The sequence below is a fragment of the Elephas maximus genome, chromosome 13 (genome assembly GCF_024166365.1).
Source record: "Elephas maximus indicus isolate mEleMax1 chromosome 13, mEleMax1 primary haplotype, whole genome shotgun sequence".
Lineage (NCBI taxonomy): Eukaryota > Metazoa > Chordata > Mammalia > Proboscidea > Elephantidae > Elephas > Elephas maximus.
The window spans coordinates 82,767,307-82,911,485 of NC_064831.1; the positions used below are offsets into that span (position 1 = coordinate 82,767,307).

At 44.4% G+C, this 144,179-nt stretch overlaps 1 protein-coding gene across 1 annotated transcript; it reads right to left on the bottom strand.

Moving 5' to 3' along the window:
* Positions 1-48,882: 48,882 nt before the first annotated feature.
* FAM174B (family with sequence similarity 174 member B) lies at positions 48,883-88,331 on the bottom strand. Its single transcript, XM_049905932.1, has 3 exons — positions 87,830-88,331; positions 59,161-59,292; positions 48,883-49,204 (listed from the first exon to the last, which is right to left on the bottom strand). The coding sequence occupies exons 1-3, from the start codon at positions 88,168-88,170 to the stop codon at positions 49,201-49,203; spliced, it is 477 nt and encodes a 158-aa protein (XP_049761889.1). The 5' UTR covers positions 88,171-88,331; the 3' UTR covers positions 48,883-49,200.
* Positions 88,332-144,179: the final 55,848 nt, after the last annotated feature.

Sequence of the window (144,179 nt, forward strand, 5' to 3'; positions counted from 1 at the left end):
GAGGTCAGTGGGCTCCATGCTGTCCAAGTGCCCCTCTGTGGTAGGCAGAAAGATGTCCACATCCTACTCCCCAGAACTTTTGGACCATGTCATAATACTTGACTGGCCTTGAAATGGGTGGGCCCAGGGTAATCACCAGGGTTCTTATAAGTGAAAGAGGGAGGCAGGAGCGTAAGCGTCAGAGTCTATGAGAGATTTGAAGATGCTACGCTGCAGGACTGAAAGAGGAGGAAGGGACCATGAACCAAGGAATGTAGGTAGCTTCTAGACGCTGGACCCCTAGAGCTTCAGAAGAAATGCAACCCTGCTGACACCTTGGTTTTAGCCCAGGGAGACCCACTTCAGGCTTCTGACTTCCAGGAACTGTAAGAGAATTATTTTGTGTTGTTTTAAGTCATTGAGGGTGGTAATATACTACAATAGTCATAGGAAACCATTTAACCCCCAACCCCTACCATCCAAATCACAATTTCCCATTGGTTTCCTCCTCCTCACCAGGGTTCAATCTCCCCTGTCTTTAAAGTCACAGAGCCCCAGGTACCAGTTTGGCTGTGGAGTCAGAATCCCAATCCTGGTTCAACCTCATAACAAAGCTATGCTCCAAAGAAAAACAGAAGTATAAGGCCTTTTATTTACAGAGGAACTTGCTGCATTTAAGTCACCATCCATCAATGAAAACATTTATCAGAGTGTGCTGTATGCCAGTTACTGAATTACTCAGTCTTGGCATGCAAAGCCAAATGAAAACAATCCTTTCCCTCAAGGAATTCACTGTCTAGTTGGAAAAAGAAGCACAGGAACAACTACCTAAAATCTTGGTATTTCAAGAATTAGATTGAAGTTCGATTAATCCGGCCTCTCAAATGGCAAGGGGAATGGTATGAATTGCCAACATCAGCCTCCAAACATTGGAGCAATGGTGTCGGACTCGACCATGAAGCCTACCTGGGCATAGGTATTTTAAAAAAAAGAATCATTGCGAGTCACAGCCAGGACACTGGACCGCTGGTAGATCTTTTCATAGTCTACTTTGTGATCAATTTTTTTTTTTTTGTACTTTTGTTAGAGGTGGGTTTTAAATTCTAGTAATGGGGAGTGATAGAGATGATCACCACTGAACAGCAGAACAATGAGCAATGCATTCTTTGCCTCAGGTCTCCTCTCTTCCTGATTCTCAAAACATTTTAAACCAAGGTATATTTTTTATGTAGATGGATAGACCTCAAACTTGAGTTGTTCTAACTTTTTTTTGTGGGGGTAGGGGGTGGGAGAAACTTCAGCAGAATTATCATTAGAACCTATAAATAACTTTTTTGCACAGAAGACTTACTAAAAAAGGAGAGTGGTCTCAATCCCTCCTCTTGTGTTGAATATTGGATGAAATGGCCAAGATGGCAATTTATCAGAGGCAAACTGGCAGACATTTCTTATGGAATGTGTAAGAAACTATAGTTTTTTCATGGGGTTGAGGGTTACTTGTTATTATAATAAGGTAGTTTCTAAATCCAACCAGAAGGGACCATGCAAATAGAGTTATCACTCAGACTGGCAAGGACCAGAGCAGCCATTGCAAGCTGCCCCAGAGCCTGCCAATCTTACCCGGTTGCTTTCTTGAGCCTGAGTTTCCATGCCTATCGCATGAAGGTATATTGCCAAGACCCAGCAAGAAAGGGCCCTGCTGGCTTCAAAGATTTTGACTTTGGAAGCTTGTCCTGGCACCTAAACCTTGGACATGGAATGTCACATGTCATTGGAGTTAGCCCTAATCCCACACCTTGAGCACCTGCCCTGATTCTTTCTCACTCTACTCTTCTTTCTTGGAAGGACCACTTCTTGATCCCAAAGGGCAATGCCTATGGGGCTCTTGATGCAGCTGAGGCACAATCAGAGAGAAAGGGTAGAGGTATATGAGGCAAGAAAGTTTAGAGGAAATTTAATTCCAGGTGAACTAACATCTACATGTGTCCCCTATAGAGAAACAATGCTTTGAAAGGGGGTTTGAAGAGCCAATTGCCAATGGTCAACCACTGCCACTTAGGAGAGGCCAGCACAAATACACTAATAACAATCATTAGAGTAAAACCTTCCTTGATACTTCAAAGAAGGCGCTGAGGAACAAGACTTCAAAGAAAGGGGAACCCCACAAACAACCTTTGAACAAGGCCACCGCTTCTGAGCCTCATACAGCAGTCCCCAACACCACCCTCAAACGGGCTAATGCCTATGCAATACTTGCCCCGGTTCCCCTAGTTCAGACATCCAAACTCAGGACTTGCATGCACAGCACCCAATTGACCCTGCATGTTACGTGCCTCACCACGTGTGCTAGAGTCGTGCTGATTCCTCTGGTCCCCGAAGCAGGTTGTAAGATGTTAGATCAGGAACCAGAGACATTCTAGCACATGGAGGTGATTCGAAGAACAGATCAAACCCTCAAGAATTCACTCGTTGTAAGACAGGAAGCAAGTGCCTGTTTAAGAAATAGCGAAGAGGCTGGTGTGGTTAGAGGAGAAACAAGTAAGAGAGAAATAGACTACACTATTAGGGAAGTAATGGGGGTTGAGTGTGGAACCTAGAGACTTAGTAGGACAAGGAACAGAGGGCCCCCAAACCTGCAAACAAAGTAAGAAATGTGCCAGGGTGCAGAAACAAAGCCGTTCCCCAGAGCAATGGGGCAGGGTATCTAAAAATAGCCTGCAAACTTCTTTAAAGTTGCCTTTCAGAAGCAGCTGGAGAAAATCAGGCACAGGAACATGCACAGAACATCCACTTGTGACCGCTGTGTGACCTTCCATCAGGGGCAGTGAGGGGTTACAGCCCCAGCAGGGGAATCGAACCCAGGGACCAAGAGACTGCGCAGGCACAGCACCCATAATAAGTCCTGCTACAAATCCCAGAGGCCTCCAGGACAGGAGCCATCTTGGAAAGCTGCTGTGCACACCCCTTAGGTAACATATCCTTTCATGTGTCTATGAATAAACATGAATCTTTTCCCGCCCATGAATTTTTAAAAATATTTTAAAAACTCAGGCTTTTGCTCTGTGAGATGAGGGTAAGCATTGCTCTAGGCCCTCCTCATCTCTGCTTGCAAGCCTCTTCAATAAAGCTTTGCTCGTGTGGAAAACTATGTGCCTTACCTGCTCATTCTTGACCAGTGACAGGCAAGAACCTTATTCCAGCAACACCTGGAACTGAGCCTGCATTCTGTTTAACCTCAGGAAGGTTAGCCCGTCATAGAAGAGTCAAAGGCTTAATAAGTGGTGAACTTGTCTCTAGCAGTGATTACTACAAACTGCTTAGAGTAATTAGATTCAAGTATTTCCCATAAATGCTATGACAGGAGCAGCTGCAAAAATAACAGAGGTTGTTTTCAGAATGTGGAAAGTTTCAGTCCAAAGTGAAATGCAACTGACACAGTCTGCCTCAGGGTGCCTTACATGGTCCCTAATTTGATCAGCTTTAGGGTGGGGGGAAGCATTGGTATCCATCCTGTTCATTGCACTATATATACTATACTTTATATTGTCTTTTCCTTCCACTCCATCCATACCCTTTGCCAGCCATGTTGCTCACCAATTGTCCCTTGGGGCGAGGAGGCAGGGGTCCTCCCAGCATACCGTTACAGCTTTGCTCATTAAGCCCAGTGCCCCCCAGCATCCAGCATCAAAGGATGCCCTCTTCCCACAGCCAGTGATATTGCCAAGTCACACTTCCTTTGAAAGGTCATTGTCCTTGTATCTCAAGGCAGCAACATTTCTCTCCTTCCCCCTCATTTCATCTCAGCCCAGGGCTTTTTGTCAGCTTTAGACACCGTGGGGCTGTGGGTATGGACTAATCCAGTCCTACAATCAATTGTGATCACCCTAAGCACTTTAGGTCAAAGTGAAGAACCCCTTAGCATCCTAACGCCAGCAGCTACATCCACAGTCATTTACCACGAAGCCACATGATTCAAAATGCCGTGTTCAAATTCAAGAGTCCAAAGAAATAACACAGGCTCAGCCTTGGGTAAAAACTCAATTCAGTAGAAGACAAGGTCACTCTAGACGGAGGAGTGGTGCAGAGTGTGGGGTAGAGTTGCTCTGTGAGCAAAGGAGAGCCCTTCAAGCCAGGCTACCCGGAAATGCTCTCATGAGAGAGGAAGGATATGATAGGATATGGGTGTTCCAGAAGGAGAGCACCTAGGCAAGGGGCAGAGAATGCAGGAGATGAAAGTGCCTATAACGTGTTCAGGAACAAGTAGGAGACCTTTCAAATGTGATTGGAGGGTGTGTGTAGAAAGTGGAGAAAGAGAATGTAGAAAAGAGCTGTTGGGACCAGACCGTGGTTGAGTCTTCTAAAGCTGAGCTAAAGAGATAGGACTTTATTCTGTTGGCATTGGGAAGTCATTGAAGGGCTTTTGAGCAAGGGCGAGGTGCTCCTGCTAAGCGAGGTTTGAGAAGAATCACTCTGACAAGGTACATGGAATGGATTAGTGGATGGAAGGGTCTGAACGCAGCGACTTCTGTACTGAGTTGAATAGTGTCCCCCAAAATTCATGTTCACCCAGAACCCAGAATGTGACCTTATTTGAAAACTAGTTCTTTACAGATGTAATTAGTTAAGAGGATGCAGGTGGGCCCTAAATCCAATGACTGGCATCCTAATAAGAAGCAAGGACACACAAAGAGAAGAACACCATGTGACAATGAAGTTAGAGGCTGGAGTGATGTGTCTACAAGCCAAGAGAAGCCAAGGACTGCCAGCAACCACATAAAGCTGGAGAAAGATATGCAACAGATTCTCCCTCAGAGCCTCCAGAAGGAACCACCCCTACAGACACCTTGATTTCAGGTTTCTGGCCTCCAGAACTGAGACAATACATTTCTGTTGTTTTAATCCACCCAGTTTGTGGTGATTTGTGACAGCAGCCACAGGATACTCACAGACAACAATAAGAAATCTAGTTGGAGTTCAGGCTTTAGAAATGACTCTCCAGACAAAAGTAAGGTCTTGGAAAAAAACAACATTCCAAAGGAAAATCACTGAGAATTGATAACTGAGAACAGGCAAGGTGTAGCAGCAAGCTGCAACTCCAAGTTCACAGAGAGTGGCAACTCCCGTTTTGCTCTTGGGCCAGTACTGTTAAGGGTATGAATTTCAAGCAAGGTTACACTCCTTGAAGATGCTCAGGTGGCAGGGGTAAAATCTGGCCTCCCAAACTTGGAAACAGACTGGAAGCAATGTAGGGAGACCCCCCTCCACCCTCACCCCGCAATCCTAACCCGAAGACAAGTAACTGCATAGTGTAAACCAAAAGTTTTTTTTGTCCCATATTGGTGAAGGAAAAAATAAAAACCTCTTTACGTAGCCTAGAGACCAGTCCTGCAAAGCAAAAATTTTTGAGAGGTTCCTGGAGGGGTGTGAATGTGGAGGTGGAAATCCTGGCTTCCAGGTCCAGCTGCTTCTCCTAACATCAAGGCTCATCCTTCAGGGCCAACTTCACACAAGCGGAGACTTTTCAGTATGGGAGCAGCAAGTTCCCTCAGCGTCCCCTTGCCTTCCGTCTACACAGAGCGCGTGTCGCCGGAGGCCCTTTGTCTCCCTTCCGCAACCAGGGGTCGTGCAGCCCTGCCTGGGAGCACAAGGACATGGCTCCCACCTCAAAGCCTGGACCTGGGGCAAAGTCTAGGGACAGGGTTGAATTTTGCTCAGCTGAGCACTTTCGTGCCCCTCCCTCTCCTTCCACACTGCTCCTGGGAGTCCTCCCAGAGCATCAAGAAGTTGTCAGAAAAAGAGCCCACAGCATTGTCTCTTAACAGAAGAAAAGCAAACCAACAGAAGTCCAGCCTACAAGCCAATCATCCCTGAACCTGGCCCAACAGTTCCGATTCTTTCTTGACCCTGTGTGCTTCTCATGGCCTGCCCCCTCACCCCATCTGCTCGTGCCTTTCTGAAAATGGGGGAACGTGTTGTGGGGTTTTGTGCTGGCAGACAGAGCAGGGCAAGGCACCTGGGCTTGGCCATCCACTCCACTCTTCAGCCAAACCAACCCTCCCCTGGAGCACAGAGCTGCCCTTCCGAGAGCCAACAACCAGTCTCCTGTTTTCCTCAAGATGCCATTTCCTTCCCCTAAAATGCAGCTCGCAGGAGGGCTAGAGGCACCCTTGAGCCTCTATCACCCTTTAAGTTCAGGAAGCTCTTTTAAATAGCACATGCAGTGCCACAGGCAGGGACAGGGTTGCTGGGATACACGGCTGTGGGCGTGTCAACGGATACATTTTCTCGGAGTTAAAATCAGGTTTGGAAAAAAAAAATTTTTTTTATTTTAAAACTGCTCTACCTTCTGACCCAGAAATTCCCCTTCTGGAAATTTGTTCGGAGAATATAAGGTATGTCTGTGTAAAGATTGAACTAGGAAGATAGCCAGCATAGCAAAATAAAACTAAAGGGCATCAAATATCCAAGATGGGGAGGCGGAGTGTTATTGAAACAAGCCCTGGAGCATTCCCGCTATGGAATTATCCGACCACTAGATTTGATGTTGTCAGGTATTATCAGTTGCCTCCAGGGAGAGGAACTAGGTGGCTCAGAGACAGGAAATAAAAGGGCAACTTTCAGGAATACTCTTTTAAACCTGTTGCATTTTGAACCATGTGAATCTTAGGTATTAGAGAATAATTTAAAGGACATTTTAGAAGGATAGTTAATGACAGAGAAAGGGGTTCAAGAAATAGGACATTGCAAAGTAGTAAGATACCACCTGATACCATTTCTACTAAAAATAACCAAAAAAGCCTTGAAGGAAATTACTTCAAGGTGTTAACAGTATACATTTCTAATTGGTGGAATTACAGGTGATTTTTATTTTCTTCTTACTATATGTATTTTCTAATTTTTCTACTGTAAACATGTAGTGTTTGGTTAAAAAAAAAAAAGGCAATAAAAATTTCTAATTTTTTAAAACATGCTCCAGCTACAAGCCCTGCAATCTTGCCTCCCTGTCGTGATTAAATTTCTAGAAGGGTTAGAGAGTCGCTGTCTTCTACTTCCTCACCCTCACCCTACCCAACTCTTCACCCAAAAAAACTGTCTCTCCCGGGAGATTGGTCTGGCAAATGTCACCCTCCTCCCCCGGCAATTGCCAAATCCATTGATGTTTTCAGTCCTCTCATTACTGGCCTCTGTGCTGTATTTGTGTTAAATGGATTCAACAAACGTTCATCTAGAACCTATTGTGCGTCAGACATGGTGTTAGGCACTGTGGAGAGATACCAACCCTTTAAGGCACTGCCCTCAAGGAACTCACGGGCTGGTGGGAGAGAACAAGAACTGGACCAAGGGCCCAGAGACCCACAGGCCAGGGGCACTGGTGTGTCAGCCCACCTCTCCACCTCAGAGATTCTGAACCCTCCTTTTCTAACCCAGCATCGCTCTCTCTGGATTCTCTTCCAAGCCTCCCTTCCCAGCCTCCTCTGCCTGCCCTTGATACTTCTGTCTTCTGAGGTCTGCCGTCACCCACTGCTCCTCTCATGCTCCTGAACTATAGTTTTGGAGCCTCCAATGAGTGCTGTTGTCCAACACTCTGGGCGTTGCAGCAGATGCCTCCACTTCCACTGCCCCTAAGGCCACAAGAGGCCTCAGTACTATTAGTGTCCCCACCTCCCAACTGGTTCCTTTCTTAGTTGGAGGCACCAGCCTTTACGCGGGGCCCCCCAACACATCCAGTTGCTCATGTCCCCACCCACCTCTGCTCCCCCCTCCTCTTTCACAAGTTCGTCTATTGTCTGTGGCAGCGGGCTCCTCTCCTCTCTTGCCCTGGCTCTTGACCTCACTTAGACCTGCACTCTGCCGACTGCAGCCAGAGAGCTCTATCCAAAATCCCCACTGGGCTCTGTCCCTGCCCTGCCGCTCTGCAGACTCTATGGGATAAAATCCAGGACACTGCCTACCCATCATCCCTGCCCCACCCGCATCCCTTCTCCAAACTCCCTTCCCCTGGGTTCCTCAATACTGAACTCTCCAACTTCCCCACACCTGTTGTGTCCCACCCCTGTGCCTTTGCCAATTCTCTCAGCACCCTCTCCTGGCCTGGCTAAGTCCTTTCTTCATCAGGATTCAGCTCAGGCTCCCCTCTTCCAGAGCCTTCTCGGGAACACTAGCCACCACCCCTCATGGCATGTCCATGAGTCTATCCTGGCCAGAGCATGGTGCTCGCTTCATTATACTGAAGGACAGAGGTACCTCGTGCTTTGCTCTCAAGTCAACCATCAGCCCCTCTAGGGCAGACATTTTGAAAAAAATCAATCAGTCCTCCCTGGAGGGGGCTGAGGAGGGAGGCTTGGAGAGAATCCAGAGAAAGCCATGCTGGATTCAGTTCTGAACAGAGCATCTGGCCAATGTAGGCACTTCATAAAGGGAACCAATGGCCGCTACCATCAAAGAAGGAAGCCAGCAGAAAGTTGACTCAGTTGGTGGGAATGAGCTGTTTCTCAGAGCTAAAACCAGGTAGGCCCTAGTGGAGGCCATTTGGAGAGGTTGTAATCAGGGCCCTGATACCCCAGGGATGGGTCCCAGCAGGGAGGAAGGAGGCACACAGCAGAGGGGAGCCTGGGCCCTAGGTGCTGCCAGGCCTGCTCCCAGGTCTGGGCCTTTGCTGGCTGCTCAGCTGGTGCCAGCAGGAGGCCTCCCCTCTGCAGGCCTGGGGGCTCAGGTTGGCCTAAGGACTCCACTCTCATTCACAGAGGCACCACGCTGCTCCCCAAGGAGAGTGGGACTCTGGCAGGTGACCCCCAAAGTTGCCCGGGCCCAATGTAGGGGGTGAGAGGGAGCAAAGCACCAGGAGGGCCGTGTGTCCTGAACCTCATTCACAAAGGGTCCCCAACATAGGCTTTGAATCTTATCTCCAAACGAGGTTATACCTAGCCATCCTACTGGTGTGTGCTAAAAATCATTCATTTTGCCACTGAATTATACACTTAAAAATAGTTTAAATGGCAAACTTTATACTCTGTGTATGAAAATTTTCTTTTTAAAAAATCATTTTTTAAGCACTTAGAATTAAAAAAAAAAACTTTTTTTTAGTTTTTTCGAATACACCGCATACCATTTTTATAACAATATTTGGCAATTTTCTTCCTGTATGTTGTCGTCTTTAATATTCAAGGTACTCAAAACATGAATCCATAGCCTCTTTCCGCTTCTAAAAGGTCCCTGTCAGTGCCAATACAGGGTGGGTGGCAACTGTGTCTGAGGAGACTGGGGGTGTCAGAGGCAGGGACAGCCGCTTCTCCAGCGCCCCCTCAGGCCCGGACCTGTCCTGCACAACACCAGTCCCACGCCAGCACCTAGCCAGGGAGACAGAGCCAGGGCACCCAGAGATATGGTAGGATCGGGGTGCTCAGCCTTAAAGACCTGTCTCCTCTCCCTGCTATCCTGAGAAGGGAAGAGGTTGATTAATCCAGCACAGAAGTCCCCATGCAGCCTGCCCCATCTTTGTGGGCTGTGTGAACTCAGCCACCTGCCTGGCACACAAGAACCCTGGCAAAGAAGTAGCACAACCCAGGGCAGGAGAAGGGCAGGATGGGGGGGGCTGAAATTCTTCAGCCACAGCGCCCCCTGCTGGGCCTGCCAAGGTTCCCATCTCTAGCTTTTCTTTAAGGCGGGTAGAGCCCCTGGAAAATGAAAAAGCAGGGACTAGAGAGCCTCACATGCTGCCATGACAGCCAAAAAAACCCACTGGGTATTAGGTTATTAAATGGATTCATCCCATGTGTACTGGACATTTCCAGTGTCCAGGCTGCTGAGTCCCCACAGATCTGAGCTCTGTCCTTGGGACAGTGTAGTCCACCTGGCTACAGAACGAGGGCACCAACCCCTGAGAATTTTAATGAGAGAATATTCCAATGGCAGTTGAAGACAACTGTCAAGTGTAGTCCAAGGGCAGCAGAATTCACAGTCCTGGGAGGGGCACCACTGAGGGAGAGGCCTGTAGGGAAACGCTGGCTGGAGAAAAGGAATAGACAGAAATCTGGGCTGGGGGCCTGCAAGGAAGAGGACAAGGTCCTGAAGGAGGAAGCCAGGGCACCTGTCACCTGATGGCCCTGCAAGCGAGCTATGCCATCTGGTGTCTCTGTTTGGGGGCCTGCCCCGAAGGCAAAAACCTGAAGCCTCTGCCACAGCCACTGAATTGACAAGATCTCTCTTAGCCCAAAAGGCAGGAGACCTGGCCACCTCTGTACTTGAACTGGTGCTGTAGCTGAACTGGTGCTGAAACCTAGGTGGATACTGGGAATCAGAATAAAGTCCATACAATTTTTTTACGGAAACCAATCAGCAACAGCAAGTTGGAAGGGTCTGGCCAATAGCAAGACCGAGCAGGGGACATGTAGAAGAGATGTCTGTAAGCAGGCAGCAGATAGTGGACGTACTGACAGGCTGCCAGAAGAGATAGCTGAACACCTTCAGTTCACGGGCCCTGAGTGTCTCAGTAATTCTTCACTGTGGCGCGAGGCTAAGAGAAAGACCTGCCAGTTCCATTAGAAAGTACTAAGGTCTGACAGATGTCACTGTGCTTGCTTTGAAAATTTAAAAATGTTTAATGGCTTTCCTGTGAGTTTGCTACAGTGCCTTGTGGTACCTTGACCCAGAATTTGGGAACCACAGACCCAAGCCACTGATTAGGAATCCTGGTTGAGTCCATCAGGAACTACCACCAGAATGAGAGATGGTTGGTGGGTTTGTGTGAAATTGATAGAAAAGAAAATTTCTTTTTAAAAGAGGCACCATGTTGTCAGTATGGTATAGTATTCTCAGAAATGTTTGTCCCCGCTATGAAAGCTGCATCATCTAGAAGGGCACTTCAAAGGGTCTAGAAGATTTTTTCCTGTTAACAAAGAAGTTTAATCTAGAAACTGCACCCCGATTTTAATCAATGAAAGTAGGCCAATTCTGTTGTGGACGATTGTGTTCTTGAGCTCATCCTAGCTGACAATAGCCTGTTTCATGTGTCTGTGTCCATGCCTTCCCCCACAAGACTAGAGCCTTCTAGAGGACAAAGGTTCTGGTCTGAATCCTTCTTAGATTCCCTGAGCAGTGCTGGCCAACAAAATGTCACAAACAAGCGCTTGTGAAAGTAGTTGTGAGCAATGGCCACTGCTGGGCAGTCACTGCAGCTTAAGAAGTGTCCTCAGAGACAACAAAAATGACAATGTGAGGCAAATACCCTATAGGTGGCCTTAGCTATCTCCTGCCTGAGCTCAGGGGTTCATCTCTGAGCCAGTTAGGATCCTTTCTTGTTCTTTTCAAATGGGTATAAACTGAGGCTGGAATCAGTTGAGACTCCAGAGTTGACACTGGAATCCATACTTTCTCTTTGTCCAGTTAATTTTTCTACCCTCTTCATGGTGTAATGAAAGCCAAAGAAATGGGTAGCCCTATAATTGGGGGAAATATCACGAGGTAGCAAAGGGAGAGGGTGGGAAATAGGTGAAGGTTCTTCATTAGTTGAGAAGAAAGAGAGATTTTGAAAGAAGCAAAGAATAATGAACACTGTAAGCTTCAAAAGCTGGAGTTTTCATTCAACGCTAGAATCCCAATTTCAGCCATGTCTGCTTGCAGTCCACATCACGGGGACAGATGTCTTTAACCTACCCTCTTCCAAAGTGGTTAACAAGCATAACAAATTCTGAACACTTTGATATAATTATCTCTCTAACTAAATTAAGCCTGTAGTAAATCCAAGGCAATGTGCTAGATATAATTTTTTCCTTAGTAAAATGGGCTGTCTGTCTGCGCAGTGTTCCTATGACCCTGATTTCTGGAATGCCCCAGTGTATCTTCCTGGCCAACTGCTGTCACTACTAGAAGCCACGAGGGAGCCCCACGTTCGCACACACACTCATAGTCTCTTTCTCCTCCCTCTCAGCATTCTGGGCCCTATTCTCCAATCCTCGTAATTTGGGAAGCCTTCTGCAGTGAACGATCAAAATCCTGGTCCTTTCTTTTTCTCTAATGCAGCTTGTAGCTACCAGACATAGCTGCTTTGACTGAGAAATCCAGCACAGACTCCCCTGTGCTTCTCGAGTGGTCCCCAGTTAGACACTTCAAGTCTAATCTATCAGCAAGAAGGCCCCCAACCCTGGCACCTCCAACTCTCCCTAGAAATCTTGAATTTCACGCTTTGGCAAACAGAAGCACTTGTCCTGCCCATCCCTGAAGTTCAATATTGGCATGTCCCAGAAGCCTTCTGACATGTCCTGACGAATCCCTCTTTTCCCATTCAGCCTCACCGTTATCCAATCCCTTTAAGTTACATAAAAAAGGGCTCTCTTTTTCTGGTCATCACATCTCAGAAGCTAACATGAAGCCCCAAAGCCGTGAAGCGCTTCCATGAAGCATTAGACAGCTAGCAATAAACTTACGGGCCTCTAAAGGAGGCTTCCGTGTAGCAGCTCTTCCCATCCTGGGCCCCTGGCATGTTCTCCTGCCAAGGAAAGACAGGACTGAGCTAGGTGGCCACCTAATTCCTGAAGGGCCCCAAAGGGGTCTGGCTATCAGGTCCAAGAGGCCAAAATAGGCCTTGCACTGCAGTTCTGACTTTTCTCTCCACAGGATTAGTGCTACTCACTGTGCTACTCCAGGACCAGCTAGCCCTCGCAACAACGTTCTAGTTGAGGCCAACATTCTTCAAACTTTTTTAACCACAAACCACGGAAAGAAAGAAATTCTTCATCACCACCCAGTACAAATATATATAGTATAGGTATGGATAGATATAATTCAATAAAACACTTGACCATTTCTATAAGTGCTTTGTACTGAGAACTTTGATAATCTTTTTTGAAAATCTATTGTTTTAAAATGCTGGCTACAAACCACTAAATTGATTTCACAACCCACTAATGGTTTGCGACCCTCAGTAGGAAAAACACTGCTGTATGAGATGGGTGATGGGTCTTATTCTGCCCTGCACCCTCGTAGCCTTTTATTCTCAAGGAGTGCAGAGAAAAAATTCAGATTTGAATGGATCCCGGCAGCCCCCTTCCACCCACCTTCCTCTCAGGGGAGTTTTGCAGGGGTCTGGCTGTAGTGCTTCACAGAAATCTCTGCTCACAGCAAGGTCTATGGGAGGGCAGGCTGGAGGTGAGCAGGACTCAGCCTGCATCCCTCTCTATGGCTGTCTCCCCTGAACTGCATTTCTGGCCCTCCCTCCTCACCTCTTCTCTTCCCTGTAGCTGACAAGAGGGTGGGTGGACTGTGGCTGGGCCTGGGATGCCTGCGGCAGCTCTGGGTCAGAGAGGCAGTCAAGAAGAAGTGGGCACGTGGTAGAGGAATGGAAGGTCAGGACCTTCTCCTGGGTGGGATGGCTCTGTCCCCTTCCCAGGATGATTGATGGCTGGTGGGCATGGCAACCCACACTGACCTAGGCACCAGCCTTTACACACCCTCCCCCCTGCCCAGGCAGAAGACCATCTTTCAGAGCCCACTCCCCTTTTCTCCACCCAGAAAACACTCCATAGCAGAGGCCATCCCTGACCCTGGGAGCACAGGGGATAGTGGGCTGTCACCATATCCCAAATGGCTCGGGTTTGGCGATGTCTGAGATGGCATTTAATTCCAGCTTGAACAGGGGAAGACCCTGGAAATCACTTGTCAGAGTCTTTCAGTTTTGAGGGAAGAAAACTACAGCCTTTCTGGCCCTTTCCACACTCTCACTACTCCCCAAGCCCCAGCCGCCAGAGCTGGAAAGGGAAAGATGCCTTTGCTGCCTCAGCCCAAGGCCACCCAACAACCATACACGTCCTCACTCACAATCTTTTCTCCATTGCTCTCTAGGTGCAGGCAGGCAGTGAGTGTTGGTTTGTGATGTTCATTCTACCTAAAAGGATGGTATTTGTTGTGTTCATTACTCTACATTCATCCCCACCATCTTCCCCACTAGCCACAGCCAGAGATTTAGTCCCTAGACATGTTACCCATGTGGCCCTGGACAGGACACCCTGGACAGTGGCCCCTGGACAGGACACTCTGGGGCCAGGGTGGCACTGGGATCCCCTATTGATGGGTACAAAGAGTTTCTCTTTCCCTCAGTGGCCAGGAGCCAACTCCCTAACTCTCCCCTCACCTCTCTATTTCTCCCCACTCATTTCATCTCAGCCCAGGTTTCTTCCAGTCCAATGTGTTTAGAAAATGAATCCCTCTGTCCAACTATGTGTTAAAATCCCCCTAAACCTGTTCCTGAGGACCTAGGAAGACCCTAAATCCACAAGCCAACAGCAGTCTTCAAGACCATAGACCACAATCTGTGCTCTCAAGGAATTTACAGTGTCTTTGGAGAGAAAGACATACAAATATAGTTAGCCACACAAGGTAGTAGAAGGAAACAAGTCAGTTTATAATATTCCTAAAAAGGACAGGGTGGAAATTCTCTGTCCCCAGTTGGCAAGAGCTGGCCTTAATCTAGAGGGGGCATTGAGGCTAGCTCTTGAAATCTGGCTCTCTCAATGGGGAGAGCATTGCCCACAGGTAAGAGCGGGTGGGAGCATGCAAGAAGTGTTCAGAAGCAGCTGAGGGCTGGAAGGTATCTGCAGAAGAACAGTGAGACACAAAGCAAGAGAGGGAGGAGAGAGCCGTGGAGGGTCTTGTCTTCCCACACCATGTTAAAGAGTTTGGACTTTAATCTGTGGGCAATGGGAAGTGTTTGAAGATTTTGAGTGCAGGAAAATTATGTGTTCTCAACAGTTTGTGAGGAGAATGACCTGTCAGTGGTGCAGGAAAAGGACTGGAAGATCTGAGCCTGGAGGCTGGGAGATCAGTTAGGAAACTGCAGAAGTTTTGGCTGCCAGCTGGCTGGACTGGGAAGATGGAGACTAACTTGGAAGCTATCTGTGTACATTCATGTTCTGTAGGTTCCCATGAATGTATGACTGTCACTTGGAAGGGTGTGGGGAGGAAAGTTGCATGGTTTGTTGACTGGTTGTGTTGGAGTCAAAGGTAACGCCTTGGTCTCCAGTTTGGGAGAACAGGGTGCCATCACACAATGGAGGATCAGCCATTATTGGAAAGCACAGTTAAAAGGGCTCATTTTCAGGAACACTGGTGGTAGGGCTCTAGAGAAACACTACATTCTTAATGCAAGATCCTAGAAATGTCATCAGAGTCAGTTGTCTATTATTTTCTACCCATCTTGTTTTCCCCCTCTCAACTATCCCTCCTATTCTTTTAGGCATCAGAGAATCTTCTCCTTAGGCCTGGGTGTCCTTCTGCCCTGAGCAATACTAGCGTTTGTCAGTTGACACTTTTCCGACCAATTGCCCCACCTATCATACCTGCCCCATCTACCATCCCAGGCAGAGGCTAGGTCCCATCTTCCATGTAGCGGGCCTGGCAGCTCCAAGAGGGGTGTTACTAGGAGCTCTGCTGGGCCCTCAAACTTCTGGCTTGTCCTTGGGAAACAATAGTGACAGTTCTCTTTCTCTTGGCTCCATGGAGTGGGCCAGAGCCTTACTGATTCTACTTCCTGGTGGTCCAGACCTTCCATCCTGACCAGTAGGCTGCTGGTTCTCTGCAGAAGAACTGGGCTATGCCCAGGGATAAAGCCAGCCCTGTTTCACCATGGTCTGACCATCCATCTACTCTTTTTCCTCATAATGCACAAAGTCAAGTCTAACCCAGAGGTTAAGGCACTGATCTTGGTGCCCATATCTGGCTGTTGACTCCAAGATGTCATTTCTATCCCAAAATTGAACTCATGCTCAATGTGTTAGGAGGTCCTTGCTCTCCTCTCCTCTTTGATATTGCCAGAGCATTCCAAGGCTCTCTGGCTCTGCCTCTGGAATAGACCTATGGTCAGTATTTATGACTCCTACCTGCATTCTGGTCCCTAATACCACCTACATTGGAGGGGAGCAGACTTCAGGGTGGTCATCAGGGGTGGGAGCAGATAGAGGTTGCTCCAGTAGAACGAAGAGCCCTCAGGGAAGATAATCAGAGGGAAGAGGCCCAGGTTTGCCTCTGTGGGCTTTTCCTCCAGTCCAGGGCTTGTTCTTTGGAGAGTAAAGTATTCTGGAGTGAGCCTTCCTGTGTCTTTCCCTCTGTACTTTGGTCCTCATGGTGGTCCTCATGCCATCACAAATGAGCTGTCTGCTGCTGACACAGGGCTCCAGTTCCTTACGTGGGAACCTCACAACTGAAGCCCTCCTTTGCTCCACGCCATGCATGTCCGTTACAGGCAAGCAAGGCAGCAACCCGTCTGTAGAAGCTACTATAGACTGTGGCCAGCAGGCCTAGGATTATTCATGCAGGCTCCACTAGGTGTGGATGCACACTCAATCCAGCCTCTGAAAGCCTGCTGCAAAGAAAACAAAGCTCACACAGCCCTCAGGCCTCAGGTGTAAAACGAGGTCTTTGGACTCGGTAGAGTGTGAGTGATCCTCCAGTACTAGCATGCCGCCATCTTCTGAAATTCTGTTGCCTTTTTCTTCTTCACCCCAACTCAATATTTCCTGCCTCCTAAATGCTGAGGACAGGAATAGGAGTCCACACAGCTAGCTCCATATCCTCCTGATGATTGCAATGTTGTGAATGTATTAGCACCTACCTGGAGAGAAATGAGGTGACAGCGCTTGAAAGACCCCACCATAAACTTTGAGATCCTGAGCATTTGTCAAACACTTCTGGGGTGTCCTCTGCACCAGCCCTGGGGTGCACAGTGAGCAAGCCAAAGTGCCTTCCTCCGGAAGCTCATAGATCAACGGGAGACGCAGGCAAAGAGGCAGCCGTCTAAACTATACAGCCTTTACCAGTGGGTCTAGCCAGACCCATTGCCCTGCCTTTTCCCAAGCTCACTTGAGAGGCTGGATTTTTGAGTCCAGGAGCGGAGAGAGGAAGATATTAACACTCCTACCAGTTCAGCTTGATTAGCACCTGCGTCCTATTTTCTATTTTGCTTTGGTGTTTTCTTTGTTTTTTTGTTTGGAGATGATTGGAATCTTTTAATTTTTTTTTAACTATAATTTTGGCTAATACACGCTTATTCATCCTTCCTGAAATCAAATGCAGAGGGTTGGCAGCCCCAGCCCGTTTCTTGAGGGCCATTGGCACCTGGCAAGAGGGCAGCCTTGTCTGCTGGCACTTCCCTGAGAGCATCAATGATGGGGGGATCTGACCAACAAGGGTGGAAACTGTCCACCCGTCAGTGCTAACCCCCAGGCCGGTGCCTCCCAAGAGTGTGCCAGCTTCTCTGGTTTTCTTTGCTCTCCTCCTCTTCAACCAGCTTCCCACCAAACCAGACACCAAACCCATCTGTTTGGGTGACAGTTTTAAGCCATGACAACTGCACGCCAACTTGTCCTCACTTTCCTGGGGCCAAGGGAGGCCCTACCTTCCTTCTCTCCCAACTGCATGCACCAGTCCCTCAATACACAAAGGCATTTGTGTGCTGGCTGAAAACTTTGAACCTGTTGTGGCACTTAGGCCTTCTCTGAGCAGCCCCATTAACAGGAAACAAAACGGCCTCAGGCAGCTCCCAGCCCCTCCATGTCAACTGCTACCATCAGGGCCCCTATACCACCCTCCCCAGGGGAACCAGACCCTCTCCCTGCCTGGCTCTCTGAACTTTGAAAATACCTCCTTCCCACTTTGCACCTGAAGACAGGTGGCTCTGTCCCCAAAATAGAATGCAGGCTCTTTGGCCTCCTGTGAGTTCATGAGGGTGAAGTGATGAGTGGACACACAGGACTTCTGCCTTCATGAAACTAACAGCTTGGAGAGATGAGACAGACATTAATCAAATAATCACCCAAATTCATACATGCAATTATGACAGCTGCTGTGAAGATAATGCCCAGGGTGGCCCAAGAACAGTGAAGGGGGGGAAATGGGGAGAGGCTTTAGGAGAATCCCAGTCCTCTCTTTTCCCAGGGGAATTTGTCCAGTTGGTTGGTGATGGTTTCTTTCCAGCTTCCTTCCAAAAGGCCCAGTGAAGGGGCTGTCCTGCAGATAACTTTCACATTTACTACCAGCCAGAAGCACCTGGTTACAGTCTGAATGGTTACTGGGGCTTCCAGGGGTCTGAGACCTCCTCAAGGACCTAGCTCTGTGGGCCCCAGGCTGAACAGAAACACAGGAACCACAGGACAAGAACCACCAACAACCTTGCAGGTGCAAGACAGCTGGGTCCCTGGATTTTTATTTTTGGCTCATTTCTGTTCTACATTTTTATCATTTGTTTTTGAAAAGGCCTAGATGACTTTGAGCCTCATTTCAAAAATGGAAACTTAGCTCACGCTTTAGCTGCCCCTGGTGATTTCACCCCTGGGGGAGACCCTGCTGGCTTATGGGGGGTGCGGAGTGGTCTTCCTCCCAGTCCTTCCTCTCCAAGTAGGAGGTGCTCAGAAACCACTCTAGAGTTAAGTTCCATTTTAGCATTCAGCTTATAGCCTATACCTCCTACCTGTGGCTGCACAACTAACTGAATGAGTCCAATCTCTTTGCTTCTGATCGTAGATTAATTTACAGTAGGACCTTTGTTCTCTCTGGGGTCGACCGGCGTGGGCATTTGCTCCCAAATAATCCTCAGCTGAATCTGCCATGCAGCCAGCCTGGGCCCCAATTAGCTGGCTTCTGAGAATGCACAGAGTTAACATGTCTGAAGACTGTCCTCCTGTCTTGCTCAACACCCTTTCTGCCCTGACAGTCCTTGAGAAGCTCTGCATTCGACTGACCAGAAAATTTGATTCCAGGAATTACTTTGACTTCCAGGAATTGAATCAACAAGCCCCACTATGGTTTGCCCTTCTCTGGCTCATTGGGATCGTCCTGTGTGAGGATTGTGTTGGCTCTTTAGAATATCATCGAAAAAGACAACCAGAGTCTTGATAGGTTCTCTCTTGCTACTGGGTCTCACTGCCACATGGTGTCGCTGTTGAACACTCACCCAGCACAGTTTGCCAGACCTCTGCTAGAGCACTGCAGTGATGAGGCCCTTGTGGACCCCTATAGGGTCCTTAAAGGAGAGATGGACCCTCACTTCTTTGGTGTTAAATTCAATCTAGGGTGCTCCACTCTTGAGCACACACATTCAGTTGCTGTTTCCAAAGCACACCCAGTTGTCCTTGCATGGCTGGGTCAGGGTTGCTTCTGTTGTGCTAGAAACTCACCCTTTCCCCCAACTCACACTCTCCTTGATCCTTGCTTATATTGAGCCTGAGTCTCCAGTTTTATCTCAAAGTTATATTTCATACCTCAGTTAGGTCTACCCTTGTCCACCCCAAACGACCTCAGAACTTTGAGTATCAGGAATTAAGGGTTAGAATTTTGCCCAGGAGACACTTAGCTCCTACAGAAACAGACCCACCTCCTTGTGTAACTAGCTTTGCATTCAAGAGTTTCAGGGAAAGCCACAGAATGTTCTGTAACACTCTAAACCCACAAAAATGAGTACCTACTCTTACTGTTTCTGTATAACTAAGAGGGATGCTCAAGTGACTTTTTTAAAAGGGAGAGATCATCTTCTCTCAATTTTAAAAAATCGAAGCCAGCTACATTTACATTTCTTCTGTGTATTTGGTCCATTCTGTCAGTTTGGGTAATAGGGCCACTCTTTTGGGCATCTCTATTTATTCTATATATTCCACTCTAAAGTTAATTATTCAAACCTACTCTAAACCTAAACTCTAAGGCTTTTTAGCATAGACAATGGGCCCTGTCTACTTGGAACTGGAAAGGAGAATAATTTCCCACAGGTTGTTCTCCTAAAACAGATTGTTAATCTAAACAGAATATTCCACAACACAGTTATTTATAAATAGCACCTGATAGTGTTGAACATATCGGTACCAAAGCAAAACCAAACCCCTTGCCGTTTGAGTCAATTCCAACTCATAGCAACCCTATAGGACAGAGTAGAACTGCCCCATAGGGTTTTCAAGGAGCTGGCAGATTCGTACTGTCAATGTTTGGGTTAGCAGCCGAACTCTTAACCACTGCACCACCAGAGCTCTGAGTGTATTGATAAAAATATATATATATATTGATAGTGTTGAATAAATCTGAAAGAAACTAACCACATTTGTAGTCCGGGGCCAACATCACAGATTATCGCATTTGGCCCCACTGATCATTCTTAATCATTTGAGACATTTAGTTGGGATAATTAGAAACTTAAATATCCCAGGCTGTATTGGCTATGTGTTGCTTTGTAGAAGACCCTCAAAAGCTCTCTCCATTAAACACCTACAGAGAGAGATTTCTTCCCTCCCTGTCTCTCAAGTGGTTGCTCCTTCTAACTAAACGTCTTACAACTGGTTTCATAAGAACTATTGAGTACCAACCATCAGCCAGTTCATCCTACTTAGAGACTACATCTATCTCATCATCAAATATTATTATAAATAATATTATATTTAATATTATTATAAGTTTCTCTTTGCCTTAAAAAATCTCTCAGACAAAATAAATGCTTGATAGAAGACTAAGAGTTTGTCCATAAGATCCAGGGAGGGGAGTTGTATTAGGGAGAAGAAAGTACAGAGCAGGTAAATTAGATCTGCCAATTTTTTTTTACAGATACTTTCATCTTATTTGGCATTTTTACTATAAGCATTTCTTTTAATGCTTTACTAATTCTGGTTAAATTTTTCTTAATAAATGCCGGTTCTTTCTTGATTAAATCAAAGTATAGGTGTCTTAGACTAACGTACGTGAGAAAGAGGAATTTCAGTATAGTGGTCTAGAGACAATTGACTTACTGTTTATCACCTTAAGGAGGAACCTTTTAACCATAACATAACGTTGTAGTTTGTATTGAGTTTTGGATCCACTGATAAAAAACTGCTTTTACATACACTAAATAGATCAATTCTGTTTCTTGTATTGATGCATTATGAAGTTTGTACTTTAACATCAAAATGGACACATAGAAACTCTTTTATTAGATAAGAATTTCTAGTGCATGTAAGAAGGAATGTGTTCTGCTATCAATTCATATTTATTAGTAACTTGAGACCATTTTTGGATGAACTAGGTGCAAGTCCTCCGCTCTACTGGGAAGCAAAGTTGTCTTCTATGCAGATAACATGATTTCATTGTCATGAATTAGAAATATACCTTGTTAGACAACTGGCCCTACTTCCAATAAGCTATTACAAACTTACCCCCATAATCTGACTAATAGCCCCATACAACAAATAAATGCTTTCAGTCACTGGGGTGACATTTTGCAAACAGTGTTTATGGGGGATACAGGGAACTACTTTGCTTTCAAAGCTAATGAAGCATGCTATTGTGGTTTTCAGGAATGTGTTTATAGGCCTTAAGAGGGCATCTAGTTTTGCCTGTTTTTAGAATGATTCAGACTAGAATAAAAAGCACCATCATATATGTTTTAAAATTGCATGCTGTGTTTGGCGTGGGAGAACCAAATGGAAACTAAAACATAGATCGAAATGTAACTACTTGTTATAGCCTCAAAAATAGATCAAAGCTGCTTTCACGATGTGATTTTTTTTTTTAATTTCATGAACTTGGGCACTAAAAATCCTGCTTTATTTTCATAATTTTTATGTTTTGCTTCTAAATGATAAGAGAGAAGACTCAATCTGCTATTTTCAAGGACTTCTCCACATACAACACCCTGCAACTAAGGAAAAGTTCTATTCTCACCTCCCTGAAATGCAAAGGCAAATTTCATTTTCCTTTTGAACATTGGTTTTTGAGGTACCAGAGACCTCTTTATGTAAGAGTTCTTCAAAATCCTCTTCAAACTAAGGATCTTGAAGAGATGAATGCAATTTAGAGATCAAGCAAAGGTTATCTTGCAGCAAATCTATATTGTTATTTTCGTGTTTGTGCTCCACATTAACTTACTTGTATTTCAACATCAGGATTCCCTCTGCTTACTGTTTTTAACTAACAAGTCCGTTGTGGGTCTAAGGCAAATAACAGAGGACTAAGGAAAAGATGGCAAAGTGTTTCTTGGTCAAGAAGCATTATGGCAGCTAGTAGTGATGAATTGAAAGCTAAAGCACTGAATGACTTGAGTTCTAAGATGCTTGTATAGTTTCCCTGAGCAACCATACAGGTGCAATCAATATATACGCAGAGCACTCACACTTAGCTTTAAAGAGGAATTGCTTAAAAATACTTACTTATAGCTTTTTTAAATTAGGCATTTACCTCCTTTAGTACCGTCATGTTCCTCTCAGGGTTCATGAACCAACAGTTGGGAGATGTCTTCTAGAACACGTGATTAATGGCAGTATGACTAGGACTTTGAAAAGTTCTGAAAGGGTTTGCTTAGGGTTGCTCGTTTGTTGGTCAGCTTGTTTGAGGGGATATTATGGTCCTACCTGCCTGTGTATGCTTTCTCAACACCACGTTCTTCCAACCCACAGCCTTGCTGGGTTTCTCAACTTTTTGGAGGATCTCAGTCCTACTCCAGTTGTACCGCCTGCTAAAGCACCTAGCCAGCAATCAGGCAATAACCATACTCCTGGGATTTGCTATGGGTCGGAATCAACTTGACGGCACTGGGTGGGATTCTTCAGGTAATATTACTTACCCTGCAGCGTCGCAATGAGTTGGAATCGATTCAACAGCAATGGGCTTGGTTTTGGTTTAAATACTCACTCATTTGAGAAGGGTACGGCAACTGTCCTGAAACAGAGGGAATTCTGTTCAACAAGCAGAAGATATAAAGAGAAACACGTATTCATAACAGCGTTTTAAAAATTTTAGAAATAAGACTAATGTGAAATGTCTGGGATCTATGTGAAAAATACAAGCTTTTTACAGATATTTACAAAGGAGAAAAGTTAGTGGAGAGGCATACCTTGGATTGAAATCCTGGATATATCAACGCTGTTAGTCCTTGCCAAGATAATTTTTAGGTGAAATGCAATCCTAACTAAAATCCCAGTGGTATTTGGGCAGGGCAGGGGAGGGTGGGGCTTGATAAAGTTATTCTGCAGTTCAGCTGGAAGGAAAAAAAAAAAGATAATAGATGGCAGAGTTGTTTAAACAATTTCAAGGAAATACTTTCTTTTTTGAGGTATTTAACTGTTATGATTGTTCGTACAGAATTTAAAATAGTGTGCTCTGGATACACAAGACTCTGCAAGCCTGTCAATGAAGAGAATCAAAAAATCCTGAAATCTATTATATATTTTTGAAAAATTTAAAACCTGAAAAAGAAATCACCAGAAACCAGTGGTTAGTGGTTAAAAACAACAAAAGACCAAGCCTGTTGCCATCAAGTCGATTCCGACTCATAGCGACCCTATAGGACAGAGTAGAACTGCCCCATAGAGTTTCCAAGGAGCACCTGGTGGTTTTGAACTGCTGACCTTTTGGTTAGCAGCTGTAGCACTTATCCACTAGGCCACCAGCGTTTCCAGTTAGTGGTTAGGTTGTTTAAAAGCCAAATTGGAAACTGTGGCTAGTGGGGGTGGGAGGAGGGCTGGGAATCAAATCTGATCCCCTTCTTACACCATACCCCAAATAAAATCTCAGTGTATTAACTGCAAAGAATAAACCCAAAAATACCTAGAAGAAAATATTGGTGTCTATTTAACTGAACTCTGGGCGAGCAAGAGTTTTCTGCACATGAAGTAAAGGAGACGATCATAACAGTGAGTTATTTAAAACACTAACATGTCAAAACCATCCTACATAAAATACAAAGGAAATTGATAAATCAATTAAAAAAAAATTAGCACAGATCTAATAGTCTCAATACGGCACAGCAAGCACTCTTACAGACCAGTAAGGAAAGCAATCGTGGAGAAACAGAGCACCCAGGCATGCAATTCTTAGGAGAAATACAGTAAGTAGCTGAATTAATGAGAAATGCTTGGGTTTAATCTCGAGGTTAAACAAAGAAACGTAAAACAGCAGCGTGAGAGCATTTTTGCAGTTAATAATTATATGTTTTAATTATTGAAACACTGTTGAACAGGTGAAATGGGGCAGCCCTGGGTGTGGGGGCACTGCTTAAGTCTCCTTCAAGACTTAGGGAAGCAGAGTTGACTGACAGCTCCAGCTGCCTGCCCCCTGAATGCTGAGGCCACATTTTCTATGCCGTCCCTAGCTAAGGCCAACCCAATCCTGTCAAACAAGGAGTTCCTCTTCCGAGGGACTTTTACTTTGGTGATAACTCAACCACTGCCCCAAACTTTCTTAGAACGGGCACAGGCATGGTGGCCTGAAACTCCTATTCCCAATCCTTCTTGCCTACACCAGTTGCAGTCTGAAGGTTTGCCCTCCCTACCCTGTTCCCTCTCACTCCCTTCACTGGCATTTCCCCCCCTAAATCCATCATAGTGTCTGCTTCTCAGACACCAAACTGCCACATGGTGTGACATAGACACCATGTACTACACCGCTATTAGAAATGTAAATTAGCCCAACCTTTTAGAAACTACATGATTGAATTGCAATACTCCCCCATTTGATAGAACATATGGGGTCAACACCTACATATCAGGTTTGGGAAGAGCCCTGATTGGGAAGCCCTTGTGTTACCATCTTACGTGAAGAAAGTGAGAGCCAAAACTGTATCAACAGCATATCAATTTTATTTCAACATTTACAATGAAATTTAATTTTATGTGACTCCTAAAATAGACTAAACCATGAAGTATATGGAAAGAAGAAGAACACTACCAAAAAGAGAGAGAGAGATACCCCCTTAGGTGAGAGTCAGAATGGTTCTGGTGCTGAGCTAATGCAGGCTGTTGCTCAGGGTTTGGTGCTGGAGGAGGTCCTGGAGCTGACGGTATGACTGTAGACGTGGCTGTAGATATGAATCCAGCACTGAAGCTGGTTCGAGCTCTGGTGCTGGAGGTAGAGCTGACAGTGGGGCTGGCTCTAGCCCTGGAGCTAGCTTTACGTCTGGTGCTGGTGCTGGCTCTGGTGCTGGAGTTGGTTCTGTCAGCATATCTATTCTATAAATGAAAAAAGGCAGGCAGAAAGTCCATCAAGAGATACCTAACGGCTATCTCTGAGGATGGAATTAGGAGTGGTTTTACTCTTTATCTTTTTATGTGTTTTTCATATTTTATGTGAAATGTACAAATGATTTTATAATCAGTAAATGTGGCTAAAAAAAAAAAAAGGATTAAAACGTAGGCTAGAGCTAGCACTAGCACTGGAGCCCAAAGTGGGCAAAAACAAAAAAAATGCTGCCATGGTCTGGGAGGTACAATAAGGCCCTGGCCTGGGCTGGATGGTAAGGGTGGCATTCAGATGACCAAACAGGCCGTGACCACAGGGAAGAAGTGGACGTGCACAGGGCAGGACTTGAATGATCAGTGGGAAGGCAGCTTGTGAGAAATGTTCAAGGCAGAACAGCAAAGGGTCTTCAGTGCCAAACGAGTCCATGGGAACCACTGAAGGTTTTTTGGCATCACCAGTTGACTGATGTTTTCTTGCTAACTTTCCTCTGAATCCTCAAATTAAAATGTTCACCCAGAAGAAATGTTTACACCCCTAAACAGCCAGAAATAGTTAGGACCTTAATGGTCACACATACTTCCACCAAATCTGATGGTACCAATCTGGGAGAGATCCCAGGCAGCCATGGGCCAAGGGGAAATGGAAATGTGATAGCAGAGGTCTCGTATATTCTGCATCCACGGAGGATGGGCTTCCCTTGAAGAAGCCATTCTCTGGATTAGTTCTCTTCTCTTTTCTTTAACCTGTTTTTCAGTTGAAATAGATGTTTGAGAGGACTCCCATTAGCTTAGATTATGCGGTGGTCGCTCATTCCAAGAATGTGACTCTGAACACTCCACACATCCAGGGATGCGGGTGAGGTGTTCCATTCTGTAGGTGTAGTAGCCCTCAGACGTATTTTGAAGGTGGGAGGTCATGACCACCAGAGCACTGTACAGAGGCATCCCTGAGGTCCTAATCTCTGGGGCAGGTCTATCTGGTACAAGCATATGTCATTCTCTCTCAAATGGGCCAGTGGATCAGGGACCCATCCCTCCCAATCAGTTCTTCTCCCTGTCACCTTGCAGGGAATCCAAGGGCAGCTTGGCTAAGGACATTTTCCCTCTCCCCACCTTTTGGCAAACATTGAGGCCATGTGACCAGACCTCTGGTCTGGGGAACCTCTCCCCCACGCCAGAAACACTGTTCTCCACCTCACCAGGTGTCTGACCTACTAGGAGGAGGGTCCCAGATTCTACAACCTCCTACCACTGCCAAAGGCTGCCTGTTCCAGTACCCCAGTCCTCCTTCCTTCCAGGGCAGCAGGGCCTCTTCTTCCAGTCTGTGCATCTCAGAAACTCACAGGGAGCCTCTAGGGATGAAGAAACCCTGGAAACATCATTTACACTTTTACAGCTAACTGCTGAATCCCTTTTAATTTAATTTCCAGAGGGCAACCCTTCCTACCCAGGTACTCTTGTCAGGGACTTGATCCAAAAACTGACCAGGGTTCAACCAGGCTCATGGTGCTCTCCCAGGCCCAGAAAGACAGGTCGAAGGACCTTAGGCCCTGAAGGGCCCAACCAGGCTATCTATAGCTAGTCCATGAGGCAGATGAAAGGCTCAACCAACTGCTTCTTTGGGACTTTCCTGCTTCCCCACCCCGATTCTGGGTAACAGAATCTTTCAGATATATTTTAAAACCAGATCCACAGTAAGAAATACATCTTACTTAGGTACCCAGTCCACCAAAACAAAACAATACTTTCCCTAGTATGTTCAGTGCTCTCTGATGTTTTCTAGCCTATTATTTTTTTAGTGTGGTTCAAGACCCACTAAATTATTTCACAGCTCACTCTTGGGTGGCAATTGGCAGTTTAAAAAGCACCATCCTAGGAGATAGGTGGTGCACCCCTGGGCTCCCGGGCACCGTGGCAACATCCTCTTAGGTGTTACAGAGAGAGGCACAGAATTAGAACTAACTGGTGATGCCTTCCCCCTTCCCTGTTTCTTTGTTGTGTCATAGTCAACACCTGGGACCCTGGCCGACCTGCCAGGGAAGAGGAGTCTGACACTGAAATATTTGCTCCTGGAACCTGGACTATAGAAAATAGTTTCAGCAGAGAGTCCGTCCTCTGGATGTCTTTCCCGAATCTCACTCATATTTCTGCAGTGCTCACTCCTTCTTACTTCCTGTCACTTTTTAGGTTGGAGAGGCAAAAGCTCATGGCCTTTGGGTAAGGGGCAGGGGCTGGGGCTTCTAGGAAGGACAGTGGGAGAGGAGAGAAGCTTCCAGGGAACCTGCCAGTAGGTATGTGGATAGTTTTCTCATTCCAGACAAAGGCCAGAGGTCGATTTGCCCAGCAGGACCATATGTGAAATCCTTTTCCATTTTCGGATGCCATGCATGTTCCCTCCTCCCTGCTGCAGAAACATTTTCACACCATGGGACAATCCGTTGGGGAATACTGGGCTCCCTGACCCTGAGTTTCAAATAGAGACAAGCGTACTGAATGACTGAAACTTAGGGGCAGCTGGGACTCCTTTGAATTCCAGCTTGAAGAGGGTGAGACTGAACTCGTCTGACATGGAGACTTTTTCATTTCTGACACAAGAAATAGATGATCCTTCCCCTCCCTGCCCACCCTTTATTCTCTCAGGGCAAGACCTGTGGTCTGCAATGTCCTGGGGGACTCAAGGAGAAAGGGAAGCAAAGTGGCCCAAAACTCTATCTGAAAGCCAGTTCTCTTGGCAGTACCCCATTCTCATCTTCCTTGCTTTGCCTTGCTTTCCCCATCTCTTTGGGAAGCTGTTGTCGTACCCATTGAGCTGAATATTTCTACTCACATCATTGTCAGCCTCCAGCAATATCCTTTGAATTGCCAGCATCTTGGCATTTCCCAGGTACTCCAGGATCCCAGGGCACTGCACACTAGCATTGATCTTGCTTGAGCTGGGTTCACTGTTGGTGACTGAAGCTGGGGACTCTTCCCCTTTGCCTTTCCTCTTGCCAGGTCTCCTCTTCTTCTCCTAAGCCACTAGGGGCTGGCTCAGTAGAGAGGTTTTATCAATCCCTGCCATCCAAGGGTTACATTTATCTACATCTCAGGCTCAATTCTCTGCAGAGTCTATCAAGTTCTCACACCATCGCCATCAACCACAAACATTTACAGAATGCTCACTATGCTCACTATACCATGCTCAGGCCCAAGGAATCAACAAAAGACCAAGCAAATTTCAAGGAGCTTACAGTGTCCCTGGGAAGACATGAGTAATATTGAGAAATACAATAATCCAAGCAATGTATAAGTGCACACAAGTTGCTCAGATAGGAGTCTAAGGAGTGGGAGTTGGCTGGGATAACTGGGAGGTGGAATGTGGGCTCAAGGGCAGAAGCAGAAACATGCATATCCAAGAACAATTCAAGATACCACTAGGCCAGGACTAGAGGGTTTGTGTAAGAAAGTTAATAGGAGGTGAGAAAGTTATGTCAACCAAGATAAAGAAAAAGATTACTCATGAGGTTGGCAATTAGAATATAGCAAAACCTTCTAATGTGACCCGTGGGTTGATGTTACCGTTTATCCAGAATCACAAAAAATATAGTTATCCTTCCAGAAACACAATCACAGCCAGCCAGAAGCGGCAGTTAGGATTCGAACAGATACTAGGGTTTCCAGACATCCTGCGACCTCATAGTGATATAGCATTTCCACGGGCCCCAGGAGAACTAAAGCGTGGCCACGACACAATCTTGGCCTCCCAGGGCCACAAAACGTGGTTTCCCCCATGCAGGTAGCTTCTCTGGATTTATTTTCTCCCTCCTCTGTGTTATCTTTTTTGTCACGTGGAAGCAAATATGTTTGAAGAAAGAGACCCTTCCTGTTGTCTTACCATAGACTGGTGTTTAGTATTTCTCCAGGCCATAGAATGGAAGTTGGGCTTAGATATGTACTGGGGACAGGGACCACGTTGAGCAGGAAGATTAGTGCTTGCACTGGGTTGACTGTTGGAAGAAGAAACATCTAAGATCTTTTCCAAATACAAAATCCACACTTCTCTCTACTCCCACTGTGTAGTCCATCCTCTGTTTTTAAGATTGTTAGATGGTTGCCTAGCTACTATTTTGTTTCCCAGTCATGATGTTAGATGTGGCCGTGTGACTGAACTCTTTCCAATGTAAGCACTTGCAGGTGTTTTCCTCCATTTATTTCCCTCTTTCCTTCAGCTGGAAAGATAATGGCAATGAAGATAATAACTTTAGAAGACAATAGTTGAGGGTAGCAGAACTACTATCTGCCTGGGTCCCTGATGGACCATAAAGGGCAAAGCCCTATGCCCCCTCCCTCACTGCCATCAATCTGGAACATCTGTCCTCAACTGTTATGTGAGAAAGAAAAAAACCTCTACTGTGTTTGAGCCATTACCTTTTGGGTCTATTGGTTATACCATTTTGGCCTACCCTAACATAATCTCAAAGATATGAGTTTTCCTTCATCAGTCAATTAAGTGACTATGTACTTGATTGCTTACAATTCTGGGTGTTGACAAAAACCTAGGAAAATTAGGGTTACACATTCATAAACTTCCTCTAAAATCTTTTGAAGATGCTAGCCTTGGCTTTGTGTATCCCCACTTGAACTTGAAGGCAGGTTTGAAAATTCATTCAAAAGAGGTATCTAACAGGAGAGTTGTTTTCAATTCAACAAACATCTCCTGAGAGTCTCCTAGGTAGACTAAGAGGACAAAAAATGGAAGAAGAACCCAGTTCTTGCCCTAATGAATTTGCCATCTTGTAGAGATTTTTTGTTTTAGAGAGAGAGAGATGAGTATCAGCAGTTTATTGTAGGACTCTGCCCTTTCTTCCAGCTTGGCCCCGCCATCTCTTACCTCTGGGTGCCTCTTGTCTGATTCTGACTGAAGCTTTCCACAACAGTGGGCTGGGCCTCGTAGTACCCAGAGGCCCAGTTTCACACCCATTTTGATGTGATGGCTATCAGAGGGCCATATGTACCTTCCAAGTATCTCCTAGAAACAACAGTAGTCTTTATTGGCTCTAAAACATAATCAGATAAAGTCACCAAGCCAGTTCTTTCCTGCCACGCTCCTTCTCCTGGGTGTGGATAATATGGACATGTTGCTAACTTGGTGTATAAAAGGGGAAAACCCCAGTGGTTCTGGAAGGATGCATGGTACTTTTCCTTTACTCTTAGAATTCCCTTTTTACAGGGGAAATGGCGTTTTAGGAAGAAAACTACTGATGTCAGCACAGGACCATCCACAACTGGCAGAAATGCTGGGGGTACCTGGGTTGTAGGGCAGTTGCTGAGATGTCCTTGTGAACCCTCTAGGATATTTCCAGAGCTTGCTTACATTTTAAAACACATGTTAGATATGTGCTGGCATGTTGCACACTGCAGAACCTGATATATACCCTCTCCCCAACTCCTGTTAAAACATCCCTCAATACTCCCATGCTGAGGCAGCCCTCACTAACTGTCATATTGGCATGCCCATCGAGACAGACAAACTGCCCATCCTCTGATCTAGAAGAGGGCCTTTTGCCTCAAGGGAGGCATGAAATTGTTCCTTGCCTCACCTGCCTACCCCTTACTCTGGGACACAGGAGCTCCACCAGACCTGAGTTGGATACTCCCTACTTCTTGGAAACCAATTTCTGAGAGGGTCAGAATCATACCCCAGCCTTGCCCTCACCAGAGCCATCTATCTATGTCAATTCAGAGGGAGTAACTCCTGGTGCGCTCATAGCCTGGTATAGCAGGTAAAGAGGCACAGGCATATTACATCCTGGGGAAAGTATTCCAGGCATGCGGGGGCAGGCGAAAGAACACCCTGGCAGCCTTATCTCCTCGCCACCAAAGTGCTAATAATCATAACCTCCATTACCCTCTCAGGAGGGCAGACTTGGTGAATGAAGAGCCCTTTGCTTTGCTCAGCACCATTGGGGGATTCAGATTTCAAGCTTAGACATGGCAAGTGTGAGAAGCTGTATTTTTCTACCTAACAGAGGGAGAAGTTCTCCTAGTAACAGAAGGGGAGGGATGAGAAGTAGGAATGGTATGAAGGTGGGAGAGGGTGCTAGTTGGTGTTTCTGAAGATTGCAAGCAGCCCAATGTGACCCCCTCTCTGAAGCAGCCAAGTCTACAGTAGAGACCAAAACATGTCTGCAGTGATTGGCTTGTCTGGGGAAAATAATGAAGGGGCTACATTGCATGTTTGTTAACATGGGATAAAACACAGAAGTCCAAGGCCAGGGGCAGTGAAAAACCCCTTTCCAGAAACCCAAAAGAGGGAGTGTTTTGGCCTAGAGCATTGGTAAGGACACAATCTGCTGAGCCTTGGATCAGGCAGCCCCACTCTGTCACAGTCCATCCTGTGGACCATCCTATCCTGTACTACAGCCTTGCCAGAAACGCACACATCTCATCAGAGCTCAGTGACCTGCACAGTTTGAGAAGTGCTAAATTGAAATCCTGCCAACATACACCCCATTTCTTAATCCATGTAATGGAAAGAAGATGCAAACAAATGAATCCAGAAACTGCTGTGGCTGGACCAAGTGTTTTGTCAATCCCTGTACTTTTCTGGTGTTGGACATCTAAACCCCAGCAATATCACTACCTGGTCTGAGGTCCTCAGTATCCCAGCTAAGTGCACTTCTGCTGTAGCTCTCTTAGCTGACATCTGGGCTGCGATCACAGAAATATATCCTGCATCCAACTGTCCAGTTTGCTTGAGGAAAGCCTACAGATGCTCAGGCACTGAGCTGTGGTTTGATGTGCAACATTACAGAGGTGTCTGCCCATCCCCAAAAAGCTAGTGATAGAAGCTGTTGTAGAGGACAAAGCCACTCAGTCCTTGAGAGAAGCTTAGGAGGGCTTAGTCAGGAAAAAAAAATGTACATTGGAATGCAGAAAGGCACCAGTTCCCATAAGTGAGAACTAATGACACCAACAAGAGAGATTCTAACAGGAACAAATATAGTCCAAGGAAAAAAGAAATTATAATACAACCATTTGATTGGGTAGTCTTTAGGTGAGGTCACAAGGAGGATGGTTAGAATGCAGGCATGGGTTTCTATTTGATAATTGGGTACGGAGGCTTATAGTGATAGATTTCAAAGGCTAATTACAGATGTTCTCAATCATAGTTACACACTCTTCAGAAGAGGTCGTAAAAACATCACTTATTGATGTTAAACAGTTCTGACCAGATGTATCAGGGTTTTTGATAACCATTTGTTACCAGGACCTCAATTCTTTTAACTTATCTGGGAAACTTTAGCTAAGGCTGGATCCAGGACCCTTTCAAAACAAATTGGTTTTTTTTTTTTTTTTTTCTTTTTATTACATCCTTGTCATAAAGAATCATTTCTTAGGCCCACTTTAAGCAAAAAGACACCTGTGTCAAGATTCTCTTCCTCAGAGTGTATTTCTTTCACATCGTGGCTTGACCACAGAGAGAAACACTCCCTCAGTCACCATAAAAAAAAAGCTACTAGCAATTAAGGAGCCAAATGACAGCTGCCTGTGGAAAGTCTGTGAAGAGTCACAGACAGGCAAGTAAAAGGATCAGTTTACTTCAGGAAAAACTGAGTTTAATTCAAGAATTTAGTCTTGGTCAAAAAAGGCTTCATGAACTTCTCCTTTACAAAGCTAAAAACACTTCATACACCCTAGCTCTTAGCAAATATGGATCCTGGAGAGAGGACTATCCTTGTTCAAGGACAAATAAATCTAGGGGAGGGAGGGCAGGAGGGGTGAAGGATTCTGTAGCACAAAGAGAGGGAAATCCTACCCTGATTATTTAGGAGAATGAAAGATTACTAAACATATCTTCTGCAGGAAAACATCCCCAAGATTCTGAAATCTCCATAGGCAGGGTTTGTTTGTTTGTTTGTTTCTATTTTGTAGGCTGTTGTATCTTGTATCCCCAGTGCCCAAAATAGGACTTGGCTCAGAGTAGGTGCTCAGTAAATATTTGTGAAATGAATGAATGAATGAATAGATCAAGATGGGTTCCTTATAAGAAAAAAGTAGATCTGTGGAAATTATGAAGTTGAAGAGCACTCATACTGAGTTGCCCAAGGCTGGTTGTCTTCCAAAGGGCATGCTTCTCCCTAGAAGCCAAAGGATGATCAAAGGAGGCACAAGGACCCCCATTCAGGTCTGGCTGCCAATGTTTGCAAGCTCAGAAGCCTGGTTTTCCTTGACATGGAAAATGGATGAAATACAAAGGTCAAGGTAATCATTAGGAAAGAGCAGGGCTTTGGTCCCAGGGACCATCAGCATGGGTTGCCCTATACCTCCCTGAAGGCAAGGCATACCCGGAGTTTACATTAGGATTGGGAAGTGTGGTATCAGGACAAGGCACAATCATGGGGGCATTTGGGTGAGACTCATATAATCATATGTGGCTTCTTGGAGTGCAATCTGGTACAAACTACTTAGTGAAAAAAGAAGCAAAGGTTATGTATCCCAAGAGCCTTTGCCCCAGTAATCTCATTTCCAGAAATCTATCCTTAGGAAGTAACATGAGATGGCAACCAGAGATGCCTCTAAAAGGGTATTTATCAAAACATTCATTGTAACAATGAAAAACTGGAAACCACATAAACTCCCCACAATAGGGCAACACACTCAGAGAGATGAGGATACATCCATTAGGAAATTCATCAATTCCCTCAGCAACATTATAGGACCAAGAGATCACAGGAACCTCAGATTCAGTCAAACCAAACTAACAAGGATTGTGCAAATTTGCAAGAAATCTAGGAGTTTACAGAGATGACTTACATTGCAGAGAACATATAGCATTTTACTGAGAAAAGAAAAATGTCCTGTACTCATGCTTCATCCTGGTGTCCTAGTGTCTGATTGGGCTTGACTCTAGCCTCCTGAGCACCCAGCTGTAGTCTAAATCCTCTGGATTCATTGTCCTTCATTGCCTCTTCCCTCCTTTTTTATTAGATACTTAAAAAAAGAGACATCAAAATAGAATGTGTCCTGTGCCAAATAAAGGGAAATGGCCCAGGGACCTGTGAGACATGATAGAAGCAGACCACACTTCAGATGGTACAAGCTGACAGCTATCAGAGAAATATACATATGTAAATATGTGAAAAAGGAATTGGAGTGAATTAAAAGAATGTCAGTGTAATTTGGTTTTCACTGGAGTCTTTTTTTCTGTAACATTGCCTGATTTCAGAAAATAATAGAACATCTTAAGGAGTTATGTAGGATGCCCCCCCGCCCTGAGAAGTATCTCAGCTGTTTATGTCTGGAGGTCACTTGAACCCTCCTCTCTGATCCTCTGAGGTCTGCAGACCCCTCCAACACTCCTGGCTACTCCTCTCTCCCTCTGGGCTGTTCCGGTACCCAAAGCTCCTCTGAAAAATATGGACATGGCAGCATGCGAGTGAGGGTACCAGCTCTGGAGGCTCTCTTGGGTGGCCCAGGTGCTGGCCGCTCTGAATCTTGGGAGTGGGGGGCCTCTCTAACTTGAGGCTGACCCTGTGAATTCTTCTTCCACCAAAGGTTCAGATGTACCAATCTCCACCTTCACAACAGGGACAAACCAGCCTCCCCTCCACCCCTTTCCCCCAAGCTCTGCTGGACTCCCTCTTTCCTGCCTTCACATCTCATCAGCAGACAGGAAGCCCCGTGGCAAGAAAGGGCCAAAGGAAATCAGGAACACCTGTTTTCAAAAATGGCACACTCAGACATTGAACCCCTTCACTGAGGAGAGTTATAAAAGAAGGGTGGACTCTTAAAAAAAAAAAAATTATTCTTAAAAACATCAAAGAGATAACAAGATAGTAAGGACTTAGTGGGCAAAGTGGCAGAGAACCCAGAACAGTAAACCCAGCTCTCAAAGCTTGATTTTGCCTTAAGGGCACTGGTGGATGGAGATGAATCCACTTAGAAGCTAAGCTGTGCTTCCCACAGCTATGTAGCCAAAAGCTCTACAGTCCAACACCCTCCGAAGCTGGGGACTCTTAATTCATCCTCCACTTCACTTTAAGCTTCCCTCAGGGTAAAAGTGGACCCTAATTAAGCCAGCCTTCTATGGGCGGACTGCTCAGCTTCATGTCATCTGGGTGATCCAGGGAGCCTCACATTGTGAACTTGGACAACAGGGGTCCCGGCCTGGCTCTGCACCAGGCACCCATCAGAACAGAGAGAAACCCTTTCTGGAGGAAAATACCTTCTTCATTCTGGGTCTCAAATGATTCCTGCGAAGAGCCCGCCTGATGATGGAAGTATCACCACGATTAAGGGTAGTGCTGCACAACCAATTATTGTAATTGCTGTCAATAAAATGTACACCTGTAAAAAGTTTTTAAAAAGATTAATAAATGCACGTATATTTATGTTTTGATTCAAGTAAAATGTTTAAGGGGAAAAAAAAAAGAGCCTCGTTGTAAGTCCCTCCCCACCAGGAACACACAGCCAGACCCTCCCTCTAAAAAGCTCCATGGAGGCCGCCCACTCAGGTCTACAGGATGCTGTAGATGCTGTCTGATCCATGGAGCAGGAACAAACCCAGTTGCTCCCCAAGCTGCATTTGGCCCTCACCGTGCCCTTTTCTGGGATGAACCTGGACCTGGCTGCAGGGTCTCTGGAGGCCTCTTCTTGCTATGCAAACTGAACAAAAAATTCAAATTAGAACCATTAAACCCCTCTTCTCCAACATTTTTCTTTGCAAGAGCCATAAAGATCTCTTAAGAATCGATAGACCTACTGAGGGGTGGGTATCTGATGACTGGAAAGTCGGCTCCAGGCTCTGTGTGATTGACTTGGGATACATTCTACCTCTTGGCCATCTCTCCTGAGTCCTGCTCCTGGTCCTCCCTAGTCCTGCCCACCCCCTTCTTGTGCCTTGGAATTAGGCCCAGGGCTGAGCACAGCCTAGGCTTTTGTGGTCTACACTGGGCAGGAAGTAGCCACTCCATCATCCCGCGAAGCTCTCAGCACAATGACAGGATATTTATTTGCTTAGTGTCTGTCTTTTGTTTGGTATAAATTCCATGAAAACAAAACCACGTATGTTTGGTTCACTCCAGTATTCCCAGTTCCTAGAACAGCGCCTGGCACAGAGTAGGGAAGATTCAGTCACTGTTTTTGAGTGAACGAATGGAATCTCAGCATTTCCTATGAAGCCCAGAGACCCGAGACAGCCAGCTCTGGGAATCACCCCTGCTTTTACTGCAGTGCCAGGCTCTTCCCCTCCTTCCGGAATGCTGGAAGTTCCTAGATTTGTATCGCTTCATTTTCCTCTTCTTTTGTCTCTGCGCAAGACTTTGCAGATGCCTGAATCCTTTCCGGGTATTTAGAGTATTCTTAGAAGAAAATGCTGGGTGACTCTAGTTTCCTCAGAGGAAAATGGACAGTTCTATTTTCCTTAGAAAATGCTGGAGGTCTCCATGGCCTACATGGGTGAGGCCATCACCTTGAAAGTGGAACTTGAACTGGATCTTGTCTGGAGAGGTCCCTGCCAGAGCGGAGGAGCATGTGGCATGTTCAGGAGCAATTGAGGAGACTGACTGGACAGAAACAAAAGAGATGTACAGGGAAATCAGCAGAGGGAAAGGCAGGAAAAGCTGGCAGCAGGCTGTGCAGAGCCTTCTAACCTAAGTTAAAGAGTTTGGACTTTTAATCTGTTGGCAATGGGGAGCAATGGAGAAACTGGGTGAAAGAGTGCTTGAGAAAAAGGCCCCTGAGAGTGGTGTGTGAGGGACACTGGGGTGGACAGGTTTGGGGGAGGAGCATAGAGGCTGAGAGACCAGTTAGGAAACTAGGAGTTCAGGCTGCCATGAAGACCTGTATGTGAACCAGGGCTGTGGGCAGAAACAGAGGACTGGGAGGGAGTTGGGATGGTTGGAGAGGGGCTAAGAACGGAGGTACAGCTGGTTGGGGGAAGACAGGCAAGCTGCTAAATCAAAGGTGATGTGGATGTGGCCCGCGCAGGTGCCTGGGAGGATGATGGGGCCACTGTCAGGACTGGGGCACCCTGGAGAGAAGCAGGGAAGCTTGGGTTGTGTCTGTCTGGAATTCAACCAAAGAAGCTCATTTCAGGGGAGAGAGGTGGGAGAATTTCTTGAGCTTCACACTGCTTTTCTCACTCTCTCCCTCTGTCTCCTCAAGTCCACCGAGGTTCCGCTCATCCTGCCTTAAGCTAAGAGAGACCTATGCCCCCATTTGACAAACACTCAGGAGTTCCTCACACACCCTGACTGAGAGCATTTGCTAGCGAACCTAAGCTGGGTGGTGCCCTCCTGCTGTTCCCAGGAGCCAGACCAAGGCCCATCTGCTGTCCTGACTCCTTTCAGAATCCACACAGCCACTGCTGAACCTGTTTACTTTCTCGCTTGCAACACTGTGTAGGACCCCCTCCCTTCCCTCGCCTATAAAAGAAGCCCTTATTTATTTGAAATATTCCATGGGCAAAAGTTTGAAATTCTTTACAGCACTTAAAATATCCCACTCACCACTATGTTTGACCATCTTCTTGGGCTAGTTTCATTATTTTTTACCTCAAACTTTCAAAGTTTTAAACTCATAGCTTTCTACATACTATAATTGAAGGTTTCCAAGTAATTTTCTCTCCTCTTCATCTAATTCTTCCTCGGGCCTATTCGTGTCACTGTTTGGCTAGGTTCCAAATACTTCTCCTTGCTCCTCATCTCCGTGATCATCATTCCCCTGGAATTATAGTGATTATTTTATCTAAATCCCTACAATTATACCATATCCTGTCTTTCTCTAGCCCAAAACTGAACTCTCACACCGTAAATTCTAGAGTTTGCAGCATCTCTTTTAGTTTAACTTTTCCAGCAGCTTCCCCCCTGTTCATGCTGTACTGGGGACCCTAGCCGTGGCCCATCTTCTCTGGGACCTACCTAGTGTTACCCCTAGAGGGGACCAGGAATTGAGATGAACGCCATGGCAAGCTAGCCCCTAAAAACCTGCCCTGCAGTTCCAGGAGGGCACCCCACAGACACTTGCTCTTCCCCAGGCCCTGTCTTCCAGAATTGGAATTTTCTTCTTTTTCACCTGTAGGCTGCTGAGAAGGACAGGAAACTCTGTAGTACTTTCTGAAGTCTTTTCTGCTCACCAGAAAGACCTCGCCAAACATCCACGTGGGTTGCCACTTGCTGTCGCTTGGGACTAGGTGACCCATCCTCAAAAGTCAGGACCATCTTTCCCATACCCTGCCACCCTAGAAATGCTGTTCCTCCCAACAAAGTGGTCCTCCCTCATCCTGGCCTCTGGCCTCTGTCTTTAGACAGAGAAACAGACCACACAGAAATGCCCCGTCTGGGATGCTCTCTGGAGTCAGTGGGCAGGGCCTTCCAGCCAGGGTGGCTGTTTCAGTGATCTTAACCCAGGAGGCAGCACAGCATCTGAGGGCTGCAGCAGGAGAGAGAGGGGGGAGCGGTGGTCCCCGGGCATGGGGTAACCACGGGGCAGTGGCTTAAACTTCCAAGGCTGGAATATAGAAAGCCAAGGAGTAGCGATGAAGCAGGGTGTAGAAAGAAAGCAACCCAAAATCTTGCTCCTCAAAATGTAGTTCATGAACCTGCAGCACGGGCCTCTCCTGGGAGCTTGTTGGAAATGCAGAATCTCGGGCCACAACCCAGGGAAATCTGAAAATCGCTGTGATCTTTCCGGGCTCCTGTGGTGAGTTCACATGCATCCTTATGTTCCATTGCCTTGGCCACAGCAGGCCTTGCCGTGACCCAGACAGGGACCTCTTGTTGGCCCTGCTAGGCTGGCTGTTGGTGTGACTGGGCTCAGTTTCCAGTCACTCCAAGCAGGGCCCCTGGTACTCGGTGCCAGGCACCTAACACCCGGTATCGCCTACCAGAACACCAGGACACCCAACGCCTAAGCCTCCTTCCCTGGGCCACGATGTGCTTCTGCAAGGACTCCAGACTGAAAATATGTGCCTGAAACCTCCATGCAGTGCTTCCCAGTACCCCCTCAGGTTGAAGTTCAAGGTTTTCAGACTCCTGCGTCCCTTGGTCACTGAGCTCAGTGTTTTTAGGAAAATACTCCTGGTGCCTTCCTTCAAAGGCAATCCTTTGTGAATCAGAGGGTGTTTCATGGGTGGTCCAAATCTACTCTCTATGCTCCAGGAATGAGTGGCCGCTCCCTTCACAGTCTGAACATGGGTGAGGTGCACGCCCCTCTGAGGTGAGATAGGAAAGCGATGAGGCGCAGGTATCGAAGGAGGAAAGGAGGAACTGGAGGAAGAATAACCATTGGCCTCAGCTGAGGCTCGCTTACAGCCCTGGGTCTAGGTGGTCCAGGCTCAGAGAAGTGGTCCTGGCCAGGAAGTAGTTGGAATTCACACAAACTCGAGGAGCCCAATTTCCTCAAATGTCGAATGAGGATACTGGGCTCCATGCTGTCCAAGCACCCTTCCAGCCTGAACCTCCAACCCTCAAGTCCCCTCGGCTTCATCGTGTGAAGACCAGGGCTGGTTCAGTCCTCAGGTTGACACCCAGATTGGACCTTTGCAGGCTCTGGGGCCCAGACCAAGAATAATGATTAATACCTTATAGAAGAGATTCCAAAGCTTTAAGGAAAAAATCAGATACAGAGTTTAGTCTTTGATGCAGGGGCTGCCTCACATAAGTGGTATTGGGACAACTGGAGAGACCTCTGGGAACAGATAAACCATACCTCACATGAGGGCTACTGAGAGGACAGGGCCTGAGGAAAACCAGGGTTCTGGACCCTCACTGTTGCACATCAGAATCATGGGGGGCTTTGAAAGCTGTGATGCCTGCAGTTGTTGGGTGAAACCTGGGGGTGTCTTTTTGGGTTGATTGTGGATGAGGAGCTTCAACTCACTGGGCCCACCAAGTCCACAGCTGAAAGGCTCCAGACAGGCAGCTGGTGCCTTCCACGGGTTCCCCTGAAATTACTTGAGGTGGGTCACTGAGCTGCTCGCTGCCGGGAGCTGGGGAACAGAGGGTTGGAGGTGCAGACAGCTGGGCCCTAATTGCTGAGGCGAGCCAGTATGGAGCAGGGGTGATGACGGAATCATGGTAAATTGACCTCAGTGGGAAAGCAGCTCAGATTGAACTCTGTAAAGAGGGGCCCAGGGGAGGACTGAGAAGGAGGAAGGAAAACCAAGCTTACTGAGCTCTTATTTCGAGCCAGTTCTGACCCCAGAGATCTCACTGTTTCCATTTCGCCCTGTGGCCTCTGTCATCCATAGTTTTTGCCAATAAAGGTTAGAGTCCCTCAGTGGTGCAATCCTAGAAAGTACAAGTCTAAGGCTTTTTTTTTTACAAAAACTATATCATGATGGACATGGAAAAATGCTTATAATATTAAGTGGGGGAGAAAGATGATATGACCCAATTTTGCAAAAAACACAGAATGGCATTTATAAGTCCAGAGGTCACTCATCCATACAGAGCTGGTGCCTCCTTGGTCAGGACTTCTGTGGCCTTGCATGGTCCTGTTTCCAAACTTCATTCTGTCTTGTCCCTGGCTGTCACATGTCTGGTCCTCTCCAAGACTCAACTGTGTGAGTTTCCAATTAGCAGAGTGCTTGGCATAAGTGGGCATGCAAAAAATGTTTCCTAATGGAGTGAAGAAATGATAGAAGGAAGGATGAAAGGAAGGAAGGAAGGAAGGAAGGGATGGAGTGAGGGAAGAAGAAGAAAAGAAAGAAATAAAAAAGTTCAGAGGGAAACACCAAAAACCAAACCTGGTGCTGTGGAGTTGAGTCCAACTCATAGTGACCCTGGAGGAAGAGTAGAATTGCCCCCAAACGGTTTCCAAGGCTATAACCTTTATGGAAGTGAATGCCACATTCTTTCTCCTGTGGAGTGGCTGGTGAGTTCAAACCACCTATCTTTTGGTTAGCAGCTAAGGACTTAACCACTACCAGGTCCACCAGGAGAATGTAACTAAGGGTTATTATTATCTGGATAACTTATTTTATCTTCTTTATAATTATCTGTCTTGCTAATTTCCAGCAGTGAAAATATCGTTTTTATAATAAATCCATTCTTTACCAAAATTCTAGTTACTTTAAACGAGCCTGAAATGTTTTCTCGCAGCTTCCATTCCTATTTTTAACTTAATGCATCCAGATGACACCGAAAGTAGTTTGTGTCGAGTACGGCGGTCACATCTTCTAAACTCAGCATTGGCACACACATGAGCTGTCAGATTCCTGAATGCTTATAAAAGAAACGGAATAGAGTATTTGAAATTGGGGTGCCCTGCAAATCTGAGCAAGGCACCCATGTCTAAGGCACACAGCTGCACCCGGTGAAGAAGATAGCAACACTCCGTTCAGACAGTTGACCTGTTTCACCTCCAACAAGGTGGGCTGCCCACATGGAACATGGTCATGATAAGGATGGAAAGGGAGAATGTTACCCAGGTATAATATCCTTCCAGTCCAGTTGGCTTCCCTGAGGCTGAACTCATTCTGCTTTTAAGGAATGGATATTGTCTTCCTGAAGGAGGAGCTGGGTACTCCAGGTAAGCCGAAGGACTTTAGCAGTCTCCTCTTCCCATCCCAGTTCCTTCTCCCCTCTGCCTAGGGCCTAAATCCATGGACTCCACTCTCCCCAGAAGCTCCAATCATCACCCCCTTCCTCTGCCTCACAAAAAGAGAACTGCCCCAGGTGGAATCCCTACTCCTCCACACTCCTTCTACACCTCTAGAATGCCACACAAGCTTGTACCTCTCTGATGGCAGAGGACCTGGGTTGGGATCAGAGCCCCTGATCTTGGATGGGTCCCAGTACTCGGGGGTGACTTAGCACCGTGCCTTTTCCCCAGGCACAGCAGGTGGAGCACAGCTAGCATGGGGGCAGAAGCGGGGCAAGTCAACTTCTAAAGCCCCTCCAAGCCTTGGTTTCCTCACTTATAAAGTAGAAATGATAACAGAAGCTGCTTTACCGTAACGGTGTTCCCATGAACACATTAGTGCTGTGTGCCTGGCGGTATTCCAAGTACTTTAGAGATACTACCGCATCCAAATCACAACACTCCCCAAGAGGTAAGTGCTACTATTACTCCCTTTTTGCAGATGAGGAGAGGGATCACAGAGAGGTTAAGAGTTTTGCCCAAGGTCACACAGGTGGTAGATCTCAGAACCAGGATTCAAGCCCAAGGAGTCAGGCTTCAAAGTCCAAGCTCTTATTACTACACTAAAAAGTCTCTTCACAATTCATGTGAAGCTCTTACCACAGTGCCTGGAACATACTAAAACCTCAATAAATAGTAGCAGGTGCTCTCACTGTTGCTGGGCTGCCCAGGCTGTTGTAAAGCTGGTGACAGCCACCATGGGGCTCTATGTACAAGCCTTAAATCCGTTGCCATCAGCTCTGACTCATGGCAGCCCCACGTGTGTAAGTGTAGAGCTGTCCTCCATAGGGTTTTCAACTGTTAATTTTTTTCAAGCCTTTCTTCCGAGGCACCTCTGGGTGAACTTGAACCTCCAGCCTTCTGGTTAGCAGACGAGCACATTAACCATTTGCAGCACCCAAGGACACCATACAAGCTTTATCTTCCTATTGCAAAAGTTTTTAAAGATGGAAATGGGCCTGTCTGGTACTCATTGATAGCCCAACAGGCCCCAGCATGTACATGCCTCTGGGTTCCCAGAGTACCTGCTGGATATATAATAAAACGACCTGCTGTTTACGGAGCCCCCACTGTGTGAGCCTTATCTCATTCAGTCCACCTTGCGGCAAGCTGAAAATCTGGTCTTGGCCAAAGGGCCACAGCCACGAGGTGCCTGAGCTGGGGTCTCGATGCCAGGCATCTTGAGCTTACCGCCTCTCCACAAGAATGGGGCCAGCGGGGCTACGGGAGAGGGATTCAGAGGCGGTACAATGTGCCCCTGGGGGAGTGTTAAAATGAAAAGGAGATTATTCCATTCCATTAGTTGCTTGATGTGGTGCTTACACAACTCTGTTGTTCTTCACTTTCTATTCCAGAACAATTTCCAGTAATTATTTTCCATGGATAGTGATTCCAACTAAAGTAAAGAGAAAAAAGCACACTGCCGCTTCCCAGAGGGAGCTGGGAAGAAGGGGACTGGGTGGGAGAGAGGGAACATCAAATAATGGGAGTTGATGTCAAGGCCAATTGGATCAACAATGGTCTCAAAACCTTTATAATATGGGAAACAGAATCATTACCAAGGAAAAGCAGTGTGGTCTTGGAACAATGGAAATCTCAAAGTACATTTCCACATCTGTGAGAAGAAAAAGAGGGGACATGGGAAGTCCTCACAGAACCACACTGCAATTCAGAGAATGGCCCGTCATAACATAGCAATGACAGGCACCTGGAGCCGGCCCCTCCGTGTGTTTCTGCTTACTCGCCCATCTTGGTTTTAACGGTGTATTATGATGTTGATGAAATTAGGACGAACACCGTAACCAAACACATTCTTTTCCCCAACGCATGGCCTAAGCCGTATCCCAGGTTCGTTGCCCTGTTCCTGATATCTGCTGGGCCCAGGTCAAGATTTCAATGGGGGGAGAAGCCCTTGGCCTTCAACCCATTCCCCCTTCTCTTCCCATTCCTGTCTGGTCCACATTACAGGGGCCTGACATCTCAGCTCCATCTGCACCTCCGTCCCCATCACACTTGCCCACTCCTTAGCCTAGGTGTAGGCACACAGCAGTCCTTGGGAGGATAGGCCAGCACAGGCCCTGGACACCAGCTCAGGGACATCTTCGTAGGGAATTGCAGGGTCCCAGCCACTGGGCCGTGAGATGTAGAAAGGGAAGGGTATGAGCTGCACGGGGCACACCCCCTTTGCCCTGCAGACACCTTGCCCTGTAGGCAGGGCCACAGCCAGAGTGGGGCCCTCAGAAGCACGGAGCTCAGGACAGGAGTGTAAGCCTGGAGCTTGGACATGTGACCTTACATCTCCTTGACCTAGAGCTCAGGTAAGCTTATGCTATCCCAAGTTGCAGCTTCTACGGTCTCACGAGAGACCCTTCATGGAAAAGTGGTAAAGAGACCAGGAGGTCCAAGACCTGCCCCTTTAGAAACCACGTGCCTTTGTGCAGTTACTGGAATGTCCTAGACCCATTTCTTCATGTACAAAAGGAAGACGATGATGGCTCGCCTTGCTGCATCATAGGATTCAGGTAGGGTTTAGGGTAATGTTAAAGTGCTAGGTAAATAGTAGATTCTCCTATGGGGATGGGATTGGGTTGGGTCCTGGAAAGGAAAAATGTGGTTGAGTGGTGACAGTTCTGGGCCTGAATCTGAATTGAGAATCTACTGTGGAAATGATCACAGAACTCCAAGCCCATTCCAGGAATAAAGACACCTACCTAAAGGACTTAAGGACTAAATAAGGACATGCATGCAAAAGCCCCAGTAAACCAGCTGTCTTCGAGTCAGTTCCAACTCATGGTGACCTCACATGTGTCAGGGTAGAACTGTGCTCCAAAGCTGGGTTTTCAATAGCTGGTTTGTTTTTTTTAGTACTCTGCTGAATTATACCTTTCAATGATCACAATAACCAAAAGAAGTAAACTCACCCCCATGTTACAGATAAGAAAAGTGAGTCTCGGGGAGGCCAAGGAACAGGTCCAAGACCACATAGCTTGTAAGCAGCAAGACCGGGGATCACACACGGATCTGCCTGGATCCCGATTCTTCTTTCTCCCCACTCAGCACTGTCCAGTTTTCTTCTAGACTCCAGTGATAATTCATTCGCACACTTATCTGAGCATGACGCCTCACTCTGGTCAACATGTAAACCCTAGAGAGTACACCACATGCTTTGCCAGCAGACACAGAAGAGCTCGTGGTGTTCCTGGGCGTATCAACTCAGCTCTTCAAAAAACCCATCCCCTTAATGGAAACCTTGGTGGTGTAGTGGTTAAGAGTTATGGCTGCCAACCAAAGGGTCAGCAGTTCAAATCCACCAGGCAGTCCTTGGAAACTCTGTGGGGCAGTTCTACTCCGACCTATAGGGTTGCTATGAGTTGGAATCAACTCAACGGCAATGGCTTTTTTTCTTTAAAACAGAAGCTCAGCGAGGACGATAGAAAATAGAAAAACTGGGAAAGAGATAGTGGCGAAGGCTGCACAACACAATGGACGTAATGTCACTGAATTGTACATATATAAAATGTTGAAATGGCGAAAATTTTTATACCAAACCCATGGCTGTCAAGTCGATTCTGACTCTCATATTTACCACCAAAAAAAAAAAATTTTAATGGTTCAAATTGTTTGTTTCTTTTTTTTTTCTATTTTACCACAATAGACAAAAGAACACAACAAAAAATCCCCGAAGGAAAATGGAGCTTGCAATTAAGCCAGCAAAACCCCAAGAAGCCCTAACACAAAATAACAGCAAATGTTGAAGCACCTTTACAAGTAGCCACACCCAGGTACTATGGGGACCAAAAACTCAGAATGCCAGGGGTGGATCATGACAACCACCTGGACCGCTGATGTTGATCTGGTTCCCAAGAACGTGCAAAACCCTGTTTTCACAAGCTGTGTGCTACGTAGAATCCACATTAAGTGCTCTTAAAATCTCTGATAAAAACCACAGGAAGGTTTCGAAATTCCAGCACCACAGGGCTGGAGGTAAGCGCTGGCTTCCACCTGTCTGGGTGAGAGCATCCTAGAGGCCTTACTGGGACAGACCTTTTCTGCACTGGACGTGCTAAAGTAAAGGCCTCCAGGCCCTCAAAGCTTCCAAAGCCCTCGCCTTCAAGGGATAAAAAAAAAACAGTAATTTGCATAAGAAAAGTCTGCAACCAGGTATCCCACAGTAGCCCCAGGAAGCTGTCAGTAGTAGAAAGTAAGAGGTATCCTACTTGCAAAGTTGTGATGCTGCTCCAGGAAGGGTTGTGCAGGGAATGAGGGGGGCTGAGGAAGTCTCAGCTGGGACTTGCAGGTGCGGGTTAGCCAATAAGCAAGGTAAGCACGGGCTTACTTGTGCTTACTAATCTGTAGTGAACAATTTCACATGGGTTTCACTTTGATGTGGTGTGGTCACAGGACCCTTTTCTATCAGTCTCTTCTTTGCAGAGTCAAGATCCCCTTTACTGTTGCAGGTAATATAACCCAGGAAGTGGCCACCCAGGTGTGCCCATCTCTTGCAATGGCTTCAGTTGCTAAGTCTCAAGTCTCACCAGCCAGTTTAGGGCACTGGTGCACTAGTGTTTCCTCTGAGCAGAAGGGGGCAGGATGGGTGGGGCTTGATCCCCAACTGAATCCTCCAAAATAAAAAAGCAAGTTGCACAATCATCCAACGCTCTGCCTTGAGGTGGGGCAGCTTGGGGAAGCAGCCACCCTGGAGGACTTTGCCTACTGATACACGGGAGAGAAGCTTAAGAGCAGGGGAAGCTGCTCATGGAAGAACACAGTAGACCAGCTTCTTGATAACCATCAAGAACACCATGCTATAATGGGAGCAAACAAGCTCTGTCTTCTGGCTCTTACATAGGTGTGTATACACACACACACACACACACACACACGGGCCTTCACGTTTAGAAAGCACTTCTGGACTTATCCTGCTCTCACTCCCAGAAAGCTAAAGCCAAGCCAGGTATGAGCCATTAGCTAGCCAGCAGTTTTTGACTCAATTGGTTCTATATTCTTCGGAGATACCCCCAAGATTCTTTGAAGATACCCCCAAGATTCTCCATAAGCAATTAGGGCTCAGTATTTTCCAACTGAGGAGCCCCTGGGTGGTGCAAACAGTTAACATGCTCGGCTGCTAAATGAATGGTACGAGTTCACCCAGAGGCACCCCAAAAGAAAGGCCTGGTGATCTACTTCTGAAAAACCAACCACTGAAAACCCTGCGGAGCACGGTTCTACTCTGACACACATGAGGTCACCATGAGTCAGAACCAATTCGATGGCAACTGGAAAAAAAAAATTTATTTTTCTCATTGAAACAGCAGCTTCCAGAAAATGATCAGATGAGCCTACAAAAGTATATGGAAAAGTGTTATGCCCTCCCCCCCCCACCCCTCCAACTCTGCACCATTTCCTCTAAACCACCAGGACCCAGGCACTTCCCAGAGAGCCCCCACCCCTGTCCAGCCCTTCCCTAAAGCCTTGGGCCTCCCTTGCTCATCCCTTCAGGGGCACCTCGTCGGCCCTCAACTCAGAAAATACCAAGCCAAATGCATACGTCATTCAGGTCTAAAGCGTTTTTATTTAGTAACCTCCTGTGCTGAAGTTCCACCGAGAAGGTCACTCTTAGGGGCCACTTCTGACAGGACAGCGGCCAGCACCTGGCAGATGGGGCCTTATAACAGAAGGCAGAAGAATCCAGCTTGTCCACGGGTGCTTCCGCTGCAGTTGTCAAAAACACTCCTGCGAGCCAGCGTTCCAGTTGGAAGGTTCAGAAGGTGAAGACTGAGTGGCCCGGGCTCCTCTCGGCCACCACATGGGCCAGTGAGTACACTGTGGAGGGGGCAGAGAAAGCAGCCACAGCCATTGCTTCCAGCCCCACCCCTCTGGCAAACGGGGAGAAAGAAGAAAAGTCAACAAAAGAAGTGAAATCAAAATAGCAGCGGAGCAGCAGGTGCCAGGTGTCCACCCCCTGCAGCAGGAAGAGCTATTCACAGAAGGGCTCTTGCCGAGGGTTCTCCCCTTTTCTGCAGAGGCCAGTGTGCCTTCTGAAGAGGCTAGGGCCACAGAGTGCCCCGATGGGCCTCGGGAAGCGGGGGACCCCACAACACTGACAGCCCCTGCCACGTACTCCCACCACCACAGCCCTTCTCCGGAAACTGAAGAAGCTGAAAATAGGAGCTATCGGAAAAGGCTGGAGTTTTCACCCAAAGCCAAGGGGTAAGACAATAAAGAGGGGAACATACAAACCCTGGAGCAGCTCCAGAGAAGAAAAGAGGGACCAAATAAAAGCAGAACACCTTTCCAGAGAGAACAGAAGTCCAGCGCCTGAAAGGAGTTGCTAATAGACTTTAAACAGAAGCGCAAATAACTTCAACCCTGGGAAGACAGCTAAAAGCCTTTATCCACCTGAGAAGCCAGCCTAGGGCCCCCTGCTTCCAGAAGCCAACAGATCTCAGGGAATTGTCACAGTCAAGCCCTCACTTCCCTAGCTCCTCAATAAGCCACCCACCAGAACCTCGGCCCACACCTGCCAAGGGGTCTTCCCACAGTGACAAGCAGTCTCCAGGGTCAGAAGGTCTCTGGTCTAGCCTGGCCTAGATCAAATTTAACTCGAGTCCTTAACAACATGCTTGCTTCTTCCAGCCAACCAAATCCCCATCCATTTAAATTATTACCCTGATTTTTTTAAAGTTATATCTCTAAGAATTGGGTCAGGGCAGAAAAATACAAAAGAGCACAAAGGATGACACCAATGAAAAGTCACCTAGCACTTTCCTTTCCCTTCAAAGAAAGAGAAATTACTGTATCTCTCTGTGTGTGTGTGTGTATATACACATATATATACACACACATGCAAACATACACATATATCCATACACACACATACCCACAAACACGCGTATGCACATACATAGACAAACACACACATGCATATACACATAAAAACACACATGCACACACAAACCACACATACACACACACACACATACATACTTTTTTCCCTGATACTCAAAATTCTTTGTGAACTAGTCATGCCTAAGTCTGCTAAACCCTTTAAAAAAAAAGAAAGAAAAGGAGCCACAAACATGGGTACACTTCCGGTAGGGACTGACCAGCTCTGACCACTCTCACTCTGACATTTCACACAGCCGTCATGAAAATAAGGCCAGAACTTGACCAAGCCAACAGACCACTACTGGCCACACGTCCATAACCTGGACCCAGGAGAGCAGAGTACCAAAACCCTAATTGTACAGCTGAATATCCCACAGGTTTTTTTTTAGGTTCTTGATCCTCCTGTTCTGTTTTACTTTCGTCAATACTTGCTTATTTAAAAAAAAAAAAAAACGTTTCTACCCTTCACCCCTTAGCAAGGCAAAAGCCTCTTCAAAGAGGGAGAAGGAGGAGTGGCATTTGGAAGAGACGTCCCAAGGGTGGCTGAGGTGCCTCTGGTGTGGTGATTTGGAAACAAGAAGCCCCACGGTGGCATTCTGAGCAGAAGGTCGTGCACGCTATGGTGCCAGAGTTCTATAAATAGTTTGTTTTGGTCTCAACACCTCGGATGGACGAGACAGCTTCCAGGTCCTTCACACCCCAGGCTGCGGCTGGCCAGCTTTCCACAGCATGCCAACAGGTTGGGAATAAGGTTTTACCTAAAAGAAAAGGAAGAACAAGAGTCAGTGCCTTCTGGCAAAGCCCCTCCCCCATTTGGGCCCCTCTCTAACAGTCTCCATTCTGCAGCCACACTGTGAGAACATACACATACACACATGCGCTGCTGTCCCTTCACCAGCCGCTCTCTTCTCCCCTCCTCTTGTGTTCCTGCCACGAAAGCCATCTTCTCAGCCTTTGAAAATCCCACACCCCCTGACTGAGACTGGAGGGACCCCAGAGGACATGGCCCCTGGACTCTCTGTTAGCCCCAAACTAAAACCATTCCCAAAGCCAACTGTTCAGACAAAGATTAGACTGGACTATAAGATATAAAATGATACTCGTGAGTCGTCAGCTTCTTAGCTCAAGTAGACATGTAAGACTACGTGGGCAGCTTCTGTCTGGAGGTGAAAAGAGAAGGCGGGGGGACAGGAGCTGGTTGAATGGACACAGGTATCATAGGGTGGAGAGAAGCAGTGTGCTGTCATATTGTAGAGAAAGCGACTAGGGTCACATAACAATGTGTGCGTAAGTTTTTGTATGAGAAACTCTTGAATTGTAAACTTGCACTTACAGCACAATAAAAAAAAAATTTTTTTTAAGAAAATTCCACACTCCCTCCCTCCATCACTTCCCCAGAGAGCTCCTTCCCTTCCTTCAGTACCTGACTCCCCCCACAAACTCCCTAGGACACAGCCTCTTTTCCCTTTGTCTCTCTCCTTCCTAGCCCTTCTACAGGTGTTTATGCCTGGGGTCGGCAAACACTGTAAACGGCCAGTCCCGTTGCCATCCAGTCAATTCCAATTCATGGTGATCCCATGTGTTACAAAATAAAACTGCTCCATAGGGTTTTCTCAGCTATAATCTTTACAGAAAGAGCCCTGGTGGTTCAACAGTTTAGTGCTCGGCTGCTAACCGAAAGGTTGGCCGTTCGAACCCACCCAGTAGCTCTGCAGGAGAAAGACCTGGCAATCTGCTTCCATAAGGATTACAATCAAGAAAACTCTATGGGGCAGGTATACTTTGTCACATTGGGTCCCTCAATGAGTCAAAATCGACTTGACAGCACCCAGAAACAACAATCTTTATAGAAGCAGATTGCCAGCCCTTTCCTCCCCGGTGCCACTGGGTGGGTTCAAACCACCAACCTTTAAGTTAGTAGGTGAGCTCAAACCATTTGCACCACCCAGGGACCTCTTGTAAAGGGCCAGAGAGTGAGTATTTTATGCTCCGTGGGCCACACAGTCTCCATGGCAACTACTCAATCCCACCACTACGGAGTGAAAGTAGCCACAGGCAATACATTCATGATTGGGCATGGCTGTGTGCCAATAAAACTTTATTTGTGGACACTGAAACTTGAATCATGTATCATGAAATATTTGTATCATGAAATATTTATGTATCATGAAATATTTTTTCTTCTTTTGGTTCTTTTTTAACCATTAAAGAAATGTAAGAATCATTCTTGGCTCGCAGGTCTTACAGAACAGGCAGTGGACAGACTTGATCTGTGGGCTGTAGTTTCCCAACCCCTGGTCTTTCTCACTAGCTGATTCGCGTCTGTCTCTTGCTTAGACTGGGAGCTCTTTTTGAGCAAGGCCCTTGTCTGAGCTTGCTCACCTTTACAAGCCCAGAAATGAGCAGTGTCAGACAACGTAGAGGGTGCAAGAAACATGTTTTCACTGAATCCATTTGAGACATCATCTATAGGAACTTAGAGGGCAAAATCCAAGAAGAGAGAGCTGCCACCATCATTTACAGGTGCTTGGTCATGGGCATCATATAATCACACATAAAAATGAGGATTTAATAGAATTTATAAAATAATACTATAATAACACAATATAAATATCATACAACAGAATTATTTATTTAAAAACATGGATATTCTGTTCTTAGGAAATACACTAAGGCATTTACAATATATGTAACTTACCCTCAAATGGTTCAGAAAAAATTGTGCACACACACAACACACGCAGAGTCGTCATAAAACATGGGATAAAATGTAACAATAGGAAAATCTGGGTAAAGGGCATAAGGGCATTTCCTGTACTGTATTAATGTTTGCAATGTTTTCCAAGTTTGAAGCTATTTCCAAATAAAAACTTTTAAAAAGAAGCAGATGATATGCATTCTCACGTTGACCACAAAGGTATCCTACTCAACGTACTAGAGGAAGAAAAACGTAAATCCACAGCAGCCAGGTGAAAGCTTTCTCTTTTAAAGGATCCAACTGCCACCTTCTCTGGGTCGGGGGATGGGTGGCTACCTCCAGTGACTGACACGCATGGAACCCAAACACCCACATTACACAGAGAAAGAGACTAAGGGCCTCAAATGTTAAGACCAGGTCTGATTTCACAATCAGGCCTTCCGCTGAACAGGCTGCCAGCTCAATACTGAGGTTGGGGAGGCAGGGTTGGGAGATGGACAAAGAGTGGCGTAGCTTTCAAAAACCAAACCAAGAATGGGGTCAGAATGACAAGATCTGACTCCCAGGCACTACACCAGAAGAGACGCACCTATGAACCAGGGCTTTTCAAACCTGTTCTAAATGGTTCAGTCACGGCCAAAGAAAACAAGGGCAGTGAACTGACTGCACAGCAACCAAATCTCTTGCCCATATCCGGCGAAGTGGTTAAAGTGCTCAGCTGTTAACCAAAAGGTCAGTGGTTAGAACCCACCAGCCGCTCCACAGAAGAAAGATGGAGCAGCCTGCTTCTGTAAATATAGCCTTGGAAATCCTGTAGGACAGTTCGACTCTGTCTTATAGGGTCGTTATGAGTTGGAATCGACTCAACAGCAGTGGAGAAAAATGGGAAGGAAACAGGCAGCAGTGCCCTGCTCAAAGATGGCAGCCAACCGCGCAATTTTGAATGTATGTCACTCTCCACAGTTCTGCCAATAATCCAGTCTCCCACACCAGGAAACTTTCAGGAACCTAATGCAGGAAATTGGACTACTAGCAGGATTATGGAGAATGGGCACACATTCAAAGCTGCCTGTTTCCTACTCAGGTCAAAAGCCGATGTGTAAGGGATTTGGTTGCTATGCAACACATACGCTGCCCTTGTTTCCAGAGGCCATAGGTGAACCGACTGGAACCAACTCAAAGCCCCGATATGAACCAAAGCAGACTACAGCAGGCCTGCCAAATCTGAAAAGCAACTTGCTTTTGCAAAAGCATTGCTAGTTAGGATTATCTCTGCTGTTTTTAATTATTTGTTGATTACTATGCAGCCCTAAAGAAGCAAGAAACTAAATAAATCAGATTAAATTAGCAGTAAGTTTTTCTGGCCACACAAATTCCTGTTCACATATGCTCTATCTTCATAGACATAAAAGTTTCAAGGTGCCCTAGCTTAGAACAAAGGAGTCCTGGTGGCACAACAGTTAAGCGCTTGGCTGCCAACCAAAAGTTGGCAGTTTGAATCTGCTCAGCCGCTCCACAGGAGAAAAGACCTGGCAACCTGCTCCCATAAAGATTATAGCCTAGAAAACCCTACAGGACAGTTCTACTGTCATTTGGGGTCACTAAGAGTCAAAAATCGACTTGATGGCACCCAACAACAACAACTTAGAACATGATACTTTAACTGAGAACTGTCCAATATTGCCAATAGTGCTTTTCAAAGAACCCATCATGTGACATGAGATGCCCCTGTTAGCACAGATGTTATGCATCTTACAAGGAAAAGGGCTGGTGGATCTTTGTTCACACTAGCAGAGGAAGACTTCCGATGCTGCCCCACGTGCAGATAGCATGTCCCAGCATCCATGGCGTGCCTGCTGGTCACCAGCTCCTCTCTGATTCCTTCCAGCCCTCAGAAGCGCATGACACCCAACGTCCGCACATCCACTGCTCATGGAGCAGTCCACACGCCGATGCTCCTAACAAGTCAACCACTCAGAACCCGTGTGAAGCACGGGGTGGGCAGAAGGGCCCTCCTAGCCCAACCATTCATAGGTCCTTAGTAAAAAGAAGCAGCCTCAAGAAGTCACTGCCTTGTGTTTGTTGCTGTTATCATTAGCTGCCTTCAAGGTGGCCCCAACTCCTGGTGACCCCACGCACAATGGAACAAAATCCTGCGCCATCCCCATGATTGGCTGTGACTGGGTCATTATGATCCATAGGGTTTCATTGGCTGATTTTCAGAAGTAGATCGCCAGGCCTTTCTTCCTAGTCCATCTTAGTCTGGAAGCTCTGCTGAAACCTGTTCAGCATCACAGCAACACACAAGATTCCACCGACAGAAGGGTGGCGGTTGTGCATGAGGTGCACTCACTGGCTGGAAATGGAACCTGGGTCAAGAATTCTACCACTGAACCATCAACGTCCCCAATGCCCTGTGTTTAGCAGCTGCCACAGGGTTCAAATGGGTGACTCTGACCTGTGCCTGAGTTTAGGATAAGCAAGCGAGGTCTGTTTTCTCCTACTCCCAGCCTACCCTTCAGGGGCCTCTTGTTGTAAACAGCCTTGGAATGCCCCTTGTTCCAGACACAAGACACCAGGCATAGTCCCCAGCGTTGCAGCAGAAATCTCATGGGTTTCTAATTATATTCCCGCAGGAAGCTCTATCCACAACAGGATGGGAGGCAGGCATTTCTAAACTGCATGTCCACAACCCCACAGGGCCACATCTTTTCCAAAGGTAAGAAACCCAGAACACAGCCGTCCCTCCCAGTGCAGGAGGCAGGGCTGGCAGGAGTGGCTCTATTTCCAGCAGCGTCCCTTTGGGCTGCACTTGTCACAGCTGCCAGTGCTGCCTGCCAGATAAACGGAAGTGCTGGCATCTGCCTCGCCTTGGGAAACGCCTAGAGGGTATAACAAAAGTCTCCCATAATAAACCAAGGATACGCTGAGGCCCAAAACATCAGCCACAAACTGCACGCTAGGCCAACCAAGCTCAGAACAAATAGAACAAAAATTCAAACGCCTTTTGAAACATGGAATCATTTCAAAACCCCAGGGTTCTCTGCACTCCATTTAGCCATCATTTCTCCCTTCTAATTAGCCTTTTTAAGTACAGAGTTGGAAACTCATTTCTACAGACTTCTTTTCTTCTTTTCTTTTAATTCACATCTGGCCCTAAATACTGGAGGGCTTGTCTCACAGATATTAAAACATCCCTGTTGGATAGGATCATAAAAAGAAGGCTGTCAACAAAAGCCTAGCCCTTCCCATCTTCTCCTTTCTCTAAATTTCCTCCCTGGCTGGAAAAATAGCCTGACTGATAGGTACAGCCTCTAAGTCACGAGACATTATCAGAGAAGCACAGGCGTGATAACAAGAGGCAGGTTACAGCCCTGGTGCCCAAAACACGATTTTCCTCTTTCCACTCAAACACGAAATAACCCTAGGTCACAGTCCAGCCACATCCGATTCAAATCTAGTCTATTTCCCAGAGGAAACAAAAATGTAGATGAGCTGTATCTAAATAGGAAAAAACAGCATCTGTGTTGTCACTGTTATCACTGTACAGAGCGGGAAGTTCTCAAAAACACTAATCTGAACATAAAATTGTCCTTAACGTTCTTGTTCCTCCTTACTTATGGACCTGAAAAGTTATTTGAATATGCTGTTCAAATGGAGAAAAGAGCTACAGGACAGCATGTATAACAAGGACCCTTATTAAAAAAAAAAAAAAAATTCCACAGATAAGTACTCGTGCAGACTCTAGTGGCTACTGCTAAGTAGTGAGATGATACGTAATTTTGATTTCCCTCTTCCTTATCTGTAGTTTCTAGGGCATACCTTACAGCTGTAACAAGAAAAGCTATTTCTAAATGTTCAGGTTTTCTGTGCCTAAGAATCAGGGTGTTCCTGTACGGAATGCCTCACCTCCAGATTTATATACGTCCTGACTTTATCTCAACCACTAACAGCACCAACTTCCACTATGAAAAAACCCATGGCCATCAAGTCAAATCGACTCATAGCAATACTTACATATGCCCCATAAGGTTTTCTAGCCTGTAAATCTTTACAGAAGCAGACTGCCACATCTGTCTCCTGCAGAGCAGCTCGTGAGTTCAGACCACAGTCAAGTGCTTAAACACCGTGCCACTGGGGCTCCTAATTGCTACTGGAAATTCAGTTCTTCAAAACAAACACAGAGTACCTGACAATCATAATGAAAGTTGGTAGGAGACAGTAAAAGTAGATGAAGTTAGAGAATAAACACTTATACCAGAAGAGAAGGTTGGAAATGAATGAGCTAAAAGCGTGAATATACGATGTTAGAAAAACAAAAGATTAAGGAAAGAACACAGAAATCTGTAAAATTGAAAATAATAATGGAGAGAATTAAACAAGCCAAAGTCTGGTTCTTTGTGTAGACTAATAAAATTAACAAGCTTCTGGCAAGATTTACTAAGGGGAAAAAAGGCAAAAATAAGCAATATTAAAAATGATGAAGGGCCCGTGACTGCACATGTTGCCAGGATTAAAAGATAATAAGAGAAATGTTATGAACAACTTTAGGCCAATACATTTGAAAACTTGGATAAGATGAACAAAATCCTAGGAAGATATAACCCATCAAAACTGACCCAAGAAGAAATAGAGAAAGCCTAAAAAGTCACATAATTATTTAAAAAAAAAAAGTGAACATCAATAGTTTTAAAAGATTTTTCACATAAGGAAAGCATCAGGCCCAGTCTGTTTTAGCAAGTTCTACCAAACATTTAAAGGACAAATAATTCCAATCTAATGCAAACTATTCCAGAGAAAAGGAAAATAAAGAATATGCCCCAATTCATTTTATGAGGCTGATAAAACTGTTACCAAAGGCTGACAAGGATATTACAAAATAGAAAAATGATAGGCCAATTTTAGTCATTACTGGAGACAGGGAAGTCCTAAAGAAAATATTAGCAAACTGAATATAACAATGGGTATAAAAAGATAAGGTGACCACACTGGTTCTATTCCAGGCATGCAAAGTTGGTCTAACATTAGAAAATCAATAAATACAAATGTATCGCGTTATAGGTTAAAGGGAAAAATATGATCTTCTGAACAGAGCTAGAAAAGCACTTAATAAAATCTGACATTATTCATGAATATACCATGGACTGCCAAAAGAACGAACAAATCAACCTTAGAAGGAATACAACCATGACCCTCCTTAGAAACAAGAATGGCGAGACTTCAACTTGCTCACCCTGAACACATCACCAGTTAAGACCAGTAGCTAGAAAAGGACATCATGTTTGGTAAAGTTGAGGGTCAGCAAAAACAAGGGAAACCTTCAGTGAAACAGGCTGACATAAAACCACAACAATGGACTCAAACATACCAATGATCACGAGGATGGCATAGAACCAGGCTACACTGCGCTCTGTTATACCTAAGGTCTCCACGAGTCCATGACAACTAACTATATGATTTAAAAAAAAACAAAACGAAACTCTTAGCACACCATGAATAGAAGGAAACTTCCTGGAAAAAAAAAAAAATCTAACAAAACCCTACAGCAAACCCAACTCTTGGCTGTCAAATGCTGAAAGTACACCTTTAAAATCAAGAACAAGACAGAGTGCCTATTATCACTACTTCTATTTAACAGTGGCTTAGAGGCCAAGAGTACAAAAAGACTAAAATAAAGTGTTAAAGGACTGAGGGGAATAAAAGCTCTTTTTAGTCTCAGATTACATATATACATTAAAAAAAAAAAAACCAAACCCGTTGCCGTCGAGTCGACTCTGACTCATAGCGACCCTATAGGACAGCGTAGAACTGCCCCATACAGTTTCCAAGGAGCGCCTGGTAGATTTGAACCGCCGACCTTTTGGTTAGCAGCTGTAGCTCTTAACCACTATGCTACCAGGGTTTCCTATATATACATAGAAATCCCAAAAGAACCAGCATTTACATTACTAGAATTTAGCAAAGGTGCTGGATACAAAACCAGTACTTTAAACAGTCAACTGCATTTCTAGATGCCATAAACAAAGTTAGAAAATGATATTTTGAAAAAGATATCAAAATATAAAACACCTGGAATATATCTTTAAAAAATTTACAAAACATTTATGGAGAAATGATTAAAGATACTGAAAGACATTTTAAAAATACTAAATAAATGTAAAGTCATTCCAAGTTCATGGACTGGAAGATCCCACATCATGTTGTTGTCATTCCAAGTTCATGGACTGGAAGATCCCACATCATGTTGTTGTCATTAGGGGCTGTTAAGTCAATTCTGACTCATAGCAACCCCGTATGACAGAGTAGAACTGCCCCATGGAGTTTTCTTGCCTGTAATCTGTATGGACCCACATCACCAGGTCTTTCCTGCAGAGCCTCTGGGTGGGTTCACACCACCAACCTTTCAGTTAGTTGCCAAGCACTTAACCACTGTGCCATCAGAGATCTTTTTCCAACATCATAATTGTGTTAAGAAAAAAAAACAAAACAAAACATCACAATCAAGTTGATTCCAACTCAGAGTAGATCGGAGCTCCACAGGGTTTTCAGTGGTATAACCTTTCAGAGATAGATCACCAGGCCTTTCTTCCAAGGCACTGCTGTGTGAACTTGAACCACCAATCTTTTCATTAGTGGCCAAATGCAAACTGACAGCACAGCCCAGTGTTGACTCTCCCTAAACTGATCTACACAGTCACAGCGGTTCCAATCAGAATCGCAAAAGTTGTTTTGTTGCATCTGACAAGTTGATTTATCTAGAAGAGCAAACGGCCAAGAATAGAGTCAAGGCAGTGCTGAGGAGGAACAAGTCAGGGAGGTACAGAAAAGAGGGCTTGCCTTACCAGGTGTGGAGAGGCAGCAGAAAAGTAGGAAAAGCTCAGGATTGGAAACAGCCTGGATTTCTGTCCCACCCTTGATACTAACTAAGGTCCCTGGGTGGCATAAATAGTTTGCTCTCAACTACTAACCTAAAAGTTGGCAGTTTGAACCCACCCAGCGGTGCCACACGGTGATCTGCTTCTATAAAGACTAACCAAAACCAAACCCAGGGCCACTGAGTCGATTCCAACTCATAGCAACCCCAGGGGACACACTAGAACTGCCCCACAGAGTTTCCAAGGGGCGTCTGGCGGATTCAAGTTGCCGACCCCTTGGTTAGCACTTAACCACTATGCCACCAGGGCTTCCAAACCTGTGGCCCTTGAGTCAATTCCGACTCACAGCAACCCTATACAACAGTGTAGAACTGCCCCATAGGGTTGCCAAGGAGCAGCTGGTAGACTTGAACCGCTCCTGTGGAGCAGTTCCACTCTGTAACACAAGGGGCACATGAATCAGAATCAACTCAAAGGCAATGGGCTTGGGTGGGTTGCTGCTAACCAATTGGGACCTTAGACAAGCAATGTCCCCACTCTCTGGGTCTTCAAGCCCTGATCTCTACATTACACTCACCCCAGTTCTTACACTGTAGAATCCACATATTCAAAGTACATCCCAAAAGGATCCGAAAACCCACACCACAATCCTGAAGCCACAAAGTCATTCTGACTCTGCTACAGACTATTTTTAGGAAACACACCTGTCTTTGGAGCCCATCAGTGATTTTCACTCCAAGCAGAAGTCCCCCATAAGCCCTCAGCTGTCGACTTCTGCAAGGCTCCAAGTTCCGTTTCTGTGCGCGTTATGTGACAGGCATGCGGCCACTTGGCTGGGATTCCCCCAGAGCCGGTGCGTGACAGCCTCATTATCTGAACTTCAGTCCCACTTTTCCTCCTGTAAATCTGACTTCTAAGTGCTGTCAGGTTGGGGAAAGTTGGGAATAAGCGCCTCTCTGCTGGCTTCTGGCTGCAGTGCATTTCTAGGAAGGGGTCAGAGCAGATCCCTTCCATCCGCGGAACCCCCCAAGGCTGAGCACTTAACCAAAGAACCAGAACACAAGGACAACACACCTGGCCTGGTGGTGTCTGCAAAGGTGAGCCATCCCATCAGCCCCCCGCCCAGAAGCCTACCCCATACCTGTATTTGATATCAAATACTGTGGAGTCTTCATCTTCATCGTCCTCTTCATTCAGCGGGGCCATTTCCACCCGCTCAGCTGGAGTGGTGATAATGTCATATTTCCGGGTCTTCTTTAACCTCTTTCCCGACCTGGAAGAGGAGAAGCCCAGTCATGAGAATACAGCTTGGAGAGAAGGGGCCAGCCCCAGCCCTCGCCAGGGAGGACCTGGCACAGGCGGCCAGTGCTGAGTTAGGGTCCCTTCCTCCCATCTGAGTTTGAGGACCCCACTGAAGGTAAGCCACGCGGCTACCTTTGCTCAGCAACCGAGGCTTCTCACAGGAGACCGACCTGGTTAATACCAGCCATGGGACCACAGGCAAGGTGCTGACTACACTAAGCCTTTGTGATCTTCACGCACGCAACAGACATGATTACACCTTCCCTGGGGCAAAGATACTCAGTAATCAAGACAAGTAATATCTCAATGCAATATTTTTGGAGCCCTGGTGGGGCAGTGGTTAAGCACTCGGCTGCTAACTGAAAGGTTCACAGTTCAAGCCCACCAGCTGCTCTGTGGGAGAAAGATGTGACAGTCTGCTTCTGTAAAGATTTACAGCCTTGGAAACCCTACAGGGCAATTCTGCCCTGTCCTATAGGGTCACTATGAGTCAGAATTAGGCTCAACCGCAATGGGTTTGGCAATATTTTTAAAAGTCAAAATTAATGGAAATAAAAAAATCTATGACGAACGGAACATCAAAACGCTAAATGAGGGTAGTATCGAGGTCTGCACTTGCACGGCTCACCTTGTCCCCCCACCCCTGCCCTGGCCGTGTCGTGTTGTGGGGGTCACTGCCCCCCAGCACAGCCAGCACAACCTGGTGTTGAGACTGCTGCTCTGTGTGCCAGCCTGGTTGGCTCTGAGTCAGAGCCTGGTTCACTCTACCTGTGGGATCATGGATGAGCTCATTAATCTCCCAATGTCTCAGCTTCCTCATCAATAAAATGGAATAAACAACAAAATAAGTAAAATTTAGAAAGAAAAAAATAACGAAGCATTGATGGTTCAGTGGTAGAACTCTGACCTTCCACGAAGGAGACCTGGATTTAATTCTGGCCAATGCACCTCACGCGTAGCCACCACCCATCTGTTGGTGGAGACTTGGCTACCGCTACGATGCTGAACAGGTTTCAGCGGAGCTTCCAGGCTAAGATGGACTAGCAAGAAAGGCCCGGTGATCTACTTTCAAAAATCAAATGAAAACCCTATGGATCACAATGGTCCAATTTACAACCGATTGTGGCAGTGGTGCAGGACGGCATCGTTCGGTTCTGTTGTACATTGGGTCACCGTGTGTCAGGGATCAACACGAAGGCAGCTAACAATAACAATATAAAATTAAAATCCGATGCTAAGCAATAAAGAAAATGTGACGATAACGTTCAGGGGAGTAAATGAAATTTAATATAGTCTCTAAGGCACTCATTTACAGAGAAACTTTGAAACCTTAAATAGCATTAAGTCGTTTCAAATTGGGCAATCTTTTCCTCTGATTTACTTAAAGGATCTCTATTTTATACACTTTGAATACTGTTATAGAGAAAAATCCTAGTGGGTGGCACTGCCCTTGAGATCTTAAATGAAAACCAAATAGAATGGCTAGTGTGAAAGTTGAACTGAAAATCCTGGCATTTTTAATAATGGCATGCTATAGTCACGGTCCTGGTTTCAAACAGATGACTTCATTAAGCAGCTCTCACATTTATGAATGGAAGAAGGAGACACCTCATTCATTTAGCCCATCGCCCGCCCCATTTTGCATGCGACGTAGCCTACAAATTTTTATGTGTTATTTTCCTCTCGCCCCATGTTGCAAGCAACTGCAGGAAACAAGCTGGTGGGAATCATCAAGCAATCAGTATTTTGTACATTCAAATCTCGCCATCTCTCTGTGCCGCCACTGAACATTCATCAGTGTCACCAGCCCTGTGTAATTCTGGGGTGTACGGGGTACTCCTCAATAAGTATTTCATGTTTCTCTTTAAAATAATAAATAAATAAGATGGGATGATAATAGGACTGTCCCTCACAGGCAAGGGGAATCTGAGATGATGCACTTAACAAGCCTGTACACAACAGGCGCTCAGCACAAGTTAGGTTTCACTCTTAGTAATAACAAGAAACCAGAAAAAACCCCAAACCTGTTGCCATCGAGTCAATTCTGACTCATGGCAGCCCCACATGTTACAGAGCAGAACTGCTCCATAGAGTTTTCTTGGCTGTAATCGTTATGGAAGCAGATCATCTGGACTTTCCTCCACGGTGCCATGAGGTGGGTTTGAAACACCAACCTTCAGGTTAGTAGGATAGCACAAATCGCTGGTGCCACTCAAATAGAAGTTAAATGTGTGTGTTCTCTTTTGTATGGCAAAGACTTGTAAAAATGAGTCAATATTTTCATCACGAGGATTTCTGAGGATAGGGAGTTATGACAATCAACTTTTACCTTCGGGATAGCAGAGGGTCACTATGGGTCACAGGGGAGGTGCTGAGGTAGGCTGCCTTAGTCATGGGCGTACATAGCTCTGCACTAAGAATGCAATATTTATCAGAGCAAGGCTGAAAGTTTATGATACCACCCGGGAGTGCTGCTCACATTACAACTACTGTTGCTTTTATTTCTCCACTACCTTGAACTTCTTCCCAAATGCTTTGTATTCTCTGGTATCCCTCTTTTTTTTTAATATGCTTATATTTTTATAAAACAAACAAAAACCCAAACCAAAACGAGACGGATTAACACTATGGCTACAACAATGGGCTCAAGCATAACAACAACTGTGAGGATGACGCAGGACTGGGCAGTGATTCGTTCGTTGTACACGGGGTCCCTGTAAGTTGGAACCGACTCGATGGCACCCAACAACAACTTTTTATAAATATAAATTTAAATATATAAATTTATATGAGAAACTAGTCACCCCCCAAAAATCATAAATGGGAACACGGAAGGATCATATTCTCTAAACATTCTTCCCGCAGACTGTAAGCTGTTCCCGGGTACAGACCACATCAAGGACACACTCGAGATTCCCTTGTCCCCAGCACAGAGAAACTCTTCAATAAATTTGCAAAATGAGTGAAAACAGAAGTCCCCCCTTCAGACTTCCTAAAAATGTCTTAGCAATAGCAACTTGCTTTGCCCCATGTAGTGTGACTTACCAAAAATCTGATGTACCAAAGTGTCATTTAAAAAAAAAAAACCTCAGTGGCTGTCTGACATGTAGCAAACTATACTGCCTATATGGCCTGTACTGCATGCTCTTCGGGGTTCTTTTTGGGTAGAGAAAATGGGTAAGACTTTGAGGGACAGGTAGAGGCAAGATTGAGGGTTCGATGATCCCCAACCCTCCTCAAAAAGTACTTTTTCCTCCCCACTTTCATCACAGGTACACACACACACATACACGCACACATTAGTACAGGTATGAGTCTGCTTGGGTCCTGAGCATAGGATGAAGCACAGTGACAAAGCCAAGCCTAGTGGTAAGAGGCTAAACCAAGAGGGTATGGCCAGTGTCACCTAGCCAATGGCCCTAAGACAGCATTGTTTTGGAAACAAGCTTTAAATGGGTACTTAAATGTTAACCTTATAAACACCATTGGGCCCACATTCGCTTAACAGATTCTTCTCTCTACCTCCCACCAAAGGAGTAAAATAAATCTTTGCCTTCTGCCCTGTTGTCATCGAGTTGATTCCAACTCGTGGAGGCCCCGTGGGTGCACAGTAGAACTGTTCCATAGGGTTTTCAAGGCTGTGACCTTTCAGAAGTACATCACCAGGCCTGTCTTCCGAGGCGCCTCTGGGTGGGTTCGAACCACCAACCTTCTGGCTAGTAATCGAGTGCTTAACCATTTGCGCTACCCAAGGACTCCACCTACAATCCCTGACCAATGCCATCTTCAGTACTGCATGGGGGGAATTTCAGTCCAGAAATGGCTCTAAATGCCATAAGCAATCCAAGACAAAGCCACAAATCACACCCATTCTCAAGCCATGGTGACTAGGGTCAAACCCCTGATGTGCCCCACAGCTTTCGCAGGAAAACAGCCCCACGTCCCGCTCAGATAATACACTGCCATTTGGAGAGGGCGCTTGGCTTTGAAAAGGAGCAGGGCTTGCCCCTCTGATTACCATGCCCTGTGTCTGGGATGCCCACTACCAGGACACACCTGAACAAGCACAAAGGGCGTTAGAAAAGGCGATGTCCCATGAGCCTGAGGGCCTTAGGAACCTCCTATGGACATGTCAACAGTCCGATGTCCAGATGGTTTCAGGTCAAGGAGTTGGACGTGTTTGTAACTCTTTTTTGTACATCATTGCTGTTGTCGTTAGGTGCCACTGAGTTGGTTCCGATCCACAGCGACCCTATGTATGATACAAAAAAACACTGCCCAGTCCTACGTCACCCTCACAATCTTTGTTACGCTTGAGCCCGTTGTTGCAGCCAATGTGTCAATCCATCTCATTGAGGGTCTTCCTCACTTTCGATGACCCTCTAATTTACCAAGCATGATGTCCTTCTCCAGGGACTGGTCCCTCCTGATAGCATGTCCAAAGTAAGTGAGACAAAGTATCGCCATTATCGCTTCTAAGGAGCATTCTGGCTGAACTTCTTCCGAGACAGATTTGTTCGTTCTTTTGGCAGTCCATAGCGTAGTCAATATTCTCCACCAACTGCAGAATTCAAAGGCGTCAATTCTTCTTTGGTCTTCCTGACTCATTGCCTAGCTTTCGCATGTGTATGAGACGACTGAAAATACCATGGCTTGGGTCAGGTGCACCTTAGTCCTCAAAGCGACATCTTTGCTTTTTAAGGATTGAAAGAGCTCTTTTGCAGCAGATTTGCCCAATGCAATATGTCATTTGATGTCTTGGCTAGTGCTTTCATAGGCATTGATCCTAGTAAAACGAAACCCTTGACAACTTCAATCTTATCTCCTTTTATCATGATGTTGCTTACTGGTCCAGTTGTGAGGAGTTTCGTTTTCAGGTATCATGAAGCCTGGAAAACGCAAAATCTGATTGGTCAACCTCCTTGTACACTTTTAGCATGAAGTTTCAGTCAGTCATTGGCCCTGAGGCAGGAACTGACTGCTGACTCTGGGGGAAGGTTCCAGAGGCTCCGACTTCAGCTCAGCCTCATGGGAGTAAATCTCCATCACACCTAGGAAATCATCTTCCTTCTTCCTGATTGTTTATAGAATCTTATGATCTTATCACTAACCGATTGGGCTAAAGTCATTGACATTGTGAATTGCTCGGGAGTCAGCTCTGACTCGTGGTGACCTTACGTCTAACAACAAAACATGGCCCACTCCTGTGCCATCTTCATGATCATTGGAATGCTCGAGTCCATTGTTGCGGCTATCGTGTAGTGCTTTCGGCCTACAGGCTCATCTTCCAGAACTATATCAGACAATGTTCTGTTGTTATCCGTAAGGTTTTCATTGGCTGATTCTCACAGTAGATCGCCAGGCCCTTCTTCCCAGCCTATTTTAGTCTGGAAGCTTCTAGCATCTAGTCTGGCATAGTTTCTAGCATCATAGCAACACACAAGCCACCACAGTAGGACAAACTGACAGATAAGCACTTAAAAACACTTACCCAGGGAAGAAGCTGGAAATAAACACTAACTTCTACACTGCTGGGGCCTACAATGCTTCAATGCCTATCAAGGCTGGCCAGCCTTTCCAAACACATGACTCCAGAAAATAATTTGAAACCCTGCAATCATGGTAAAGGCCATTAGCCAGGGCCCTCATGCATGCTTCCAATGGCAGGTTTGACGTTATGAGCTGAAGAAATTACACCTCAAACAATCAACTCTCTGAGACACAACACCCTTCACAAAAGAAAAGCAATTTATGCTGTTTCGCCGCTGGGCATGTGAACAAGAGAAAACTGAGATGTTTGAGAAGTTCAAAGACACTCAGGAACGTTCTAAGCAGAGTTACCCTGGAGAAGACGCCTAGCAAGGGATGGAAAAATCCAGCTGCACTAACGAGAGCCCTGTACAAAGGAGTCAGGTGGAGCGGGGTGAGGGGATCTTTGCACATTTTTCTCAAATGAATAGGCCTGCCCTTCCTGCACTCGCTGTGTGCCACTCAGAAGCAGGGAACAGATGAGCAGAGTCAGTCAGCGCTTCCAGCAGACCGTCGGATCCTGGAGCCTGAGTCTACTGGGATCAGAGAGAAATGCCTCCCTGCCTCAGGGAGAGCATGAGATAAAGGGAAAACAGAGGGCGCTCCAAGCCTAAAGATCCTCCCTGAGTCCACACTCTCTCTTCTCTGAATGGGGATGCTATAACGTGCCTTTTTATATGAATAATGCCCCATAGTAGTTGAGTGCTTCCTAGGGGCCGACTAAGCAATCTGCATGCATGATCTCACATGAAGCTTACAAACCAAAAACGCACTGTCCTCGAGTCGATTCTGACTCACAGCGATCCTCTAGCACAGAGCAGAGCTGTCCCATAGGGTTTCCAAGGCTGTAATCCTTACGGAAGCAGACTGTCACATATTTCTCCCTTTCGGTTATCAGCCAAGCACTTAACCACTGTACTACCAGGCCTCCTGTTAACTTACAGATAACCCTAAAAGGTACATGGAGTGCCTGGGTGGTGCAAACAGTTAATGTGCTCAGCTGCTCATCAAAAGGTTGGTGGTTCAAGTCCACCCAGAGGCACCTCGGAAGAAAGGCCAGGCAATCTGCTTCTGCAAAGTCAACTGCTGAGAGGCCCATGGAACACAGTTCTACTCTGACACACATGGGTCACCGTGAGATGAGGTCAGCTCAATAGTGACTGGTTTTTTGTTTTTTAAGGCACATGCTGTTATCCTTCTCTTATGACTGAGGAAGCTGAGGATCAGAGAGGTTAACTTGCCACGGCCATATAGCTAAGAAGTGGCAGAGCTGGAGTTTGACCTAAGGCAACCTGGAGACTAGCAGGCTTGCACTCTACACCCCGTGGTCTGCTGCCACGCCTCCGTGGTCGGCAACAGTGGCAGTGTTACAGCCACTCGTTGCTTTAAATGTGACATGAAGGCAGGAGGGCATGACGCTTAAGAGCATAGACTCTGGAGTTCATTTAGAAACCCCAAATCAAAGGGCATCGTAAGTGCATATCCTCCCTGTTTTGCTCAAGAGGGCCAAGGGCTGCCCCAGCACTGACCTCCCTGGCAGGTCACCTTGAACTCTATCATGCTTGCCAAGAGGCAAGACCTGGAGGCCTTCCTTGCTATTCCTTGCTATTCTCTACTCACTCCTAACTGCAAGCCCACTCCGTACCCCCACTCCGCACCACCAAGGTAAAGGGAGTTTCCCTGGGGTGTGGCCTGTACTACCTTTTATCTCTAAAGAGATAAAAGTAAAGGGAAGCAAGCAGAGAGTTGGGGACCTCATACCACCAAAAAAGCAGTACCAGGAACAGAGCGCGTCCTTTGGACCCGGGGTCCCTGCACCTGAAAAGCTCCTTACCAGGGGAAAATTGAGGACAAGGACCTTCCTCCAGAGCCGACAGAAAAAGAAAGCCTTCCACTGGAGCTGACACCCTGAATTTGGACTTTTAGCCACTTTACTGTGAAGAAGTAAATTTCTCTTTGTTAAAGCCATCCACTTGTATTTCTGTTATAGCAGCGCTAGATGACTAAGACAAGGGGTCAGCCTGTGGACCGAGGCCCCATCTCACCCAGAGACGCACACAGCTTGAGGACACAGCACCTAGAAAAAGCCCAGGTTTAAGGTCAGAGTTGGGTTCATGACCCAGTGTTTCTGCTTACGGAGCTTGTTTTCTCAGCTGTCTATACAGGTGATGCAACAGTTAAGCACTTGGCGGATAACTGAAGGGTTGGCAGTTCAAACCGACCCAGCAGCTCCACAGCATAAAGACCTGGTGACCTGCTGGCACAAAGATTACAGCCTAGGAATCGTACTGGGCAGTTCTACTCTGTCACACGGGGTGGCTATGAGTCAAAAATCGACTCGATGGCACACAACAACAACAACACAGAGGGACGTGGGGATGGGGGCGGGTAGGACAAAAACACGTGAGAACGTCCAATCTCAGCGCTTCTCCCTGAAGAAGAAGATTCAGGACACAGAGAAGGGGAAGGTATTGCCATCCCAGTCTCAACAGCACAGCCCCCTTGCTACACTTGTTTCTTTTCTGGTGCAGGATCCCATTAACCCAGGTGGCCCTAAGGAAAATATGGTCTGGTGGGTTGAATTGTGTCCTCCAAAAAGATATGGTGGAGACTTAACTCCTGGTACCTGTGAATGTGACCTTATTTGGGAATAGGGTCTTTGCAACTGTAATCAAATCAAGATGAGGTCATATTGGAATAGGATGGGCTCTAATTCAATGATTGGTGTCCTCAAAAGAAGCAAAAAGACAGAGATACACAGAAGGAAGACAACCATGCGAAGGGGAAGGCAGAAATCGGAGTGAGGGAGCTACAACCCAAAGAATACCAAGGACCGCTGGCACCCACCAGCAGCTGGAGTGAGGCTTGGAACCAGTTCTTCCCTAGAGCCTTCAGAGGGAGCACGGCCCTGCCAATACCTGGATTTTAGAGTTTCGGCCTCCAGAACTGGGAGAGAATAAACTTCTGTTGTTCAAAGTTACCCTTTGGCAGCCCAGCCCTAGGAACTACTAATACAGACGGCAAATGATAATCTTTCAGTAAATTTCCCTGTCACGCTCCACAGGAATAGGCAAGGTCGGAGAAGTTTGCGGGGGGCAGAAGGAAGTCACTGCTTAGGGAGCACCGAGTTTCTGTTACGGGTGATAGAAAAAATTTGGAAACTGATGGTGGTGATGGGTGATCAATGTAATTAATGTCACTGGATTGTACATGTAAAAAATGCTGAAATGGAAAATGTTTTGTGATATATATATATACTTGCCACAATAAAAATAAAAATTTTTTTTTTTTTTTTGAAGAGACAAAGCACCTTTTGTTTTTAACCAAAACACATGTTTTTAACAAAACAGAGAAGTTCAAAATGCTTTTACTCTGAAATGTGATCCTGGAGCCAGAGGGTTTGTTTACTCAAAGGACCTTTCAGCAGATGGTCAGAAACAGGTTTCCCAGTCAGTACTCAAGGCACGGCCTTTACAAACAAGGAGGCGGGGCAAGCAGAGAAACATGGCTCCACCAACCAACTTGGAAAGAGTCCTTCCTTTCTTGGCCTGTTTCCAAAAGCAAACAAAAAAAAAACACTTAAGGGTTAGTTTATTATTAGAAGTTCAGTTTTAAGGTGTGGCAGGCAGAACCATAAATGGGGAGTCCAGACATTGAGGTTCAAGTCTCATTTTTGCAGTTCCCTGGTCTATATGCCTTTGGGTAAGTCACTCCCACTAAGCCTAACTTCATCATCTGTTGCTTCTCCTTGCCTGTGTAGTTGGGGTGCTGGTGAGGGCCCTCAAGGAGCCTTCCCCCCTTACTTATTCTGTAGAACCATAAGCTTCCCTGTTTCCCCCAACAAGGCCTTCCTCAGACACCTTTACCAGGCCAGGTTGTCCCCTTTGTACTAGTTACCAAAGGCTGCCATAACAAAGCACCACGAAGAGGGTGGCTTTAAACAACAGAAATTTATTGTCTCAGTCCTGGAGACTGGGAATCTGAGTTATGCAGTCAGCCCTGTCAATTCATTCTGAGGCTTTGAGGGAGAACCTGTTGCATGCCTGTCTCCCAGATTCTGGTAGCTCCAGGTATTCCTTGGATTGTAGCTACAGGATCACAAGGTATCCTTCCTCTGTCTCTGGGTCTCTTCCCTTTTATAAGGGCACCAATCATATAGGATTAAGACCCACCCTATTCCAGTATGACCCCATGTTAATCTAACTTCATCGCAAAGACCTTATTTCCAAATAAGGTCCCATTCAGGGGTACAGGGATTAGAACTTCAACATATCTTCTTTGGGAGATAATAATTTAATCCACAACACCCTTCTTCGGACTCCTAAAGCCCCATCATCTCCATCCACGGGCACCATCATTGCTGCTGGGCAGGTCTTCATGTGACCCTGGTAGCATGTGTGGCCTTCCTGTATCATCTGCTCCACTGGGCATGACAGTAACAGCAGCCACCACGATGGGCAACCATTTAGTACCAGGTATTTCACTCATTATCTCATTGCAGCCTCCAACCTGTCACAAAGGGATTATACCCATTATTGAGTTAAAGAAACCAAGGCCAGCAGGCACAGTGTGACCTGCCCCAGCGAGTGGTACTCAAACCCAGGTCTATCAAAATGAGGGCAGAAAACTCAGCTCAGACATCTGGATGTTCCCACACACTAAGGAGACTCTCAACAGATACTGCTCAGGTACCTAGACAGGCAACTGCAAGTTCCTTTGGTTGCCAGCCACTGACGGCCATGACAAAAAGCAACCAACAAGAAGGTTGTGTCAACAAAAGAAAATCACGCCATGCTTTTGACTAGAAAGTTTCAACTTTGTGAAGCTGTCAGGCCTCCTAAATTAATCTATAAGCTTAATGAAATTCAGTAAAATACTGATAGATTTTTGTTGGTGATCTAGACAAGCTGATTCCAAAGTTCATAGAAGAAAAAGAAGAAGAAAAAAAAGCATAGAGAATAACCAGAAAAATTCTGAAAAAGAGGAGTAAAGAAGGGAAAGTGGCCTTACCAAATAGTAAAATATGCTTAAAACCACAGTAACTGAACACAGCGGCGCTGCCATATCAACAGATATTGTAGCAAAATAGAAAGGTCCGAAGTAAACCCAAGTACGACTAGAATCTGGTATAGAATAAAGACGGCACTTCAAACGAGTAAAGAAAAAGGTAACCCATTCAATATGCTGTGTTGGTAGCCATTCATATCTCATACTTTATGCCAGAATAAATTAGATGAATCAATGATTTAAATGTAGAAAATAACACCATAAAAGTACTAGAAGAAAACACAGGCAAAGTCCAAAAAACCATAAAAAGGATACTGAATTGAAACACATAAAAAAAAAATTTTTAAGTGAAAACACAAACGATAAACTCGGGAAAATGCTTCTAACTCACATTACAGATGAAGAACTAGCCTCTTTTACCATGTTAAAGAATTCCTACTAATCAGTAAAAAAGAAAAAAAAAAAAGACCAACAGTCTATCATCAAAAAATAAATAAAATTAATTATTTTTAGAAAGACCAACGATCTAATTGAAAAATGGGCAAAGGACATAAAATAGGCAGTTCACACACACACACATAGGAGCTACAAATGGCTTTTAACCATTAAAAAATGCCCAGTCTCAAACACGGTAAGAGAAATGCAAATTTAATCTTCACAGAGATCCTCTTTTTCACCTATAAATTTACTGAAAATCAAAATATCTGAAAACATCCTGTTGCCAAGGATGTGGGGGAAAAGACTCTCTCATTAATTGCTTACGGAAGCACAAATTTATGATCTGTAGTGTCGCTATGAGTTGGAATCAACTCGACAGCATAGGTTTTTTGGGATTTATAAAGGGAGTTGTTGTTGTTGTTGTTGTTGTTGTTGTTAGGGTGCCGTCGAGTCGGTTCCAACTGACAGCGACCCGATGCACAACAGAATGAAACACTGCCCGGTCCTGCATCATCCTTACAATCATTGTTATGCTTCAGCTCATTGTTGCTGCCACTGTGTCAATCCACCTCGTTGAGGGTCTTCCTCTTTTCCCCTGACCCTGTACTCTGCCAAGCATGATGTCCTTCTCCAGGGACTGATCCCTCCTGACAACATGTCCAAAGTATGTAAGGCGCAGTCCCACCATCCTTGCCTCTAAGAAGCATTCTGGCCGCCCTTCTTCCAAGACAGATTTGTTCGTTCTTTTGGCAGTCCATGGTATATGCAATATTCTTCGCCAACGCCACAATTCAAAGGCATCAATTCTTCTCTGGTTTTCCTTATTCATTGTCCAGCTTTCACATGCATATGAGGCAATTGAAAATACAACGGCTTGGATCAGGTGCACCTTAATCTTCAGGGTGACATCTTTGCTCTTTAACACTTTGAAGAGGTCCTTTGCAGCAGATTTGCCCAATGCAAGGTGTCTTTTGATTTCTTGACTGCTGCTTCCATGGCTGTTGATTGTGGATCCAAGTAAAATGATATCCTTGACAACTTCAATCTTTTCTCCATTTATCATAATGTTGCTCATTGGTCCAGTTGTGAGGATTTTTGTTTTCTTTATGTTGAGGTGTAATCCATACTGAAGGCTGTGGTCTTTGATCTTCATTAGTAAGTGCTTCAAGTCCTTTTCACTTTCAGCAAGCAAGGCTGTGTCATCTGCATAATGCAGGTTGTTAATGAGTCTTCCTCCAATCCTGATGCCCTGTTCTTCTTCATATAGTCCACTTCTTGTATTATTTGTTCAGCATACAGATTGAATATGTATGGTGAAAGAATACAACCCTGACACACACCTTTCCTGACTTTAAACCAATCAGTATCCCCTTGTTCTGTCTGAACAACTACCTCTTGATCTTTGTAAAGGTTCCTCATGAGCACAATTAAGTGTTCTGGAATTCCCATTCTTTGCAATGTTATCCATAGTTTGTTATGATCCACACAGTCGAATGCCTTTGCATAGTCAATAAAACACAGGTAAACATCCTTCTGGTATTCTCTGCTTTCAGCCACGATCCACCTGACATCAGCAATGATATCCCTGGTTCCACATCCTCTTCTGAAACGGGCCTGAATTTCTAGCAGTTCCCTGTCGATATACTGCTGCAGCCGTTTCTGACTGATCTTCAGCAAAATTTTGCTTGTGTGTGATATTAATGATATTGTTCTATAATTTCCACATTCGGTTAGATCACCTTTCTTGGGATCACCTTTCTTGGCATAAACATGGATCCCTTCCAGTCAGCTGGCCAGGAAGCTGTCTTCCATATTACTTGGCACAGACGAGTGAGCACCTCCAGTGCTGCCTCCGTTTGTTGAAACATCTCAGTTGACATTCCATCAATTCCCGGAGCCTTGTTTTTCGCCAATGCCTTCAGAGCAGCTTGGACTTCTTCCTTCAGTACCATCGGTTCCTGATCATATGCTACCTCTTGAAATGGCTGAACATCGACCAATTCTTTTTGGTATAATGGCTTTGTGTATTCCTTCCATCTTCTTTTGATGCTTCCCACATTGTTTAATATTTTCCCCCATGGAATCCTTCACTATTGCAACTTGAGGCTTGAATTTTTTCTTCAGTTCTTTCAGCTTGAGAAACACCGAGCGTGTTCTTCCCTTTTGGTTTTCCATCTTCAGCTCTTTGCACGTGTCATTACAATACTTTACTTTGTCTTCTCGAGACGCCCTTTGAAATCTTCTGTTCCGTTCTTTTACTTCATCAGTTTTTCCTTTTGCTTTAGCTGTTCAATGCTCAAGAGCAAGTTTCAGGGTCTCTTCTGACAACCATCTTGGTCTTTTCTTTCTTTCCTGTCTTTTCAATGACTTCTTGCTTTCTTCATGGATGACGTCCTTGATGTCATTCCACAACTCATCTGGCCTTCAGTCACTAGTGTTCAATGAGTCAAATCTCTTCTTCAGATGGTCTCTAAATTCAGGTGGGATATACTCAAGGTCATATTTTGGCTCTCATGGACTTGCTCTTATTTTGTTCAGTTTCAGCTTGAACTTGCATATGAGCAATTGATGGTCTGTTCCACAGTCGGCCCTTGGCCTTGTTCTGACTGATATTGAGCTTTTCCATCATCTCTTTCCACAAATGTAGTCAATTTGATTTCTGTGTGTCCCATCTGGTGAGTTCCATGAGTATAGTCGCCGTTTATGTTGGTGAAAGAAGGTATGTGCAATGAAGAAGTCGTTGGTCTTGCAAAACTCTATCATTTGATCTCCAGCATTGTTTCTATCACCAAGGCCATATTTTCCAACTACTGATCCTTCTTCTTTGTTTCCAACTTTCACATTCCAATCGCCAGTAATTATCAATGCATCTTGATTGCATGTTCGATCAATTTCAGACTGCAGCAGCTGATAAAATTCTTCTATTTCTTCATCTTTGGCCCTAGTGGTCGGTGCGTAAATTTGAATAATAGTCGTCTTAACTGGTCTTCCTTGTAAGCATATGGATATATATCCTATCACTGACAGTGTTGTACTTCAGGATAGATCTTGAAATGTTCTTTTTGACAATGAATGCAACACCATTCCTCTTCAAGTTGTCATTCTTCCCACATAGTAGACTATATGATTGTCCGATTCAAAATGGCCAATACCAGTCCATTTCAGCTCACTAATGCCTAGGATATTGATATTTATGCATTCCATTTCATTTTTGATGGTTTCCAATTTTCCTAGATTTATTCTTCATACATTCCAGGTTCCGATTATTTATGGATGTTTGCAGCTCTTTCTTCTCATTTTGAGTCATGCCACATCAGCAGATGAAGGTCCCGAAAGCTTTACTCCATCCACGTCATTAAGGTCAACTTTACTTCGAGGAGGCAGCTCCTCCCCAGTCATCTTTTGAGTGCCTTCCAACCTGGGGGGCTCATCTTCCAGCACTATATCAGAGAAGGTTTTCACTGGCTAATGCTTTTCAGAAGTAGGCTGCCGGGTCCTTCGTCTTAGTCTGTCTTAGTCTGGAAGCTCAGCTGAAACCTGTCCTCCACGGATGACCCCCACATGTCTCTCCGTTTGTCGTACTGTGGGAGCTTGCGTGTTGCTGTGATGCCGGAAGCTATGCCACCAGTATTCAGATACCAGCAGGGTCACCCATGGAGGAAGAAATATTACATTTAAGCAATTCACAACTATATCACATATTAGTCTATGATTAAAATTGATAATAAACTTACATGTGTAACAATATTGATTATAAAACCCTTTGCTAACTATAGAAACTGACAGTCTAAAACATGAAGTAGAGGAAATGCTTTGTTTCTTGACATATGTTTAGAAATATAACTTAAATCTTAAATTCAGTTTTTTTTAATTTTAGTCTTTTTAATTATCTTTAGAAACATCACTGTCTTGCAAATGCATATCTGACTTTAATGGACCTTTCAGGGTTTAAGTTTGAATTATGGTTTCAAAAAATAGTGACATATTAAAAAGTGAGTTATCAAAAGGCATTGATTTTCGTGAAGTCATTCACAAGTTCGTAGCTTTGAAGGCCATGAAAGGGAAGTTCTGATTTAGTCGAGATGTTCACTAGGAGCTGCAACGCTTATGTTATATTTGTTCCTGTTTACATTTATGGTGTTATTTCATTTATGAATATATTTCCACATGGATTTGTCTACAACTTTTCCATTATTTGGGCTGCTATTGATTACGCAAATCTAATCCATTAATGTATTTCATGCAATGGTAAAGTTAAATGTTAAACATAATTTTGATGTAGTTCTTAAAGATTTTTACTTCAAATTCTAATGTTTTCTTACTAAATTTCCACTTTAACCAAATGAAACTATGTAAATGTAAACACATTTAGGCTGTGCATATACTGTAATTTAGAGGTGTGATTTTAGTTTTACTGGTTGTTTATATAGCTACTACTGTCATTACATTCAATGATGCACGAGGATTACAATTTATGAGTAACTTTAGTACAAAAAACATTACTAAGAATTCTGCACAATCTGGTATGGGAGGAGGTCCATGATGGGCGGGTGGCACCATAAGCTACCACACTGGGTGACACCAACCCTAGGGTACGACTGGGCCCGTCCAAATTGGAATAAGCTGAGATTCCTATGGCACTGGCGTTTGCCTCTCTATTACTTGTTGAAACCATTTTAAGAGACAGATGCTGGGTTGAGGTAAGTGGGGGGGGGGGGCAGGCGATGGGCAACTATGCCCCTGGCAGTCTGGCCCAAGGCCCAGGCTACTCTTGAGGGCATCAATGACTCCTCAGGGGACCCAGCATTTTTGTCACTGCCCACAGCACCTACTTCCCTGCACAGTGGGGCAGAGGCCAGGCTGGAAAGTGGGTTCTGGAATCGTGTTCTACCTTTCTTGGTTTACTTGGCTTTCTAGGAAACCAAAACCAAACCCATTGCTGTCAAGTTGATTCCAACTCATAGTGACCCTATACAACAGAGTAGAACTGCCCCACCAGGAGCAGCTGGTGGATGCAAACCGCCGATCTTTTCGTTAGCAGCCTGAGTTCTTAACCACTGCACCACCAAGGCTCCAGTTTTCTACAGGAGGCTTAATTACTTCTTACGTTCTGATGAAAACAGTGCACAGTGAAGCCCAGAGGTTAAAAACGGGAGGGCCCGCCACTTGGTAAATCCCTGACTTAGTGGAATGCCTACACTGTTGCCAGTGCCATCTATATTTTATCTCACTGAATCGTCTCGTAAGTCTCTAAGGAAGGTCCTGCCACTCTCACTATTTTACAGATGAAGCAAGTGAGGTCCGGATGTTACACCTGCAGCCACACAGCTGCAGAGTGGCAAAGGATAGGTTCTCCTCACCACTGTGTACCCCACCCTCTGCCAATGCCTGCATCCTGCATCCAACACGCATGTAGTTTGGTTGCTCTGAGGGCTTACGCTTCACGTAGAATTACGCAACATGGGCCAAAAAAACCCAAAGAACTCAATTTCAAGTCTTACGGTTCTTCTTCACCTCCATCTGCTCCCTACCCTTGTTTCTCTTTCCCTCTCTCACTTCCTGAGGGATAGAGCCAACTCTCATTCTTCCGAGACAAAATAAGCAAACCCCAGCTTTACCCTGTTTGAGGAGCCATAAGAAATAGCAACAGCGAATGCCCCAGGACCTGTTCCTCCAGCTCTCAAGTGTGTTTGCAAAGGGCTGGGTCCGCTGCATTTGAAATGAGGTGCCAGGTGAGGGAAGGGAGATGGAAAGCAAGGAAGGCAGGCAGCCTGTAGGGGCAGTTCTGTTGGCTCAGGGGCAGCAGCAAACACCCACGGGGGACTCTTTGGTGGACCCAGGGGACCTGAACACAGCCTGAAAACTCTGAGGTCATCCTGTGCTGTGCTTGGGACACATGTCACAAATGGCCCCACGACAGGGGAAACATGGAAATGTCAGTCCTCATCACCTCCCACCAACGCTTTATGTTAGCCCCGTCACTGCTCAGCAAATACCCCCGACCCCCTCCACCTCAAGCCTGATATCCAGTTTGTGGCTGGTATTTCCACACGCTATCTCCCTGCCTGACCATTCCCCTCATGGTACCCCTTCTCCAGGCCCTTCAGGTCATCCTGACTCTTTGTTCTTCCTCCTCCTCTACATCCCCTTGGGCCTCCAGTCCTCCTGACTGGTTCTTCTAGTACCTTCTACAGGTCTCCCCAGTCATCCCATGCCTCCACCACAGCCATGTGGCTATTCACCCATTCATTCAGCAAACACTTATTAAGCACCAGCAATTCTAAAGCAACCCTCGGACGATTTCACTCCTGGCATCAAATTCTCCATTCGCCCCTCTGAACCACTACAAATTCCAAACTCCTCCATCTGGGATCTGTGCCTTCCAAAATCCAGCCACAACAGGGCTAGGGAAAAGAAAGCAGACTGGGAGTCAGACTCCTCCCCTTCACCAGATGTGCAGCCTTGAGCAAGATACTTCAGCACTCTGCGCCTTGGTTTCCTCATCTGCAAAATAGGGACCACAAGAGTGCACCCCTCACAGGCACAAGGAAACACATATAAAATGCTTAGCACTAGTACGCAGTAAGGGTTTCAATTGCGACTCATAGCAACCCTATAGGACAGAGTAGAACTGCTCCATAGGGTTTCCAAGGAGCAGCTGGTGGATCTGGACTGCCAACCTTTTTGGTTCACAGCCATATCACACCATGGGTCTTAACCACTGTGCCACCAGAGCCCCTTCATAAATATTAGTGCTATCATTATTACCATCATTATGATTTACAAAAGGTCATTTTCACAAAGCCCACATGCAGCAACACCTGCTTTGCCCATCTGACCCTAGAAAAACCTGTTCTTCCCGCCCCTCTTCCAAGTCCTAACCTTTCTACTCCTCATGCAGCCTTCAGAGGCCACTCTGTCCCTGGGGCAAACCCACTGTGGCCATTCTTCACAGTTCATCACATGTTGCTTTTGGAACATGGCTTCCCCATTGAACTGAATTGCTTTTTGTCTGCCAACTAGAATTATCCAAGGGCATTATCCTTCCTATGCCTAGGCTGAACCAGGAGCTCCTTGGCCTCTGATGTATTCCCATGGCACCTAGCATGTAAGGCTCCATGTTCACAGTAGGTGCTCTTTAGACACACTGGACAGAATGCTCTGTCCACTCAACTGTGCTGTCTGCAGGGTCTTTGGCTCACTGTTGGAGAGACCCATCTGAAAAAGGCCAAAGCCCAGCCCCCAATTTTTGGAAGCCCAGAAAAGGCCAAGCTGAGCATCAGAAAACACCTAGGCTTAAGTCCTACTTTTCCTACAAATTCACCAGGTGATCTTAGCAAAGCCCTCAGTTTCCTGATCTGTACAATGGGGACAGGGTAGATCAGAGGAGCTCTGAATGTGAAGAAATTCTACACCCAGGCAATGTGTGCTGCATCTCCACAGTCCTGCCTGCCTCCCACCCATGCCCTTTGCCACAGCCCTTCCTCTGCTCCACATCTGCCAATGGGTGTGGATTTCCTCCTCCTTGCACCCTCTGAAAGATGAAGCTCCAGGCTCCATTCCTGGAGGACTGCCCTCAGATTAAATATATATTTTTGAAGTGAAACCATAATACGATTCTCTCTTCATGGTTTCAGGACTTTCCTTTGCCAGCGGTTAAACCCAAAACATCAGCCATGAAACTCAAGTACCTGACACAATCCATCGAGCCTTCTCATATGGATTAAATTGTATCCCCTCCCCAGACCCCCCATAAAACATGTTGAAGCCCTAACCATTATACCTGTAGATGCGATCCTGTTTGGAATAGGGTTTTCTTTGTTATGTTAATTAGATCATACCTAAGTGGGGAAGGTTCAGATCTAATCATTTCTGAGTTATAAAAAGAGCAGATTAGACAGAGATATTCACATGTGGAGGAAGACAGAAGCCATGCGAGGGCTGTCTTCAAGCCAAGGAACACCAAGGAACCAAGAAACGCCCACGGCTGCCGACAAGGAAGGAATCGACACGGCCAAGATCCTAATTTGGACATTCAGCCTTCAGAACTGAGAGAAAATAAATCTCTGCTCTTTAAGCCACTGGCACGTGGTATCTCTGCTAAGGCAGCATTCAGAGACTAAGACACCTTCTCTGTTGAAAGTCTCCCTCAGGATGCTGTCCCCTACCGCTGTACCCCAGATGTGCCTCGCAGCTCAAGAAGGACCTGTATATGCAAAGACCCCCAAACACAAAGGGTCCATAGGCAGGAGAGTATACAGGTAAAGCCACATAAGCCAGAGGCTCAGGGCTAAATTAAAGAGGGCTTTTCCTCCCTTTCCAATCTGACAGGACTCAGAGGCAGGTACCGGGTCGTCACAGGGCTGTTAATAAGGGCAGTCGTGAGGCATCACCTTCACTGGGGGAATTTAGTAGTCAGTGGAGGAGTCCTGGGGGTGAAGAGAGGCTCACTTGGCTTAAAGAGCCAACAATTTCATTTTAAAGAGGCTCATAGACAGACACACCTGCCTGCTTATTTTTGCCATATGCTGTAATCTCGTTTATGGGTAGAAGCAAGACCAGAAGGTTAGGTGTAAACTGCTGTATTCAGAATCATGTTTTTGAATGCAACAGGACCTTTGGCTGCTGAAAGAGGAGTCAGGGGCAGGGTTGGCACAATCTCATGCTAAACATCCCAATAGAAGCCTGTGCTCTAATTAACGATGGGAAACGGAAGTTCGGGAAAGTTCTGCAGGCTGCCAACAATCAGACACCGAGCAGGGCCCCCGGCCGAGAGTCTCAGGGTTTCTCAGCCTCAGCACCTTTGACATTCTGGGCTAGATAATTCTCTGCTATGGGGGCTGTTCTGAGTGTTGTGGGATGTCCAGCAGCATCTTTGGCCAGTAGCACACACACCCCAACTCCTGACAATCAAAACTGTCTCCAGATATTGCCAAATGATCCCTGGGGGGAAGAATCCTTCCCAGGTGAGGGCTACTCCAGGGACTTTATTCTTCCCATGTGCCGTGATTTTTTTCACTTGGTGGAGAATGGAATCAAGGGCCTACCCTTTCTTTAAAAAGTGTGGATTTCTGTTACATTAAATTTATTTAACATTCTTTCTTCACTGCGGCATATAAAATGAAATGTGAAAGGTGGTGAATGTGTTTTCTTCTATAGCTGTTTTCTCCAAATCAAACCTTAGTCAAATAGTCATGAGCTAAACAAGTTCTGCATTCCCTCTCCGTATCACAACAAAGGGCTAGACCTTCTAAAGGAGCCCTGGTGGTGGTGCAATGGTTAAGCACTTAGCTGCTAGTCGAAAGGTTGACAGTTCAAACCCACCAGCAGCTCTGCCAGAGAAAAGACCTGGCGATCTGCTCCCATTAAAATTACAGCCTAGGAAACAGTATAGGGCACTTCTACTCTGTCCTATATGGTCGCTGTGAGCGGTAATCAACTTGACAGCTTACAACAACAGACCTTCTAACCATGGCTCCACCTAAAGCTCCAGTTTTTTTTATTAAAATAATATTGATATACTAACAAGTAATGGGAGTCTCTGGGTGAAGCAAACTGGTAAGGGTTAGCTACTAATCAAAAGGTTGACAGTTCGAATCCACCCAGAGACTCCTTGAAGGAAAGGCCTGATGATTTACTTCCAAAAAATCAGCCCTGAAAACCCTATGGAGCACAGTTCCACTCTGACACACATGGGGTCACCATGAGTCAGAATCAACTTGATAGCAACTGTTTTGGTTTTGGTTAATGAGCAAGTTAAAAAAAAACAAAATTTTAGAATGGTAACTATCTCTAAATCCCAAAAGTCTTTTAAATAGTTTTTATTACAAATGTAAATATACACACAAGATGAAAAATCCAGGAGAAGCAGGAAATCTTGAGTTCCTTTTCAAAGACGTGGCTTAATAAACTGAGTCACCTTGGGTGGTTCCAGTGTCTTCAGGACAGAACCCAGGTCCACGGTATCATGGATTTGGCCATGGATCCCAGTGGGGAAGTTGGGCAACGTCAGTTCATCTGGACTCTGTCTTCCTCCCCAACTCCCCAGGAAGCACAAGAAGAACCCTCATTTCCGATAAGAGGATTTCCAGAGATTTTTAAATAAGAAGTGGTTGGCATGCACCCAAACAAGATCTGGGAGAAACATGGCATGGATGGGAGAGCTGGGAGTCACGCCAAAGCTGGGGCAGGATCCCCAGAGGCGGGGAAGTCAGGGTTTCAAGGTGGTGGTTTCCTTAACTCGCCGCTGCCCAGTGCTTAAGATGCCAATCAGTAATGTCAGATTCCTCCCAGATCTCAAAGAAAACACTGCTGGGCAAAAGGTACTGATAACAAGAGAACATGCAGGACAAAAGGTACTGATAACAGTGGCCACTGGCTTCTGTGTGTTACTGTGAAACACAACCGCACCAGACATTTCCTGATATCAAACAGTCACAGTTTTCTACTTCCTAGACAGCCTCTTTGCTGAGTCCCTTCCAGCTCTCACAAGCCCTACACAAGCAGGTCAACTAGCCGACCCATGGGGGACCGCTCCATTTGATGCCTGGCAGGACTGCTCACACACCCCACCCTCACCAGAGGGCTTTCTGTCTCCAACAGGCTTTCCTTCCATTCAATTTTGTCTTCCGTTTAAAAATAACCAAACAACCAACAGTTGCCAAAGAGTTCACTCCAACTCATGGCGACCCCATGTGTGTCAGAGTAGAACTGTGCTCCATAGGATTCTCAGTGGCTGATTTTTCAGAAGTAGATCGCCAGGCCTTTCTTCCAAGGCACCTCTGGGTGGACTCAAGCCTCCGACCTTTTGGTTAGCAGCCAAGTGTATTAACTGTTTGCACCACCCAAGGACTCCACTCTTAAAAAATAGTTTCTCTTAATTACAAAATATATGATAAATGCAAAAATGATTTCAGAAAAAGGAGAACTCTGATTGACTAATAGGTATAGAACGAGACAGCTGTCCATCCTCAGTAGGAAATTAAGAAATGCAAAACAAAGCAATGGGATACCAAATTATACCCGTTTGACTGGCAAAAATTAGAAAGTCGGATAATACCAAGTGTGGGCTATGATGCCGGGATATGAGAACCGTCAGGCACCATGGACAGAGTGTAAGCTGGTGCATACTCAAGGAAATTAGGTATGAATGCCCCTGTGACTCAGAAATTTCACTCCTTGGTGCATACACCCAGACACTCTTGTACAGGTCCTCAGAAAGACATGCAGGATGCAGCAAGGAGCTGGGTATACATACAGAGAAAAAGTAATGAATACATGTTCATTGTAAACAAATTCAGACAACCTAGAGCTAAATAATGAATAACGCAACGGGAAAAGAATCACCCACATTAACACACGTACACATATCTTTGCACATTCATATATATATAATTTATTTATTCAATTGAACTCATACTACATATGCTGCTTTGTAACCTGTTTCATTCAACAATATATTGTTGTCGTTAGATGCCCTTGAGTCAGTTCCAACTCAGAGTGACAGAATGAAGCTCTGAATCAAACGCTGCCCAGTCCTGTGCCATCTTCACAACTGCCGCTACGTCTGAGCCCATTGTTGCAGTCACTGTCAATCCATCTTGTTGAGGGTCTTCCTCACTTTTGCTGGCCCTCTGCTTTACCAAGCATGATGTCCTGCTCCAAAGACTGGTGTCTCCTGATAACATGTCCAAAGTACATAAGACGAAGTCTCACCATCCTCGCTTCTAAGAAGCATTCTGGCTGTACTTCTTCCAAGACAGATTTGTTCGTTCTTCGGGCAGTCCATGGTATATTCAATATTCTTCACCAACACCATAATTCAAAGGTGTCAATTCTTCTCTGTCTTCCTTATTCTTTCGCATGCATATCAGACAACTGAAAATACCATGGCTTGAGTCATGCACACCTTAGTCCTCAAAGTGACATCTTTGTTTTTTAATACTTTAAAGATGTCCTTTGCAGCAGATTTGCCAATACATTATTTGATTTCTTGACTGCTGCTTCCATGAGTGTCGATTACAGATCCAAGTAAAATGAAATTCCTGACAACTTCAATATCTTCTCCATTTACTTACCTACTTCTCCATGTTACTTACTGGTCCAGTTGTGAGGATTTTGATTTTGATTATGTTGAGGCGTAATCCATACTGAGGGCTGTAGTCTTTGATCTTCATCAGTAAGCGCTTCAAGTTCTCTTTCAGCAAGGTTGTGTCATCTGCATATCGTAGGTCTTCCTCCAATCTTGATGCCACATTCTTCTTCATATAGTCCAGCTCCTTGGGCTATTTGCTCAGCCTACAGACTGAATGAGCATGGTGAAAGGATACAACCCTGATGCACACCCTTCCCAATTTTAAACCAATCAGTATCCCCTTGTTCTATTTGAACGACTGCCTCTTGGTCTATGTACAGGCTCCTCGTGAACACAATTAAGTGTTCTGGGATTACTATTCTTCGAGATGTTACCCATATTGGTTATGATCCACACAATCGAATGTCTTTGCATAGTCAATAAAACACAGGTAAACATCTTTCTGGTAGTCTCTGCCTTCAGCCAAGATCCATCTGTCAACAGCAATGATATCCTTCATTCCACATCCTCTTCTGAACCCAGCTTTTTACTTGTGTGTGATATTAATGATATTGTTCAACAATTTCCACATTCTGTTGGATCACCATTCTTCGGAATGTGTGCAAACATGAATATCTTCCAGTCGGCTGGCCACGTAGCTGTCTTCCAAATTTCTTGGCATAAACGAGTGAGTGCTTCTAGCGTTGCATCCATATGTTGAAACATTTCAGTTGGTATCCTGTCAATTCCTAGAACCTTGTTTTTCACGAATGCCTTCAGTGCACCTTGGACTTCTTCGTTCAGAACCATTAGTTCTTGATCATATGCTACCTCCTGAAATGGCTGAACATCGACCAGTTCTTTTTGATACAGTGACTCCGTGTATTCCTTCCATCTTCTTTTGATGCTTCCGGTGTCATTCAATATTTTGCCCACAGAGTCCTTCAATAATGTGACTCAAGACTTGAATTTTTTTTTCTTCAGTTCTTTCACCTTGAGAAATACTGAGCATGCTTTTTTTTTTTTGGTTTTCTAACTCCAGGTCTTTGCACATGTCTTTACAATGCGTTACTTTCTTCTCCTCCTGCCCTTTGAAATCTTCTGTTTAGCTCTTTCACTGACAGGCCAGTGGTGGCAACAATACATAGTATTTTATCAATGTCATCATTTTTAACAAATGCAGAGTATTTCACTACAAGGATTACCATAATTTATTTAACCAACGCCCAATTGTTGGATACTTAGGTTACTTAAACCTTTTCAGTATGAAACAGAACTGCTATGAATATCAGTGCATACACATCTTTGCTTCCCCTTCTAATTACTAAAATTAGAAGCAAAGAATAGGTATGGCCGTGAAAAATGTGTACACCTTAGGAATGGAATTGCTTGGTTAAAGGTATAGATATCTTTCACTGTGAGGCTTATTCTTTTCTTCTAATTTTGACAATTTTCTTGAATCATATTTATTCTGTTGTCTGGCAGTGTGGCTCCATCAGAGAAAACAGACAAATAGACTAAGACTGCCATTTTATAAGCAAAAATACTACACTCTTCCCGCTTTATCAACATTGTTCCAAAAATAAAGGGCCACCACTGAAAAATATTCCTACATCATGAGTTCCCAGCACCAGCTATTCATCTAGTCACAGAGGGCATTCTGAGAGGCGTCAGCAATGTACAGTACTTCTGAGTTCCACATTCACCTGCTAAAATTACCTTAATTAAATGTCAGAGTGTGCCTGGCACCACAATAGGTAATAGACACAGAAGATGAAGGCCCAGGCCTGCTCTCAGGCGCTCTCCCTACAGAAGGCCGAAGGACAGCTCAGCCACGCACTTGACTCCAAATACAAAGATCCAAGCTTGCTTTGGAGCACAGAGGAGCCCTGGAAGGGGAGAGCAAGTGGCAATTTGCTGGCTCTATAGTCTTGGTAGGAGCCCTGGTGGCACAGTGGTTAAGAGCCTGGCTGTTAACCAAAAAGTCTGCAGTTCGAATCCACCAGTCGCTTCTTGGAAACCCTATGGGGCAGTTCTACTCTGTCCTATAACGTCACTATGAGTCAGAATCAACTGGATGGCAACGAGATTGGCTTTTGTTTTTGGTAGCCTTGGGAAAAGGTCCCTGGTGGCACAAATGGTTTGCACTCGACTACTAACCTAAAGGTTGGTGGTCAAACCCATCCGGCAGTGCCATGGAAGAAAAGCTTGGAGATCTGCTTTTGTAAAGATTACAGCCAAGAAACGTAGGGACGGAGCAGTTCTGCACTGTAACATGGGATCGCAAAGAGGTGGAGCTGACTCGATGGAACAGGTTTTTGTTTTTGTTTTTTTTCTGGTAGTCTCTTGGTGGCAGAGGGGACTCCACACAGAGGATCAGAGAGGGGCAAGACACTCAGACCTGAGGCCATATGGTACCTCTGCCGAACAACTCATGTTCAGCAAGGCTGGCACAGCAGGCGAAGGAGTACTGGAGAGAGCCCAGAACGGGGGACTGAGAGGGAGGCAGGGCCTGGCCATGAAGAGCCAGCCTGGCTGGCACACTAAGGAGTGTGTACTTGGGGGTGTGCTTGTAGGAGATAAGATGATACCAGGGAGGGTGGAGTGGAGCCATGACAAGGATGGAGACAGGAAACCAGCCTAAAGGATCTCACTGACTCAGGAAAGACAAGGTGTGGAGGCAGCCCAGGGAGAAAGAAGTGGCAGAGGGAGGGAATTTCTGTTGGGGGACATTGGCATGGACAGAGGTGATGGAGTCTCTGTGAGACTTGGGTGGTAGAATGCCCAGGACTTGGTGACTGCATGCTGAGGGAGAGGGAAGAAGCAGCAGATAAGGAGGGTGCCAGCCAGCCTGGCAAGCATTCATAAACCTGATGCACTGAGCCCACAAAGGAGCATGGCAAGTAAAGTGGTCACGGTCAAGACCACTGAATAGCAGAGGTAGACGCTGGCCCTGCCTTGGCCACAGACTACTGGAATGTTCTCAGATCTAGTGGAATGGCTTATTCCACTCTGTGCAAAGGTTCTTGTGAGGACTGTGGATCATCAAGGCCCCTCCCGGCTATAAAATTCTAAGGGTTCCTGTCAACAGAGAACCCAGGGTGACAGCTGCGCACCTAGAGGCTCACCCTAGCAAGAATGCCTTCCCTGAAAGAGGAGGCTGAGCGTTTCCATATCCACCCTCTCCTATGAAGCCTTAATCTTCTTTCAACACTCCACACCCAAGCAAATGAGGACCCCTCCCTCCCAGGCCCGAGTGCAGACTCTCCAACTCAAACATGCAGCTCGGTCCCCTCACATCTGGCTCCATGCTGCTTTCTTTTCTCCCCCACTCCTGGGTAATAAAGAGCAGACTGGCAAAATAGTTCAAATACCTTCTTAAAAAGTGCACGTCCTTGTGGGCTTGGTGGTCTATTTTGAGCTAAATGTTCCTAACCTCCAGGCTCAGAGTTGCTCTAGGCATTAACGTCTACTCCAGTTGAACACTCAGGAACTCAGTAATGTGAGGTGCGCCTGCTGACTGCCAGGCCCGTGCTGGACACTGGAGAAAGGAGGATGCACTAACTGGACATTCCCACCCTCAAAGGTGCTCTCTGCTTTGGATGGCAGCTGGGCATTGAGCACAGCAGCACAGCATGATACGGATTATATTAAAGGGTGCATAAAGATGGAAACCCTGGTGGCATAGTGGTTAAGTGCTACAGCTGTTAACCAAAGGGTCAGCAGTTCGAATCTGCCAGGCGCTCCTTGGAAACTCTATGGGGCAGCTCTACTCTGATCTATAGGGTCGCTATGAGTCGGAATCGACTCAGTGGCACTGGGTTTGGTTTTTTTTTTTTTTTTTTTTGGTTAAAGATAGGGATGGGAGAGGCCAGAGAAGGAAGCAATGGCCGCACTCGAATGTCTGGGAAGACACACAGAGGAAGGAGCATGAGAGCTGGGGTCTTGGTGGCTGAAGGCAGTCTCGGCTCCAGGAACTAAGAGCAGGAAAGCCAAGCCGAACCAGAAAACACAGGGAAGGAGCAATTAAGTGGTGAGAGGGGAGTCTCAGAAGGGCTGGTTGATGGCTCCAAGGACTGCAACTACAGTATGGCCTTGAATGTCAAGCCAACGAGTTTGGACTGGCTACGGAAAGCCACTGAAACTTGTAAGCAGAGGAGGGATGTGGGTAATGCGAAGAGTGGGGTGAGGAGCGGACCAATTCAAAGCCCAGAGAACATCAAGGCAACAAAGGCAGGGGATGGTGGGGTGAATGTGGGATCACAGTTCCCCCCATCTGTGTTCTCAGGAACAATGACATTTGATCCTGTGGACCCACAAGGAGACACTCTCACTCAAAGTCACACCAGCCAACCTCACAACCTTCTTTCCCAGGACTGGTTTCTGCTCCCCCAGGAGAGCAAGCCTCTGGCCCCAAATCTTCAACAACTGATCAAACATAGTGTGTACAATCGGAAGGGGAGGGAATGCTCTGAAAATAATTGGCACACACACCCAGATTTCAACACAACTGGCCGGGCTGAGTAACAGGACACGTTCGGTTCATTTCCTGCTCTAACAGGATTTCTCAGGAATTAGGGAGTAATGTTGTCCTTACATCCCCGGTGGCCCCCTTGGTCTGACTATTCCAGGGACCTTGGTCATCTTTTCTAATTTCCCACTGTCCCCACAGGGACCCCATGTCCTCTCTGAACTTGGGCAACCTTCAAAGGCCTCTCAGAGAACTGACCAGCTTTTGCCCAAGATACCTCAGGCTCCTGTGACCATATGTGGAGGAAGCTCAGCCAGATGCCGGCTCAGGAGAGTCATCTGCATCTTCCACTAAAAGAAAGTCAGAGAGGCCACCAAGGGTCGCCAAGCTTTCTGAAGTCCAGTTCCAATTCCCCAATGCTAGGAACTGCTTCTTTTGGTAGCAGAACAAAGGAAAATGGAAAAAGGACAGCGGGGGTGAAAGGAAGCCACTGAAGGGAAGGGGGTGGAAGAGCGGCAAGGTAAGATTAAAGTTAGACGGACCTGGGTTCAAATCCGAGCTCCACTCTCTGAGTTTACCTGAATAAGCCACCTGACCTCTCTGGAAACAGTTTTCACAACTGTGAAAAGGGTATAAAAATCAATTCCTTGCAAGGTTGTCAGAATTGGGAGAGCTATAGTTAATGTCAAGCATTAACAGAGAATTATTTAAATGGTATGCAACATTTATGAGACAGACTATTAAAGAATGGGGAGAAAATTCCTAAACTGAGTACTAAAGGACAACCAAAGGCGCCCACCCCGCGCCCCCACCCTCCCAGGCAAGACAGGGAGACACACGCCTGGCTGGAGCGCACCAAGGCGCTGAAGGCCCGAGCGAAGCTGCACACCCAGGGCGCTCGTGCGCGCCAGCGGAGCGGGAGCGCGGTGACAGCAGGTTGGCGATGCCGCCGGCTCTGCCCTCGAGGAAAACAGAGGGCGGCGGACCCACCTGAAGACGCGCAGCAGCAGGCAGGCGATGAGCATAGCGCTGAAGGCGCAAGCCACGATTACGGCCGCCTTTAGGGTGGGCAGATCGCGGAGCAGGCTGGAGATACGGGTCACCAGGGCGTCGCCGCTGCTGTTGGAGCTGCCGCCGCCGCCCGCCGCCGCCCCGGTACCCGGCCGGGTAGCGTTCCCGGAGCTGGGGCCGGGCTGCGGGCGCGTCTGGGGCTCAGGGTCGGGCCGCGGCGCTGGAGCGGACTCGGCTCTGCTGGCGCGGGGGCCCGGCGCGGCCAGGAGCGCGAGCAGCAGCAGCAGCAGGAGCCGCGCGGATGGCGGCGCGGCGCGCATGGTGCCGTCTGTCCGCGCCGGCCCGGGCGGAACGCGCGGCGGAACCCAGGTCCCGCACCAGCGCCGAGGCCTGCACCCGGGGCTCCCGCGCGTCGGCGGCTGCGCGGTGCTTGGCAGGAAGCTGTGGCGCCCGGAAGAACCCGCGCCGCCGCCGCCACCAACACGTTGCACAGAGTCATTCGACGGGCTGCAGCCCCACGTGGGCGGGGCGGGCGACCAGGCTCAGGTCCGGGCTGCGCCCCGCCCGCCGGCGGCCCGGATCCCCCCCGCCCCGGGGCCTAGGACCCCCTGGAGGAGTAGTGACCGTCAGGCTCACTTTTGTGCAGGCGCCTTGCTGAACAATTTACGTGTTTTATTATCACATTTAATCCTACAACCCCTTTGTTGTTCTGAGGTGCTGTCCAGTCGGTTCTGGCTCAGCGTGTACAGCAGAAGGAAACATTGCACGGTCCTGCGCCATCCTCACAATTGTTGTTATGCTTGGGCCCATTCTGGCAGCCACCATCGTGGAACCCTCCCTGTCAATCCATCTCAATGAGGGTCTTGCTCTCTTCTCCAGGGACTGGTCCCTACCGATAACACGTCCAAAGTATGTGAGAGCAGCCTGGCCATCTTCGCTTCTAAAAGCATTCTGGCTGTACTTCTTCCAAGACAGATTTGTTCATTCTTCTGGAAGCCCATTGTGTATTCAATATACTTCACCAACACCATAATTCAAGGGCGTCAATTCTTCAGCCTTCCCTATTCACTGTCCAGCTTTCCAATGCACATGAGGAGATTGAAAATACAAAGACCCGGGTTAGGCACACCTTAGTCTTCAAAATGACATCTCTGCTTTTTAATACCTTTGCAGCAGACTTGGCCAATGCAATACAGCATTTGATTTCTTGACTGCTGCCTCCTTTGACAACTTCGATCTTTTCTCGGTTTATCATGATGTTGCCTGTTGGTCCAGTTGCGAGGATTTTTGTTTTCTTTGTATTGAGGTGTATCCATACTGAAGGCTATTAGTCTTTCATCTTCATCAGTAAGTGCTTCAAGTCTTCTTCGCTTTCAGCAAGCAGGGTTGTGTTGTCTGCATATCAAAGCTTAAGGAGCCTTTCTCCAATCCTGATGCTGCGTTCTCCTTCATATACTCCAGCTTCTCCTATTGTTTGCTCAGCATACAGATTGAACAAGTATGGTGAAAAGATACAACCCTGACTTGCACTTTCCTGATTTTAAACCACGTGGTATCCACTTGTGCTGTTCAAACTTCTGCCTCTTGCTGTATGTACAGGCTCCTCATGAGCACAATTATTGGTGTTCTGGAAATCTCATTCTTCGCAATGTTACCCATAATTTGTTATGATCCACACAGTCGGATGCCATTGCATAGTCAATAAAACATAGGTAAACATCCTTCTGGTATTTTCTGGTTTCAGCCAGGATCCATCTGACATCAGCAGTGATATCCCTTGTTCCATGTCCTCTTCTGAATTCGACTTGAATTTCTGGCAGTTAGTTGTCAATGTACTGCTGCTGCCATTTTTGAATTATCTTCAACATAATGTTAGTTGTATACAATACTAATGGTATTGTTCAATAATTTCCACATTCAATTGGATCACCTTTCTTTGGAATAGGTACAAATATGAATCTCTTCCAGTCAGTTGGCCAGGTAGCTGTCTTCCAAATTTCCTGGCATAGATGAGTGAGCACTTCTAGGGCTGCATCTGTTTGTTGAAATATCTCAGTTGGTATTCCATCAGTTCCTGGAGCCTTGTTTTTCTCAATGACTTCAGTGCAGCTTCGTCCTTCAATACCATTGATACTTGATCATATGCTCCCTCTTGAAATGGTTGAACGTCGGTCAATTCTTTCTGGTACAGTGACCCTGTGCATTCCTTCCGTCTTCTTTTGATGCTTCCTGCATTGTTCAGTATTTTGCCCATAGAATCGTTCAATATTGCAACTCGAATCTTCAATTTTTTCTTCACTTCTCTCCCCTTGAGAAATGCTGAGCATGTTCTTCCCTTTTGGTTTTCTAACTCCAGGTCTCTGCACATGTCATTACAATATTTTGTCATCCCGAGCTGCCCTTTGAATTCTTCTGTTCAGCTCTTTTACTTCATCATTTCTTCCTTTCAGTATCATCTGTCAGAATAAGACCAGTGGCCAACTTTGGAGCAGGCTATTAATTGCTCATATGCAAGTTCAAATGGAGGTTGAAGAAATTAAAACAGGACCATGAGAGCCAAAATACGATCTTGAACACATCACACCTGAACTTAGAGACCATTCCAGGGCTGGAGTCTCATCTGAAGGCTTAACTGGGGAAGGAGCCTCTTCTAAGCTCATTCACATGGTTGTTGGCAGGATTCCATTCATCATAGGCTGCTGGATGGAAGGCTTCCATTCCACGCTGGCTGTTGGCTGGAGGCTGCCTGTGTTCCTTGCCTTCCCACCTCACCAGCATGGTATGTTTCATCAAAGCATGCAAGCCAAGGAAGCAATAGAGAGAGTTTGCTAGCCAGACAGAACTGTCTTATGGAACTTCATCCCTGAAATGATATCCGAATGCCTTTGCAATTTCCTATTTGTTAGGAGGCACAGGTCCCATCTACACTCAAGAGGAGGAGATTACACAGGAGCATACATACCGGGAAGCAGGGATCATTGGGGACCATCGTAGAAGCTGCCTGCCACAGACAGTTAGATACATTTTTATTTGGGGAAGACATCACCCAGGAGGGTGATGATATTCAAGTCCTTGCAGTGCTGAGAGATTTGAACAGATCACAGAATTTAGATCTCTTCCAACTCTAAAATACCACTTTGTGGTATGTCAAAAATATTACATTAAAGGACCTCTCGTGGTGCAATGGTTAAGCACTTGGCTGCTAATTGATAGATCAGCAATTTTCAAACCTACTCAGCAGCTCTGCAGAAGAAAAGCCCTGGCAATCTGCTCCCATAAAGATTATAGTCTAGGAAACCCTATGGGGCAGTTCTGCTCTGTCGTATAGGGTCACTATGGGTTGAAATCGACTCAACAGCACACAACAACAACAAGTCTCCTAAACTGTGAGAAATAAATTTCTGTTTGTTAAAGCCACCCACTTGTGGTATTTCTGTTATAGCAACACTAAGAATCTGAGACAGTGTACTTTTCCTTCTTTTGCCACAATTCATGGGCTGAAGTAGACTTGTTTGATAGTTTAACATTGACTTAACTCTAAGAATAGAAAGCATAAATGTCTGCTGTTTTAGTAAAGTGAAACTTCAGAGGCTTTTACTCTTCCTGGTTATTTGCTGTGCATGTCATCACGACAAAGGACTCACTTATAAATTGCCCTAGATTAGAGTTCCTTCCAGTTGCTAGAAAAGGACATCATTGTTTGACAACATAAACGGTCAACAAAAATGAGGAAAACCCTCATGGTTTGACACAATCACCACGACAATGGACTCAGACATACCAACGATCATGAAGATGCCACAGGACCTGGCATTGCTTTTGTTCTGTTGTACATAATGTCATCATGAGTCAGAAATGACTCGACATCAACTAACAACAACAGATTTCCTTAAACACTTCATTCAACCAGCCAGTAATTCAACCAATATTTTTCTCACACGAAACACAGGTCACAGGCAACAGAAACCCAACTCCAGCTACTCCAAGAAAAAAAGGAGTTTATTATAAGCATGTGAGTTACTCCCAAAACTGAGTATAAAGTAGAGCAGTGGTTCTAAAAGTAAGATCTATGGACTCCTAGGTCCCTGAGATCCTTTCAGTGAAACTGTGAGGACAAAACTCCTGTCATAATGTTGTTGTTAGTTGCCATCGAGTCAGATCATGGCGACCTTATGTACAACAGAATGAAACATTGCCGGTCCTGCCCCATCTTCATAATCATCGCTATGCCTGAGTTGATTCTTGCGGGTATTGTGTTAATCCTTCTCACTGCAGATTTCCCTCATTTGCATTTGCTCTCTACTTTACCAAACTTTGTGTCCTTTCCCGATGATGTGTCCAAAGTAAGCAGGTGGAAATCTCACCCTTCTCACTTCTAAGAAACATTCTGGCTGTATTTCTTCTAGGACTGATTTGTTCTTTTGGCAGTCCACGGAATACTCAATATTCTTTGCCAACACCACCACCCATCTGTCAGTTTGTCTATGGTGACTTGCGCATTGCTGTGATGTTGGAAGCTATGCTACCAGTATTTCAAACACTAGCACAGTCACCCACGGTGGACAGGTTTCAGTAGAGCTTCCTGACTAAGATAGACTATGAAGAAAGGCCTGGCAATCTACTTCCAAAAAACTAGCCAATGAAAACCTTACTAAAACGTTATTTGCCTTTTTCACTGTATTGACATTTGCATCGATAGTGCCTTAGTACAAATCAAGGCAGGGTCACCAAATTGTACTAGTGGTAACAGCATTCTTCCAGACCATGCATTCACAGCTAAAAAAAAAAAATAAAGCCAGCTTTACTTTAGAATGTCCTTGATGGAGCCATGAAATCATTAAATTTTCACCCTTGAGTACATGACACATTCATATTATGTGTGATAAAATGAGAAGCCCTGGTGGTATAGTGGTTAAGTGCTACAGCTGCTAACCAAAGGGTCAGCAGTTCAAATCCACAAGGCACTCCTTGGAAACTCTATGGTGCAGTTCTACTCTGTCCTATAGGGTCGCTATGAGTCAGAATCGACTCGACGGCACTGGGTTTGGTTTTGGTTTGTTGCACATCAAAGCATGACAATTGTCTTAAGAAAAAGTATGTGTGCAATTCTTAGAGTTGCAAGCTGAACCAGCCACTTTTTTCACGGAACACCATTTTTACTCAAAGGAGTGACTGGCAAACTTCAGACCTGGTCGTTGGCATGAATTTTCTCAAAAATGAATGAAATGGGACCGTCACTTCAAGGATAACAACTGACAGTATTGTAGCCAGTGATAAAATTCAAATCTTCAAGTAAAAATTAGAATTTTCATAAAAATTGTTAATTAAGGTGCTTTCTACCATGAGCTTAACAGCTTCCCAGTACTTAAAGGCTTTTCTGATGATGTTGCTGGTGATATTTAAAAATGTAGGTTTTTTGATGTTATATAATGAAATATGTCAAAATTTGGAAGATCTGCATAAACGAGCAAACCAATGTTTCCAATTGGCCAATGCATGATGTTACTAAACTATGCCTAGATAAAAGAGCCCCTCTAAGTGCAAGACACACCAATGGATTTTGATGTAACAGAGTACAAACAGTCCACTGATACGGTTTCAAATTCCGCGTTACAACTAGCCCTTAGGAAACTACCACTTTCAAGTGTTGGCATAGTATCAAGGAATAATATCCACAGTTATCTGAAAATGCAATTAAAATTCTCCTTCATTTTCTGGTTACATATCTGGATGAGGCTCAGTTTTCCTCATACACTTAAACCAAACCAACAAATCACAAATGTAAAAGCAGATATGAGAATGCAGCTCTTTCCTATTAAGACAGACAGGAAAGAGATTTTGCAAAAATGTTAAACAAGGCTACTCTTCTAATTTTTCTGTTTTGGAAAATATAGTTTTTTTTCATCCCCACCCCTCCCCTCCCTCGTAACCATAAAAATTGCTTCTTTTTGTGTGTAAACATTTTCATGAGTTTTTACACTAGTGGTCTCATACAATATTTTTCCTTTTGTGATTGACTTATTTCACTCCACATAATGCCCTCCAGATTCACCGATGTTATGAGATGCTTCACAGATTCATCATTGTTCTTTATCATTTCATAATACTCCGCTGTGTGCGTGTACCATGATTTGTTTATCCATTCATCTGTTGATGGGTATCTAGGTTGTTTTCATCTTTTTGCTATTGTGAACAATGCTGCAAAGAACATGAGTGTGCATACGTCTATTCATGTGATGACTGCTACTTCTCTAGGGTATTTTCCTAGGAGTGGGACAGCTGGATCGTATGGTTTTTCTATTTCTAGTTTTCTAAGGGAGTGCCATATCGTTTTCCAAAATGATTGTATCATTTTGCATTCCCACCAGCAGAACATAAGAGTTCTGATCTGCCAAAGCCTCTCTGACATTTGTTATTTCCTGTTTTTTTTTGATTCCTGCCAGTAACGCCAAGATGAGATGGTATCTCATTATGGTTTTGATTTGCATTTCTCTAGTGGCTAGTGATCCTGAGCATTTCCTCATGTGTCTGTTGGCCACTGCAATGTCTTCCTTGGTGAAGTATTCATTTCCTCTGCCCATTTTTTAATTGGATTATTTGTCTTTTGCTGTACAGGTGTTGGATTTTTCTGTAGATTTTCGAGATTAGACCTTTGATTTGTAATAGCCAAAATTTTTTTCCCAGTCTGTAGGTTCTCTTTTTACTCTTTTGGCGAATTCTTTTGATGAGCATACGTGTTTAATTTTTAGAAGATCCCAGTTATCTAGCTTATCTTCTGGTGCTTGTATGTTGTTGGTTATGATTTGTATCCTGTTATCACTGTGTATTAGGGCCTCTAGCATTGATCCTATCTTTTCTTCTATGAGCTTTATAGGTTTTGGCTTTATATTTAGGTCTTTGATCCATTTTGAATTAGTTTTTGTGTATGGCATGAGGTATGGGTCCTGTTTCATTTTTTGCAGTCAGACGTCCAGTTTTGCTGGCGCTATTTGTTAAAAAGACTGTCTTCCCCATTTGTTGGACTTTGGGCCCTTGTCGAAGATCAGGTGACCATAGGAGGATGAATTTACATCTGTGTTCTCAAAATTCTGTTCCATTGGTCAATGTATCTGTCATTGTACCAGTACCAGGCTGTTTTGACTACTGTAGCTGTATGATACCTTCTGAGGTGAGGTAGTGCAAGTCCTCCTACTTTATTCTCCTTCTGCAATAGTGCTTTACTTATCTGGGGCTTCTTTCCTTTCCATACAAAGTCAGTGATTAGGTTTTCCATTTCTTTAAAGAATTTGTTCATATTTGGATCAGGATTGAATTGTATTTGTAAATTGCTTTGGGTAGAATTGTTATTTTCACGATGTTGAGTCTGCCTATACAGAGCATGGTATGTTTTTGTAGATCTCTCTTGGTTTCTTGCTGTAGAGTTTTGTAGTTTTCTTTGTATAGGTCTTTTACATCACTGATTAGATTTATCCCTAAGTTGTTTTTTTTTTTTTTTTTATGGGCTATTATAAATGGTATTTGTTTTCTTGATTTCCTTTTCTCTGTTCTCTTTGTTCGTGTATAGGAAGCCAACTAATTTTTGTAAATTTATCTTGTATCCTGCCACTCTGCTGAACCTTTCTATTAGTTCCAGTAGTTTTCTCATGGAGTCTTGTGGGTTTTCTATATACAGTATCATATCATCCACAAATAGGGAGAGTTTAACCTCTTCATTACCAATTTGGATGCCCTTTATTTCCTTTTCTTGCCTTATTGCTCTAGCTAGAACTTCCAGCACAAAGTTAAATAGGAGTGCTCATAAAGGGCACCCTTGTCTTATTCTTGTTCTCAAAGGGAGTGTTTTCAGCCTTTTTCCAGTAAGAATGATGTTGGCTGTTGGTTTGTGTAGATGCCCTTTATTATGTTGAGAAATTTTCCTTCTGTACCTATTTTATTGAGAGTTTTTACCAGGAATGGGTGTTGGACTTTGTCAAATGCCTTTTCTGTGTCGATTGAGATGATCATGTGATTATTTTCTTTCTTTTTATTTATGTGGTGGGTTACGTTGACTGCTTTTCTAATGTTGAATCATCCTTGCATACTTGGTATGAATCCTACTTGGTCATGATGTTTTATTTATTTATTTATTTTTTGATATGATGCTGAATTCTATTGGCTAGAATTTTGTTGAGAATTTTTGCATCTATATTCATGAGAGATATTGGTCTATAATTTTCTTTTTTTTGTGGTGCCTTTGCCTGGTTTTGGTATCAGGTTTATGCCGGCTTCATAGAATGAATTCGGAAGTATCGCTTCCTTTTCTCTGTTCTGAAATAGTTTGAGTAGTAGTGGTGTAAGTTCTTCTCTGAATGTTTGGTAGAATTCTCCAGTGATGCCATCTGGGCCAGGGCTTTTTTTTTGTTGGGCGTTTTTTTTATTACCTTTTCAATCTCTTCTCTTGTTATGGATCTGCTTAAACTTTCAACATCATTTTGTGTTCTTTGGGGTAGGGAGTGTCTTTCTAGAAATTTGTCCATTTCCTCTAGATTTTCAAGTTTGTTGGAGTATAGTTTTTTCTTAACACTGTTATGATCCTTTTTATTTCATTTGGGTCTCTTGTAACGTCCCCCATTTCATTTCTTACTTGAGTTATTTGTGTCCTCTCCTGTTTTTCTTTTGTCATTTTGGCCAGTGGCTTGTCGATTTTGTTGATCCTTTCAAAGAACCAACTTTTGGTTTTGTTGATTCTTTCTATTGTTTTTCTATTCCATTTATTTCTGCTCTGATTTTATTATTTCCTTTCTTCTGGTGGCTCTGGGCTTTTTTTTTTTTTTTTTTTTTTTTTTTTGGCTGTTCTCTTTCTATTTGTTCAAGTTGTATAGCTAATGCTTTGATTTTGTCCCTTTCTTCTTTTTTGATGTGTGCATCTAGTCCTATAAATTGACCTCTGAGGACTGCCTTTGCTGCGTCCCAAAGGTTTTGGTATGATGTGTTGCCATTCTCGTTTGATGCTAGGAATTTTTTTACTCCATCTCTGATTTCTTCTATTACCCAGTGATTTTTAAAACAAAAAAAAATCCAAACCCATTGCCCTCGAGTCAATTCTGACTCATAGTGACCCTATAGAACAGAGAATGTTCTATATAGGTCTGTGAGATCAAGTTGGCTGATTGTGCCCTTTAGCTCTCTGTATCTTTGTTGAGTTTCTTTCTAGATTTTCTGTCCTTTACCGAGAGTTGTGTCTTGAAGTCTCCTACTAGTATCATGGAACCGTCCGTTTCTCTTTTCAGTGCCGTTAGAGTTTATTTTACGTATTTTGGAGCCCTGTCATTTGGTGCATGGATGATGATTATGGTTATGTCTTCATGATGGATCATCCCTTTAATCATTATATAGTGCCCTTCTTTGTCCTTTATGGTGGATTTTGTTTCAAAGTTTATTTTATCTGAGATTAGTATTGCCACTCCTGCTCTTTTTTGGTAGCTGTTTGCTTGATACATTTTTTTCCATCCTTTGATTGTTAATAAATTTATGTCTTTGTTTCTAAGGTGTGTCTCTGGTAGACAGCATATTGATGGATCCTGTTTTTTAATCCATTCTGTCACTTTCTGTCTCTTTATGAGTGCATTTATGCAATTTAAATTCAGTGTAATTATTGATAGGTGTGGGTTTATTGCTGTCATTTTGTACTGCTTTTCTTTTTCTTTTTTTTTTTTTTAATGGTGCTGATGTTTTCTTTGTTCCTCTTACTCTCCTGTGCTGAATTCCTTTTGTTTGTGGGGTTTTTTTTTTTTCATTTCTTTTGTTTTTGTAGGTTTTGTTTTTACTGAGACTTTATCTTTTTCTTTTTTATTTTCATGAGTAGGTTTGTTAACTTTCTTTGTGGTTCCCTTGAAATTTACCCTTATCTTCCTAGGTTTGAACCAGTCTATTATTACTTGGTATCACCTTGCCTTCCTCTCCCTAACAGAATTCTATACCTACACTGTTTATTCCCTCTTTTATTGTTCTGATGTTGTTGTCATTCATAGATAACCTCTCCAGTTCCCTGTTGTAATTCTTTTGCTTTTGGATAGCCCTTGAGAGTTCATTTCCTAGGCTGATATCTGGTTAGTACAACCTTGCATCCTAGATTCAGGCTGTGGTCTGACGTTGCTTATTCTCAGACCAAAGGACTCCCTATAATAATTCCTGTAAGTTTGATTTGGTTTTTACGTATTCTCTTAATTTCTCTTTATCTGGAATTGTCCTAATTTCACCATCATATTTGAATGACAGTTTTGCAGGATGTATTACTCTTGGTTGGCAACTTTTTTCTTTCAAGGCTTTTTATATGTCATCCCACTGCCTTCTTGCCTACAGTGTTTCTGCCGAATAATCAGAGCTTAGTGTTATTGTTCACCCTCTGTATGTGAATTTTTGTTTTTCTAGAGCTGCTTTCAGGATTCTTTCATTGTCTTTGGTTTTAGCAAGTGTGATTATGGAGATATGCCTTGGTGATTCTCTTTTGGGGTCTATCCTATGTGGGGTTCATTGAACTTTTTGGGTGGTCAGCTTTCCATCTTTCATGATTTTAGGGAAGTTTTCTGTCAGCAATTCTTTAATTATCCTCCTTGTGTTTGCTGTCCCCCACCCTCACCCTGTTCTGGAACTCTGATCACTCTCCAGTTTTTGCTTTTGATTGTATCCCACATAATTCTTAGGGTTCCTTCATTTTTCTTTGTTCTTTTTTCTGATTTTTCCTCAGAGTCGTATCCAAGTGTTTGTCTTCAATTTCACTGATCCTGTCTGCCATCATTTCAAATCTGCTCCTTAGACCTTCTGTGACACTGTTCATTTCTGAAATCTTGCTGTTTATCTTTTGGATTTCTAGTTGTTGTTTTTGTATGACTTCTAGTTGTGAATTATTTTGGCATTTTGTTCCTGTATTATTTTCCTGAATTATTCCATTTTTTGTCTATATTTCCCATGAATTTGTCTGCCTTTTCCCTGAAATTTTTTTATTTTTCCCTCTCTTTTGTCTGCTTTTTGCTTCAACTCTTGAATGCCTCTGAATATTTGAGATTTCAGTTCTTTATCAGGTAGTTCTAGTGCCTTTTCTTCTACTCTAAAGTCACCTGGTGTTTTATTTTGGACACCTACTGGTACCATCCTGTCCTGTTTTTTAATATGTTTAATATTGTCTGCTGTCTTCAGGACATTCAGTATTTTCTTCATTTACTGATTGTAGATTTGTTTGTTTTGTCCTGCTTTTTTGTTTTATTTGGTTATGTCTGAGCAGGCAGGCTGTGCATTCTTTGTTGTTTGCTCATCAGTGGTCATGATAGTTTTCACCTCCTTGTCCAATGGTCAGCGCCAGTCACTCAGCTATGGTGCAGCAGAGCAGGTCCAGCTGAAGGTGAGGGCTGGGGTGGGTTGTTTGTGGCACGTAGTAGGGCCAATAGGTGGAGCCAGATATCAGTGCAGGGTAGGTTCCAGTAGTCCAAGCCTGTGTTGCTCAGGGGTGTGATGTTCAGCGCATGGTGCAGGTAGGCAGGAAGGAGGGGGGAGGTTGTGATGTGTAGAGTTAAGATGGGTATGGGAAAGAAGAGAGAGAGGAGTGAGAAACAGGAGCCAAAAACAAACAAAAAAAGAGTACTAAGGGAGCTTGCCATTGGAGTGAAGAGATGAGAAACCACAAAATGGAGAAAAACAAAAAGGAAAAAGAGAAAAAAAAATAATAAATAAAAACTAGAGGGAAAAAAAAGCGTCTCTAGGGATCCCACTGGTGTGGCCACGAGACCAGGGTAGTGGCTCCCAGGCCCATAGTACAGCCTGGTTAGAAGGGGCTTCCAAGCCATGAAATGAAAAACAAAACAAATAAAAAGGAAATGCCCCCAGGGATCCCAGTGATGCAACTGGACAGACCAGGGAAGTGGCTTCCAAGCTGGGCAGTACAGCTCAGCTAGAAGGCACTCCCAAGCCTCAAAAAGAAAAGAAACAAACAAAACAAAAAAGGCCCCAGGGATCCCACCAGTGTGGTGGCATGGTCCAGGGAAGCAGTTCTCCAGCTGAGCGGCACTTCACAGCCTTTCAAGAAGAAGCAAAGCTGGGACACAGAGCCAGGTGTTCAAGAGAAAGGAGGGGGAGGTGGTGAGAGGCAGGGAGGAAATAAAAAGAAGCCGAAAAAAGCAATATAAGCAGCAAACAAATGGCACTGACGTTTGTCTCTGTTTTACTTAGTTTTTCGGGTTTTTGCTGCAGAGGAATGGGGTGGTGCTTCTGTCTATAGGGCCATGTTGGCTTTATAGGTATTTTTTATAACAGTATGTTAATTATGTTAATATGGTCATTTGTTGTTAAATCAATTAATACATATTTTAAAGATTTCTCCATTTTTCTTTCTAATGCAGTAAATATCAATAGCTATAACCAACATAGCCAAAGCTCTTTGGGTTCTCAAAAGAAAATGTGAAAGGCAGACTGGGCACTTTAAGCTTACACTTTCACTTCCTGCTCTACCTCATAACCCTGTAAACCCATTGCCATTGAGTCGATTCTAACTCGTAGCCACCCAATAGGAGAGAGTAGAACTACCCCATAGGGTTTGCAAGACTGTAAATCTTTATGGAAGCAGACTGCCACATCTTTCTCCCTTGAAGTGGCTGGTGGGTTAAAACCGCTGACCTTTTGGTCAGCTGAGCGTTTGACCACTGTGCCACCAAGGCTCCCCTCTCACACTTCGACACTTTTTTGTTGTTGTTGCTGCTGTTGTTGAGAATATACACAACAGGAAATTCACCAATTCAACAATTTCTACATGTGCAATTTAGTGCCATTGATTACATTCCTCAAGTTGTGCAACCATCTTCACCCTCCTTTTCCAAATTGTTCTTCCTCCATTAAAATAAACTCACTGCCCCCTAAAGTTCCTATCTAATCCTTTGAGTTACTGTTGTCAATCTGATCCCACAGAGACAGTTCTTAAAGGATAGAATTAAAGAAAACAAAGAAGTTCCAGATAAAATCTGTCACTATTTATTGAGCTTTACATACACAACCACACTTAAACTTCCAACCTTTGGAAAATCAGCACTAGTATCCCTATTTTACAGACGAGGAAACTGAGGCTCATCAATTTAGGAACTTGAGAGGACACATGGGTTTGGAAGTGGAAAAAGAATCTGTAGCAGGATATCGACAGGGAACTGCCAGAAATTCAAGCTGGATTCAGAAGAGGACATGGAACCAGGGATATCACTGCTGATGTTAGATGGATCCTGGCTGAAAGTAGTGAATACCAGAAGGATGTTTACCTATGTTTTATTGACTATGCAAAGGCATTTGACTGTATGGATCATAACAACTCATGGATAATGTTGTGAAGAGTGAGAATTCCAGAACACTTAATCGTGCTCATGAGGAACCTGTACATAGACCAAAAGGCAGTTGTTCAAAAAGAACAAAGGGATACTGCCTGGTTTAAAGTCAGGAAGGGGGTGTGTCAGGGTCGTATCCTTTCACCATACTTATTCAATCTGAATGCTGAGCGAATACTCCAAGAAGTTGAACTATATGAAAACGAATGCAGGACCAGGTTTGGAGGAAGATTCATTAACAACCTGTGATATGCAGATGACACAACCTTGCTTGCTGAAAGTGAAAAGGACTTGAAACACTTACTGATGTAGCCTTCTGTATGGATTACACCACAACGTAAAGAAAACAGAAATCCTCACAACTAGACCAATAAGCAACATCATGGTAAATGGAGAAAAGATTGAAGTTGTCAAAGATTTCGTTTTACTTGGATCTACAATCAACGCCCATGGAAACAGCAGTCAAGAAATTAAATGCCATATTGCATTGGGCAAATCTGCTGCAAAAGATCTCTTTAAAGATGTCTGCGTAGGGACTAAGGTGCACCTGACCCAAACCATTATATTTTCGATCATCTTATATGCAGGTAAAAGCTGGATAATGAATAAGGAAGACCAAAGAAGAATTGATGCCTTTGAATTATGGTGTTGGCAAAGAATATTGAATATACTGAGGACGGCCAGAAGAACAAACAAATCTACCTTGGAAGAAATACAGCCAGAATACTCCTTAGAAGTGAGGATGGCAAGACTTTGTCTCATGTGTTTTGAACATGTTATTGGGAAGGACCAGTCCCTTGGAGAAGGATATCATGCTTAATAAGGTAGAGGGTCATTGAAAAAGAAGAAGATCCTTAACAAAATGGATTGACACAGTGGCTTCAACAGTGGCTTCAAGCATAACAACGATCGTGAGGATGGCACAGGACTGGGCAGTGTTTTGTTCTGTTGTACATAGGGTTGCTATGAACTGAAATTGACTCAAACAGCACCTAACAACAATACACATTTTTTTTTAATCACCCATATAATAAAGGAATTGCATTTCTCTCATTTTTGTTAAGTCCTTATGCAACTTCCTCCCACTTCTACTGGGTTGGAGGGGAGGCTCAGAGTAATCCCACTGGGGTGATGGCAGCAGAGTAGGGGAAGTTCTACAGGTATTCTGCCGCAACACTCTGTCAGGAAATCACCAGGTGGGCAAAGAGAGCCACACTGGGTCTCAGTTTCTTAGGGATGCCATAACAAAATACCACAAGGTAAGTGGCTTTAAAGAACAGAAATTTATTGTCTGACAGTTCTGGAAGCTAGCAGTCCAAATTCAGAGTGTCAGCCATATCAATTCCTTCTGAGGGCTTTGAGAGAGGAATTGTTCCATGCCTCTCTCTGCCAGCAATCCTTGGCGTTTCTTTGCTGCTTGTAGATGTATCTTCCCATAGTGTCTTCCCCCGTGTGACTCTGTCTCTGTGTCTGTTCTCCTCATTTATAAGATACCACTCAGAATGGATTAGGACTAGGACCCACCCTAGTCTGGTATGACCTCATTAACTTAACTGACAATACCTGCAAAGAAAAACCCTATTTCCCCTGATAAGGTCACGTTCACTGGTACAGGGGTTAAAACTTGAACGTATCTTTTTGGGGCTCACAATTCAATCCATAATACCCAGAACTGGTTCAAGGATATTTAGGGTGACTTCTGCCTTCCCTTTCTGGGAGTGCCAGGTAAATTGGAAAGGCAGGACATGAGCAGAGGGGAGACAAAGAACTGCGTGTATGTGGAAACGCTCACCCTACAAACAGCATTCAGATGAGAAGACGAGAAAAAGAGGGCAAATTCTACCTGGCATTAGGGTGACCAACCCTTCCAGTTTGCCTGAGACTGAAAGATTTCCTAGGATACGGGGTAGTCCCCAACAAACCAAAATGAGGTATTCACTCTCCCTAACCTCTCCACCCTAGGGTAACAAGTGGCCTTTATAATCTTTTGTCCTTTCTCAGCCACATGCACACCTGCTACAGTGCTCTGGCCCCACCCCACCCCTCTGTGTTCTGAGTAGGTGGGCTTTAGTGACAGCTAATATTCATTGGGGACAACGTGGTGCAGTGGTAGAATTCTCCCCTTCCATGAAGGAAACCTGGGATCGATTCCCAGCCAGTGGGCCTCATCTGTCAGTGGAGACCTGTGTGTTGCTATGATGATGAACAAGCTTCAGCAAAGCTTGCAGACTAAGACTAGGAAGACAGGCCTGGTGATCTACTTCCAAAAATCGGCCAATGAAAACCCTATGGATCAACAATGCTCCGATGCCATTGTGTTTGGGTAGCCATGAGTAGGGGGCTGACTCAGTGGTAGCTAACAACTGTATTTATTGAGTATTTACTCAGTGTCAAGGAGTACCTGGGTGGCAACTGGTTAAGCACTGGGCTGCTAACCAAAAATGTTGAAAGCTTAGTGGTTTGAACTCACCCAGAGGCACCTCAGAAGAAAGGCCTGATGGTCTGCTTTCGAACAGTTGCAGCCATGAAAACTCTATGTAGCACAGTTCTACTCTGCAACACATGGTGTCGCCATGAACCAGAATCAAGTTGATGGCAACTGGTTTGCTTTGGGGTTTTTCACTCGGTGGCAGGCAGTTTGCATGTGTGTCTCATTTAATCCTCAACACAGGCCTGGGATGAAAATATGATCATTGCCCTCCCGTTACAGATAAAGAAATTGAGGCTTAAAGACGTTATGTAACTTGCACACAAAACTTCCATAAAACCAAGTTCTGCCCAGACTTGAGTTTATAAAGGGCCTCCATACTCTGCTTTCTAAAGTTTGTCCAGAGAGAGAGAGAAATAGAGAGATGGGAACAGTATGAGAGCAAGAGAGCATGAGAGGGGAGAGGTAAACTTTCTCCCGCTGGTGCATCTCAGATTCCAGCCCCTTCCGAAGGACCCAGCCCCACCCTCTCTGGCTCCCCAGTCGGCTCACCTGTGGAGCTGACATAGCACCAAAAACCAAACCAAACCCATCGCCGTCAAAAACCAAACCAAACCCATCGCCGTCAAGTCGATTCCCTCTCGGAGCGACCCTGCACGTAGCGCCAGCTGCAGCTCATTTTACTCTCTGCTCTGCTAGAAATGAGGATATTATCATATGATATTCATGCCCATTTTCATAAATAATTCATCCTCTTTTGCACGAAAGTAAAATAGCCTGCAGAGAGAACATTTAAAAGGAACGTTGGTGCCTTATTCATAAAATAATAATGTGCTACTTTGCCAAACAGCTTGTGAAAGTCCTGGAGCTAAAATACACTGCGTTCTCGAACTATTTTTAGCCTGGAAAAGGCCACCCGGACTCTTTCTCAGTTCACACTTGATAAGGGCAATGTTATGCTTTCTCTGAAACTGGGCTTTCCCAAATCAGTTAGAGCCACGTAGGGAAGCCTAAAAGACAACTTGCAAAATACTTATATTTATGAAATTCGAAGCCCAAATACACAATTTTTTTTTTTTTTTTTTTTGCTCCACAAAAATGAATTATAAACAAAGGGTAATGAAGTCTATGGTTATCCGTGGCCATGGGAAACAGGCCCACGATTGTCAACATTTACGTAAGCCTTTTTCCCAAGTCTGACGGGGAGTTTCTTTTGCACAGGAATAAGCAGTTCCAGAGCTAGATGGAAATGCTCTAAAACCTTGATGATAGATGGTAAGATTTTGGCCTCTGTGTTATTATGGTCCCCCGTAACCCTGTCTCCCCAGATATCAGGCACTGGTGTTTTACAATAGTTTAGTGAAGTTATTTCGTCCCCTGAGATGATTTTAAAAATACTAGTTGGTTTTTGCTGGGATTGTCAAAATACCTCCAGAAGGACATAAAACAAATTCATAATAGTGGTTGCCTATAGGGTCGCTATGAATTGGAATCAACTTGACGGCAACAGAGTCGGTTATAGCATAGGGAAGAGCCCTGGTGGTGCAGTGGTTAAGTGTCTGGCTGCTAACCAAAAGGTCAGTGGTTCAAACCCACTAGCTACTCCAAGGGAGAATGATGTGGCAGTCTACTTCCGTAAAGATTACAACATATCGGAAACCCTATGGAGCTGTTCCACTCTATCCTGTGTGGTTGCTAGGAGTCAGAATGGCCATTAAGAAACCTCTAAGAGCTTGGTTGCTAACCAAAAGGTCAGCAGTTAGAATCCACCAGCCGCTCCTTGGAAACCCTGTGGGGCAGTTCTCTTCTGTCCTATAGGGTCGCTATGAGTCAGCATTGACTCTATGGCAATGGGTTTGGTTATGGGGTAGTAAGAAACCTAGGAGCCCTGGTGACGCAGTGGTTAAGTACTTGGCTGCTAACCCAAAGGTCAGTGGTTCAAATCCACCAGCCACTCTGAGGGAGAAAGATGTGGCACTCTGCTTCAGTAAACATTACAGCATTGGAAATCCCATGGGGCAGTTCTACTCTGTCCTGTAGGGTCGCTATGACTCAGAATCACCTCGACAGCCACCGGTTTCCAGGTTTCGGGTTTGCTATGGCAGAGGGGAACCAACCATCCCTGTTCGCTAGAACTGAGGGATATCCTAGGATGCAGAACCTTTAGTGTTAAACCAGGAAGTCCCAGGCAAACCAGGGCATGTAGGTCACCCCACCTACAGGGAGGGAATCTGGATCGTTAAGGCAGGGGCAGGGGCAGGAGAGAGAATAGTAATTCTACCCTTTCACGACTTTAGATATTAAATCACGTGAGCTTATTAGCTATTTTTAAAATTAGGTTAAAAATGTGCTGTGAGAGGACTATTTACTTTTAATAAATTTCTAAAAAAAAGGTAACCAAAAAAAATCCTAACCCATTGCCGTCAAGCCTGTAAACTTAACAGAAGTAAATCACCCGGCCTTTCTCCTGCAGCACCGCCAGGTGGGTTTGAACTGTCATGTCAGCCTTTAAGTTAGAGTCCAAATCATTTATGCCCCCTTAGAGGGATTGTTATTATTGTGTGCCGTCAAGTCAATTCCGACTCAGAGCAACCCTACAGAACAGGGTTTCCAAGGCTGTAATCTTTACAGGAGCAGATGGCCAGGCCTTTCTCCCGTGGAGACGCTGGGTGGGTTTGAATCACTGACCTCTTGGCTAGCAGCCAAGCACTTAACCACTGGGCCACTAGAGCTCCTTACCCAGGGATTAGACCTACGCAAAATTAATATCACCACATTTAAGTTCTGCTTTATTATTACATTCTTTTCTAAAATACTCTTTATGTATCTGTGTCCTCCAAAGGACTTTACAACTATTTGTGAAAAGAACTCAAGATCCTAGAAGGTTTCTTAACACTCATGCTCAGAATACCCAAAGGTAATTGGGGCCATATTGTCATTCCCCGTTGAAGACTGGGAAGTGGAGGCCTACCTAGGTTATCTGGCTTACTCAGGGTTAGACCCAAGGATGTGGTGGGGCCTCCTCTCCCTAGGGCAGGCCGCTCCTTTAGTGGCCTACTTTACAGCTGGCTAGTATTGTCCGACAGTGGAAACAGCAGGCTGTTGCCAAAGAGAAATATTTCTATCAAAGTTTCTCAAGTGTCCCCTAGGAGAGCCCGCCAAGAGCCAGTGATGACACAATGTTGGCTCACGGAGCCCTCACAGCCAATCATGCTGCAGCAAAAAGTGCCACCCACAGAGAAGCTTGTTATGGGATTTCCATAGGACACAAAGTCCTGAGGTGCATAACGTGGGGAGGGGCTGCCACCTCGGAGCTAAGGCGGACCATCTGTCCACAGCTCCTCCTGCAGTTCAGTATTTTTCTCATGTACATCAAAGTCGCTGCATTCTGAGTGGCAAACACCAGCTGGGCAGAACTAAACACTGTTACAGATTGCTCTCCCCAGAAAAGCTGACGGTGGGGAAACGGGACATTTCACCCTCCGATGGTTGTTTGTAAAACAAACACTGATTGCAAGGCGGCCCCCAGCATGCTTGATGAAAATGCACCAGCTGTTGGCTCCACGTGTTTCGGGGTCTGTGTTTCCAACTGGGAGCCACCCCATGTCCAGAAATATCCCCCGCCCCTGCCTGTCCCTGCTGTGATTACCATGGCTGGCATCGTCACGCTCACAGGGAAGGCCTGAAAAATATTTCACATTGGTTTGAATTCATTTTTTTAATCCCCAGGCAGAGTACAGGACTTGGAGGGTTTGGGACACAGAAAAGGTAAGTTTTGAGATGGCCCCAGGTGGAACCTTCTCCCATTCACCACAATGTGAGTGCCAGTCTTTACTACTTTGTTGATGTCTCCTATACGCCACTCCTAGAAGTCCCTGAGTGGTGGAGTTAACAAAACACCCTCGGCTGTTAGCGAAAAGGTTGAGAGTTCGAGTCCACACAGAGGCACAGATTTCTTAGTGGAGCCTCAACTTCCCCATCTCCAGCTTCATCTACCTTTACCCCTCCAGGCACCCCAAACTCTAACCTTCCTGCACTACTCGCTATCTCTCTCCTCCAAGCCTTTGCCTAAGTCCTTCCCTGTTTCTTCTCCAAGAATGCTCTTTCCTGCCCATCCCCCTCCATTTTCTGCCTGATGTTCTCCAAATAAGACACAAGCTCCTTCGTGAAGCTTTTCTACACACCTGTACCCTTGCCCCATGCAAGCCTGCCCCAGCCACATGCAGGCCTTTATTACAGCTGGGGTGACCAACCCACTGTCCTGGCCTGCCCAGGAAGCAGAGTCACCTGGGATGCAGGACTCACGGTGCATGAACAGAAATTGCTCTGGGCGAAACAGGAAGTTGGTCACCCTGATAGCACTTATCACATTGTTTTGGAATCACCTGTCTTTCTGATTAGATTAGAGAGCCAAACATGTACCTTTGTTGGGTTGGTCTTTACAGCCCCAGACACCTAGTAGGACGTCAGGCACATATATGGGCCCAGGCCGAATAATCCCTTGCCGAACGCATGAGCTGGGATGAGGCAGTGGAAGACCTAAAGCTTTGGTTCCTTTACTTCGGTGCCCCTTACTGTATGACCTTGGGCAAGATCCTACATTGATTTATATACTTATTTGTTTGCCCTTAAGTGATTTAAAGGGGCCCTGGTGGCGCAACGATTAAGTGGTTGGCTGCTCACCGAAAGGTTGGTGGCTCAAACCCACTCTGTGGCACTGCAAGAGAAAGACCTGGCAATCTGCTCTCATAAAGATTACAGACTAGAACGCCCCAGCGAGCAGTTCTACTCTGTCACGTGGGGTCGCTATGAGTTGGCACCCAACCACAACAAATGGATTAAGGCAAATTTCTTGATCTCACTGAGCCTCTGTTTCCTCAACTGCACAGTGGAGATAATAATACCCACTTCATAAGGATGTTGTGAGGACCAAATCACATAAAATGGTTAACAGAACACCTGGCATTTAACAAGCTTTCAGTAAATGTCAGCTGCTATGACTATGTTATATCATTATTATTATTCAGAGAATTGTTACCGTGTGTTCACTGTGAGTTGGTTCCCTTGCCTCCAATAGATAAACGAATACAGGTGGTCTTAGACGGAATTTTACCATAGCAAAGGCATCCCTCAGAACAGTGGGCCACAACCTTGGCTGCACATTAGAATCCCCTGGGGAACTTTTGCAAACACTGATGCTCAACCCCAGGCCAATTAAATCAAACCTCTGGTGAAGGGCCCATGCATCAGCAGTTTAAAGAGCTCCCCTGGCAATTCTAATAGGCAACCGGGGTTGGAAACCTCTGCCTTGGGGCACTGGGTTAGCTGCTCTTTAATTCTTAATTGCTGCACTGAGTTTATCTCAATAGTTATCTCTAATCTAGCTGTTACCTACACAAGTGCTTAACTCCCTCTACCCTGCTAAAGTGCCTTCAGGGCTAGAACTGGAGGATTCTAGACTGACCTTAGGAGAGCTAGGGCTCATCTCTCCTCTTAACCCTTCCTGGCTGCCACCCAAGTTCCTAACAGCCCTTACACTGGCCCAAGCTCCTCTTTTCCATTCAGAGTCTCGATAGTCTCAGAGGAATTTGGCAGAATGAAAAAGACATCGTGTGTTCATCTGTGTCTTCCGTAAGGGGACCAAAACCAAACTGAGCCTGTTGCCTTTGAGCTGATTCTGACTCATGGAGACCCCATATGTTAAAGAGTAGAACTGAGCTCCATAAGATTTTCTTGGCTGTAATCTTTATGGAAGCAGGTCACCGGGCCTTTCTTCCATGGTGCCACTGGGTGGGTTCTAACTTTGGGCTAGCAGCCGAGAGCAAGCTGTTTGTGCCACTCAAGGACTTTCCCTAAGGGGCCAAATGGTTTCATTTTCTAACCAGTGTTTCTCATACTGGGGCCACAGGCATGTTCTCAAAGAATTCTTTTGTTTGCATTTTCAATTTGCTGATAATTTCTAAATATGACTGTTCTACATTATCTGGTTGCCCCTTTGTGAGGTCTGAGTGGCCGTGTAAAGCAGCGACAGTGCTCGTAGATAGCTGAAGTAGTTTAAATAAAAGGAACAAGGAGGAAACTAAGTCCTCTCGTGGCGAAGGGTACTAGATGCAAAACTGATGCAAAACGACCAGCAAGTAGCCCTTAGTGTCAAATTAGCTGCACAATCAAATGAGGTTTATAAACCTTGTCTTTGTACGTATCCGTTTGCAGCAGCTCGTTAGCAGCAAGGAGTAAATATACATTTAAGACTTTTCCTTTTCCCATTCCAAAAACAATTGGAAGAGAAATGCCACTTAAAGCAGATTTTAATGAGGCTGTAATGCAAACTTCATCTTCAAGAGAACATGAGCGATCTATAGATTTACCAAGTGACACTTCATTGAAGTCAGCAACTGGAATTGTTCACTGGCCGCCCTAATAACATTTTGATCATGTGTAGTGTCTGATTGTCCAGCATTAGCAAATACAGCCTTGACGTGGTTAATATCATCTGGGCCTCAGTCTGAAGAGGACAGTTTCTGCATTGGCATTATTAAAGTCAAAATGCGGAAACAGACGATAGAACTAGACCCGAGGCTACATCTTACCATTATGAAACCAGCAATGGTCATTTAGTCTTAGTAGTGCCCCATCATAAGTCCCATCAAAATAACATTGTTTATTTAGATCTTGTGCTCATAGACTTTCTTTTGCTTGAATTTGTAAATTTAGGGTGTGCGTGTGTGTGTATGTGTGTGTTTTCATAGGTGCACAAGAGCTATAAGTATAAAGGATTGATGCCTCGTCTTATCTTTTTCCATAATTAAGAGAGAATAAAAATAATTTAAATTGTTGTTGTCAGTCCTCCATTATCTTTTCCCTTAAAAATGGATCCAAAAACACTTGTTCTGGCTGTAGGTCAGAATCAGTGGGTTGCTGTCAGAAATGCAGGTTCCCAGGTGCTGGCCCTGGTCAACCACAGATGAGAAACACGGGTTTAGGGTAGAGTACACTTCCCTGTGTCTACTTTGTCAGTGGAGATGGGTGACTCTGCCCCTGATGGCAGTGAACCCAGGGCCAAGTCATTTCACCACCGTCTCCCCTCCCCCCTGCGCCCCCCACTGGTCCTCAGTTTCCCAGTCTCAACCGTTCTGTGATTCTCTCAGCTTCTGTGATAGTAACTCGAGGGAGAGTAAAGCACAGGCCAGGCTTTGAGGTCAGACCTTGGTGCGAACTCTGATCAGTAATTAGCCTCTCTGAGCCTTGTATTCCTTAACTGCACAATTAAAATGAAGGAAATAATGCTGTTCTCATCCTGTGCTTATGTGAATTAGATGAGAGAGGAAATGCCTGGGAGTGAGTTTTCAGTGAATGGTCCGTGCTGCCTCTGTGAGAGCTCCTACCAGTCACCCGGAGGGGTCCTTGTGCCCGTCTGGAAGGAGACCAGCTTTTTGTATCTGTTTTTTGTTGGTTTGTTTTTTAACCTCAGTCCATAACCTCCTTTCACCCAAATGAGGTCTTCCCAAAACTTCCCTTGATTTCTAACATTCAGGCATAGGAGGTGGTGCCTCTCCCCTGTGAATAAAGGGAGATAGGGGAGACCCCCATGGCGGCTTAGGCTGAATCTGGGGCGATGGGGAGGGCAGCTGCTACTCCTCTTGGTCCACAGAGGACAGACTCGGAAGAAGGTTTGTACTTGACCCATCCCAGGCCCATCTGAAATGAGGTGCCTGTTTCCTGTGCAATTTTCAGCTAGGTGTGATTAACCCATTGCCCTTGCCCTCCAGTCGATTCCAACTCACAGTGACCCTGTAAGACAGCAGAACAGCCCCATAGGGTTCCCGAGGCTGTATGTAGTCTTTACGGAAGCAAACTGCCACATTTTTCTCCCATGGAGTGAATGGTAGGTTCCAACTACTGACCTTTCGGTTAGCAGCCGAGCACTTAACCACTGAGCCACCAGGGATCCCTAAGCAAACTTTTTGTTTTGTTTTAATCTTAGTAAAGTATGAGTGACTGAGAGTTTCAAACACACATCTGTAATGCTTGCTTACCAATTTGAAACTAATTATGATTTTTTTTATGGGACTTCAGGTCTGATGTAGGAAAAACGTGGGCAGGGAGGGCAGTATTTACTTTATCCTTCATCCAGGGAAGTTCAGCCTTGCAATAGGAAAGCAGCGCCTTGCTCCAACATTCTCAATGAAGAGAGACATGTCCCACATCAGAGAGAAGTACACTGCCCCAGCCCTAAGCCCACGGGCTCCAGAGTTCTCTGAGCCCTGGTTCCTAACACCTGAGGAGTGCGGAAGAGAGGGCTTCTTGGACAGCCAGGGTTCACAGACTCCCCAGGCTATAACCCTCCTCCATGCCAATGAGAGAGTTCTTGATACCTGAACCCCCAGTACTGAGCCAAGAGATCCAGGAGTCTGGGATACTGGGTCCCATTTTATTTCCTTTTCATCTCCTCCCAGCTACTCTCAGAAATGCCACATAAAAGTCAAGTCAGTTCTACCCATTTGTGTGTAAGATATTTACTTCCAGTTCTTCTGGGTATTGCAATAACTATCATTAAGTTAGTGTGGGGTCAATTTTGATGTAAGTTTTCTTTTACAAAAACATCAAGTCCTGTTCTTACAGTCTTGGTCTTCACCCTTGATACTCACTTAGAGCAGTGGTAGGAGTGCTTGTCCAGTAGCAGGTGGCAGATGTTCACCTCAAGGAGGTTTGAGCACAAAGGGATTTCATTGACTCAAACAACTGGGAACTCCAGAAGAAAATATGACTGGACATATCTGGATCCAGGAGGCCAAACAATGTCACCATTGCAGTCTTGCTCTGTCTCCTAGCTCTGCTTTTCTCCCCACTGGACTCACTCTGGCAGGTTCCCCCTGCCATCATGGTAGCAAGATGGTGGGCAGAGCCCCAGCCCCAGGCTGGGAGATCCTACCCTTTCACCAACCCTAGTAGAAATAGTGATTCTCTCTCCCAACAGCTCCAATAAGGTCCTCATTTGGAGGTCAGCACAACAGGACTAAACCAAAAGCAAAGAAGTTTCCTGAATAAACTAAATGCTTCAAAGGCCAGCGTAGCAGGGGCAGGGGGTTGGGGGCCATGGTTTCAGGGGACATCTAGGTCAATTGGCATAGTAAGATCTATTAAGAAAACATTCTGCTTCCCACTTTGGAGACTGGCGTCTGGGGTCTTAAACGCTACCAAGCAGCCATCCAAGATGCATCAATTGGTCTCAACCCACCTGGAACAAAGGAGAATGAAGAACACGAAAGACACAAGATAATTATTATGAGCCCAAGGGACAGAAAGGGCCACATAAACCAGAGACTACATCAGCCTGAGACCAGACGAACTAGATGGTGCCCGGTTACAACCAATGACTGCCCTGACAGGGAACACAACAGAGAACCCCTGAGGGAGCAGAAGAGCAGTGGGACGCAGACCTCAAATTCTCATAAAAAGACCAGACCTGATGGTCTGACTGAGACTGGAAGGACCCTGGAGGTCATAGTCCCCAGATCTTCTGTTAGCCCAAGACAGGAACCATTCCCAAAGCCAACTCCTCAGGCAGGGATTGGACTGGACTATGGGCTAGAAAAGGATACTGGTGAGGAGTGGGCTTCTTGGATTAAGTAGACACATAAGACTATGTGGGCAGCTCCTGTCTGGAGGGGAGATGAGAGGGCAGAGGGGGTCAGAAGCTGGCCAAATAGACACAAAAATAGAGTGGAGGGAAGGAGTGTGCTGTCTCATTAGGGGGAGAGCAACTAGGAGTATATAGCAAGGTGTATCTAAATTTCTGTATGAGAGGCTGACTTGATTTGTAAACTTTCACTTAAAGCACAATTTAAAAAAAAAAACTTTTTTTTAAAGTCCTCATTTGGATCCATTAGATAAACTTAGGTCACATGCCATTCCTGAACCAATCATAGCAAATGTTCTCCTTTGCCAATAAGTGGTTTACAATTGGCCATGCGGCTTAGTTCTGGCCAATGAGACATAGGAAAGAGCTGCTGAGGATTTTTAGGAATGATTGTTTCCCCTCCAGAATGAGATAGGGACTTGTGAGAAAAAAAGTTCTTTGACCTCTTCTTTCCCTCCCTGCTCTGGAGGCTACCAGGTGAGGATGGGATATCTAGAAGCTACAACAGGAGACCAGCCGGAGGACAAAAGCCCACATGCTGAGGATAAGAGTGAAGGATAGAAATAGCCTTGGTCCTTAATGATGTTGTTGAACTGCTAAACAATCTGCAGATCGCCTACTTCTGGACTTCTTGTTAATTAAATTAGAAATGTCCTTATGTGTTCAAACCACTGATGCATGCAGCCAAAAGCATTCCTAATGAATAAAGACATTCCAAAGCTAAATTTCTTTATTTATAAAATAGGGATAATAATGTGCACCTTACACATCCAAACACTTTGAGGGACCAAGCTGCTGGCACTGAGCCAGGGGCCATAGTCTTGGAGGACATTTGGGTCAACTGGCATAACACAGTTCATAAAGAAAATGTTCTACATCCTACTTTAGTGAGTAGTGTCTGGAGCCTTAAAAGCTTGTGAGCGGCCACCTAAGACACATCTATTGGTCCCATCCCATCCAAAGCAAAGGAGAATGAAGAAAACCAAAGACACAAGGAAAATATTAGTCCAAAGGACTAAAGAACCACATGAACAACAGCCTCCACCAGCCTGAGCCCAGAAGAACTAGATAGTGAGCGGCTACCACCACTGATGGCTCTGATAGGGATTACAATAGAAGGTCCTAGACAGAGCGGGAGAAAAATAAGAAAACTCAAATTCACAAGAGAGACCAGACTTACTGGTCTGACAGAGACTGGAGGAACCCCCGAGACTATGGCCCCCAGACACTGCAACTCAGAACTGAAACCACTCCCAAAGCCCACTTTTCAGACAAAGATTAAACAGGCCTATGAAACAAACCATAACACACATGAGGAATGTGCTTCTTAGTTCTAATCAAATATACAAGACCAATCGGGCAACTTCTGCCCTAAAGCAAGATGAGAAGGCAGGAAGGGACAGGAAACTTGGACAAATGGACCCAGGAACCCAGGGTGGAAAGGGGCAGCATGCTGTCACATTGTGGGGATTGCAATCAGTATCACAAAATACTATGTGTATAAATTTTTGAATGAGAAACTAGCTGAGCTGTAAACTTTCAACTCAAGCACAATAAAGTTTTTTAAAAATGTGCACCTTGTGCCGTTGGTGTTAGGAGTAAATGAAATAATGTCTGGCACTTAGTAGACAATCGAGAAACTTCAGTTTTACTCCCTTCCTCTCATTTCCCATGCCCAATTCCTCTGGCTCTTTCAAATTTTACACTCTGTTCAATTGACTGATGGACTAATTGTTTTTGTAGGAACTTCTTGGCTCACAAATTAAATTGATGAGCTTCTCCTTTCCAGAGCAGTTGGTTCCCTACTCATCTGACTCAGAGTGCTTCTCCTTCCATCTGGCCTCAAAGACATAAGCTGGTAACTAGAAAAATAGCTGCCAGTTTCTTGGGCTACTCTCTTAAAAGTTGGACCTCAGGTATAGGGGGTTGAATTCATCACACTCCTCAATTATGGTGACTGATAAGGAGCCCCGCTGACACAGTGCTAAGCACTCAGCTGCTAACCGAAAGGTTGGCTATTTAAACCTACCAGCAGCTCTGGAGGAGAAAAGATCTGGCAATCTGCTCTCGTTAAGATTTCAGCCTAATGTGGGGATCATGGTCTCGGGGAACATCTAGCTCAATTGGCATAACATAGTTTATAAAGAAAATGTTCTACATTCTACTTTGGTGAGTAGCGTCTGGGGTCTTAAAAGCCTGTGAGTGACCATGTAAGATACTCTACTGGTCTCACCCCTTTGGGAGCAAAGGAGAATGAAGAAAACTAAAGATACAAGGGAAAGATTAGTTCAAAAGACTAATGGACAACAACTACCATCAGACTTCACCAAACTGAGTCTAGCACAACTAGATGGTGCCCAGCTACCACCCACTGACTCCTGTGACAGTGATCACAATAGAAAGTCCCAGACAGAGCTGGTGAAAGATGTAGAACAAAGTTCTAACTCACACACACACAAAAAAAGCAGACTTACTGGCCTGACAAAGATTGGAGAAATTCCGTGAGTATGGCCCCCCAGACTCCCTTTTAGCTCAGTAACGAAGTCACTCCTGAGGTTCACCCTTCAGCCAAAGGTTGGACAAGCCCATAAATCAAAACAAGACTAAAGGGGCACACCAGCCCAGGGGCAAGGGCTAGAAGGCAGGAGGGGGTAGAAAAACTGGTAATAGGGAAACCAAGGTCAAGTCAGGAGGGGGTTGACATGTTGTGGGCATGTTAACCAATGTCATAAAACAGTACATGTGCTGTTTAATGAGAAGCTAGTTTGTACTGTAGACCTTTATCTAAAGTACAATTTTAAAAAAAAGATTTTAGCCTAGGAAACTTTATGGGGCAGTTCTACTCTGTCCTATAGGGCTGTTATGAGTCAGAATAGACTCGACAGCACACGACAACAACAACATTGATAGGTCCCTGGGTGGTGCAAATGGTTAATTAAGCACTTGGCTACTAGGCACCGAGGAAGAAAGCCCTGGTGATCTACTTCTGAAAAGTCACAGCCATGAAAGCCTTGTGAAGCACAGTTCTACTGTGCAACACATAGGGGTGCCATGAGTCAGAACTGATAATCAACTGGTAATCATCACTGATTAGTGCAAGACGTTGCCTTGTTTTATTTTTCCCCGTTTATTCCTTTCCCTACTTACATTCTCCTCTTGCCCACACATACCCGCCACTCTTGACAACCATACTAATAGCTTTTATGTGACTTATTTTATACGTTTTTCTAAATTTAGGTTGCCAGATAAAATAAAAAATACAGAATAGCTAGCTAAATTTGGATTTCAGGTAAACAATGAATAGCCTTTAGTATAAGTAATAATTTTTAACATAATTATTCATTGTTTATGTGAAAATCTCTTTTCACATGAGCCAGTAGCTCTAGTCTGTGATAAACAGTAGCAGTAATAAAAGTATCACAAAGTAATGTCTCTAAAGATGTCCTCATAATGTATTTTTGTTGTTGTTTTTTGGCATATAATCTTTGTTAAGGAAGTTTCCATCCATTCCTGGTGTACTGAGAGTTTTTAGGTACCAAATTACATCAGCTGCTTTTGCTGTATCTATTAAGTTAAGCCATCGACTCAAGGACACTGGGTTATTAAGTTAAGCACATGATAGATTTTCTGATGTTAAACCATCCTTGCATTCCTAAATATTATTGCATTATATTACCACTATGGCCTTGTGAGATAGATTTTTTTCCCCAATTTTAAAGTTATTGAAAATAAGGCTCAGAAAAATCAATTAACTTCCTCAAGGTCAAGGTAACCCTGCTAGAAAGTGGCAGGATAAAGAATCAGACTAAGTCTGATTCCAAAGTTCACTAAACCGTCTCCTGCTTACCTTGTCTAAGCCTCAGTTTTGTTGACTATAAATGGAGCCTACCTCCCAGATTTATTGTGTAGATCAAAGGTAGCAATATATTTCATATAAACTCTAATAGTGCGTTTCTAATAGAGAGACTTGCCTTCAAGTTCTGGCTCTGCTACTTACTGGCTGTGTGACTTAGGGCAAGTGAGTTCACCAGTCTGGGCCTCAGTTTCTCTCACATTAAAAAAAAAAAAAAAGACACCTCCTACTTCCTGGGATAATTGTGAGAATAAAAGGAGATGAAAGTACTTTGAAAACCAAAAACTATTAATATTAAATTAGAGATACATGTAGTCCCCAACTTCTGACATGTTTGAGTTACAATAAGCCAGACTCATAACTATCGATTTTTTGTTTGTTTGTTTGTTCATTTGTTTGTTTGTTTTGTTTTGGTACATCTTATCCTAGTAACACGTACTACATGCAATGTTGTAGCACATAATTTGCTGATATTATCATTCTCGTGCCAACCCCCAAAGACAAATAAAGATCAAATTGATAGAGATACTGATGATAAAAGGCAATAATAAAGAAAACTAAAAAAAAAAAAAAGAGGTATTAGACTTACATCAGAACTGACTTACAAAGGAGTTATTGGAACAAAACCCCATTGTAAGTTAGGAAGTACCCGTATATATTAATGGTGTGTGCCCTGGTGGCACAGTGGTTAGGAGCTTAGCTGCTAACCAAAAGGTTGGCAGTTCAAATCCATCAGTTGCTCCTTGGAAACCCTGTGGGGCAGCTCTACTCTGTCCTATAGGGTTGCTATGAGTTGGAATCAACTCAACAAGTTTCATTTTTTATTTTTACAGATACTAGACAAGAAACTGTAGCATGAAACTATTGCGTCAAATAGTTAGAAATCATACTTGAGAATGTTAAAACACGACGCTTTTGCTTCCATTTTCTTCAAACTAAGAAAAATAGTACCTACCCAGAAGCAGAGCTTCCTCCCAAGTCTGAAATTTTGAAGCAGAGGTTAAAGAATATGTAACATTATTTTGAGACCCTGGATGGTGCAAACGGTTAAGCACTCAGTATTAACCAAAAGGTAGGTAGTTTGAATCCACCCAGAGGCATGTCAGAAGAAAGACCTGGCAATTCACTTCAGAAAGGTCACAACCATCAAAAACCCTATGAAGTGAAGTTTTACTCTGAAACACAAGGCGTTACCGTGAGTCAGTACCAACTTGATGACAATTGGCTTGGTTTGACTTGACATGATTTTAAGCTGAGCTTGAGACTCTATCAACTTTGGGCAGTTGGTGGCAAGGGAAGTTCAGCCAGTCCTTGGCTTCCAGATGGGCAGCATGTCTCTGTGTCCCTTGTAAACCCATGATTTGGGGATCAGCCAGCCTTCTCCTGGGCAGCATATGGTTGGTTTCCTAGGAGATACTGCAAATGTCAATTTACTCCTCCAACCGATATCAATATCTACACCTCAGCCCTCTCGAGCTGTCCTGAATCTGAGCAGCTTCAGGGTCAAAGTCCAGAGGAGAAGAAGAGATGGTAAGAAGTCTACTGCAGAAAGGTGGTTCACAGGTAGCACTGAGGGGCTTTGGTAGGACAAGGGGCCCCGGCCCCATCAGTTCTAGCTCTGGCAGTGAGTGGGATACAAGCAACAGAAAGCTACAAAGGTGGCAAGAACAGGATGGGCACCCTCTTGTTAGAAGGCAATTGCCCTTGTAGTTCATGGCTGGCAGCATAGTCAGAGAACAAGGACTTATGGCAGCATGGGCCCTGTCTTAGACTGGATTCTCTAGAGAAGCAAAATCAGTGAAGCATGTATATATATATATATACACACACACACAAACAGAGACAGATTTATATCAAGGAAATGGCTCACGCGGTTGTAAAGGCTGTAAAGTCCCAAGTCTCTTGGTCAGGCTGGAGCCTTCTCCTGACTCGTGTAGCTAGAAGGGCTGGTGAACCCAAGATTGGCAGATCAGACAGCAGGCCTCTGGCTCACAGGCTGTGGAGGCCGATGAATCTCAAGATCACCATGCAAGTTGCTAGCTCAAGTCCCAAGAACTGGAGGTCAAGTGAGGAGCCAGCTGCAGGATCTAGAGCAAACAAAAGCCAGCAAGTTTTGCCAGAAAGCCCACATATATTGAATGCAGCCCACACCCCCAAGGAAACTCCTTTTCAACTGATCAGCAACTCATGGCAGATCTTATCATAGAGGTGAGTACATCACATCAGATCTCATTATGGAGGTGATTACATCCTTACATACTTTGGACATGTTATCAGGAGAGACCAGACTCTGGAGAAGGACACCATGCTTGGTAAAGGGGTCAGCGAAAAAGAGGAAGACCCTCAATGAGATGGGTTGACACAATGGCTGCAACAAGGGGCTCAAGCATAGCAACGATTATGAGGATGGCACAGGACCAGGCAGTGTTTCGTTCTGTTGTACGTAGGGTCACTATGAGTCTGAGCCAACTCAACAGCACCTAACAACAACACATCATTATATAGCTGCCAAACTACATCATAACAGCCAAAGCACTGAGAATCATGGCCCATCCAAGTTAACACACAACCTTAATCATCACAGGTCATCATGTACACAAAGTACAGAGTCAGGATACCACCAGGGACTTTCATAAAACTGCTTCAGCATGGCTTGAGAAGGTGAAGTGTATCCTCACTTGGTCCCAATGCTGACCTGTGAGTGAGCCTCCTTAAAAATCAGGGCAGCATGCATTTGGACGTGTTCCTTCTGGCAGGGAAGAATTGTTAATGGTGAGAGGTGGATGGAATGGTCACTGGAATTAGCAGAGGCCTTAAAGGAGACGGCCTGAGTTCAAATCTCAGCATTATCACTGGCCAGCTGGGTGGCCTTGAACAAGACCATAAACTCTGTGAACCACATTTTGAAATTGGGGATAATAACCACACATCACTCATAGTGCAGGAGTTGTGAAAAGTAAATGCGGAAATGCATACGATGTGCCTAGCACATAGCAGGCTCTCAATAAATGATCCAAAAAAAAAAAAAAACCCAGTGCCGTTGAGTCGATTCTGACTCATAGTGACCCTGTAGGACAGAGTTAGAACTGCCCCATAGAGTTTCCAAGGAGCGCCTGGCGGATTCGAACTGCCGACCCTTTGGTTAGCAGCCATAGCACTAAACCATTATGCCACCAGGGTTTCCCAATAAATGATAGCTGATATTATTTTTTAAATTGCAGAGTTGATTTGAATTAGCTTAAGGAAATCAACAATTTTGGTATGAACATCACCATGACTACCATTAATAAATATCGCTGAATGCCTGTCATGCTATGATTCCTATTTATAGGGAATTTTTTTTTTAAGAATTTTATGGTGATAATAGTTAATATTTATTAAATTATCTTTTAATAATTTAATGTTTAATAATTTATGTATAATTTTACATTTAATAGTTAATCATTAAAAGCCTATTCTGGGGCAGCTAAAGAGCTATTCTAAGCTCTTTACTTTTATCTCATTTAATTCTGACAGCAGCCCCAGGAAGTGGGTACTGTTATTATCATCCCTGACTTACAGAAGAGGAAACCGAGGTAGGGAAAAGTTAAACAATTTGCTCAAGCTCACGTAGCTGGGACATGGTGAAGCCAGGGTACAAATCAACACACTCTGACTCTGAAGCCTATAGAATGGCCTTGTTCTTTTTTATTTCAGTGCCTGCTACAAGTTTTGGCACTATACTGTTGTTATTGTTATTGTTTCCTGCTGTCTAGTAGGCCCCCAAATCATGGCGACCCCATGCACAATGGAACAAAACACTGCCTGGTCCTGCACCATTCCCACAGTCAGTTGCAAATAGGACCATTATGATCCACGGGGTTTTTCGTCAGCAGATATTCAGAAGTGGATTACCAGGCCTTTTGTCCTAGGCTGTGTTAGTCTGTGTCTTAGGCTGGGTGCTCTAGAGAAGCAAAATCAGTGAAGCATATACATATAGAGAGAGAAAGATTTATCTCAAGGAAATGGCTCACATGGTTGTAAAAGCTGGCAAATACCAAGTCCCTGGGTCAGGTGCCAGGCTGGAGGCTTCTCCTGACTTACATAGCTGCAGGGGCTGACGAACCCAAGATCAGCAGGTAAGATGGCAGGCTGCTGGCTTACAGACTGCAGAGGCTGATAAATACCAAGATTGGCAGGCAATATGGCAGGCAACTGATTCAAGTCCCAAGAACCAGAGATCAGATGACGACAAGCCAGATGCAGGATCCAGAGCAAGAGCAAGCTTTGCCCAAGCATCCACAAATACATTGGATGCAGGCCACACCCCCAAGGAAACTCCCTTTACAACTGACTGGCTGATAATATCAGATCACATCAGGGAGGTGATTACATTATATTGCTTAACTGCCAAACTACATCATAGCTGCCAAACAGTTGAGAATCGTGGCCTAAGCCAAACTGACACACAACCTTAACCATCACAGTCTGGAAGCTCTGCCGAAACCTCTTCAGCAACATGCAAGCTTCCACTGACAGATGGGTGGTAGCTACACCTGAGATACATTGGCAGGAATGTAACCTGGATCTCTCTCATGGAAGATGAGGATTCTACCACTGTACCACCAATGTTTATGGCACTATACTAGGTTCTTTTAATCACTTCTTGTTTAACTCATATAATTCTTACAAAAACCCTACAAGAAAGATTTAGATTAAAAATAATAATAATAATAATTTTACTTAGAGATACAGTAATGCTTTGCACTGTTTTGAAAGGCAGTATGGAGCAAGTCTGATCTTTGGAGAAAGGTTGACCCCAGTTCAAATCCGGACCCTGGCACTTCTTAACTGTGAAACCTTGAGCACATTTCTTCGCCACCCTGAGTCTTAGTTTCCCTGACGGATATACATTTCTCATAGGGTTGTTTTGATGATTGTGATAATAATCCCAAAGTTCTGGTATGCTGTGGGTGCTCATATCATAGAATGTGGTTGTGCTAATTCTCCTAGTAAAGAAACTTGCAACGCATTTCCTTGGTACACCATTCCCACTGTTATGAGGAGCTGTACTATATAAAATATGTAGGATATCTAAAGTGGAGGGATGAATACCTAGGGATAAATCTAACCAGGGATGTGAAGGACTTATGCAATAAGTGTTATATAACACTTCTGGAAAAGATAAAAGAAGGTTTCAACAAATAGAAAGATGTTCCATGTTCATGGATTGGAAGACTTAATATTGTTAAGGTGTCAACACTACCCAAAGTGAGCTATAGATTCAACACAATCAAAATTCCAACAGCCTTCTTTACAGAAATAGAAAAACTAATCCTCAACTTTATTTGGAACGACAAGAGGTCTCAGACAGCTAAAGCACTATTGAAAGACAAGAACAAAGTAGAACTCACACTTTCTGATTTTAAAACATACTATACAGCTACAATAATCGAAACAACCTGGTACTGGTGTAACAAGAGACACATGGACCAATGGAATAGAATTGAGATCCCAGAAATGAACCCACACATCTATGGTCAACTGATTTTTGACAAGGCTGCTAAAACCATTTAATGGGGAAAGAAGAGTCTCTTCAATTTACAATGTTGGGAAAATTGGATTTCCATGTGCAGAAAAATGAAATAGGATCTATGCCTTAGACCATACGAAAAAACAAATTCAAAATTGATTAACGACCTAGGTTTGAAAACTCAAATCATAAAATTCTTAGAAGAACAAGCAAGGGCAACGTTATCAGGCCTAGCTTTCAACAATGGATTATCTAATATAATAACAAAAGCACAAACAGCAAAAGACAAAATAAATAAATAAAAACCCACTGCTATCTAGTCAATTCCAACTCATAGCAACTGTATAGGACAGAGTAGAACTGCCCAATAGGGTTTCCAAGGAGCAGCTGGTGGATTTGAACTGCCAGCCTTTCATTAGCAGCCAAGCTCTTAACCACTGCACCACCAAGGCTTCAATAAATAAACAAGACCTCATAAAAATTAAAAACTTTTGTTCATCAAAAGATTTTTATCAAAAAAGTGAAAAGATAAGCTACTGACTGGGAGAATATCTTTGGAAACCATATATGTGACAAGAATTTAACAACCAAAATATTTATAAAAGTTCAACAATTTAACAACAAAAAGACAACTCAATCATAAAAAGGGCAATGGACTTGAATAGATATTTCACCGAAGAGGACATTCAAATGACCACCAAACACATGAAAAGATGCTCAGCATCATTCGTCATCAGAGAAATGCAAACCAAAACCACAATGAGATTCCGTTTCACTTCCACTAGGATGGCTAATATAAAAAAATAACAATAACAAATGTTGATGAGGATGTGGGGAAATCGAAACTCTTATCTATTGCTGGTGGCAACGCAAAATGGTACAGCCATTGTGGAAAACAGTGTGGCAGTTCCTCAAAAAAATAAAAATAGAACTACCATATGACCCATCAATTTCACTCCTAGGTATATACCCAAAAGACCTGAAAGCAGAGACTCAGAGACTTGTACACCAATGTTCATTGCAGCACTATTCACAATAGCCAAAAGGTAGTAACAACCTAAACACCCATCAACAAATGAATGGATAATCGAAAGGTGGTACATGCATACAATGGAATACTACTCAGCCAGTAGGAGAAATTAAGTCATGACACATGCTCCAGCATGGATGGAGCTTGAAGGCATTATGCTGAGTGAAATAAGCCAATCTCAAAAAGACAAATATTGTATGACCCTGCTTATATGAAAAGACAAGAAAAGGCAAATGCATGGAGAACCAAGTTTATCTGTGGTTGCCAGGGGCAGAAAGGAGGGAGAAAAGGGGAATTAAAGGTGATGAGAAAATCACGTTAAGGTAATGGTGCACAGCCAATTATTGTAATTGCTGTCAATAAGTTGTACACCTGTAAAAAGTTTAATTGGCAAAAGTTGTGTGTGATAGATACATTTACAACAATGACAAAAAAAAAAAAGACTAGCTGCTGAGGCTCATTATGTACAAGCAAACACCAAATGGGATTTGGTTCCTTGGTTGGGAGGTTTAGGGTCATGGTTTCACGGGACACCCCAGTTGATTGGCCTGATAATGTATTTAGTGCTTCTCTTCTAATTCCTCCTAATTCGTTGGGTAGTGCCTGGAGTCTTAAAAGTTTGCAGGTGGCCATCCAAGGCACAATTGGTCTCTATTCTCTTGGAGCAACAGAGGAAGGAGAGTCAGGAATAGGAGGAGGATATGGAATGCGTGGCTAATTGCCTCCAGGAACAACTATCGCCTTTGCCATGAGGCCAGTAGAACTGGATTGTGCCTGGCTACCATTACTGAACATATTGATCAAAGATTCGATAGAAGAATCCTGATCAAAGTGGGGGAAATGCAGTTCCGAATTACACATTCTCCTGGACTCAAGACTTTCTGGAGCCATGGAGGGTGGATGAACCCCTGAAACTATTGCCCTGAGATAATATTTAAATCCTAAACCAAAAATATCTCCTGAAGTCTTCTTAAAACTGAACAATCCAAAAAAAAAACCAAACCCAGTGCCATCAAGTCAATTCCGACTCATAGTGACCCTACAGGACAGAGTAGAACTGCCACATAGAGTTTCTAAGGAGCACCTAGAGGATTCGAACTGCCAACCCTTTGGTTAGCAGCCACAGCGCTTAACCACTACACCATCAGGGTTAACTAGTAAAAAAGGTCTACCTTGAGTATCACGCTCTTTTTACAACTATCTATGTGGGATCAAATTGGTAACAGCAACTCAAAAGATTAAAGTGGAGGGATGGTAACTATTAGTTTAATCCCCAGTGGGTAATTTATAAGACTAGTGGAAAGGATTTCAGACCTTGCTAACTCTAAATCATTGCTCATCAAAAGGATTGGCAAAGGATGTTGTTGTGTGCTGTCGAGTTGATTCCGACTCATAGCAACCCTGTATGACAGTAAAACTGCCATATAGAATTTCCTAGGCTGTAATCTTAATCGGGGCAGATCGCCAGGTCTTTTCTTTGGCAAAGCCACTGGTGGAGCAGCTGATGGATTGGAACTGCCGACCTTTCCGTTACCAACCGAGCACTTAACCATTGTACCACCAAGTCTCCTTTAGCCAAGGATCAAACGAAAAGTAAAAACCAAACTCGTCACCATCGAGTCAATTCCGACGTATAGCAACTCTGTAGGACAGAGTAGAACTGCCCTATAGGGTTTCGAAGGAGCAGCTGGTGGATTCCAACTTTTGGTTAGCAGCCATAGCTCTTAACCCCTGCGCCACCAGGGCTCCTCAGCTAAGGATAAACACGGTAAATTAGCAATAGCAGCAGATGCATAGCTCACCCCAGCGCTTGATAATAATTTCATAATTTATGTGTCTGCAAACATGTTATCAATACATTTTTAAATAAGCTCGCATGATCAAGATGGTTCTGGTAGACTACCAGACTGAGTTCAGTACGGCTGTGTGGTGCCCAGCTGCCACGGCCAACTGTTCTGGTGGGGGTCACAGTGGACGATCCCCAACAGAGCTGGAGAAAAGTGTAGAACAAAACTCTCACAAAAAAAGACCAGATTTACTGGTCTGGCAGAGACTGGAGAAACCCCAAGAGTATGGCCCCCGGACATCCTTTTGACTCAGTAATGAAGTCGCTCCTGGGGTTCACCCTTCAGCCAAAGACTGGACAGGCCCATAAAGCCAAATGATACTAAAGGGCCACACCAGCCCAGGGGCAAGGACTAGAAGGCAGGAGGGGACAGGAAAGCTGGTAATAAGGAACTCAAGGTGAGAAGGAAGAGTGTTGACATGTTGTGGGGTTGGTAACCAATGTCACAAAACAATGCGTGTACTAATTGCTTAACGAGCAGCTAGTTTGTTCTGTAAACCTTCACCTAAGGTACAATAATAAAAAAAAAAATTTTAATCTACATGATACTGCAAAAACTCAACTACAAAAACACAAACAACCCAATTAAAAAATGGGCAAAAGATATGAAGACACTTCACTAAAGAAGACATTCAGGTAGCTAACAAAAACATGAGGAAATGTGCACGATCATTAGCCATTAGAGAAATGCAAATAGACACTACAATGAGCTTTCATCTCACTCCAACAAGGCTGGCATTAATCCAAAAAACACAAAATAATAAATGTTGGAGAGGCTGTGGAGAAATTAGAACACTTATACATTGCTGATGGGAGTGTAAAATGGTACAATCACTTTGGAAATCGATTTGGCACTTTCTTAAAAAGCTAGAAATAGAACTACCATACAACCCAGCAATCCCACTCCTTGGAATATATCCTAGAGAAATAAGAGCTTTACACGAACAGATATATTCACACCCATGTTTATTGCAGCACTGTTTACAATAGCAAAAAGATGGAAGCAACCAAGGTGCCCATCAACGGATGAATGGATAAATAAATCATGGTATGTTCACACAACAGAATACTACGCATCGATAAAGGACAGTGAGGAATCTGTGAAACATTTCATAACATAGTGGAACCTGGAAGGCAGTATGCTGAGTGGAATAAGTTGCAAAATGACAAATATTGTATAAGACCACTATTATAAGAACTTGAGAAATAGTTTAAATTGAGAAGAAAACATTCTTTTGCGGTTACGAGAGGTGGGGAGGAAGGGAGGGTGGGAGAGGGATTTGTGCAACACTTAGAAAAAGCAGCCTATGTGTACACATAGCAACATGGGTGAAATATAAAAGCATAGTGCTCCTAGCCCCCAAGCTGTGGCCTCTAAGTACATGTCCCACTAATCCAAACTAGAGCTCTTTAAAGAAATGGCTGGCTTCAGGTCTTGGGCAAGAAATGCACAAGATGAACCAGGAATATTTTATGATATCAGGCAGCAAGAAGACTATCAAAGACTACTGGGGTGATGTCAAAAGGGCTAAAAAAACAACTTGTAGACGCTCCCACCAGCCAAAGATAGGTCTATTTGAGCATCAATATGGGTAATAATTAAAATAGATTGAAATATATCAAATATATTCATGAGATTACGGTTTTATTTTTAAAATCTTACTGATTATCTTTGGAGGATGCTAAGGAATCAACTCATTATTTTGAAAATTGATAAAAGGAATCAGACACTTATCTTGCCTTTTTTATACAAGTTATCCCTCAAGGTAACCAAAGAGTTTATAGAAGTATTCCAGCTAATAAATAAAGGAGGAATGACAGAATTATTTCATCACAACTGTGTACCCCTAATGAATTAATGGATCAAGGCATTGATCATCAATGGCTACTAAGATCACAAAATGAGACAACCAGAAATTAGGTGTCTCTTGATGGAAATCAAGGCACTACCTATTAAGTATTTCTTGCAAAAAAAAATTTGACCTGAATGTGATCAAGCCTCTAGGCCAAACTATCAAATAACAGGAAATATAGAGGCCAGAGGAACATGTTAAACAACACCACAGGGATGTCATCAGCAAAACCCACATAATGGAAAACCCCATGAAGAAAAATGACCTGGTCCTCAATAAATAAATTGCAAGATAAAAAGAAATGGAGAGCAAACCCATAGGTTAAAAGAGACTTCAGAGATATATCAGCTAATCACAATGTATAAATCTTACTTGAATTTTTATTGAAACAACTGCCAAAAAAATTTTTTTGAGAAAATTGGGAAATGCTGAATACTTGGTGATATTAGGGGATTATTGTTGCTAATAATTCAACCCTCTTCCTTTGAGGTCAAAATTCTTTCACAGAATTGTAAAGATTAAATGAGATATGTAGATACATTCCCTGACACAGTACCTGGCACATCATCAACCAAAAAAAAAAAAAACCATGCCATCGAGTTGATTCCAACTCATAATGACCCTATAGGACAGAGTGGACCTGCCTTATAGGGTTTCCAAGGCTGTAAATCTTTATGGAAGCAAACTGCCACATCTTTCTCCTGCAGAGTGGTTGGTGGGTTCAAACCACTGACCTTTCTGTTAGCAGCTGAGTGCTTTAACCACTGCTCCACCAGGGCTCATTTCACATCAGACGCCCTCAATAAATGTTAATTCCCTCCACTTTTCACTGTCTTTCAGCCTTATTAAGGAATAAAAGTGATCTGATAACTTAATTCACTTTAAGGTATTAAGCACTGATAACTTTACCCTCCCGTCTCCTCAGCAGAGAATTACCAGAGAATTTAAGCTGTACTTAAACCAAAGAAATGAATTTCTAATACATGAAATTCCGGCACTCCAGTTGAAATTTCCACCTCCTTAGTAAAAAGCCACAAAAACTCAACTACAAAAAGACAAATAACCCAATTAAAAAATGGGCAAAGGATATGAACAGGCGCATCACTAAAGAAGACATTCAGGTAGCTAACAGATACAAGAGGCAATGCTCACGATCATTAGCCATTAGAGAAATGCAAATCAGAACTACAGTGAGATTCCATCGCACTCCAACAAGGCTGGCATTAACCCAAAAAACACAAAATAATAAATGTTGAAGAGATTGTGGAGAGACTGGAACACTTACACACTGCTGGTGGGAATGTAAAATGGTACAACCACTTTGGAAATCGATTTGGTGCTTCCTTTAAAAACTAGAAATAGAACTACCATACAATCCAGCAATCCCACTTCTTGGAATATATCCTAGAGAAATAAGAGCCTTTACATGAACAGATATGTTAACACCCATGTTCATTGCAGCACTGTTTATGATAGCAAAAAGATGGAAGCAACCAAGGTGCCCATCAGTGGATGAATGGATAAATAAATTATGGTATATTCACACAATGGAATACTACGCATCAATAAAGGACAATGATGAATTCCTGAAACATTTCATAACATGGAGGAATCTGGAAGGCATTATGCTGAGTGAAATTAGACAGTTGCAAAAGGACAAATATTGTATGAGACCACTTTTATAAGAAGTTGATGGTTACGAGAGTGGGAGGGAGGGAGAGGAGTTTTCACTAATTAGATAGTAGATAAGAACTACTTTAGGTGAAGAGAAAGACAACACACAATACAGGAGAGGTCAGCATAACTGGACTAAACCAAAAGCAAAGAAGTTTCCTGAATAAACTGAATGCTTCGAAGGCCAGCGTAACAGGGGCAGGGGGTTGGGGGCCATGGTTTCAGGGGACATCTAAGTCAATTGGCAAAATAAAATCTATTAAGAAAACATTCTGCATCCCACTTTGAAGAGTGGCATCTGGGGTCTTAAACGGTAGCAAGCAGCCATCTAAGATGCATCAATTGGTCTCAACCCACCTGGATCAAAGGAAAATGAAGAACAACAAGGACACAAGGCGATTACGAGCCCAAGAGACAGAAAGGGCAACATGAACCGGAGACTACATCATCCTGAGACCAGAAGAACTAGATGGTGCCTGGCTACAACAGATGACTGCCCTGACAGGGAGCAGGAAATCAGTGGGATGCAGACCTCAAATTCTGGTAAAAACAACAGACTTAATGGTCTGACTGAGACTAGAAGGACCCTTAGGGTCATGGTCCCCAGACCTTCTGTTAGCCCAAGACAGGAACCATTCCCAAAGCCAACTCTTCAGACAGGGATTGGACCGCACTATGAAAAAAAAATTTTTTTTTATGGGATAGAAAATGATACTTGTGAGGAGTGAGCTTCTTGGATCAAGTAGACATATGAGACTATGTGGGCAGCTCCTGTCTGGAGGGGAGATGAGAGGGCAGAGAAGTTCAAAAGCTGGCCAAATGGACATGAAAACAGAGAGTGGAGGGAAGGTGTGTGCTGTCTCTTTATGTGGAGAGCAACTAGGAGTATATAGCAAGATGTGTAAAAGTTTTTATATGAGAGACTGACTTGATTTGTAAAGTTTCACTTAAAGGAAAGTAAAAATTAAAAACCAAACCAGTTGCCATTGAGTCAATCCCAGCTCGTGGTGATCCCATGTGATGCAGAGTAGAATTGTACTCCATGGGGTTTTCAAGGCTGTGTGTGACCTTTTGGAACCAGGTGGCCAGGCCATTCTTCCAAGGTCCCTGTGGGTGTGTTCAAACCGCCAACCTTCCTGTTAGTAGTCGAGCACTAACAGGGCCAATAGTGTCCACTGCAAGAGTGATTTTAGGAGGGTTCAGGCCTGCCTGCCAGCCCACAACTCTTCAGCGTAGCAGTTTGGGGTTGTTTCCATCTCTCTTCTTCTAAACCAAATATATCAGCACTAAAAAGCATACCACCTGCTAGCTTATCTCCAGAATCAGAGAACTCTGGGTTGCAACTTAATCTTAGAAGAACATCAAAGTGAAATATTTATGTCCTGAGCTTTGCTCTTCCACCTAGCTGGGAAGATTTCCATTTCATGTCTACCCCACACAGCAACCTCTACTATTTCCTCCTCTCTTCCTCTTTAGCCATGACTGCCATGTTCTTTCCAAGAAATATATGAACTTTTAATTTAAAATTGCATTCCAGGTTCTAGGATCCCTGGAAATTGTTCACTTTGCCAATGACTCACCTGATAAATTTGAGGCCCAGCAACTGACTGGAGTCTGTGGTGCCTGACGGCTGCTCAGAGGCTGAAGAGGAAAAGGAGCAGGATTCTACCTTGATTTGTAATAAATGGTCCCGATCCATCTCACAGGAGCTATTGGAGTGAAAAGCAATCAGTCAGAGTGTTCCTGGCAACAGCTTGGCCCCAGCGAGTCAGAGTTAAGGTCAACTGTAAGCAGAAAGACATTTCATCATTTGAATAAAACCCAGAGAATCAATATACGAGTCTTTACCTAGCATATCGCATCTGTCCATCACGGTGCTAGAAGACACTGTGAAAGAGTCACTCAGAGACTCCTGCTTTCATATTTTTAATAATCTTGTGAGGGATAAGAGAAGCTCTACAATCCCCTAAAGGCTTCTTAAAACCAAACAATAGTTTAGCTGAGCTCATGAAGAATGTCTGCCTTGAGCATTGTGCTTTTTTAAGATCTATCTATATGGGATCAAATTGACAACCGCGACTCAAAAGATGAGGTAGGAACCTCAGAGGGCAGTGAGGTTATGTTAATGAGGGAGGAACAACTCAGAAAAGGAGGGCGAGAATGGCTACGCAACCCCAAGGCTGCGATCAGTGTCACTGAATTATACATGTAGAAACTGTTGAATTGGTGTGTGTTTTGGCTGTGTGTATTCTCAACAACAAAGATCAACCATTAAAATATTTTAAATTAAAAAAAAATTCTATAGGACAATGTATGACAGTACATCTAAGTAACGATACAACCGCCTGGCAACCACCTCTGTCTGGAATAACTTTTCCCACCTTTATCACAGGTCTGAATTCTGTCTGTCATTCAGGCCCAGCCCGAGTGCCACTGCCTTCACAGAATCCTTCTCCAGCAGCAAATCTTGGTGCTCTCTTTTCCGTCTGATCCCTCCAAGGTAGGAACTTGTTGTTCTTGTTATAAGCTGCCATGGAGTCAGCTCCAACTCTTAGCGACCTCATGCGTAACAAAATATTGCTGACAATCACTGGTATGTTTCAGCCCATCGTTGTAGCAATCTGGGACCCCCACAACTCACCTCCCCTCTGGCTCAGCCCACCACCACTCAGGGACAGGAGCCAGCTGTCTACCCTCGGCAGATCCCTCACGTGTTAGAAAGCTGAGCGAGGAGTCGAGGTGGCGTGTGGGAGTCTCTACATTGCGGGTGGGAAGCTAGGTGAAGTTCCCGCCCCACCTCCTTGTTTCTTTAGCCCAGTATTCTTTTGAGTAGGCGCCCCTCTGCCCATTATCAAAACAACTTCAGGAGCACTGACAGGAGCAAGTAATTGACAAAGTCATCCAGGAAGACAGGCTAGAAGCTTTTCCTTATACCAGCCAAACCGTGACTACATTCAGAGTCATTAATCCTCCCTCCGGTGGTTTCAGATCAGATTCTGCTGCGTCTGGAGCACTCTGCCACGTTTGTGTTGCTGGGAACGATGTCAGAATCAGCAGCACAAAGGTCTAATATCTGTCACAACCTGTTCCTGCACTCATCCTTCTCTGTCCTCATGCCAAGCCTTCTGAGCAAGTAAATGAAGGCTTTCAGCCCTAAGTGATTGAGTTGCCTAACCAAACTGACCAGAAAAGGTTAGAAGCAAACAAAATAAAAGCTGAAATTTGAATTTAAAAGCAAAAGGAGCTGGACTCAATCTGAGAAAGCGGAGGGCAGATGCTAAGAATGTTAATTTAAGTATTTTTCATGTGTCAAGGGCTCTGCGTAAGCTAAAAGAGGCTTAGACTCCTGGGTGGAGCAGTCTCTGGAGAAGGTGAATGCTGACGGGATTTAGGTTAAGAGCTATGGCTGCTAACCATAAGGTCGGCTGTTCAAATCTACCAGGTGCTCCTTGGAAACCCTACAGGGCAGTTCTACTCTGTCCTCTGGGGTCACTATGAGTCAGAATTAACTCAACGGCAACAAGTTTGGTTTTGGTTTTGGTAGCATGTGTGTATGACACAGACCACAAACCTTTCTATCACCTGCTCTCGGCCATCTTGCCCTTGAACGCCATGATGAAGCATAACCCAGGGAAAACTATTGCTTTAAAAGTCCTTTACTAACAATAACCACCGCACCAGTTAAGGTATTTGGTTGCAAGCAAACAAAATTGCCTCTCTTAAGCAAAATGGGAATCTGTTGAAAAGATATGGGATGGCTCATAAGATAGAAGTTGTTGTTGTTATTAGTTGGTGTCATATTGCCTCTGACTCATGGTGACCCCACGTGTACAGAGTAGAACTGTGCTCTATGGAGTTTTCCAGACTGAACTTTCAGAAACAGATGGCCAGTCCTTTCTTCCAAGGCATCTCTGGTTGGATTTGAACAGGCAACCTTCCAGCTAGTAGTCAAGTGCTTAACCGTTTGCACCATCCAGGGACTCCTGGGTACAAAGTAGAGCTGAAAAATAAATCTCAGAAAGGTCGGGACCAGAGCCTCTTTAGGGATCTGAGGAGCTGGGGCTAAGAGCCTCATCAGGGTCCCACCTCTGCAGTGCCCCCAACCATTTCCCTATCATGTGTCCCTGCCACTAAAATTCAAGGTTCCCAGAGAGAGTATTTGATTGCCCAACCTGCGGCACGTGCCCACCTACCCCTTGTCCAGGATTGGGTGGGGCATTTTGACTGACAGCCCCAAGAATCCAGCACTCACTGGGGAAAAAGGAAGTCCCCCCAAAGGCAATCTGGGCACCATTAACAAAAGAAGGGGGAAGGAAGCTGGGTGGGCAAACAGACACCCAGTTTACCACCTCAGCAAATTCCACGCAATGGAGAATAATGAGGCCCCAGAGTACATTCCCATGACCTGTGGGGTTAATATAAACGGATGTCCTCCCTAAATGACTGCTTCAGAGAGAAAGTCACTTCACCCACCTGAGAATCAGCTTCCTCACTTACAATGAGAAAGTCGAACTTGATGAGAATTTGCCAACTGTAAGTGTCTCCGGCAAGAACAAATGCTATTCGTGTAAGTATTGATTATAAACCTGTTAAGGATTGAATTGTGTCTCCCAGAACGTTGTGTTGAAGTACTAACCCCCAGTACTTGTGAATATGAACTTGTTTGGAAATAGAGTCTTTAAAGATGTTAAGAGTTAAGTTAACAGGAGATCATACTAGAGTAGGGTGGGTCCTAATCTAACATTACTCGTGTCCTTATAAAAGAGAAGAGACACAGAAAGAGACAGAGGGAAAACGGCCATGTGAAGACACTGGCAGAGATTGGATCTGCAACCAAGGATCATCAAACATTGCCAGCTGTCACCAGAAGCTAGGAGAGAGGCATAGAAAAATTATCCTTCAAAGCCTCAGAAGGAACCATGACAGCCCTAGGAAACTAATATAAAACTCAATGTAATTGGTCAGAGGGCTTAATTACAAAGGATGCTGAGGGTCAGGGTGAGTGCCCGCACAGTGGCTGAAGACACAAGGATAGTGACAAAAGTTGGCTGAAGACCATGCTCAGTCATCAGTATTGTTCTTGTGTGAAGAGAATTAGAAAAATACCATTGGCCAGATTATAGTAAAAATCTGGGAGAACGGACAACCCTAATCATACAAGGGCACACCTCCCAGAGAATGTAGTGCTAAAGAAGAGAGCAAACAGAGAAAACTTTGAGGCAGAACTCTTTTTAATATGAGGCAGCACACTGGCCATAATCCTCCCTCAGGTAATCAGGAGTTTTTCCCATCCCTATGTCCAGCTTCACTGGAAACAAAGAGGAAGGATCAGTAATTGGAAAATACAGCCTTGGTGGTAGAAGCGATGTCGGAAATTGCATGACAGAATTTCGCAAGACCAACAACTTATTCGTTGCAAATACCTTTTTTCAACAACATAAACGTGGACCTCGCCAGATGGACTGCAAAGGAATCAAATAGACTACATCTGTGGAAAGAGACGACGGAGAAGCTCAATATCATCAGTCAGAACAAGTCCAGGGGCCAACTGCCGAACAGACCATCAATTGTTCCTATGCAAGTTCAAGTTGAAGCTGAAGAAAATTAGAGCAAGTCCACGAGAGCCAAAATACATCCTTAAGTATATCCCACCTGAATTTAGAGACCGCCTCAAGAACAGATTTGAGGCATTGAACATTAATAACCAAAGACCAAGAGAGTTGTGGAAGGCATCAAAGGCATTATACCTGAAGAAAGTAAAAGGTCATTAAAAAGACAGGAAGGAAAGAAAAAGACAAAATGAATGTTAGAAGAGACTCTGAAACTTGCTCTTGAACTGCTAACCAAAAAGTGGGCGGTTCAAATTCACCAGCCACTCAGCGGGAGAAAGATGTGGCAGTCTGCTTCAGTAAAGATTTACAGTCTAGGAAATACCATGGGGTCAGTTCTACCCTGTCCTATTGGGTCGCTTTGAGCTCGGAATCTACTTGACAGCAATGGGTAAGGGGTTTACATCTGAACGTAAATTTTCTGGGCAGCACAAATAGTTTGCACTCAACTACTAACCGAAAGGTTGGCAGTTTGAGCCCACCCAGTGATAACATGGAAGAAAACACTTGGCAATCCGCTTCCATAAAGATTATAGCCAAGAAGACCCTATGGGACAATTCTACTCTGTAACGCACGAGGTCGCTATGAGCCTGAATCAACTCCACGGCAATGGTTTGTTATTTGTTTGCTTGTTTCATCTAGGTATTGGGGCTCTCCCCAGGGTGACTACTGGGAAAAGCAAAGTGTGTCTGGGAAGTGGAAGTGCCTTAGTCAAAAACACCTCTATTCTCCCTCAACCCACTACTACCACTTTGACATGGGAAACTGAGGTTTTCCCAGTCTGTAAGACCTACAAAATACAGCTTCAAAACAAAACCCTTCCAATCTGATTGTCTCCAATACAGAAATTTCGAAGCCACCACTGGATAGCCCTCTAAGAAGCTCTGAGAAATTTGCACACTCTTGACAGCACTACTATACAATTTACAACTCAGAGGCCAATCGAGCTGAAGTCCTGACATACACCATTGAAATCTCTCTGCTGTTTATTGCAAAGTTTTGTTAATCAGATGTGCAATTTAGTTACCATGTGTCCCACCGGCCACTAGCCCCAGAAGGCCACTGGTCCGTAGCCAAGACCAGCTGGGGTTGGCTCCTTAGGACTTCTGGTTTTGTAGCATTGGGGTAATGCCCATGTAAAGCTCTGTCTCTTAACACATGCACCTTCCTTTGCAGAATGTTTGACTCAAATGCTGTAATAATGGTTACCTTTTATCTCATTTTCCTGTAGCTTATTAATAAAGGCATGTTGCAACTTTGTGGCTAGTGGGACAAGGGGAGACAGAGAGGCAGGCACATCTCTGTGGAGATATTTCTGTCCTTAGCACATCCCCTAAGAGGCAAACACCAGCTGTCTACTGGAACATCTTCAAGGGGCTCCCACTCCTCAAAGCCCATCAATGGTAACTCCAAAAACTAAGAAAGAGCGAGAGGGTGTGGATATGGGTGCTAATGGCTAGTGCATTTTGTAACCAGTCAGCATGTGGGCTGGTATTTCTCCCAGGAGCTTCCCATTACATAACAGTCCTTGCTTTTTGTTTGTCATTGCTTTTGACTTGACAGTTCCCTGCCCACCATCCCTCCACCTCCCACTGGAGAGACCAGTCCAACTATGACCACGGCCTTCTCCTGGTTCAGCTCCACCATCATCATCTCAAGAGCTCAGTGTAGTAACAGGAAGGGAAGGCAGCCAGAGGGTCAACACAGGGAGGAGAAACATTTTGGAGGAGAAAATGTTGATATCATGGGTCATGTGCGCAAATGTGGCCAGCAACACCACTATCCTTTCAGTAAGAGCTCTGAGCAGGTTTGACATCTAAAGAGTAAAAATAATATACATGAAATCAGTTAATGCACTCAGCTGCTCACATAAAGATTGGAGGCTCAAGTCCACCCAGAGGCACTGTAGAAGAAAGATCTGACAATCTACTTCTGAAAAACCAGTCATTGAAAACCCTGTGGAGCACAGTTCTACTCAGACACACATGGGGGTCACCAGGACTCAGAGTTGACTTGAGAGAAACTGGAAAAAACGGAAATATTTAGTGATATTTATTTAAACAAATAAACACAGTCGTCTCCCAGTACCTGCAGGGGATTGGTTCCAGGATGCCCTTGGGTACCAAAGTCTGTAGATGCTCAAGTCCCTTATATAAAATGGCATAGTATTTGCATATAACCTATGCACTTCTTCCCGCACACTTTAAATCATCTCTAGGTTACTTACTTATCATACCTAATTCAACATAAATGCTATGTAAATAGTTGTTTCAGCAAGATTGAAGACTTGCTCTGGAAGGTAGCCTTTCTCTTCTATGAGTTTCTTGAGCTCTTCTGGGAGCGCTGATGCTGCCTGGGCATCACCAATGCCGATTCACCTGTGACCTTGAAGTTCTTGAGGCTGTAGCACTTTCCAGAACTAGCCAGCCAGCCATCCCTTAGTAGGCTGAAACTCCTTCCTCTCGCTCTCCTCACCCCCTCACACGTAGCCTTGGCTGAATTGCTTTGACCACTTCACTGCTTTTTAGGAGACATTTTTTCACAGAAACAAAGGGTGTACACAGCACAAGTAGCGAAGGAACGAGACACGAGGCAAACAATGCTCAAACAAGGAGTGCTGGAGAGAGACTGAAGATTTTGTGAAATGGGGAGTCTACAGCAGGGGATGCCTACACACCCCTTCATTTACATGTATTTAGCGTAGTGGTTGGTGTTTGGCAAATTCAAGTTTTGCTTTTCGGAACTTTGTTTTTTTTTCCCCGAATATTTTCAGTCTTCAGCTGGCTGAATCCATGGGTGCAGAATTCATGAATACAGAGGGCTGACTGTAGTGTTATTCATTTAATAAGTCTGGATTACTGTCTATATCTCTCACTTCTCTGCTCTATTCTCTCCATCACAAGGCCCTACTTCTTGATAGGTCCCATGTCATGTTATGTCTTGTTCTGTGCTGGCACTTTTCTTTATAAAGACAAACAATGTATCATCATTTCAGCTTTGTTTTTGACTTCATTGTCACTGGGGTTTTTTAGATTATCCGTTGAAATTTTTTGTAAAACAAATGTTTATAAACCATAACATTTTCTCACTGACTTCCATTGCCATTTCAGAGATGTGGTCCAACAGGGGAAATTTTTTATGTAATAAAAATCACTGGGGGAACCTACCACAAAATATTCTCATTTGACTGAGTATGATTTACGAGTATGTGATTTTTCCACTGGACATCTGTAAGAAAAAATAGTCAAACAGGCTATCAGTGAGAAAGAGCAGTACATATTAAACATATATTAGTTATTTATTAACAACCTTCTGATTGATTGGCTTCCATTTTACTGGATTTTCTCAATGACTTAATGTAAACTGACTACTTAATCATTTGCACTTGTAACCACTTGTCCAGTTATTCAATGGGAACTGCCTGTAAGCCCACTGGGCAGACCTTGTTAAGGTCGGATGCTCTACACTATCTTCTTCCTGACATGGTTCATTGTGTCCTGATTTGCACTTTACTCCTCTGCCTCTTAATGCTTCCCCTGGTTATGAGACAGCCTCTCAGGACTGGCCTTGTCCTCCTTCTCAGTCATAGTCACTCCTTGTGTTATACCTGCTTGGGACCTCTTCTGGCCTCCAAGTTTCCTACCCAGTGAGGAGTTCGGCTCCTGGCCAAAAACCTGTGTGTGATTTTCAGGCCTGACCATAAGTATTACAAGGCTTGGCCTGGAAGATCTCATGGGAGAAACTTTCCTTCTCCACATCAAACTTGGTGCACAGTCAATGTGCTACAGTCCACGAAGGGAGTTGTAGTCAAGGACTCAGTTGCATCTGGTCAGCAATGCTGTCTTAGTTATCTAGTGCTGCTGTAACAGAAATACCACAAGGGGATGGCTTTAACAAAGAGAAATTTATTTTCTCATAATCTAGTAGGCTAGAAGTCCAAATTCAGGGCATCAGCTCCAGGGGAAGGTTTTCTCTCTCTGTTGGCTCTGAAGGAAGGTCCTTCTTGTCAATCTTCCCCTGGACTAAGAGCTTCTCCGTGCAGGAACCCCAGGTCCAAAGGACGAACTCTGCTCCCAGTGCTTCTTTCTTGATGGTATGAGGTCCTCAGCTCTCTGCTTTGTTCCCTTTTCCTTTTACCTCTTGTAACGTAAAAGGTGGTGCAGGCCACACCGCTGGAAACTCCCTTTACATTGGATTAGGGATGTGACCTGAGTAAGGGTATTACATCTTAAATCTGCAGAACATCTCACAACATGGATGAATCTGGAGGGCATAATGCTGAGTGAAATAAGTCGATCACAAAAGGACAAATAGTGTATGAGACCACTATTATAAAAACTCATGGAAAGGTTTACACACAGAAAGAAAACAATCTTTGATGGTTACGAATGAGAGAGGGAAGGGACGGGAGGGGAAAAACACTAATGAGACAATAGGTAAGAGGTAACTTTGGTGAAGAGTAATACAGTACATGACATTGTGTACTAATCCTCTTTAACCACAGGCAGAGAGAGATTAAGATTTATAACACACAGGAAAATCACAAAAGGGAGGACAACCACACAGTACTGTGAATCATGGCCTAACCAAATTGACACATATTTTGCGGGGACACAATTCAACCCACAACAAATGTTCTTGTGTATATCTGCGTTCTAGCCCAGGCATCTCCATACAGAGGACTCCTTATCATGGGCCTTCAACAGAAGACTTCCTTGCGTGGCTTTGCTGTGACCTCCTTATCCAAGCAAGGGAGTGAGGAATCCTGAAGACAGTTCTGTCTACTCTGACTCAGCATTCAGTATTTTTCCACTCCTAGCCCTTACCTCTCCCCCTCTTCCAGCCCCCAGGTTCATAGAACTGCAAGACTCTTTTTTAGGGACTCTCTGGGCAAAGACACAGATCCTCATGTGTGCTGTGATTCACCTGACCCTCATCCATGGGGAAAAATGGAATGGGGAGAGCCGGTGTTTTCTCTGGGTTAACCTTCTGCTTATAGTATTGCAATAAATGATTAAAGGCTTAGCTGTTACTTTCATTTTGGCTCATTGGTCAGAGTAGAGTATAAAAAAATCGTATGTTAAAATCATATGTTAGCATTTGTGAGAGTAGCTGCCTAGGAACTTTTTGATTCTAGCATTTCTTTCCGTTTTTGTTTTGTTTTGCTTTATTCCAATCTAGTGGGCACTTTGGAGGTCCTTTCATCTGTGAGGCATGTTCCTGCATTGGATTATCAGATGGGCAAGAGCAACATTTCCCAACAATCTGTCATTGAAATCTAACCTCTCTGAGACTCAGGTGAAAGCAACTGATAAGGCTTCGCAGCACCCAAAACCCAAGTCTAACATGATGTGAATGTGTATCAGATTAAGCAACAGCTAGAGACTGGGAAACCAAAAAAGCAGCAGACTGAAAGCAAAAGCTTTATTTAAAAATACTCATCCTGCTTTCCCCTTGAAATCAGGAGCAAGACAAGGGAGCCCACTTCCACCACTTCTATTCAATATTGTATTAGTAGTCCTAGCCAGAGAAATAAGACAAGAAAAAGAAATAAAAGGTATCCAGATTGGAAAATAAGTAAAATTATCTCTATTTGCAGATGATATGCTCCTATATATAGAAAATCCCAAAAAGTCCACAAAAAACTTCTACAGCTAAGAGAAGAATTTAGCAAAGTTGCAGAGTATAAGGTCAACAAAGAAAGATCAGTTGAGTTTCTATCCGCCAACAGTGAGAAATCTGAAAGGGAAACTAAGGAAACAATTCTATTTACATCAAGAAAATAAAATACACCTAGGAATAAATCTAACCAGGGACAAGAAGGACTCCATACAATAAAAACTATAAAACACTGCTGGAAAAGATTAAAGAAGACATAAATAAATGGAAAGATGTTCCATGTTCATAGATTGGAAGACTTAATGTTGTTAAGATGTCAACACTACCCAAAGTGATCTATAGATTTAATGTAATCCCGATCAAAATTCCAATAGCCTTCTTTACAGAAATAGACAAAGCATTCTTCAACTTTATATGGAATGGCAGAAGGCCCCAAATGGCTAATGCAATGTTGAAAGAGAAAAACAAAGTAGGAGGACTCAAACTTCCTGATTTTAAAGCATACTATACAGCTACAGTAATCAAAGCAGCCTGAAGTCAAATAATCCAATTAAAAAATGAGCAAAGGATATGAACAGACATTTCACCAAAAAAGACATAGAGGTGGCACAGACGCATGAGGAAATGGACATGATCACTGGCCATTAGAGAAATGCAAATCAAAACTACAATGAGATACCATCTCACCACGATATTACTGCCACATATCAAAAAACAGAACATAAGAAATATTGGAGAAGCTGTGGGGTGATTGGAACTCTTATGCACTGCTAGTGGGAATGCAAAATGGTATAACCATTTTGGAAAACTATATGGCAGTTCCTTAAAAAGCTAAAAATTGAAATGCCATACGATCCAGCAGTCCCACTCCTAGAATATATCCTAGAGAAATGAGTCATCACACGAATAGACACATGCATACCTGTGTTCATTGCAGCATTATTCCCAAAAGCCAAAAAAGGAAACAACCTAAGTGCCCATCAGTAGATGAATGAATAAACAAACTATGATACATACACACAATGGAATACTACACAACGATGAAGAACAATGATGAATCTGGAGGGCATCATGCTGTGTGAAATAAGTCAATCACAAAATGACAAATACTAAATGAGACCACTATTATAAAAACTCATGAAAAGTTTTACACACAGAAAGAAACAATCTTTGATGGTTACAAACAAGGGAGGGAAGGGATGGGGAAGGAAAAACATTAACTAAACAATAGGTAAGTGGTAACTTTGGTGACAGGTAAGACAGTACACAATACTGGGGAAGTCTGCACAACTTGACCAAGGCAAAGTCGTAGAAGCTTCATAAGCACATTCAAACTCCCTGAGGTACCAAATTACTAGGCTGAGGGCTGGGAACCATGGTCTCGGAGACACCCAGTTCAATTGGCATAACATAGTTTGTAAAGATAATGTTCTACATCCTACTTTGGTGAGTAGCATTTCTGGGGTCTTAAAAGCTTGTGAGCGGCCATCTAAGATACTCCACTGGTCCCAACCCATCTGGAGCAAGGGAGAATGAAGAAAACCAAAGACACAAGAGAAAAATTAGTTCAAAGGACTAATGGACCACAGCTACCTCAGCCTCTACCAAAGTGAGTCCAGCACTAGACGGTGCCCGGCTACCACCACCAACTGCTCTGACAGGGATCACAATAGAGGGTCCCAGACACAGCAGGAGAAAAACATAGAACAAAATTCAAACTCATGAAAAAAAAAAAAAAAGACCAGACTTACTGGTCTGACAGAGACTGGAGAAATCCCGAGAGTATGGCCCCTGGACACCCTTTTGACTCAGCACTGAAGTCACCCCTGAGATTCACCCTTCAGTCAAAGATTAGACAGGCTCAATAAAATGAGCAATAATACATGTAGCTCAACCATGTTTATGAGACTAAATGGGCACACTAGCCCAGGGCCAAGGATAAGAAGGCAGTAGGGGACAGGATGGCTGGGCAAATGGAAATGGGGAAGCTGAGGTCGAGAAGGAGAGAGTGTTGACATATTTCAGGGTTGGCAACCAATGTCACGGAACAATATGTGTACTAATGGTTTAAAGAGAAACTAATTTGCTCTGTAAATCTTCATTTAAAGCACAATAAAATTTTTTTTTTTAAAAGTTCTTGTTGAGCATTGAACAGCTTTGCTTGAATGTGTTTGAAGCAGGAGTACCTAGGGTAAGTGAGTGCTGACAATAAGGTTTGCAAATAATAAAAAGTGACACTCAGGGTGGCCTGGGTGTGTGGATAAGATCTCTCTAAGGTGAATCAGTATGATTGTCTTTTAATTAACCTTGAAATAGAAATATTCTCTAGCACAGAACTTTTTCAAGTGAACCTTGATAAAATAGAGGCACCCCATTGCCATAACAACATTTTAAACTTGATAATGTATTTAACATTTTTCTAATGCAAATGCCTGTAAGTGCAATGATATGTCAGCTGTAATAATAAGATCTAACAACAGTCTTTAAATAATGAAAGTGGTGTATGGGAAAAAAAACAGCCTGGCAAGAGTATAACAATAGACACATAGACCAATGGAATAGAATTGAAAGTCCAGAAATAAATCCATACATCTATGGTCAACTGATTTTTGACAAGGGTGCTATTTCCATTGATGAGGAAAGAACAGTCTCTTCAATAAATGGTGCTGGGAAAATAGGATTTCCACATGCAGAAGAATGAAGCAGGGTCCATGCCTCACATCATACACAAAAAACAAATTCAAAAAGGATTAAGAACCTAAATGTGAAAACTAAAATCATAAAATTCTTAGAAGAACAAGCAGGGGCAATGCTGTCAGGCCTAGCTTTTAACAATGGATTATCTAATATAATAACAAAAGCACAAACAGCAAGAGACAAAATAAATAAATAGGACCTCATAAAACTTAAAAACTCTGGTTCATCAAAAGACTTCATCAAAGAAGTGAAAAGACAAGCTACCAACTGGAAGAATATCTTCAGAAACCATATATCTGACAAGAATCTAATAACCAAAATATATATACAACTTTGACAACAAAAAGACAAATAACCCAATCATAAAATGGGCAAAGGACTTGAATAGATATTTCACCACAGAGGACATTCAAATGGCCACCAAACACATGAACAGATGCTCAGCATCATTAGCCATCAGAGAGATGCAAATCAAAACCACAGTGAGATACCATTTCACTCCCACTAAGATGGCTAATCATTCATGTGTCAGTTTGTTGTACTGTGGTGACTTGCATGGTGCTGTGACGCTGGAAGCTATGCCACTGGTATTCAAATACCAGCAGAGTCACCCACGGTCATAGGTTTCAGCAGAGCTTCCACACTAAGAAAGACTAGGAAGAAGGGCCTGGTGGTCTACTTCTGAAAAAACTGACCAGTGAAAATGTTATGAATAGCAGTGGAACATTGTCTGATATAACGCGGGAAGATGAGCCCCTCAGGTTGGAAGGTGATCAAATTGCAACAGGGGAAAAGCTGCCTTCTCAAAGTAGAGTAGACCTTAATGACATGAATGCAGTCAAGCTTTTGCCACCTTCATTTGCTGATGTGGCATGATTCAAAATGAGAAGAAACAGCTGCAAATACCCCTTAATGGTAGGAATGTGGAATGTACAAAGTACAAATCCGGAAAAACTGGAAATCATCAAAAACGAAATGGAATACATGAACATCGATAGCCTAGGTGTTGTTGTTGTTAGGTGCCATCGAGTAAGATCTGACTCATAGCGACTCTGTGTTCCACAGAAGGAAGCACTTTCCGGTCCTGTGCCATACTCGCAATCGTTGTTGTAATTGAGTTCATTGTTGCAGCCACTGTGTCAATCCATCTGGTTGAGGGTCTTCCTCTTTTCCCCTGACCCTGTACTTTACCAAGCATGATGTCCTTCTCCAGGGACTGATCCCTCCTGA

Bases quoted from the DNA above. Each gene is read 5' to 3' on its own strand.
- FAM174B (XM_049905932.1), bottom strand. From the start codon at position 88,170: ATGCGCGCCGCGCCGCCATCCGCGCGGCTCCTGCTGCTGCTGCTGCTC. The intron at 59,293-87,829 runs GTGGGTCCGCCG...CTCCTCTTCCAG, and splicing joins CTGCTGCTGCGCGTCTTCAG to GTCGGGAAAGAGGTTAAAGA.